At 43.6% G+C, this 144,179-nt stretch overlaps 1 protein-coding gene across 1 annotated transcript; it reads right to left on the reverse strand.

Moving 5' to 3' along the window:
- Nucleotides 1-17,637: 17,637 nt before the first annotated feature.
- On the reverse strand, nucleotides 17,638-106,623 carry BARX2 (BARX homeobox 2). Its single transcript, XM_033919377.1, has 4 exons — nucleotides 106,166-106,623; nucleotides 36,452-36,758; nucleotides 29,541-29,625; nucleotides 17,638-21,169 (listed from the first exon to the last, which is right to left on the reverse strand). The coding sequence occupies exons 1-4, from the start codon at nucleotides 106,350-106,352 to the stop codon at nucleotides 20,873-20,875; spliced, it is 876 nt and encodes a 291-aa protein (XP_033775268.1). The 5' UTR covers nucleotides 106,353-106,623; the 3' UTR covers nucleotides 17,638-20,872.
- Nucleotides 106,624-144,179: the final 37,556 nt, after the last annotated feature.

Here is a 144,179-nt window from a genome sequence, read left to right on the forward strand (position 1 = left end):
ACCAGACCAGAAGGAAGTGCCTGAGTCGGGAGTAACAGGACGTACAAGCACAGCCAGAACGACTGGAGGCCAAGGAGGCCTATTTACCAAAGGCGCAGACTCGTCAGTACCTCAGGTAAAGAGTACCTAGGGAGGGGACTGACGAGGATACGAGAGGTATCGGTTAAGATACTCCTCGGGGTTAAAACAAAGAGGGATAGTTTACTCTCTCTGGTGAGACCGCACTTGGGTTTCCTTTTTTGTGTTTGTCTTTTTACACAGGTCGGAGGATGGACCCACAGCAATTCCTAGCGGTGCTGGCGCAAGAAAGACGTCAACATTCAGAGGACATACAGAACCTGATAAAAGCGAATCAGGAGATGTGGCATTCTGGACAGCAAGCCGCGAGGCGGCAACATGATGAAATCCTATTGGCCATGGGCGAGCAGACCAAGGTCTGGGCTCAGACATTACACCCTATGGTGTCCAACCCAGGCGCAGCGCATCCGCCGGGTCCTCCGGCGCAGCCCATGGTAGGACAAATTCCATTACACACATTGAATTTGTGCAAAATTTCTCCTGGGGACGCGCCTGATGAATTTTTAAACGCCTTCGAGCGTATTGCAACAGCAGCCGGATGGCCCCCTGATCAGTGGGCCGTGCGTCTGTTGCCTTGCCTGGCCGGGGAAACTCTATCTGCCTTTCAGACTCTCAGTCCTGAGCAAGCTAGTAATTATGCCACAGTAAGAACACACATCTTAGATTACCTAGGATATACCTGTGAGCACTACCGACAGAAGTTTAGAGCCACGCAGTTACTAGCGAAAGAAAGACCCAAAGCGTTGGTACAGAGGCTGTCAAAACTGGCAGAAAGGTGGCTACAGCCTCACCTGTCGGATCCTAGGGCCCTCTTCGCGGAGGTTGTGAGAGAGCAGGTGCTCGAAGCAGTCCCCAAAGAGTTGAGGGGATGGATCCGCAGGCAAGGCTGTCAGACTTTACCAGAGGTAGTGGAGGCAGCCGAAGCCTTCATAGATGCTCAGAACTCTTTTGAAGAAAGAAAAGCTGATAGGGCCAGTAGAGGGGAAACATGGAGAGAACAGCCTCCATGGTCCAAGTCACTGGATTCCCAGAATTCCTCCCAGAGGAAACCGCTACCCAGTACTCCTAGGAAGACTAAAAACAGACAGTTACAAGTGGGCGAACGGGTGTTGGTCCTTATTCCCTCTGATCCGCATAAATTCTTAGCCCAGTGGAAGGGACCGGCCACCGTCATCGAACGCCTAAATGAGGTGGATTATAGGGTTAAGGATGATAAAGGGAGAAAACAAACCTACCATATTAACCTGTTAAAACCTTGGAGGGATCGGGAAGTATTGGCCTTACTCGCGCAAGAAAGCCAGGAGGATGAATTTGGACCCCAGGTGACGGAGTTAGACCAAAAAGAGGAGGTCAATTTAGGACCTGAATTAGACCCTGGACAGGAACAACAAATGAGGGAACTAGTAGATAGCTTTGGGGATGTATTCTCCGTGACCCCTGGACACACACAAGTGGTGACCCACGATATAGTAACGGACCCGGGTAAAGTGGTAAGGGTCAAGCCTTATCGGCTGTCGGAAGGAAAAAGGAGACTAGTCCAACAGCTAGTGGAGGAAATGATAAGCCTAGGGGTGATAGAGCCCTCCACTAGCCCGTGGTGTAGCCCCATAGTAATAGTGCCCAAAGCGGACGGCACCCCCTGCTTTTGTATTGATTTCCGCCAACTGAATGAAGTGTCCAAGTTTGACGCTTTCCCGATGCCTAGGGTGGACGAGCTCTTAGATCGTCTGGGCCAGGCTCAATTTCTCACAACACTGGACCTCACGAAAGGTTACTGGCAGATCCCGCTCACTGAGACCGCCAAGCCCAAGACCGCTTTTAGTACCCCCAAGGGTTTATACCAATTCACTAGAATGCCATTTGGACTTCATGGCGCGGCCAACGCGGAATTAACGAAGTCCTACGCGAATACCACGACTACGCCGAAGCGTATCTAGATGACATTGTAATATATTCTCCGTCGTGGCAGGAACACTTGGTGCAGGTAGCAGCGGTACTGAGGGCATTAAGAAAGGCCGGGTTTACCATTAACCCAAAGAAATGCTTCTTGGGACAGAAGGAGGTGAGGTACCTAGGTTATGTTGTGGGACAGGGACAGATAAGACCCTTGGTGGACAAAGTCCAATGCATCAGGACCTTCCCACAACCTGTCTCCAAGAAACAGTTGAGGGCTTTCTTAGGATTAATCGGGTACTATAGGAGGTTCATCCCATCCTTTGCTTCCCGAGCCAGCCCGCTTACTGACATGTTGAAGAAGGAGAGAGCCGATAGGTTACAATGGGAACCCAGAGGTAGGGAGGCCCTGGAGGATCTCAAAAAAAGGCTATGCGCCCACCCGGTATTGGCAGCCATAGATTTTAAGAAACCATTAATTCTCCAAACAGACGCCTCTGGTAGTGGTGTGGGTGCTGTTCTTAGCCAGGAGATTGAGGGGATTGAACACCCGTTGTTATATCTCAGTCGGAAGTTACATCCGAATGAGAAAAATTACGCAACTGTAGAACTAGAGTGCCTTGCGGCAAAGTGGGCTATGGAAACTCTGGGGCATTATCTAGAGGAACGCGAGTTCACGCTGGTCACTGACCGTGCTGCGCTGAAGTGGCTCCATACTATGCGCAATAACAATGCCAGGTTAACACGCTGGTATTTAGCCCTGCAAACGTTTATATTCAGGGTAGTGCATAGGCCTGGTAAGCTTAACACCAATGTGGACGTCCTGTCTAGAATGTACGAGACACCCCAGCAGAAGCAGAAGCCTCAGACTAGGCAGCCTTTAAGTGAGGGGGTATGTGACATTTCCGCTCCCCGAGACGGTCATGTCAGAGTAAAACCCCGGTCTCAGTCTCTTACTCGAGACCAGACTCTCCCTGAGAAGGATCAGGAAGAAGATCCTGAAAGCCCAGCTGCCTATCCTGAGCCTTCTAACCTAGAGCAGTACCCAGAGTATAGGTCAACTCCACGGCCCAGAAAAGCTTCCAGTCACACTAAGGGGTTTAATCAAGCTCCCAGTGATATTCTGCCCTGTAGCCTGAGGGGGAGCCCAAGAACACACAAGCTAGGCACACAATCACCCAGTGTAGGGCGTGGCCCTAAGCCTGTTAAGCAGCTCTCCAGAGCATTAAAGGAGGCTGCCCAAGAGAGGCTGGCAGAGAGAGTTCTCCGGGCCAGGAGAAGGCCAGACCTCACTCCAGAGCCAATGGAGTGTGAGGCTCCAATGCCTCAGGAGCCAGCAGTGCCGCTGGATACACCAGATAGCATGGACCTGGATGAAGGGTGTATGTCAGAGACCGTGATGGAAGAAGCCATGGATGTGGGCTTGGCAACTTTCCACTAAACACTACAGGTACAAGGCTGTACAGGAATAATAGTGGAGAGGAGTTTTGGCAGAACTGATTTTGACTGTTTGTGCTGTAACACAAGCTTAGAGCAGTGCTGCAGCAGCCTGATTATCTGGCTACACTGCAGCTGTGCAGGAGCTCAGGAGAAGCCCAAAGGACTGTGAGCTAATCAGGGCTGGAAGTTTAGGAGCCTGCAGTAAGGCTTCAGTTTTTGTCTTTTGTGTTTTTGCTTAAAGTTTACTTTATATTCAAGAATGTAAATACCTGGTGAAGAAACTGGACTGTGTTGGTTAGTAAGCCCAGGACTCCAGCTCAAGGCTAGATAATTGCCTAAGAGACTAATTGTGCTGTGTTTTCAGAGACTGTATGATCAGGTAGAGCAAGCCCTAAAACCTGGACTGGAAGCATACCTGATAGAAAGCTTGCTGTGCTTTCACTGGACTGGGGTGAAAGTTAAAAGTCTTTTTGTTTTCTGTTTTCTTTCTTTTTGCTTAAAGTTTACTTTATATTCAAGAATGTAAATACCTGGTGAAGAAACTGGACTGTGTTGGTTAGTAAGCCCAGGACTCCAGCTCAAGGCTAGATAATTGCCTAAGAGACTAATTGTGCTGTGTTTTCAGAGACTGTATGATCAGGTAGAGCAAGCCCTAAAACCTGGACTGGAAGCATACCTGATAGAAAGCTTGCTGTGCTTTCACTGGACTGGGGTGAAAGTTAAAAGTCTTTTTGTTTTCTGTTTTCTTTCTTTTTGCCCTTGTTTGGGAAGAAAGGAAACTTGGACTATAATAATATTTGATATGATTTATGTGGCAAGTGACTAATTAAACTTTTCACATTATTTTTGTTCAACTTGACTCACGGTGCTTTATTTTTAGCAAAGCCCAAGATAGTGAGACACCAGTGAGGTCTCCCTCTTTGGGAGCCACGTCAGGAGTGTGCTACCCTCTATCGGAGGTCTTCTTAACTTTACCAAGACCCCGGCAGGTGACACTGTCAACCTTCCACTCTTACCTTGGGTCAGACAAAAATTACCACTTTTATGTAGATGCAATTTTTGAACACACCAGCAGCCCCAGAGTAGAGGAGGAGTCTAGTTCACAGGGGTGAAACAGCACTCAGCCTTGCTGGTCCAGTGTTCCCCCATACCAAAGCAAGATGTTGGAGATCACAATTCACCCATCTATGGAGGAAGCATTTATGGAGAATGTGTGGCATCTTTTGCCACTGGTTTACTATCGCCAGTTTCTGCAGAGTCAATGCCAGCTCAAGGGGGGATTCCTCTTGTGAAGCCGTCTATGATTATAGTAGATGTAAATATGTATGGTCTGTGTTGGAGTCCCTATATATCATTTGTCCTGGGACTTTCCTTATGGTTCAACAAAATTCTGCAAAGCTGCAGAGGAAGAGCATTTTGTCTCCAGAATAAAAATTTAGGAGTTGGTGTCTCAAATTCAGTTATTGAAACAACCACAAGACTACTTTAGTTGTGATAAATTAATTTTTGCATTAGAAACTGGAAAATTGTAATAACTTTACCAGACACTTGAATTTGCAGATAATGAATTTTTCTCAAATGGTACTCGTAACTATCACTGCTAAAGACCTGTTTTTACAGGTTTTTAATATGGTGAGCGCCCTATTCCCTCTTTGCATAAACTTTATTATATTCCTACGATTGAGAAGAAGCAGCCGTCTATTAAGGATGAACCCTCTATTGCTGAAGTTTCTTTGGACAGTTTAAATTTGACAGATATAGTAGAGAATTCAGTAGAAAAGACTAGATCCACTTTGATTAGTTAGGTCTGTATTTCAGTAGGGTAAAGTAATTGTGCTAAAATGTTTTTTTTCATAAAACTGACGCCTGTCATCAGCGGACACATTATAACCAGCCACTGATTGCGTGTCAATCACATGCATGGCACCATTTATAGAATCACAGTTTCAGGAAAGGTAGGCACCAGAAATATACTATACCCAATGGTCTACCATCCCAATAGCTCTTATGGCTGCAGGTGTCACCTATATGGCAGTCCAGTAGGTTTTGGGTGGGTTCTGGAGGCCTCACACATTCCACCATAAATGTAGTGGACGTCTTGCAAAAAGGTTTTATTATCCCAGCAAGACGTCCAAATGCTAAGCCCACCCAAAACACACCTCTACCATGCTTCCTTAACATTTAGACATGCTGGAGGGTGAATGCCCTACAAGATGTCTAAAAATTTAGTTTCGAAATTGGCACTTGGACATTTTGGCAATTAAAGTATCCAAGTGCCAGTTTATGCCATTGTTTGGACAACTTTATTATTTGAAAATTAGCCCCTTAGCAGGCTCCCGTGGCAGGAGTGAAATTGTGGAATTACCTCCCTGGCATCCTGAGGACCTGTTCTGACCAGTTAACATTCAGGAAAATGTTAAAGACCAAACTATATGTTGAGGCCTTTTTCTGCATTTTTGGTGTGGATTTAGCTAAACTATAATTACTGTGATATAATTCAATGATGATTGATACTTCCTCTGGTTTTGAGGTTGTTCCACTATATGTTAGTGTGTGAAGTACTGTAACCAAAATGTTAACTTTGCTGTCGTGAACTATTGTGAATGTTTTTATTATTAACCGCTTAGTTAAAGGCGGTCTATAAATTTTAGAAATAAATAAATAATATTACTACTACAAGTCTAACAATAGATTCCTGCTTTTGCCTCTTGGTCTGGAAGGCTGCAATGACAGAAAATACAAGCTATGTCTCGCAGGTTGGAAGAATAGCAATAGCAAGAATCCCTAGTGAAAAATACAAGCAACCATGCAGTTGGTTCTATCTGGCAGACTGTAAGGATACAATAAACTAGTAACTGGGTCGGTCTGGCTGCTTAAACATTCCTTGTTTCAACTACGTCATTGTAGCAGGTTGTTGGGAGCAAGATAACAGTTGGAAAGACCAAGAGAGTTTTGGGTTTTGTTTTGCTTTCCTGCATAACCTGTTCTAGTATTAGTAGCCATTTAGGATCTGATATTTGGCCTGCAGTAGTCAGTGATTTTACGGGCACTGTCTGCCAGGAGCAGATTCAGACCTGGATCTTTAATGCTGGGCCTAATCCAGGCACCGTCATGGATAGCTGTCAGAATTTATCCAGGTAAAAACGGATATTCAGAACAGTGCCCAGATAAAGTTAGGATAGCTGTTTTGCCAATTAATGGACTGAAAATTACTAGTTACCAGGAAAATGGTAGCTCCACTCTGGTACTAACTAGATAGTATAGTCAGCCAAACCAAGAGAAAGCTCTCCACAGTCCAAACAGAAACAAACCACAGTGGAGAAATGCAGTAATGTTGGTATGCAATTTATTCAGCAATTATGGAAATCTGTGCGATGGCTCGACATGTACATGTTTTGGCCAATAAGGCCTGCCTCAGGAGCCTTATTAAAAGTGTTCAGATATTTGCGTGGTGTAGCCTACAATGAATGATACACCTCAGCTGAGTGTTATAAATGCTAACTCCTCCCCCGTGTTTTTTTTTTTTTTTTTAAATCTTCGGGCAGCATCAAAATCAGGTCAGGTCATATTGGCTGAAACACGTGCATGTAGAGCCATCGCACAGATTTCCATAATTGCTGAATAAATTGCACACCAACATTACTGCATATCTCCATTGTAGTTTGTTTGTTACTAACTAGATAATGCCACAGTGGTCTCCTTAGATTTTCAATTGCACTGTCTGGCTATATGCCACTGAGAATCCTGGGATCACCCCACTCCTTAAGTGTGATTTAACTGGGCAGGATCATCTCCTGCCCCATTGAAATTGCTTTAAATATTAAGCCCTTTGACTATTACAAAGCTTTGTGGTTAGTCCTGGAAGAATGATGAGTGTCGAGTAAATAAAGGATCTTACATGCTTATCCCTCCAAGAGGTCAGAGTGCAAAGGAAGAAGAGCACATATGCTGTCTTCAGAAGGAGTGATAGTCTACAGCTGATAACAATTGGCATTTGGGATATAAGAACATAAGTATTGCCTCCGCTGGGTCAGACCCGAGGTCCATCGTGCCCAACAGTCCGCTCACGCAGCGGCCCAACAGGTCCAGGACCTGTACAGTAATCTTCTATCTATACCCTTCTATCCCCTTTTCCAGCAGGAAATTGTCCAATCCTTTCTTGAACCCCTGTACCGTACTCTGCACTATTACGTCCTCTGGAAGCGCATTCCAGGTGTCTACCACACGTTAGGTAAAGAAGAACTTCCTAGCATTGGTTTTGAATCTGTCCCCTTTCAACTTCTCCGAATGCCCTCTTGTTCTTTTATTTTTCGAAAGTTTGAAGAATCTGCCCCTCTCTACTCTCTCTATGCCCTTCAAGATCTTGTAAGTCTCTATCATATCCCCTCTAAGTCTCCTCTTCTCCAGGGAAAAGAGTCCCAGTTTCTCCAATCTCTCAGCGTATGAAAGATTTTCCATCCCTATTATCAGGCGTGTCGCTCTCCTCTGAACCCTCTCTAGTAATGCCATGTCTTTCTTAAGGTACGGCGACCAATATTGGACGCAGTACTCCAGATGCGGGCGCACCATTGCCCGATACAACGTCAGGATAACTTCTTTAGTTCTGGTAGTAATACCCTTCTTGATTATACCTAGCATTCTATTCGCTCTCTTAGCGGCCGCTGCGCACTGTGCCGTCAGCTTCATTGTCATGTCCACCATTACCCCCAAGTCCCTTTCTTGGGTACTCTCTTTCACTAACATCCCTTCCATCGTATAATTGTACCTCGGGTTTCTGCTTCCCACATGTAATACTTTACATTTCTCAACATTGAACTTCATCTGCCATCTCATCGCCCATTCTCCTAGTCTTGGCATTGTGGACAACAATAAGCAGACTGGATGGGTCAATTTGTTTGTCTTTTTATGCTTTTATTATGATGATGTTAGGTTGCCAGATATATGTTTATTTGAATTTTATCCAAGCTTTCTGAACAGACAACACAAGTTCCATTTTATTTAATTCAATATTTTAATCAAAAAATAAAGATTGTTTTCATAAATCTTTTGCAGGCTTCCTAAACATTTACCCTCACCTGAGCTATAGTATAGCACATAAATTCCATCCCATTTTTTGGAAGAATCTGGGGTAATCTTATCCATTTCCCATCAAGACTAAGGCACATTGTGTTTTTTTAAAAACAAAGAAAGAAAATGAACTTTATTCTAACTTCATATCCCTATTTTGCTCCAATATTAATTCTCATCTTCCTCTACGCGAAATGTTCCTAAACAGATGCAGGATAAATGTTGGTTGTGTAAACATAGTTCCTGTTACTCCACATTATAGGACTGCTCAACCTGTGTGCAGTATGCAACCGCACTGATATGTTACAGAAAAATTAGAGACCCATCCTACAGAGAATGTAGAGATCAGAATTGAGATGTCCAGGTCGGGATGTGCTGAATTCCTATAGGAGTTAACGCAAAAGAGCCTTTTCAAAAAAAAAATTAATGCAAGCGCACACAGGCGTGTACTGGCAGATGCAGGAACAATTATTTTACAAAAATGAACAGCATAGACCAAGTAACTTCCACATAAAAATCATGATTTCATAATTTCCACTTATAAAGTAACATCACTTCCATGTCTAGTTGCCCCATTTAACAAACCGACATGTGTAAGTGCTGCCAATTAAGTGGTGAGGTCACATTTTAAACTTGATTTCAGTTTGGAGGTGGAAAAAAATACTTGGGATTAAGAAGACTGATTCCCTCTTTGGGTTTTGGCCAGCTACAAGGGACCTGGATTGGCCACTTTGCGAATGGGCTACTGGGCTTGATGGACCCTTGGTCTGACCCAGTAAAGATATTATCCCAGGACAAGCAGGCAGCATATTCTTGACTGATGGGTGATGGCACTGACGGAGCCCCGGTACGGATAATTTTAGAGTGATTAGAAACATAGAAACATAGAAAAAAGCGGCAGAAAAGGGCTATAGCCCACCAAGTCTGCCCATTCCAAGTATCCCTCCCCCCTGAGTTTACTCCCTTAAAGATCCCACGTGAGTATCCCATTTCCTCTTAAAATCCGTCACGCTGCTGGCCTCTATCACCTGGAGTGGGAGTCTGTCCCAATGATCCATCACTCTTTCCGCCCCTATTGAGGTGAGCCCCTCGACCTTGGGTTCCTCATCCTCGGGGCGTCGAGCGGCACCGCAGCTACCGCAGTAGAAAAAAGCGGTACCGGTGCCTTCGCTGGACGAGCGAATTGCTGCCGTCCTACAAATGCAACTTAAAGAGCAGTTGCAACAGCTCCTTCCTGCTCTATTGGCACTGAACCTTCCAGTTCCGTTCCGGTCTGAGCCACCGGTACCGACAGTGGAGCAGCCTCTATTGTCCGCGTCCACTTTGTCGGTACCGGTACATTCTGCTTCTTCGGTCTCCATGCCCGTTCTGGCACCGGAACCGAGAGCTTTACATCAGGCTGTCCAAACTTCGGCTCCGATACAGCCTTTAACATCTCCCGGTACCTCTTCTTTGAGGTCGGGTAAGTCGGCACGCAAAACCCGACACCTGGAACCATCCACGCCGGAGTCCTGGGATCGCAGCTTCCAAGTTAGGGATCCTGATCTGTGGGGTGACTCCGAAGAGCCTCTTCTCTCTGAGGGGGAGTGTTCATCGGGTGACGAAGATCTTTCTGTTCTAGATCCATCCTCCAAGCCGGATGCTACCTCTTTCACCTCTTTCTTGAAAGAGATGTGTGAATCTCTTTCTATTCCCTTGGAGGCTGAGTCCAAAAAATCCAAAGCGTTCCTTGATGCACTGGATTTTGACCAGCCTCCAAGGGAATTTCTGAAATTACCCCTCCACGATATCTTGAGAGAGACTTTTTACAAGAATCTGGAGCTCCTCGTAAATTGGACTCCTTATATAAAGTCATTCCCATTCCTGGCTTTGACAAGCCACAACTTCCACATGAGTCTCTTTTAGTGGAATCCACACTTAAGAAATCTGCAGGAGCTAGTGTGTATGCCTCAGTCCCTCCTGACAGAGAAGGAAAGGCCATGGATAAATTTGGCAAAAGATTGTACCAGAATGCAATGTTGGCTAACAGGTCAGGGAATTATGCCTTTCATTTTTCTTTTTATTTGAAGCATCTCATTCAAAATCTGACTGCTTTTGAAAAGTATCTCCCTGACCACAAGAAATCTGCCTTTCGCCACTGTTCTTCCTCTCTTCTCCAGCTTCGGAAGTTCATGGTCCAGTCGATCTACTACACATTTGAATTGACCTCTCGAGCCACGGCCATGTCTGTTGCCATGCGTCGTCTGGCATGGCTCAGAGTCTCAGAGCTTGATGTCAACCATCAAGATCGCCTAGCTAATGCTCCATGCCTAGGCGATGAGCTCTTTGGAGAATCCATGGACTCCACTACGCAAAAACTATCTGCCCATGAGACTAGATGGGATACTCTCCTGAAAACTAAAAAGAAGACACCACCTGCCCGGCCTTTTCGACAACAATCGGCCTACCAATGCCGCTATGTGGCTCGTCCCTTGCCACCGGCTCCTCAACAGCCTAGACGTCAGCGCCAACAACAACGGCAAACTCCTAGGCCAGCACAGCAGCAACAAGTAAAGCCTCCTCCACCACAAAAGTCTACCCAACCCTTTTGACTTGGTTCTCCAGGGCATAGCCAGTGTTCTACCATCTGCCCATCTTCCCCGACCCATAGGAGGACGTCTTACTTTCTACATCAGCCGTTGGGAAATCATCACCTCGGATCAGTGGGTCCTCAACATCATCCGCCACGGCTATTCTCTCAACTTTCAGACTCTTCCTACCCAAAGTCTGCCAAGAGAGTCTGCTTTGAACACTCCTCAGTCTTCCCTCCTTCTTCAGGAGGTTCAATCCCTCCTCCTTCTGAACGCCTCTAGATCAAAAGGGGCAGGGATTTTACTCCCGTTATTTTTTGGTTCCCAAAAAAACAGGAGATCTCAGACCCATTTTAGATCTTCGCGATCTCAACAAATGCTTGGTCAAAGAAAAATTCAGAATGCTCTCTTTGGCCACTCTTTACCCTCTTCTCACTCAAGGTGACTGGCTATGCTCCCTTGATCTCAAAGAGGCATACACTCACATACCGGTCAATCTGGCCTCCAGACAGTACTTCCGCTTCATGATCAATCACTGTCATTACCAATACAAGGTGCTACCCTTCGGTCTTGCCTCCTCTCCAAGAGTGTTCACCAAATGTCTGATTGTGGTGGCTGCTTTTCTACGCTCTCACCACCTTCAGGTCTTTCCTTACCTGGACGACTGGTTAATCAAGGCCACTCCCTCTCAGACAGTGCTCCTGGCCACCAACCAGACCATCCTTTTTCTTCAACTCCTGGGGTTCGAGATCAATCTACCAAAATCTCAACTCATCCCCACTCAGAGACTTCAATTCATTGGAGCGGTCTTGGACACAGTCCTCATGAGAGCGTTCCTGCCCTCCAACCGTCTTCTAACTCTTCAATCTCTATGTCAGCAGGTGCTTCCACAACGTTCCATCTCTGCCAAGCAACTGATGATACTCTTGGGTCACATGGCCTCGACAGTTCATGTCACCCCCTTCGCACGTCTTCACCTGCGCACTCCTCAATGGACCCTTGCTACCCAGTGGTCTCAAGCGACGGATCCTTGCTCACGACACATCTTTGTGACATCATCTCTTCGTCAGTCTCTACAATGGTGGTTGATATCCTCAAATCTCTTCAGAGGTCTTCTATTCCATCTCCCTCCTCATCAACTAGTCATCACCACCGACGCCTCCCCTTATGCCTGGGGAGCTCATTTGAACGAGTTCCAAACTCAAGGCCTTTGGACAGCCCAGGAAAAGAAGCATCACATCAATTTCCTGGAACTCAGAGCGATGTTTTATGCCCTCAAGGCCTTCCAACATCTGCTCTTTCCTCAAGTTCTTCTACTGTGCACAGACAATCAAGTTGCGATGTACTACATCAACAAACAGGGTGGGACAGGCTCTCGCCTCTTGTGCCAGGAAGCCCAGAAGATTTGGGCTTGGGCGACAGATCACCAATTATTCCTGAAGGCTGTCTACATTCAGGGAGAGCAGAATTCCTTGGCGGACAACCTCAGCAGAATTCTCCAACCCCACGAATGGACTCTCGATCCTTTAACTCTCCAGTCCATTTTCGCTCAATGGGGCACTCCTCGGATAGACCTCTTTGCAACTCCTCACAATCATCAGCTGCCCCACTTCTGCTCCAGACTCTACTCTCCTCACCGTCTGGCAGCGGATGCGTTTCTGCTGGATTGGTCCAATCTGTTCCTGTATGCTTTCCCCCCTCTGCCTCTCATGTTACGAACCTTGTTCAAGCTCAAGAGGGAACAAGCCACCATGATTCTCATTGCTCCACGGTGGCCCAGGCAACATTGGTTCTCCCTTCTACTTCAACTCAGCTCCAGGGAACCTATTCTACTTCCACTGTTTCCTTCTCTGCTTACACATCATCAGGAGACCCTTCTGCATCCCAACCTCCAGTCTCTGCACCTGACAGCTTGGTTTCTCTCGGGCTGACTTCACATGATCCTCTTCTATCTCAGCCCGTTCGTTCTATTCTGGATGCTTCCCGGAAACCGGCCACTCTGCAATGTTACCATCAGAAGTGGACACGGTTTTCTTCTTGGTGTCTTCTTCATCAGCATGATCCCACTTCCCTTGCAGTGGAGACCTTGTTAGATTATCTTCTTTCTTTGTCTGACTCTGGTCTCAAGTCTACTTCCATCAGAGTCCACCTCAGTGCTATTGCTGCTTTTCATGAACCAGTTCATGGGAAACTTCTCTCAGCTCATCCTTTGGTGTCCAGATTCATGCGGGGTCTTTTCAATGTCAAACCACCTCTTAAGCCCCCTCCTGTAATCTGGGATCTCAATTTGGTTCTTTCCGCATTAATGAAGCCTCCATTTGAACCTTTAGCTACAGCTCCTTTCAAGTTTCTCACTTGGAAAGTGCTCTTCCTTGTTGCTCTTACCTCTGCCAGGAGGGTCAGTGAGCTACACGCACTAGTTGCTGATCCACCTTTCACAGTCTTTCATCATGACAAGGTGGTTCTACGTACACATCCAAAGTTTCTCCCTAAGGTTGTCTCTGAATTCCATCTCAACCAATCTATTGTTCTGCCTGTCTTCTTTCCGAAACCTCATTCTCATTCTGGAGAACAGGCTCTGCATACTTTGGACTGTAAGCGGGCTATAGCTTACTATTTAGATCGTACTAAGCCCCACAGATCATCTCCCCAACTCTTTCTGTCCTTTGATCCGAACAAATTGGGACATCCTGTTTCTAAACGTACGCTATCCAATTGGCTTGCAGCGTGCATTTCATTCTGTTATGACACTGACACTGGAAGGTTCTGTCACGGCCCATAGAGTTCGAGCTATGGCAGCATCTGTAGCTTTCCTCCGTTCCACTCCTATTGAGGAAATCTGCAAGGCTGCTACTTGGTACTCAGTTCATACTTTCACATCTCATTATTGTCTGGATGCTTTCTCCAGACGGGATGGACACTTCGGCCAGTCTGTTTTACAAAATTTATTTTCCTAATGGCCAACCTTCCCTCCATCCCTCTTTTTGTTAGCTTGGAGGTCACCCATCAGTCAAGAATATGCTGCCTGCTTGACCTGGGATAAAGCAGATATTCTTGCGTCCCACCCACCTCCCCGGGTTGGCTTCTTAGCTGGCTTATCCTAACTGGTGACCGCGCGCCTCCGTCGGGTGGGAAGGCACTCGTGCGTGCGCGGTGCAGCCTGCTAGAACTTTCCAAGTTCTTAGAGTGCAATCACTCTAAAATTGTCCGTACCGGGGCTCCGTCGGTGCCGTCACCCATCAGTCAAGAATATCTGCCTGCTGTCCCTGGATAACACCTGTTACGGTAAGTAACTGTGCTTTCTTATCTTGTTATGTAAGAACAGCTTTAAAAATGTAAATCATTCTTAACCTGGAGACTGCCTGTATCTGGAAAATTTTCAACTTTGGCTTTCAGCTAACTTCCCTTTTGGACTTTGGAGAAGAGCTTGAGGGGAGAATTATTCTCACATCTCCAGGGTTGAAAACCACCTGAAATAAAAATATGAGTCTTGGAGCTCAGGTTCTTAATTGTCTCCTTTAGACATGCGGTCTTGCAGACTCCACCATTTACACATCTTGATGGTGGCACTTACATGTGTTCATAGCAAAATTGCTGCTTGTGGGGACAGTTCAATGAAGGGAGCCAGAAATTATGTGCCAAGATGTAGCATGCTAAGCACTAAAGGCTAGAGTCTACAAACAGCGCCAGTATCGGCGGCCGCTTAAAAGATGGCCGCCGATCATGTGTTAGTCATGCAACGGCGCCATTTGTGGAATTACAATCAGTCATGCATAGGCGCCGGAAATGTAGGCCAGAGTTTTCGAGGCCTACATTTCCAGCACCTATGTTTGACATGAATTGCATCTACAGCGATGTCTAAGGGCGCCTAAGATTGATTCTGGCATTAGCCATGCCTACTTTGACCTTAGGCGTCATTAGGCGCCACTGGAAATACAATCTGGGTTCTGGGTGCATCTATGATTTTTGTTTTAAACAATTTTAAGAGGGGGTTTTAAACAGCTTTGCCACTTAAGTTAGGTGCCGCTTAAGTTAGGTGTCTACTGGTGCCTAATTTATGGCACCATTTATAGAATATGGGCCTAATTCTATAACAGTATAAGGGTGTCCAAATTCAGCCATGATTCTATAAAAAAGCACCTACTGTTAGGCATCAGATTGGCATGTCTAGCCGATCTAGGCACCTAACTTACCCCCCTCCCCTTTTTACAAAACCGTAGCACAGTTTTTAGAGCTGGCCGCCGTAGTAACAACTCCAACGCTCATAGGAATTATATGAGTGCCGAAGTTGTTACTGCCGTGGCTGGCACTAAAAACCATGCTACAGTTTTGTAAAAAAAGGGGGGGGTGGTAATTTTTTAATTGATTCAATTGGTGCTGTTAATTGAACAGCTCCATTAAAAACCAATTTTAAAAAAACATTAAAAAATAATTTTTGGGTAGGCACCTAACTCGGTAGGTGCATTTAGGCATCTACACTGAAATGCCTACTGGCATCTACCCATACATACATGAAAAGTAGGCATGGCTGGTGGCGGAGATTGGGCATTGATTACTTTAGGTGCTGGTAGGCGTCTGTGTTAGGCGCCAGTAAATTAGGCCAAGAAAATCCTGGCCTAATATACTGGCACCTAACATTATGATGCCTACCAGTGCTTCAGTTAAGCGCCACTAGGCACGAGTATACAAACGGCGCCTAGCAGTTGAATGACAACTGCATTGAACGGCGCCTAATTGCTAGGTGCCATTTATAGAATCAGGGTCTCCAGTGTAGAATGCTAGCATAAGATGGTATTTATGCAACAAAGTTTAGGCGTGCCCAGTTATACCATGTCAAAAACAGGCATAAATATGCATGCTAACTTACAGCATTCTGTAAGTAATGTGTGTAAACGTGGGACAAAACCATGCCCTACATGGAATACAACCATGCCCCAATCTAGCCTATGCCATGCGTATACTCCTTGCATTTACACACTAACCTCCATATTCTATAAATTGTGCCCAAAGTCGGGTATGCAAACATTTCACCAAACAAATTGGAGGAAATATTTAATCACATAACGTGTTATTAAACTCTAGAATGCATTGTCGGAGAATGTGATGAAATCAGTTAGCTTAGCGGGTTTTTTAAAAAAAAGTTTGGATAATTTCCTAAAAGAGAAGCCCATAGGCCATTATTGAGATGGCATGGGGACATCCACTGCTTATTCCTAGGATGGGTAGCATGAAATCTGTTTTACTATTGGGATCTTGGCAGGTACTTGGAACCTGGGTTGGCCACTGTTGAAAACAGGATACTGGGCTCGATGGAGGTTTGGTCTGTCCTAGTATGGCAATTCTTATGTTCTTATAGAAAAAAGTGTCAGTTATGCATGTAGCATAATTAGCTAATTGGTTCTAAATTGGCACTTAAGAAGAAACAAAGAAAAATGAAGACAGATGAAGACCATATGGCCTATCTAGTTTGCCTATTCATGCCATCTACTCTCCCTCAGAGATCCAATGTGCTTATCCCACGCTTTCTTGAATTCATATACAGTTTTTGTCTCCACCACCTCTACTGGGATGTATTTCATGCATTCATCACTCTTTCTGTGAAAAAGAATTTTCTGAGGTTACTTTTTATTCTATCCTCTTTCACATTCATCCTATGCCTCCTTATTCCAGAGCTTCCTTTCAATTGAAAGAGACTCGCCTCATGCACATTTATACCACGTAGGTATTTAAACATCTATATTCCCCCATCCTGCCTGGCAGTAATAAGCAATATTGGCCTTAAAAAGCACTATTGGCAATAATTAGCAATTGCGTGCATAACTGACACCATGCGCCTAACTTTTCTCAAGAACAATTCTAAGGAGGTGTGGGCATTCTCAGGATTTAGGCACAGAGTTACAGAATACTTCCACGCCAAAATGACAGTAGTTAGGTGTGAGGATTTACACAAGCCTTTGGCAGGCATAAAGTTAAGTTAAAGTTAACTTAAAATTAAGCACTAAAATGACTTAAGCTTGTATTCTATAAAAACAGTTCACTGTGGAACTGTCTTTGTAGAATTCACACTTAGCATGTATCTTCCTGGCACCTAACTTTGGACATTGTTTACTGAATCTATCCCTAAGCATGTTGCATTATAGAATACCGCTGAACGCATGGAACAATCACTTGGATAAGTGCTAGTATTCTATAACTTACATGGGCAACTGGTACCTGCACTTGAGAGTGTAGTTATCAATATGGGATGTTATAGTATAAAGATATGTTATTTTGGCACAGTCTCACACTATTTTAGTGCAAGTCCCATTTTATACAATGAGACCTAGGGCTCCTTTTACTAAGGTGTGTTAGGGCCTTAACGCGCGGAATAGCGCATGCTAAATTGCCCCGCACGCTAGACCTTATAATAATAATAACTTTATTTTTCTATACTGCCATAGTCAAAGTGACTTCTAGGAGGTTCACATAGAAAGAAGACTGGACAATCAGCAAATTACAGAATGCAAGAAGAAAGATGTTACATAATAAATTGGAGAAACATGGGGAAAGAATACATGAGAGAAGAAAGATGTTACATAATACATTGGGGTTATAAGGGGAAAGAATACCTGAGAGAGGTCATCTGATTAGGCAAGGAATTTGTCAAATAGAGCGGTTTTAATTGATTTTCGGAATGTGTTGTAGGTCTTTCTGGCTTTATTGAGCTGGCGTTGTTCTAGAAGCGTACTGCGTGGTTTAGCATGTGGTAATTTTGTGCGTGCGCTAAAAACGCTAGCGCACCTTAGTAAAAGGAGCCCCTAGTCACTAATAATTGGAGATAATAGTAAAATAACAAATCTTAATGATAGCCCTTGTTGATAACTTCTCCCTGGAGTAAAGAAAAACTAAGGGCCTCTTCTATTAAACTGCACTGGGGAGAGGCTGAAGGCAGAATGGGCAGGGCCAGGGCAGAACAGGGCGGGGCTAGGCATCTTGGATTTTGCCGAGAAAAATATAGTAACTGTAGGATGAAGGTGACAGAGGATAGACTCAGGGGTAACCTATAGAAAAGGTGGTGAATACATGAAATGTTCTCCTGGATAGAGGTGGTGGAGAGGAAATCTGTATCCAAATATAAACAAGCTTGGGACAAGTGCATAGGGTATTTAAGGAAGAGGAATGTTACAATGTAACTTTACCCTCCCATTCCCTTTTATCCTCACTGTCAAGTTCGTCTTGTCAATGTCTTTAATGTTCACTATATGCACTTTTAAATATTTACTATTTCAATTTCTTTTTCTTTAATTTTTTTATATTTAATGTAAACCGGCCAGATATTTGTTTGATGGTCGGTATATTAAAATTTAATAAACTTGAAACTTGATAGTAGATGGAATCGATGAGCAGACTGAATAGGCCACATGAATAGTCTTTATTTGCCGTCATTATTCTATATTTCTAAATGTAATAATTTATCAGAAAAAGCTGAATTTCAATGTATGCTTTGGGGCCCCCTCCCAGTTTTCTGTCCTGGAATCTGGCCTCAGGTCTTGACCCAAACAACATGTGGTATTTTATGGGCTAAGCAGTCATGGATGCCTGTTTGTAGAAAAAAATCAAAAGAAATAGATCACTCTTAAACCAGTCTGAGAAAAGGAAGTGGAAGACATTTTTAGTACCATGTACGCAAACAACACCATAGCTGTTATAGTTTCAATCACATTTTAGTTTGAAAATTGACTCCTGAAGTTTCAAGTGTTATTGTGACAAAGTCCACACCTTTTATTAAGCTGCGATAGCGTTTTTAGCGCGTGTAGAATATTAGCGCACACTAAACCCAAGCTACGGGGCTAGAACTAACGCCAGCTCAATGGTGGCGTTAGCGTCTAGCGTGTGTGGCAATTTAGCGCGCGCTAAGCATGCGCTAAAGCCGCTAGCGCAGCTTAGTAAAAGGAGCCCCTAATCTTGTATCTGCAGACTTGGGATGTACATTCATTAGTGCACCTCCAGTTCATTGGCTTGCTTAAAAACATATTAACCCACAAATTGACAAACCTTAAGAAAATTAGTATGTACTTAAAGGTTTTAGCGCATGTTAAAAAAAATAATGATCATAAATGTGTAAAATAAGGCAAAAAAAATCTGAAAATTAGGGGGGAAAAAAAAAAAAGAAGCTAAGCACCGGCCTGCAAATCTTTTTTATGCACATCCTGCTGCAGGCTTTGAAACCATTTTCATTTGGAATCAGTGGTGAAGTGAGGGGGGTGGGCCTTAGCCCTCCCTCTGACATCACTTCCTAGTTGCAGGACCAGGAAGTGTGTCAGAGAGAGAGAGAGAGAGAGCTGAGGCTGGTGCACGCAACTGGTTAGAGATGCTGCTTGTTGCCAGCAATTATTTGAAGAGGTATACTGGGGGGAGAGGGTGCAGCAGGGAAGGATTATAGGAGAGAGGGGTGATGAGGGAGGGAGAGGCACATAGCATGATGATTCCAGGTGCCTCCTTACCACTAGTAATGATTTCTATAGCGCTACTAGACATATGCAGTTACTTTGTCTGTCCCTAGTGGCTCACAATCTGTTTTTGTACCTGGCACAATGGAGTGTTAAATGACTTGTCCAGGATCACAAAGAGCTACAGTAGGAATTGAACCCAGTTCCTTAGGATCAAAGTCCACTGCACTAACCATTAGGCTACTCCTCCACTCTGCTAGAGTGGAGGAGTAGCCCTTGCTGCACTGCTGCTTGGAACAACATATGCAAGCTTTCACTTTCAAATTTGAGGCTATTTACTTTTTTTCTGCCAGTTTTGTTTTCTGCAAAAGTAAGCAGGTAGCTTTGAAAAAGCCTACTCCATATGCACGTTTCCTCTTCATGCCCCTTGAGAAAGCCTCTTCCCCATGCAGCAAGCCACATTGAAGGAGGACTATTTATAGAAACAACTAATTAATCCCTGCATCACCTTGAAAATTTCCCTTCAAGGGTTCGCTTTTATGAAATATTTGGAGAGAAAACTGCAGCTTGATGCTGGTAAATTGATACTCTCAAATTAATATTAAAGTTTTGGATCTCAAACAAACCAAAAGGAGAATTTTTTTAAGGCCCTCACCTGTTCTAATTCAAGAACTGTTAGCAATAAGCTACACTGGTTCAACAAGCTGTAAAATTTCTTGTACAAGTTAAAAAGTCATAGATTTTACACTAGTTCATGAATTTATTGCACAGAGGGATTTTATACCCATTTCTCTTCATTAGATTTAAATTTTGAAAAAGGCCTTGTTTTTGTTTTCTCGAATAAGAAAACAACATGTGTTGTAATACAGAAATGTTTTTTATAAGTATAAATGTTCTTGATTGCAGTACGATTCAACATTCCGCACGGGGTTATTTTAGTGTTGAGTACCGCAGTGTTTCAAAATGTCTCCATGCATAGTTAACAAATCAGCTAGGAAACAGTGACCTTGTAGAAATCTAGAATAGTTTCCTTGGCAGTTTCAGCTTTACTGCTCACAAAAAAAAACTCACCAGAAAAATAATAAAGACAAAAGAAAGTCAAAACCTATGTATAATGTCTCTTTCCTTTGCCTACCACAGCAAAGCTTCAAATCTTATCAGCATCACTGTGACCAGTTCTCCACTGAAGTTTAGAACCCTTGACATCTGGCTGTCTGCAGGGTGTCCTACACAGTTTCAGCAAGCATTAAAACGCATTCACATCTTTGGTATGTGCATGCAGAGGGGATTTGGGAGGACACCTTGCTGTCTGTTGACTTGTCTGAAGCATGTCTGGCTCCCAGAGGCATTGTGCCCAACAGATCAATTTATTTAGTTTTCTTTTTCTACTCCTCTTTAGCTTGATGAAGCATTTTCTGGTGAGGAAGGCTGGAGCTCCTTGGTCGACTCTTCCAGTGAATTTAGTGCATTGGCATCAAGACTGGTCTTCTTTTCCACTGACTGTGGCTCCGTTTTCTTTTCCTTCTCCTCCAGTTCTTTCTCTCCTTCCTGACTCTCTGTCATTTCCATTTCCAATGTTTGGGACAGGCTTTTCAGTTTTTCCTCTGCCTCAATCTCTTCCAAGGTTGGGATGGAGTTTTTCTTTGGGCGGCCTTTTGGCTTTGTGGGAGCTTCCTTCCCACCTTTGAGTACCTGAAGGGAAACATGGAAACATTATGACAAATGCTAAGGGAGATACACTGGAACAGCAATGCAGCATGGATGGATTTTGAACAGTTCATGTGCTTAAGGCATTCATTTTAGTTCCCTTCATTCCGTTATGCTTCAGTTGCATGCACATATTGGAAATGTGCACAGTTTCTGGACAGTGGCAAAGGCTGTCCAATTAGATAAGAAGTTATCAACGTGAGCTGACACGGTGAGAATGACATGGTGACAAAATTCATCACTGTTTCCGTCCCCACAGGACCTTAGTCCTTCTATGCCAGCATTCTTCAATGCAAGGCTTGAGGGTCAGTGGCTGTACCCATTCATACTCTGATTCTTATGTGAGCCAAGTATAGGATAATGAAGTTGTGACATCACTGATGTGATTGCTCTTAGGCATTGATGGAATGAGGCCCTATGACAACACAGTATCTGCTCTGGATACCAGAGACTGTCATTCTTTCATGTCTATCTCAACCTCAGTCCTTCTACACCAGCATTCTTCAATGCAAGGCTTGAGGGTCAGTGTCTGTGCCCATTCATACTCTGATTCTTCCCTCTCTCCTTAAAGAATGACATGGAGAGGGTTTCCTGCAGTTATCTGCGGGGATGGGGATGGTGACCATGTCATTCTCTACTGCAGTGTCCCGCAAACTTTCTCGAGCTGCAGCACATTAAAGGTAGTGGCCGTGGCTCGAGGCACCTGGAAGTGCACAGATTTCGCTGTGATGACATCACGTGCATGTGTGACATCATCGTGTCGATATCCGCTTGTGTGTGAAGGCCCTCCAGGCGGGCCCTGAGATGCCAGTGGGGAGTGCCAGAAGAAAAGAGGGCCAGAGAGAAGGATAGCTGCTGGCGCCCACTGATTGCCTACAGTACTTGCCTCTCGCCATGAGAAGCATGTCCTATAGGCAGTCAGCTGGCGCCTCTCCTCTCCCCCAGTGTACCATGGCACCCTGAAATCTCAGGAGGCACACTAATGTGCCTTGGCACACAGTTTGAGATACATTGCTCTACTGTTACCACATCAGGTTATTTTAGCACAGGCTCTCACTACACAAAATTAGTTCACTGTACTAAAATAACCCACAAGTGGTTAAAGAACCCAATTAAAAGTAGCCCACATTAATAACTTCCCCTCTTAATATCATTCAAACATCTACCATGTAGCAAAAATGACTTTTGGCTTTCTTATGTGACTTCACATCAAAGACCAACTGTATTCAGATTACTGTTCTAACAACCAAATTCACTTCCTGCTTATTTAATTAAGGATTGCAAAAGAAAAGCCAGGATAAATTATTCTCAAATTTTTATGACATAATTAAATACACTTAAGCTTCTTTTTAACTAAATACACTCTGGACGCATGCTACGTGCATAAATCAGTTATTGCTGCACAGCAGTATCACACCCCTTGATCTGGTTAAGAAAATGAGTTCCAGACCTTTCAATAAGGAAGCAACGACAGCTGTGCTATCCTCCATTATAGGCAGAAGGGGGAAAAGCAAGTAGTGTGATTGCATGTGAAATCTTCAAACTGTGAAGCGGTGAAATGCAAACACAATACTCAGGACTAACTTTTCTAAATCATTTAGCTGTTCTGTTGGCAATCATAAAATAAAAGTTTTTTAAATTCTGTAAAAAAAAAAATAGAACAAGAACATGAAAAGCAAAGAGCCCTTTATATTTCTTTTAGGAGCCATTTTAGAAATGTAACTGGGAAGGGGTGGTCTAGTGGTTAGAGCTACAGTTTCACCACCCTGAGGTTGTGGGTTCAAATCCTGCGCTGCTCCTTGGGACCTTGGGCATATCACTCAATCCTCCATTGTCCCAGGTACTTATATAGATTGTGAGCCTACCAGGACCGGTAGGGAAAATACTTGAGTACCTGATTGCAAACCGCTTAGATCAGTTCTTCAACCATCAGTCAGTGGACCGGTGACGGTCCGCAGAAATTTCCTGCTGGTCCACAGGGCCAGCATGTGCATCGGGCCCGAAACAGTGTTCTTCAACCGCTGGTCCATGGTAACATAGTAGATGACGGCAGATAAAGACCTAAATGGTCCATCCAGTCTGCCCAACCTGATTCAATTTAAATTTTTTTTTCTTCTTCTTAGCTATTTCTGGGCAAGAATCCAATGCTCTACCTAGTACTGTGCGTGGGCTCCAACTGCTGAAGTCGCAATGTCAGAGGGAAGGCTTCCAGATGAGGTGCAGGACGCGCGAAGAGCCACTGCCCGCGGCTTTGTGAACTGTGTCAGTTAGGAAGAGGGAGCCGGCTCGAAGATAACACCAGGGCTGCATAAAACAGACAGGCGGGAACAGGCCAGAAATTAAGGTACAGCATGGAGGGAGGGAGACAACAAAGGTAGGGGGAATGATTTTATTTTTAAATTTAGTAATTGAATTGTGTCAATTTTGAGAATTTACATCTGCTGTCTGTATTTTGCACTGTTCAGGAAGAAATGCATTTGTTTCTATTTCTCTGGGGGTTGTACTGCATGCAGAGTCTTGAATCTTAGGATTTCATTTGTATATATTAATACTTTTAGTGTTTAGTCCCATATTTGCATAGGGGTTATCTGTGTTTTGGTAGGAATGAATGTTGAGAAGCATACAGTGTGCTTTGTGTAGTTTAATTTTGTGGTTAACCATTATGTGTTGTTAATCCTATATAATAAAAAGCTAGCCGCGCATGCGCACTCCTATTTGCATGTTCCGTGCGCTGTAGGTCTGTGGCCGAAGGAGTGCGCATGCGCGCTTATACGTCACCAGCCGATCGCCTCCACAAGCCGGACCGCAGCCAGCCGCCAATCTCCGTTCCTCCTGCACCATGGCACGCCAGGCATGTCCCTGCCTCCCCCGCCACCGGCCTCGGGCTCCTGGGGGCCGGCGGCGCAAGCCGCCCGGCCGGTGCTGAGGCCCCGCCTCCCCGCTTCCGCCCTACACGGCGCCGCCAGACCCGGACAGTTTCCCACGAGGAAATAACAAAACAGCCTTACACTCACAGACCCGCGAGCAGGGTTGCTATGGAAACCCAGCCGGAATAACATGCAGTCGCAAGGGTCAGTGAGAGGGGATCAGGAGCTAAAGAAAGATTGAAAAAAACAAACAAACAACAGTGGACAAGGAGAGACAGACACACAGACAGTCACAGAAGGACAGGGGGCTAAAGAGACAGATTGAAAAAATAACAAAACACAGAGGACAAGGATAGAGAGACACACAGACACTCACAGAAGGACAGGGGGCTAAAGAGACAGACTGAAAAAATAACAAAACACAGAGGACAAGGAGAGAGAGACACACAGGAAAAAAATGACAGACAGACATACAGCAGCCAAGGAGACAGACAACAAAAAAAAAATACAGACATACTTACATATAGCGTCCAAGTAGACAGACAGAGAGATAGTGGGCAAGGAGACAGCAAAAAAAAATACAAACAGCCAAGGAGACAAACAGAAAAAATAACAAATACAATGCCCAAGGATAAATTCAGGAAAAAAATACATACAGACATACAGTGGCCAAGGAGTTAGACTGCAAAAAAGACATACAGACATATAGCAGCCAATGAGACAGACAGACTGACAGCGACCAAATAGACAATCAGCAAAAAAACACAAACACAGAAAGCAAAAAAAGAGAAACATACAGCGGCCAAGGAGACAGGCATGCAACAAATAGGAAAAATATAAAAACTTTTAATAAATCAACCATACGTGAAGAAGGAATTAAAAAAAAAAAAAGGAAGAGACACTTACAGGGAAACACAGGATCAAGAGCATACAGAGAAAACAGAAGTTTGCAGGAATCAGGAAGAAGAGAAAAATAGCAAAGAGACTGGGGATGAGAAAGACAGCAGAGATGCTTGCAGGGAGAAAAAGCTAAGAAGTAATGTTACAGCTTGAGAGTGCAGACTGAGGAAGAAAGCAGAGACAGCGTTACACAGGGAAATGGAGGGAGGAAAGAGACAGAAAGAAAAATACAGACAGACATAAATTCTAGCACCCGTTAATGTAACGGGCTTAACGACTAGTAAGATTATATTATGTGTATATATGAAAAATGAATGAAAAAAATAGTGTTACAATTAGAACTATTATGGGGGCAGGGTCTGGGGTAGAGATTGGGCAGAGATGGGCAGAGTCTGGCCTACAACTTAGCCCAGTGTTCTTCAACCGCCGGTCTGCGGACCGGTGCTGGTCCACAAAATAATTCTTTTATTTCAGCCAGTCCATAGGTGTACAAAGGTTGAAGAACACTGGCTTAGGTAACTAAATACCTAAACTAAATAAATAAATGTTTAGCAAATGTTAGCATAACTTAGCTAACATACATCAGCATGTACTATCTGCTGCTAAGCTCCATGCTAATAAACATTAGCTCACACTAACATTTAGTAAACATGCTCCTAAATTAAAATGGCATCTATAATCCCTTCTATCAAATAGATTAAAGGTAGGTTACAAGATCAGTAATATTTTGGTTTATAATGATCAAGATACACCTAGTTAACATAGGATAAACTACCTATGGATTTATATTTTGCTAGTGGCACTCAGAATTTTTCTGAGTACAGTCGGCATTATACCCAGAAGTTCAACATCAGGCCATATCTGGGCTCCAACATTGAATTTACAGGTTTACGGAGCCAGTGAAATCATAGGCAGTTAAGTGCAATATTCATCACTTAACTGACTATTTTTGCAATTACCTTGACCGGTTAAGTGCTGAATTTAAGTCGTCCCTAAAACACCCCCAAATAGCTAGTTTTGAGTCATGAGTTTGGATGCAAAATTCCAAAAGGAAGTAACAGTATAGAGGAAAGAGTATTTTGGTGCATAAAAGAAAAATGGGACTATCAAGGGTTTATCTGATGTTCTAAGGTAGCCAAACAGAAAAGGTAACGTCAAGAGTCAGAATGATGACTAAGTGCATAGGGAGAGAAATGGCCAGGAGGAAAAAGAAGGCAATAGTGCCTCTGTATATGTCTCTGGTCATACAAATTAACAAAAAATGGCAGAACTGGAGTATCAAAATACACACATATAATACAAACTTCAGTTGACTTTGATGAGTATTATTATTTCTTGCCTAGAAACAACACTTCATCTAGTAGGAGGAAAAAGGCCTCAGAAGCCACAGGGAGAAATACTACCCTGGAGCTGTGATGGAAAGAGCTATCTGTATACATACTATAGGCTCCGCTGCACGCATCTATCATAGGCTGAATTGCATTGTGCCAATCTTCGATAATATTGCAAGCAGGAGTTTATTCCAGGAGGACTAATGGGTGAACATGGAGCCTAAACTGTTTTCGGAAGACATTGCTTTTGTTGAGAAGTGGCATTAAATACTCAACAAGTGCTCATTGGATATAATGATTTTGACAATTCAGCGATGTAATTCAGAAGTTGAGTGAGATCTTTTTGAAATGCTTTTGTGTTCCTTTAAAAAGTACTTTTAAGGAACTAATTTGTCTTTTCAATGTGTAGTGAAACAATAGCCACTGGCGGCCTATGATAGAAGCATGCAGGTATATACACTGTGTATACACCTAGCTCCTTCCTTCACAGCTCCAGGGTAGTATTTCTCCCCGTGGATTCTGAGATCTTTTTCTCCTATTAGATAAAGTGTTGTATCTAGGCAGGAAATAATACAGCCGTATACTCAGCAAAGACAGCTGGGGTTTGTATTATATGTATGTAAGTCTCTGGTCAGACATCATTTGGAGTACTGTATATAATTCTAGAGACTGTACCTTCAAACAGATTAAATAGGATGAAGACAGCCCCTGGGTCTTTGCTGTGTTCTACCTCCTCAGGTTCCATTTCCTGTGGGCAGGAAGATGCAAAAGGAAGACCTAGGGGCTGGTTGAAGGCAGTCTGTCTTCGTGCTACTGCTGTAGGCAACCCCAGTAAAGTTTATAGGGGGAAGAGAAAGAGAAGAGGGAGCAATGCTGGAGCCCTGGGGTGGAGGGTCATGAAGGGTGGAGAGAGGGAGACCCAGACCCGAGAGGGATAGGGAGAGATACTGGACAGAGGAATGGAGGGAGGAAGAGATACTGGATCCATTGAACTACTGTATTTGAGAGACTGGAGACATCAGAGACAGGGGATTATGGCACTCTTTATTGCCGGGCCCTGAGCCAACACCTCATCTGGTCCAATGGTTAACCAGCCCTGGGTTGTTCATAACTTACAATATTCTGTAAGTTACATACATAAGAGGGAGTCTAACCATGCTCCACCCCTGTGAATGCCCCAATGTAAATATTTGGTATGTAAATTAAGCAGGTACTTGCAGAATAGTGCTTAGGTGGCATGCTGGCATAGACGTACATATGTAAATATGCACATACTCGTGTATATGCTAGTATTCTAAACATTTATGCATGCGATGGATGTGTATATGTTAGCCCCCAGTATACAGAATTGTCCTTTCATGGGTAAAATCTATAACTGTTGGCACTATAATGCACTTGTTTAATCCTATTCTATGAAGAAAATAGGTGCCAACTATTGCAAATGACCAAAACCACACAGACATTAAGGCACAATCACTTGTACCAGCCCTTTAGCACGTAAATTTTGGCATACATATGAATAAATGATAGCATTCTATGTATGCACTTGTGCATTCTGCCTATGAGCTGCCCAAACTTGGCCTATGCACACATCCACCTGCAAAGTAAACACCACCAAACCATGACACGTACTTTTCCAGTAGTCGGTATTTTATGGTAGGTCAATATTCAGCCTGTGGCAGTTGGGGTTTTTCAAAATGTCGGCCACTCCAAGTTTTTATATCTGGATTGGGTCATACCCAGATACCAGCCCTGAAAATCTGGGTCTAATGGCGCTGCTGGCGTTTATTCAGGTACCAGCAACTTTCAGCCCAGTACCTGGATAACTACTCGTACTGTATAGAATTGAGATACTCTTTTTGCTCTCTTAATTTCATCTGGATATTTACCCTGTTAGAGGACTGAATGTCACTTCTAATTGAAGGGCTTATTTCCAAAACATACTAAGTCCATATTAGTTGCATTGGACTTTTAGACATAAGCCCTGACTGGCTGGTGGTCCTCCAGGACAGGGTTGGGAACCACTGGTCTAGGGGGTAGTTATGAACAGAAGGGACTTTTTCTTATAGTGTCTTTTTTTTGAGCCAGTTTCAAGGGCAAGGAGTGGGGACTTTGTTGTATGACATGCATAAGTCACTTTGGCTTGCTCCCTAGCTTATACCCTCATTGCCACCCTAAACTCTTCTGTCTAGAGAGCCACTAATTACTTGGAAAAGAGACGGCTGAGGGGAGATATGATCTACAAAATTCTGAGTGGAATAGAATGGGTACAAGTGGATCGACTTTTCACTCCGTCAAAAATTACAAAGACTAGGGGACACTCGATGAAGTTACAGGGAAATACTTTTAAAACCAATAGGAGGAAATATTTTTTCCACTCAGAGAATAGTTAAGCTCTGAAACGCATTGCCAGAGGTTGTGGTAGAAGCGGATAGCGTAGCTGGTTTTAAGAAGGGTTTGGACAATTTCCTGGAGGAAAAGTCCATAGTCTGTTATTGAGAAAGACATGGGGCAAGCCAGTGCTTGCTCTGGATCAGTAGCATGGAATGTTGCTACTCCTTGGGGTTCCAGATTTTTTTGTTACTCTTTGGGATTCCAGAATCTTGCAGTTCTTTAGGATTCTGAATGGAATGTTTCTACTCCTTGGGTTTTGGCCAGTTACTAGCGACCTGGATTTGCCACCGTGAGAACGGGCTACTGGGCTTGACCCAGTAAGGCTATTCTTATGTTCTTAGCTCTGTCCAGACTATGCCTCAGACTACCCTAAGGTTATCTGGCCAACTTTTCTGTAGGTCTATCCAGGTAAGTGAAGCTGAAGATCTAGGCATGAGCCACTCCTACCCAGATAATGCCCATTGAATAGCTGGGTTCTAAACGTTCATTTACACATATAAGTAACCACTTCCATTCATTCATTCATTAAATGAAACAAACTCTGAGGGTGATAAAAAAGACCCAGCATTGCACCATACCATAGAATGGTATTGGCCTTTGGTAGGTTCAATTCAAAGACCATCTAATGGAGGAAAACTGAGCTATGTGTTTTGACTTCTCCCCAAAGGGAAAGCAGCAATCATGGGCAATAAATATTTCACAGCCATGATCTAATAACACAGTAGGAATATTTTGCCTCAAGTTCCCTAGGACAGTTTCAGCATAAATCAGGAGCAGAATGGAATAATCTATCAACCAAGCACAGATGGCTGAAAAAAGCTAAAAAAATGAGAGGTGGGACTGTAGAGAGTTTATTCTACTTACCATTTTCTTCCACTTCATGCGGCGATTTTGGTACCAGGTCTTTACCTGAAGTTGTGTCAGCCCCAGAGCCTGAGCTAGGTCCAGCCTGAAGAGAAGAGGAATGAAGGGCCAGTATGAAAAGGGAATTGTCTAAAGCAGTGGTTCTCAACCTATTCCTTAGAAATCACCTTGCCAGTCTGGTTTTCAAAATATTCAGGTACCAGGGTTGGCTACACCTATTATAGCGAATAGTTGAAAGTTATCATATATGAGTAACTGAAGGTCCAATATTGAAACGATTTATGCTCCTAACTTTGAGACCTATGCTCTTAAATTGGTCTTTTTGAAAATTTTCTAGGCTGAGTGTGTAAACTTATGCAAGGGGGCCTGATATTGAACTGGGCAAGGTAGCCAGGCTGCCTTCCACTGTTGACAGCACTCCCAAATATTCAGTGCCTGGGTTGTCAGCATTGAATATCCAGGGCAAAAGTTGGCAGCTTACACTTAATTGGCCAATCCAGTTTCCAATCCAGTTTCCAATGGCCAAAGATAGAACTGCCTTTTAGGTGGGTCTACATGGCTGCGTGCCTTAGCTAGCCAGCTGATGAAAATTGGTGGTGACTGGCTATGTCGCATGACACTGGACTGGCCAGAAAGCCCAATAATCAATGGGAGAACTATCTTATGACTTTCCTGTGAGCGTCTTGGCTTGTAAGTACAGGTAGTCGTCGACTTACGACCTATGCGACATGCGACCATTCAACTTTACGATACGTTTCCCCAGCCCATACTAATTACAGTACTGTACAGTATTTTATACCCCTCCCCGCGTACCTTTTCCCTGGTGGTCCAGCGGTGTATCCTGCCTGAGCCCCTCCTGCCAGTGTCAGAAGACAGCAGCGCACCCGTGCCGGCATGTGCAGGAGCGAGCTTTAGAACTCCCACCCTGCCCTGCGCCGCTGACTGAAACACTGCTGTTAAGTTCTTACGGGACTTGTGGTTCTCACGGTGTTATAATTATGAATAAAACGTTGTTCCTCTCTCATAAGTAAAATATCTGAGTCTCCCCTTCTCCATTTGGTCCTCACAACCCTTAATACAAAAAACTTTAAATCTATATATATAAAATCGGAGGTATGTATGTGTGTATGTGCTGCCATCACGCAAAAACGGCTTGACCGATTTGAACGAAACTTGGTATGCAGATCCCTCACTACCTGGGATGATATGTTCTGGGGGTCTCGTGGCCCACCTGCACACATGGGCGGAGCTACAAACAGAAAATCAGATTTTACCCATTCATGTCAATGGAAAAAATGTAAAAAAGCTGCCATTCTCACAGTAATTCAAAAACGGCTTGACCGATTTGAACGAAACTTGGTATGCAGATCCCTCACTACCTGGGGTGATATGTTCTGGGGGTCTCGCGGCCCACCTGCACACATGGGCGGAGCTACAAACAGAAAATCAGATTTTACCCATTCATGTCAATGGAAAAAATGTAAAAAGCTGCCATTCTCACAGTAATTCAAAAACGGCTTGACCGATTTGAACGAAACTTGGTATGCAGATCCCTCACTACCTGGGGTGATATGTTCTGGGGGTCTCGCGGCCCAAAACTCTATGTTGCTTGCTCAAGGGTGGGTTCACCCAATAATTTATATGTTCTTGCTCCAGAAGGTGAAACTAAAATTGTTGTTTATAATCACGTTTTGCGTTAGTTGTATTGTATTCATTTTGTCAAATATTTCACATTATAATTTGAATATTGTACTTTTTATTAAGCTGTAAAAAAATAATTTCATTTACCACTATAAAGTATCTTTATTTGAATCCATTTACAGTGTTATTGCTATAATTAAATACCCGTGCAACGCCGGGGCATCAGGTAGTCATCAATACAATGACCTTTTTCGTACCAATGCTCAACCAAATTTTTTTGTTGTTAAGTTCCCTATGCTGTTTATGGGAATTTTCTTTTTTTACCTTTTTTGTTATTTATTTTAGGGTAATAACACAACTAGTGTGCACTCTTTGGAAACAATGCACATTATTTGCGTATAGGAGATACTCTAACACAAGCTCCCCAATAGTACGGTCTCTTTTAGGTTAGTATCCACTCTCTCCTGATAGCAACACATGGTGATGTTTAGCGTAAACCCTTGGTTAACTAGTCAGTCAGCCTAGCATTCCAGCAACCAATCAGGTAGGAAAAATCAGAAATAATTGGGTCTGTATAATGTACAAATTAGACATCATCATCGCCATGAAGAAAACAACTAAGAACAAGGTCTTGAATAAAGGTAGCAAGGGTTGCCGTAAAGAAATGAAATAGAATGGTACCAGGCCAGCACTGAGCTCTGTGCCCCACCCCACAGAAGATGAGTCATGGAGAAGAAACTGAGTCATGGAGAAGTTTCTCATCGGTATGCTTCATGTCCAAGTCAGATAGAGAGTAGTCAGGCAAATCAACAGCGGCAATTAAGTCATCCATATGATACTGTAAGTACTGAAAGAAGGGATTCTGTGCAATGACCAGATCGGAAGCTGGCATGCCATCCCAAAGTTGGGAGTGTGTGAGTTTTTTCTAGAATGTTGGAAATGAAGGAAAGTTTTGAAATAGGGTGACAACTACTGATTTAGTAGGGATTAGGAGAAGATTTCTTAAGGCGAGCTCAAACGATAACATGTTTCTATTGCTGTGGAAGAATCTCAGAAGATAGGCTATAATGAAGCATACCGATGAGAAAAAGAAACTGGCTAAATGTGGGTCTCTGAGAAGCAGAGGAATATTATCACCAGGGGGGACATAACTGAGGCAAGTGCAAGGTTCATTAGAGAGTTGAAAGGCAGAAATCAAATTAAAAGACCAGCTGTAAGTATTTGCATGAAATTCAGTCATTTTGTTATGATAATTTACAGTGCTGTGCAAAAGCCTGGAACCACTTGTGAATTTTGCATTATTTCAACTTTATGACCTTTAATTTTTTGTTGTTGACCCAATAGATTTGTCCGTGTACCACATTATAAGGGATAGATTTGGCTATTAAAATCAACTTTTTATTCTAGCTTGGCCTTAAATGTCTGAGTTTGTCTGTTAAAATTGACGTTAATCGTTTTTCCTGCACAAATCGAGTAATGTAGTTTGCTAGCCAAAAAAAGTACATATTCATGTAGGTGGCCTTGAAAAAGGTTGTTTTGTGTGTCAGTGATGTCTCAGTATTTGATGGGCCTCCCTCTGTTCTTGATCACTTGTCTGAACTGTGTTGGCATTAACTGAAACAGTTTGATGAGGTGATCATGGGTGGCAATGCAGTTCCAGGCTGCAATGAGTGACCCAATCAACTCGTGTTTTGATGTTGAATGTCTCTCGGATATCTTCCAGGGAGAATGATTAATTTATATGTGTTAATGTGAAGCATGTTCAATATTTCATGGGTTTTTTTTATTGTGTATATTTGCTATGGTACCGTTTTAGGTTTTAAGTGGGATATACATTTTTTTAAAAATAACCCCCCCTTTTACAAAACCATGAAAGTGTTGTTTATTAGCGCAGGATGGCGCACTGAATGTTCTGTGCTGCTCCTGGTGCTAAAAACTGCTTTTGTGGTTTTGTAAAAAGGAGGTATATAAATAAACATAACTAGTCCCATGCAACAAAGTCACTTGAAGAGAAGAAACTATTAACTATGAAGTTTTCAAGATTTTAGTTTGTCTTCTATTTTATGTACTTATTGATGTAAAACATTTCATTTTTTTTAAACGGTATAACAAAAAGTTTTAAATAAATAAATAAAGTCCTCCCATAGGTCACGGCATTCACTATAGTCTCTTGTCAACAATATTCACCAGCCTGGTCATTGTACAGAATACCTTCTTTCAGACTTACAGTATCAAATGGATGTAGAAAAAGTCTCATGACTTAATTGCCATTTTTGATTTGCCTGACTACTCTCTATCTGGCTTGGCCATGAAGGATTCTCTTCCTGTCTTGTGCCACAATTTGTTGATTGGATTCTGATCTGGAAATCGAGCAGACCAGTTGATTGACTCAATGTTCTGATGCTTCCAGTTGATCACCTGTTTGGAGTGATGGCCTGGAGACAGCTGCTGAGCTGATGGCACCATGCACTTTTGTAGTATTGTGATGAACTTAATCCCAGCCCATTCCATTCCAAGCGTCTGATGCCTCTTGAAAACTTGCACTGGCACCCATGCAGTCCCAGACCATGACCTTCAAAGGATGCTTCACAGTGAAGTTGAGGCACTCAGGCTTGAATTCCTCTCCAGGAAACCTCCTCTCTTAGGTGTGGGTCTAGTTACCAAACAGGCAAAAGGTGCTTTCATTGCTGAAAAAACACCCTTTCTCACATTTTACATGTCCAGCTTGAGTGCTTCCATGCCTACTTGATCCGGTTGTGCCTTTTGGATGTAAGTCATCAGTGGCATATAGAGTGCTTTGTTGGCCTCCAGACAAAACTGCAGGCATCAGTGATGAACTTTTGTTGAACTGACATTTACATAACTCTTGTCTGATCACTCACACAGTAATTGAGGTGAGGTCAACTTGTGATTGGTCAATGAAGTGCGTCAAAGTACACATGATGTTGATGCATGTGGATGACCGGACTGAGGTTTGCCTACCACTGAACCCATCACTTCATTGTTTTGTACAATCTTTACTAACATGCTGTGACTGCAGTCAACTTTGCTAGCAATCTGGTGGCATGAAAATCCTTCTTTGCTCCTCACTGACACATGAACACACTCCTTTAATATAAGTTCCAAGACTTGTTCATGGTTGATGTAGAAAGTGTACGAAACTCCAAAAGCTTGAACTTTTTATAGCTGCCCTGTTATCTAGAAGTAATTCACAGATGAAAGCAGGCGCCTGATTGGTCAGAAATAACACGTGCTGATTGGACAGTCTTGACCAGGGATCTCAAAGTCCCTCCTTGAGAGCCGCAATCCAGTCGGGTTTTCAGGATTTCCCCAATGAATATGCATTGAAAGCAATGCAAGCAAATAGATCTCATGCATATTCAGTGAGGAAATCCTGAAAACCCGACTGGATTGCAGCCCTCAAGGAGGGACTTTGAGACCCCTGGTCTTGACCCAGTTTTGAAGCATGATCTATAAAAGTTATAGTAGCTATATTCCAGTATCACCCAAATTGTAAAATTAGAAACAAGTGATCTTAAAATGTTGATTCTAATAGCCAAATGTATCCCTTATAATGTGGTACACAGACAAATCTATTGAGTCAACAAAGAAATTAAAAGTTAAAAGAATGCAAAGTTCACAACTGGTTCTAGACTTTTGCACACCACTGTACATGTGATTGGATCTCATTTTTCAGGAGGTCTATCAAGTATAAATTGCATAACCCACCTAGATGTGCTGTGTTTCTATTTCTCTTCTATATGTGTTGTTTTTCTTGCTTGTTGGCATAATTATTCTTTTTGTTGTTGTCTATTTACCTATGAAACTTATGGTTTTTAGATTTTGTACACTGCTTTGCTGTTTCATGAATGGAAAGCAGTTACGAGTAAATGCAATAAGCCTGTGAGGGAGTCTATAAGATATGGCCTCTTCCTTTGAAGGATACTCCCTCACAGAGTCAAAACCATCTTAAAACTCATAGTCCTGCCCGCAGGAAAAGTGATATATTGAGTTGTGGAATCAGGAGGGTATAGCCCAGGAAAAATAAGTTTACCCCCAAATTCTATAAAGTGCGCCTAAAGTTAGGCATCTACATTAGCACACTTAGCCAATATAGATACTTAACTTAATTGGTTAATAGATTTAATGTCAATTGGCACTTAATACCTCTTAATTGCAATTAATAAGACGTAATTGAAAATTAGGTGCCTAACTCAAAAAACACAATTCTATAAAATTGTGTCTAGTCCAAAGCACTTACCTAAAAGTGGGCATGGTTAGGGGTGGATGTGAGCGTGTTTTTAAATTAAACTCCTGTTTTTTAATTAGGTGCCATTGTGCGCCTAACTTAGGTGCCCGCAATTAGGCCAAGAAAAGCCTTACATAAATACAGTGCGCCTAAAGTTAGGATCCCTAGCAATGCCTAATACCGCTTAGGCGGCATTAAGCTTGATTCTATAGAGTACGCCTAACTTTTATAGAATTGCGCTTAGCACCACACTAGTTGATGCCAATTTTTTAGGCAACCTATATAGATTAAGGAGATCCAGAAAGAAGTGATGAAGACCTATTGTTGTGTATGCAAACATCCTGTGCCTGTGAGTTACAACCGCAACAGCCAGATATGCCAAGGTTAACTTGGGACCTTGAAGAATGGTATTCTTGACCCAGCTGGAGGTAGGCTGGTGAATATTGTTGACAGGAGACTATAGTGAATGCCATGGCCTACAGGAGGACTTTATTTACCTCCTCTTTTACAAAACTGCAAAAATGGTTTTTAGCAATAAGAACATACCGTACATATTCGAATATAAATCGAGACCCCCATTTTCACCCCAAAAGGAGGAAAATTAGTTGACTCGAATATGTCAGGCAGTTTAATATTCAAGTACCCTGCCCTGTCAGGCTTTGTACCCAGCCCCCTTCCCTCCATCCCTTGTCAGGCTCTGCACCCAGCCCCCTTCCTTCCTTCCCTCCCTCCCTCCCCTACTCCCCTGTCAGGCTCTAAGCCCAACCCCCCTCCCTCCCTTTCCTGTCAGATTCTGCACGAGGCTCCCCTCCCTCCCAGGCTTTGCACCCTGTCCCCCTTCCCTACCCTGTCCATTGTACCTCTTCTGCCGATCCCTGGTGGTCCAGAGGCTCAGCGGGCAGGAGTGAGCTTTGGTGTGGATTTCTGAGATCCTTTTTCCTTCATTTAATATTACTTGTCATACTTTCTTAAATTTTTCTCTGACCTCTAGGCCACAGAGACTTTATGTGGCTTCTCTTACCTGTCTGGGGTTGAGAGGTATTTCTGCTTCTGGAATTTCTTCTCCAGACCCATTAGCTGCAGCTCCGTAAAGATGGTCCGACTACGCCGTGGTTTTTTCAGCCGGGGTGCTAGCTGCTCAGACTCTGATTCACTGCTTGCTTGTGCCTCACTGGTAGGTGTCTCTGAACGTGTGGCTCCAGGGGACAACTGAGGTGATGACACTGGTATTAGGCATGAGGAAGAGGATCCTGGTACCAGTTGAGAGACCACAGTTGGCTGTCTTGTGACCACAGAGATGAAAGGGTATGTTCTGAGAGATGAAGATCCTGATGGGAAACAAGGGGAAGACAGATGCAAGAAAATCAGCCAGTGAAATGAAGAGTAATTCAGGGGGAAGAACTCTACCACTCTTCTGCACCCCCTTCTGTTTCTCTCACAGTTTTTCTTTTTCTTTATACACTTTCAAGTTAATATTCAAAGAATATTGTCTCTGAACTATAAAAAAGTGGGCAGATCAGGGGTAGTACAAGAGGTGGAATTGGAGAGTAGCTGGCAGTTATGTGGATGCTGGCAATATTCAGTGCTGGTACCCACCTATCTAAGCAGGCAAATTTAGAACAGCTCAAAAGTTGCCCTAAATTTGGCCAGTTAGCTATGGGGGCTCTGGTTAAATATTGGCCAGGACCAGCATTAAAAAAGTGTTTTGTGCTTCTGGCAATTCCCCCCCCCCATGCCTCCTACCAAGACTAGCCCCCTCCCTCCCTCCTTTTGACCCCAACCTGCCCTCATAAGGATAGCCCCCTGCTTGACTCCTGCTACTCAGGATAGCCCCCCCTCACCTCACTCCAGTTCTACATGAAGTCTCTGATTTCCAGTGGACAGGGGGGGCATGATTGAGGTCTACTTGCTCTTGCCCTTAGCGGCTGTGATTCCAAAATGGCTGCCACAACCTCTCATGACAGCCTCCCGGTTGTAACAAAGGTCATGGCAAGCATTTGGAGTTACATCCACTAGAAGCAGGAGTAGGCTTTGCTTCTGCCCCTTTCTTCTACTGGACCACCAGAGACTTCAGTTGGGGCAGGGGCATGCGTTGCAGGGGAATATCCTTGTGGGGGGTCAAAATGAGAGGGCCCAGTATTGTGAGGGGGAAGTATTGGGGAGTCAGCAGGTGTACAGAACACATTTTTATGTGGGTTCTGGACAATATTCAGCTGGGGCCAGCATAACTGTCTTATGCGCCATACAAGCTCTAGCAGCCACTACCAATGCAATTGTCCCCTGATATTTGGCACCAGTGCAAGCGCATGGCTCAGCACTTAATATATCCAGGGCTAAAATTAAGCTGGGGATGCTGCCAGCTGAATATTGGCACACATGTTCTCTTTCCTTTCTTCTTTTGTTTTTTTAAATTTATTTCTTAATAGTGAATAGTAATTAGAAATTAAAGGATTTTTCAAGTGTTGCAAACTTTATTCTTTTACAGTATTTAGAAAATTTATATACATACATCCCAAGATCTTGTGCAGCCTACAAATTCATACAAGAACAAATAAAAACACTCAACATTGACCACATTACAGCAAACTTCAATCAAAATTAGCAGTGCCAAATGTTTGAGAAAATAACAAGTCTGATATGGACTTTTAACCTCCATTGCATGCCTACCAATATATTTCTTTTACACACTCTCACCTACCCCACCCTAAAACAAATTCTGTAGCCTATGTGAGGTATGGCCTACTGGTAGAGCTGTTACCTCAGCACCACAAGGTTGCTGGATCAAATCCCAGAACTGCTTCATGTTACCCTGGGCAAGTCACATAATCCTCCATTACCTCAGGTACAAAGTAAGTACCTATATATATGAGTGTGGTTGTGTAACTACAAAAAGGCAGTATAAAAGTCCCAATCCTTTTCCCTTAAGTCAGGGGTAGGGAACTCCGGTCCTCGAGAGCCGTATTCCAGTCAGGTTTTCAAGATTTCCCCAATGAATATGCGTTGAAAGCAGTGCATGCAAATAGATATCATGCATATTCATTGAGGAAATCCTGAAAACCCGACTGGAATATGGCTCTCGAGGACCGGAGTTCCCTACCCCTGCCTTAAGTCCTCCAAGAAAGAATTTCAGATCCCAGGAGCCAAGACTGAGAAAGCTCTAGCACAGGTAGTGCCATAATGGTGTTCAGAATAGATAGATCAAGTAAAACAACCTATGCAATTATTTAAATACAGATAGAATTACTTTAAACCAAATCTGATACGCCAGGGCAGGGGTAGGCAATTCCGGTCCTCGAGAACCACCGGCAGGTCAGGTTTTCAGGATATCCACAATAAATATGCATGAGATAGATTTGCATCTCAAGGAGGCAGTGCATACAAATCCATCTCGTACATATTCATTGTAGATATCCTGAAAACCTGACCTGCCTGTAGCTCTCAAGGACCAGAATTGCCTACCCCTGCTCTAGGGGCAACAAATAAAGCTCAAAAGTACATGGATTTATTTATTAGAATATCCAATGCCTTTTTGAAGACATTCATCCAAGGCAGTGTAATATGAATAGAACAGTTCTTATTCAAAATTATCTATATAGTTATATTTTGAACCATTTGAAGATCTTTCAAACTCAATGTTAATAAACACATCAATACTATATTACAAAACTCCATCTTTGGGATGAAAAACAGTACAAAAACTGGATTGATCTAGAACTTGAGGAAATTATAGTAGAAGATGTAAACCAAAGAATGATAACTCATTTTTTCTCAAAGGTTGTTAGTTTGAAGATACATATTTTGAGATCAATGTCAGTTTTTCAGGCAAAAGCAGAGCATTTTGTTTACATAATTTCTGAATGGTCCATCTTTTGCCCACGCATTTATGGGACAATTTATGCTCATCTAGGTGCAAAGTCCATAGGCAGTTGTTGTCCACCTGTGATTCTGGTAGGTACTTTTAGTAAACACTTTTAATATGGAGAGAAATCTATAAAATATCCTGTGATAATGTGTTGGAACAGTGCCTTCTATAATCACAGTTACTCTTTGTAAATATACTTATAAGATATTATATATTGTGGAAATCTCAGACCCAAAAACCCGTGAATGGTGATATCACCATAATGAGGTTCAATTAGGGGACCATCATAGATTTTCACCGTCCCACAACCATCCAAATAAAGATTATGTGAAAAACAAATTAAACAAACAAATAAATAAAACAAAACTTATCTGTGGACTGGATGGTATGATATCAATGTTGAGCCTCATCGGTGATTGAATATTTCTAGTGCTTGTGATATGTTAAAAACAATCGTTGCAATTCCTTCATACTATATGCTTGTCCCTCCGACTCGAGTTTCGAATAACTTCCTTCTTCAGGGTAGGACAGTGTAAGAACAAGTATGGAATCTCATGTTAGTACCGGCTCCACAATACGGAAAGAACAGAAAGCTGGACTGTGAGAAGCTGAAAACATACTCATGAGATTCCATACTTGTTCTTACACTGTCCTACCCTGAAGAAGGAAGTTATTCGAAACTCGAGTCGGAGGGACAAGCATATAGTATGAAGGAATTGCAACGATTGTTTTTAACATATCACAAGCACTATTCAATCACCGATGAGGCTCAACATTGATATCATACCATCCAGTCCACAGATAAGTTTTGTTTTATTTATTTGTTTTTCACATAATCTTTATTTGGATGGTTGTGGGACGGTGAAAATCTATGATGGTCCCCTAATTGAACCTCATTATGGTGATATCACCATTCACGGGTTTTTGGGTCTGAGATTTCCACAATATATAATATCTTATAAGTATATTTACAAAGAGTAACTGTGATTATAGAAGGCACAGGTACTTTTAGTAAACCACATGCACAGTTTTTCTTTCAAAAACTGATATGTGCAATATCTTGGTGAGAAAAGTACCCTCAAACTCTGCATCTCTTTCTTCTGTAGGGAGAGGAAAGAGGGGAAACATAAGTATTCACTTTTGAAAATTCCATTCTCTTTATACATTTTCTCCTTTGACCTATTTATACAAATAGTCATCCCCCTTTTCAGTTAAAAGTATGTGTGTGGTGTGAACTAGAGAGTTGCGTGGGGACAGAAATCCCACCCGTCCCCACCCGTCCCCACCCGTCCCCGTGAGGAATCCCACCCGTCCCCACCCGTCCCCGTAAGGAATCCCTCCGTCCGCACCCGTCCCCGTGAGGAATCCCCCCGTCCCCACCTGTCCCCGTGAGGAATCCCCTCCGTCCCCGTGAGGAATCCCCTCTGTCCCTACCTGTCCCTATAAACTACAGAAATAGTTATTTCATTTAATTATGCTACTGAATTATGCTCTGGTAGAAACCCATTTACAAATAAGCAAAAAGACTTTATTAATTTGGAAATATTAATTGGGAAGAATACATACTTTGTAAACGGGTTTCTTCCAGAGCCTCTAATGTTTATAAATTTTTATCAACACAACTAATATACTACTTTTTATCCCAGGACAAGCAGGCAGCATATTCTTAACGCATGGGTGACGTCACCGACGGAGCCCCGGTATGGACACTTTTAACTAGAAAGTTCTAGTTGGCTGCACCGCGCATGCGCGAGTGCCTTCCCGCCCGACGGAGGAGTGCGTGGTCCCCAGTTTCTTCGTTTCCGCGGAGCGAAGAAGACGCATGTTTTTTTCAACGGCCGTTGAAAACGAGTTTCCTGCCTTCCCGCTCGCGTAAATGTTTTCGGTTTTTATTCTGTTTCATTTTAGATTCCTTATTTTTACTTTAAAAAAAAAAAACTCTCGTCGAGTTTTTTCTATCTTTCTGGCCGGCCCCGGCGGGGCCTGTTGCCACCATACAGGCCTCCGGATTCGATTTTGCGGAGGCCGTGTTTCCCTTCATGCCCCCTCAACCGGGCTTTAAGAAGTGCCAGCGGTGTGCACGCCCGATCTCTCTCACCGACCTGCACAATTGGTGCCTGCAGTGCTTGGGTCCAGAGCATTGGGCTGACACCTGCACCCGCTGTGCTACACTTAAAAAGCGCACTTTAAAAAATAGGCAGATCCAGCAAAATATTTTGTTCGGTACTGGATCTGCCATGGAACCTGCCGCGACGTCGACGGCACCTCAAAAGTCGGCACCGACTACGTCGACACCACCAGATCCTTCTTCGGGGTTGCTGGGCCCAGGTAAGCCGGCTAAGAAGCCTTCCACTTCTCTAGAATGCCCTCCTGCCACGGTCGCGACGCCGACCCTTACGGCACCGCACCGACCCCGTAAACGCTCCGCTCCGATCTCGGTGAGTGCCTCGTCATCGGCCTCCTCATCGCCGGAGCGTAGAGCAGCACCTATGGTACCGAAGAAGAAAAAAGCGGTACCGGTGCCCCCCCTGGATGACCGCATCGCGGCCATTCTCCAATCTCAATTACAGGAGCAGCTGCAGCAACAACTACAACAACTGTTGCCGGCGTTGCTGGCCCCGCACCTTCCGGTTCAGGACCGGTCCGAGCCTCGCACTGTCCCATCGGTGTCGACCCCCTCGGTGCCCTTGGCTGAACCACCTACAGTGCATACCCGTGCTGCTGCCGACCCTTCCCGGTCCCAGGAACAACACCGGTCTTCCTCTCCCGGTACCGCCTCGGTGCGCTCAGGCAAGTCTCTCTCAAAGACCCGCCATACCGAGCCTTCCACACCGATATCCCGACGTGCACACCCCGACATCAGGGACCCAGACTTATGGGAAGACTCCCCGCACGGTACCGAGGAGGACGCTTCATCGACCGACGAAGAACCCTCCATGACTGACACCGTTTCCAAACCGGAACAGTCCTCTTTCTCTAAATTCCTTAGGGAGATGTCAGCAGCTCTTTCTATCCCCTTAGAGTCCGACTCTAAAAAGTCTCAGGCTTTCCTCGATGCCCTAGACTTTGAGCAACCTCCCAAGGAATTTCTAAAGTTGCCCGTCCACGACATCTTACGGGAAACTTTTTATAAAAACTGGGAGACTCCCCTCACTGTTCCCGGGGATCCTCGCAAACTGGATAGCTTGTACCGGGTCATTCCAATCCCTGGGTTTGACAAGCCTCAATTGCCCCACAAATCTCTCCTGGTGGAATCCACCTTGAAAAAATCTCAGGGTTCCAGTGTATATACTTCCACCCCTCCTGGCAGAGAGGGAAAAACTATGGATAAATTTGGTAAGCGCCTTTTTACAAAATGCAATGTTAGCCAATAGAGCAAACAATTACACCTTCCACTTCTCCTTCTACTTGAAGCATCTGGTGCAACAACTCTCCTCCTTACAGAAATATCTTCCTGAACGTAAGGTCCCCCTCTTCCAGCAGCAAATTTCCAGCCTCCTCCAACTCAGGAAGTTCATGGTTCGCTCCATTTATGACTCGTTTGAGCTGACCTTTCGAGCATCTGCCATGGCTGTTGCTATGCGCCGTTTGGCCTGGCTGAGAGTCTCTGACCTTGACATTAACCACAAAGACCGCCTGGCTAACGCACCTTGTCTGGGTGACGAACTCTTCGGGGAGTCCCTGGACTCGACAACCCAGAAGCTCTCAGCTCACGAGAACAGGTGGGACACTCTGGTCAAACCTAAAAAGAAGACTCCACCTGCTCGCCCCTACAGACAGCAGTCTTCCTACCAGCGCAGGTTCTCGGCCAGACCTCTCAACCCGCCTCAACAACAGTCTCACCGACCTCGACAACAGCATCAAACTCAGGCTCGCTCTCAGTCTGAGTTGGATAACCTGAACTACCTGGTGGAGAACTACCTTGTGTATGTTGGACACTACAGCCATTTTAATACATATTTTCTCACAGTCTAAGCAGCCTTTCCTTACAAGCTAACCAGATGGAACAACATGTACTTCGCTAATCTATGAAAATGATACTCCTGCTGGCCTAGTTCTTGTCTTCCTAAGGAGGATACTTCTCCAAGGTTCGGTGGCCATTGTTCATTTGTACTGAGCTGTTATCAGTGCCGTATGATATATGCAAGGCACCCTGAGAAGCCATATAAAACACCCATAACAAGTAACAACCCCTGAAGGATGGCGGGGGAGTAGGGATGTGGGGGCCTGGTGCCTGTCTCTAAAGCAAGCCATGGGATCCAGGCATGGCCAGGATGCTGGAATGTCACCCTTGCATCTTTGTTTCCATTTGCTGCATAAGACTGCTTACAAGGACACCATCCTGAAGACATACAGTGTTGTATAACAAACAAATCAGCCTCAGCAAGGTGATAAGGATTCAAGACATGGACAAAAGAAGTTCACGACTGCTAGGGCCCTTCTCGGGGAGGGGAAGTGAGAGGCGTGGACTGGGGGGGGAATAATTAGGTATACATTTTTTGTATCATTAGGGAGTCATATGACCAGAGTTCGGGGATGAGCCTTTTGAAACAAAGCAAGAATTTATCTGTATAAAAGAACATGCATCACAAGTAGGGCCAGAGAGGTTTACCTGCTCATGCCGGAGGGTGTGCTAGCCCCCTGCTCGGCATATGAGTGTAAATGTTACTCTCCATTGCATATTCTGAAATGACAATATATATTTCTTTCTGTTATGACTCCGCTGCTATAAATTTGTAAGCCATTTTACTAACAATAAAAATATTGTCTGTTTTGGAAAATACAATGCCGTCTTGTAGTCATTCCAATGAGGTCAGCAAAGCAGCCTTTTTTATCTCATTGGTGACCCCGACGTGATTCCCGCAAGCATACGTAGGTTCCCTGCGCCTGCGTGATTAACAGACTTTTTATTTTTCAGGTGTTCCTGTGAACTTCAAAGAAAAACCCGTTCAGGGGGTGTATACAGCTGCACTGGACGGAAGGTGCTCCTGGGTGAGGGTAAGCAGGAGTTTTGGGGGCCACCTTGTGGACCATTTTTTGTGCCATAATTGGACGCCAAGACTCCATAAAAACATATTTCTAGTTACCCAGAGACCGTACGGAATTAACACTGTACAAATTGTAAGTACAACTTTTTACTTTAATTTTTGTATATATTAGACGTCAGGTTTATAAATAGGGAAAGATAGAACAGTGTAGGGACGCGCGTGTTTTTTGTTTTCAAGAGATTGTATATTTTGTATATAATAGGGAATTGAGCAGTTTAGTCTGCATCAGGATGTTACCTCTAGAGGTCATGCAAACGGCCAATTCTAAATTAGCTACAAACATCTCCCACTTCCATGAAAAATGGATTAAAGTGACAGCTCCAGACTCTGGATCAGACTCTGAGTTTTCTGATTCAGCATCTGACGACCATGCAGAACAAACACATGTGTATGCAGACCCTGTCCGAACCATGTTCCAGTCAGCACTCTCTCCTATGGAGATAGTGCTTCAGAATGAGAGATCTCCCAAGTATGTATAATGTTTGGGTATCTAATTTGGCAAATTGGACAGAAGGACAGGCCCCGCAAATGATTCCCTACCCCCGAGAGGGGTCATTTGAAACTATCCATATGAATACTGCCCGACTGTGCATCAAGCAAGGCACAGGAGACCCCGGCTGGGATCTCAAATACATGAAAAAAGGCTTAAAGGTGTGGGAAAAATACGAGCACATTTACAAGGGAGAAGCAGTTCAATTCCCAGGAACTGCTTTAAGACAAAGCGTGGCTACGCCCATGCCCATCATGCAAGCCCCCCTTCTCATGAGCACAAAAGAAGGAGGGGGAGTGCAGCGCTCCTACATTCCTTGGAGCTTCACTGACTTTGTGGCAATTAAACGGCAGCTTCCCCCCTTGATGCAGGGAGCTGGCCCATGGATTAAGAAGTTTGAAAAAATTACAGCTCAATGGACCTTAGGGATAGGTGACGTTCGACACCTATTAGTCCAATTGGTAGGCAATACAGCAACTGATATCTTTTTCGATGCTGGCATTCCAGATTATACACCCGATGTCATATACTTTGACGGGGCCCCATTTAATACCAGCCGCCCGAGGGTCTGGAAAGCCCTGCGGGAAAGATACCCTGACATTAAAGATTTTTCAAAGTTAACCACTAAAAGCTACCCTCTGACAAATGACATTTATGATCAGCCTTGTAGTCATGCGATCATGCGAGATCTGGCATACCAGATCTTAAAAAGCACGTTACCAAAAAAGGTTCAGAGCGAGTTAGACAATGTTGTAGAAATAGAAGGAAAACATTTGAGTGAGATTGTTTCCCATGTCAATCAGTTTGTGAAACAATCAAAAGAAGAGGAAGCCAAAATAGAGAAAGAAATGGCACAGATGCAAAAGAAGGTTTTTGCTTTACAGATTGAAAAGGAGGAATCAGCGAAGACATACAAACAAATACAACAGATTAGCCAGGCTATCCCAACAGTAGAAAAGGTATTACAACTTGCTCAAATTAAATGGACTAACAACACCCGGCAACCCCCCTTCCGAGGAGGCCGTAGGGGGAGGGGTGCCCCGTCTCAAATACCCAGATCTCAGATACAATGCTTTACGTGTCATAGATTTGGGCATTATGCAGATGAATGTAGAAATCAAACCCTGCGAGGGAAAGGCAAGTACAGGGGAGGCAGAGGCAATCCTCAGCCCCCTGGCAACCCTTACAATCAAGAAGGGCAAATGAATTGGGACCACGCGGGCCCTGAGGATGGTAAATAGTTACAAAGTTTTGTGCAAAACCCAGCCGGAGAAAGAAATATATATATTTATATATTAGGGGAACGAATAGGGTTGAGTCAAGATCTGGATTGGTTTTTTCCTTTTCCTTTTCTTTCTCTTTGCAATGTATTTTGCCTAAGATAAATAAAATAAGGTATACTCATTAGTTCTGACTTGGTTCAGGCTTTTACATAGCCATGCTTGGACTAGATTAACTCTCCTACTCTTCTGATTTAGCACCATTTAGATAAATACACTGTGAGAAAACAAACACCCGAACATTTTCCCATGCCCTATGCCTCTTCTTTCATCTATGTTCCCTTTCCTTTCCTCCTTGAAGTTTTTTTTTTCCTTGTTTCTTATTTGTTTAATTATGGGTTTGTAGAGGTTGTTTTTTGTAATTTTGTAATTCCTTGTTGTTTTCTTCACCTTATATTTATTGTTGTCCGAGGCTTAGTATTTGGAAGTTAATCAACTTTTTGTCATATTTGTCAAATTAATAAAACAAAAGCTCTGAGGACACCAGATAGGACTGAGAACGAGAACTTAGTGATGTTGAGAACTTACCCGGGAAGATGGAAAATGCATTTAAGTTGGAAACCTGGGTACGGTTGGTGAAGCAAGACAGCATGATTGTTGCCGTAAGTTGCAGACAGGATAGCGTAAGTTGTAGACAGGATAGCGTACGTTGATAAACAGGGTACAATGTATGTGGATCAAGACAGAATTAAGAATGTGAGTTTCGCAATGATGAAGGACTGTGATTTTAGCCATATAATTTTGTCAAGCTTGAAGGAACTAGTGTTTGATACTGAGTGCAGTGGATTTGTTACAGGAAGTGAGTAATTTAAAGAGAATTAAGCCAGATAGGTTCTCGCGTAAAAGTGTGTCTGCTGGTAATAACAAAGTAAACCCAAACAAACATAAAGTGACCATTTGTCAGACATGTGGGGTTTGTGTTGGGCACCTCCCTGCCTTTGACTCCCAGTGTTGGGGGATTTAAAGTACCAGACTAACAATGATAGCGGTTAAGTATCCATATTTTTCTGAAACTTGAAATTTTTGCTACACATGGGCTTGCTAACATTGCTACCAGATGGATTGTGATTCATTCTTGTTACAGTCTCCGTATTGTGTCTTTATCCTGCTGTTCTTTATGAATTCTTTCTTCCCATGCACGTTTGTATAAAGTGTTATTCTCACTCAGATTCTAAATACAATTGGAAATAGAAATTCCTTTAAAACAGTAGCTACATCTAGTCTGCAGCAGTGCCCTCTCCTCTGAGTGTAGCGGGACCCAGGTGGCATACAAGGGTTCCAGGTCTGCCTGCAGGGAACATGGCTAAGTGTCCTCAGGGGTGGTGTCACGTTACCTTGTCTCTTCTTTGTCTTCGCAGTCTTACATACAGAGCTGTTCTGGACCTGTTACAATGAGCTTTTTTCTAACCCAGAGAAGGAGGACACTGTTATGCTTTCAGTACCCTTGAAATGACCTTGCACTTAACATTTAATTTTTTTTTTCCCCCTTTGAATTGACATTGCCCTACTTCAGAATACCTCTATTTTAACATTGTACACGGTATCTTACTTTACCTAGTAAGTTTTGCTTCTTTTTCCAGATTGAAGCACACCCTAGCAGTTGTCTCCCTGTTTGCATTATGATTGCATTAGCCAGGGCACCAAGTCATTGTGCTCACATTCTTACGTTTTCTCTTTCAGAAGTTCCAGTAACCCTTTTGATGTTTTTTATGCTTATGTGATTACTATGCCATGTGTTATAGCCACTATGTGCACACAATTATGATTCGTGCTATGATGGTTGTTTGTTTGTGTCTAACTGTGCATTTCTCTGCAGATCTAAGTTCAGCTCTGAATCTTTGAATTGTTCCACGCCTGTACCTTTGTGTTTTCTATGTTTGTTTATGCCCTGTAATCTTTGTGTTGTCTATCTGTTTGGTTTGTGGGGTACCCCGGGGAAACCGACTATCCATTGGCCATTTTTGGATATTTTTCTTTGACCATTTTTGGAGATTTTTCTCTCCCTTTTTACATTTTTGTCAATACATTTTTATTTTATTTAATTTAATTTTTTTTTCTCTCTTTCATGGCCTGAGCGCTGCTCCATTAGGGGTTCTCTTATTTAGAGAACGGTTCTGTGGACTTATTGGTATTTTTCTGTGCACTCTGTTGAGTTTACACCATGTAACATGTCTTCTTCTGCATATTGTGTACTTGAATCTTGTATCTTTCTTGCTGTACTTATGACCAGTAAATGTATTATTTTTGTCTCTTGTTGACACCCTCAGTACGGGCAACCTGTTCTCTCTCTTTCTTTTCTTTGACTCTCTTCACTGGATTTCGGCTGCTGGATGATGATACCTGGACTTCTTTCAAGATGATGTATGTGCAGACCCCTTTCATTCCGAGTGTACACCGTACCGGTTTAAATTGACTGTGTGCCTTGAAATGCTGCATCCTGAACTTTTACTTTCTTGGACACTTTCTCTCCCATGTGTTGTTTATGCCCGTTTTGCCGGGTTGCTAGACTTTATCTTTTCTTCAGTTTTGGCTCAGGACTTATTTTTGTGGAGGACTGCTTGTTTTATTCTGTATATTCTTTTTAAGTGACATTATAATTTTTATGCTGTGATGCCTAGGCTAGGTTATGGACCTGTCAAGTGTGTCCATTTTTGTTTTTATTTTTACTACCATGTCATTCGTTTCTTGTAATGCTTTATTTATATTTTGTTAGCTTGCCTCTTATCTTTCTATGGTCTGGTTCTCATATTTTTAATGACTCTCAATGCTGTTCTTTACTTAGCAATGACTACTGTCTTGGCTGCTGTGGAATCCTGTTTTTTTCCCACTGTTGTTTTTATGGTACCTCTCTTAGCCTTTTGACCTTCATCCTCTGGTTCTGGCATATACTGTATCTGAGTTTAGCTAGCTGGGTGGGCTGCCCCTCCTCCACGCTTTTGTTACTTCCTCTCATGGCCACCCTTTGAGTGGCGGCCCTCGTTACTTCGGCCCGCCAAGAGGGGACTGAGTTGGATAACCTGAACTACCTGGTGGAGAACTACCTTGTGTATGTTGGACACTACAGCCATTTTAATACATATTTTCTCACAGTCTAAGCAGCCTTTCCTTACAAGCTAACCAGATGGAACAGCATGTACTTCGCTAATCTATGAAAATGATACTCCTGCTGGCCTAGTTCTTGTCTTCCTAAGGAGGATACTTCTCCAAGGTTCGGTGGCCATTGTTCATTTGTACTGAGCTGTTATCAGTGCCATATGATATATGCAAGGCACCCTGAGAAGCCATATAAAACACCCATAACAAGTAACAACCCCTGAAGGATGGCGGGGGAGTAGGGATGTGGGGGCCTGGTGCCTGTCTCTAAAGCAAGCCATGGGATCCAGGCATGGCCAGGATGCTGGAATGTCACCCTTGCATCTTTGTTTCCATTTGCTGCATAAGACTGCTTACAAGGACACCATCCTGAAGACATACAGTGTTGTATAACAAACAAATCAGCCTCAGCAAGGTGATAAGGATTCAAGACATGGACAAAAGAAGTTCACGACTGCTAGGGCCCTTCTCGGGGGGGGAAGTGAGAGGCGTGGACTGGGGGGGGAATAATTAGGTATACATTTTTTGTATCATTAGGGAGTCATATGACCAGAGTTCGGGGATGAGCCTTTTGAAACAAAGCAAGAATTTATCTGTATAAAAGAACATGCATCACAAGTAGGGCCAGAGAGGTTTACCTGCTCATGCCGGAGGGTGTGCTAGCCCCCTGCTCGGCATATGAGTGTAAATGTTACTCTCCATTGCATATTCTGAAATGACAATATATATTTCTTTCTGTTATGACTCCGCTGCTATAAATTTGTAAGCCATTTTACTAACAATAAAAATATTGTCTGTTTTTGAAAATACAATGCCGTCTTGTAGTCATTCCAATGAGGTCAGCAAAGCAGCCTTTTTTATCTCAAGTCTCACCAACCTGCCAAGCCTCTACCTCCGTCAAAACCATCTCAGCCCTTTTGACTCTTTTCTCCAGGGCATAGCCAGTCTCCCACCATCATTGCCTCTTCCTCAGCCTATCGGAGGTCGCCTCCAACTCTTCCTCAGCCGTTGGGAGGTCATCACATCAGACCAATGGGTCCTCAACATCATTCGCCACGGCTATTCTCTCAACTTCCAGACTCTTCCACCAGACAATCCTCCCATCGAGTCCGCTTCTCACTCCTCCCAATCTCTCCTCCTCCTGAGGGAGGTCCAATCCCTCCTTCTTCTCAATGCCATCGAAGAGGTGCCTTCGGACCAAAGGGGTCAGGGATTCTACTCCCGCTACTTTCTGGTTCCCAAGAAAACAGGAGACCTCCGTCCCATCCTCGATCTCAGGGACCTCAACAAGTGTCTGGTCAAGGAGAAGTTCAGAATGCTCTCCCTTGCCACGCTTTACCCTCTTCTCTCTCAACACGACTGGCTTTGTTCCCTAGACCTCAAAGAAGCCTACACTCACATCCCAATCAATCTGACTTCACGTCGCTACCTCCGATTTCAGATACAGCACCGTCGCTATCAGTACAAAGTGCATCATCGCCCAGGGTGTTCACCAAGTGCCTTATTGTGCTGGCAGCCTTCCTCAGGTCTCACAACCTCCAGGTGTTCCCCTACTTGGACGATTGGTTGGTGAAAGCACCTATGTCTCCACTTGTGCTGCAAGCCACTCATCACACCATCTCTTTCCTCCATCTCCTTGGGTTCGAGATCAACTACCCCAAGTCGCATCTGTTTCCCACGCAGCGACTTCAGTTCATTGGAGCAGTTCTCGACACCACTCTGATGAGGGCGTTTCTCCCCTCCGACCGACAACGGACCCTGCTCCACCTCTGTCGTCAGGTGCTCCTTCATCACTCCATCCCAGCCCGACAGATGATGGTCCTCCTGGGCCACATGGCCTCGACGGTCCATGTGCTTCCTCTGGCGCGACTCCACCTCAGGACACCTCAATGGACTCTTGCCAACCAATGGTCACAGACCACGGATCTTCTTTCTCATCCCATCTCTGTGACATCGTCTCTTTAGCAATCTCTTCACTGGTGGTTGAACTCCTCCAATCTTTCCAGGGGTCTACTCTTTCATCTACCCCCTCACTCTATGATCATAACCACAGATGCCTCCCCCTATGCGTGGGGAGCTCACCTGGGAGATCTTCGCACCCAGGGACTCTGGACCCCTCAGGAGCGTCAACATCACATCAATTTCCTGGAACTCAGAGCCATGTTCTATGCTCTCAAGGCCTTCCAGCACCTTCTCTACCCTCAGGTTCTGCTCCTGTCCACAGACAACCAAGTCGCCATGTACTACATAAACAAGCAAGGCGGCACCGGATCTCCCCTCCTCTGTCAGGAGGCCATCCGCATCTGGACCTGGGCCATGGCCCACAGTCTCTTCCTCAAGGCTGTCTATATCCAGGGCGAACAGAACTCCCTGGCCGACAATCTCAGCCGCATCCTTCAACCTCACGAGTGGACTCTGGATCCTCCCACACTCCGCTCCATCTTTGCTCGCTGGGGCACTCCTCAGGTGGATCTCTTTGCAGTTCCTCACAACCATCAGCTGCCCCAGTTCTGTTCCAGACTCTTCTCTCCTTATCGTCTGGCCCCGGATGCATTCCTGCTCGACTGGACGGATCAGTTCCTCTATGCCTTTCCTCCACTACCTCTGATGTTGCGGATGTTATCCAAACTCCGCAGGGACAGAGCCACCATGATTCTCATCGCTCCTCGGTGGCCTCGCCAACACTGGTTCTCACTCCTGCTCAAGCTCAGCTCCAGGGAGCCCATTCCTCTTCCTGTGTTTCCTACTCTACTTACACAGCAGCATCAGTCTCTACTACATCCCAATCTGTCCTCGCTCCACCTGACAGCTTGGTTTCTCTCGGGCTGACCTCTCCAGAGAATCTGTCTCAGCCTGTCCGTCATATTTTGGATGCCTCTAGGAAACCGGCCACCCTCCAATGTTACCATCAGAAGTGGACCCGGTTCTTCTCTTGGTGTCTATACATCATCATGATCCCACCTCATTAGCGGTGGAAACTGTACTGGACTATTTGCTCTCTCTCTCCGATGCTGGCCTCAAGTCTATCTCAATCAGAGTCCACCTCAGTGCCATCACTGCGTTTCATGAGCCTATCCTCGGAAAACCGCTCACGGCTCATCCCCTGGTTTCCTGGTTCATGAGAGGCCTCTTCAATGTCAAACCACCTCTGAAGCCTCCTCCAATCGTCTGGGACCTGAATGTGGTTTTATCAGCCCTCATGAAACCTCCGTTTGAGCCTCTTGCCACTACTTCACTCAAATTTCTGACGTGGAAGGTGCTTTTCCTCATTGCCATCACCTCTGCCAGGAGGGTTAGTGAACTGCATGTACTGGTTGCCGACCCACCTTTCACTGTTTTTCACCTTGACAAGGTGGTTCTGCGTACCCATCCTAAATTCCTTCCCAAGGTGGTCTCGGACTTCCACCTCAACCAATCCATCGTGTTGCCTGTCTTTTTCCCTAAGCCCCATTCTCATCCTGGGGAACAGGCTTTACACACGCTGGACTGTAAGCGTGCCCTTGCATACTACCTTGACCGTACCAGGGCTCACCGCTCATCTCCTCAGCTCTTTTTGTCCTTCGACCCTAACCGTCTAGGTTGCCCTGTCTCTAAACGGACGCTTTCTAACTGGCTTGCTGCCTGCATTACGTTCTGTTATACTCGGGCCGGTCTCTCACTGGAAGGTGCTGTCACGGCCCACAGGGTCAGAGCTATGGCTGCTTCTGTGGCTTTCCTCCGTTCCACGCCCATCGAGGAAATCTGCAAGGCTGCCACTTGGTCCTCAGTTCACATGTTCACTACTCACTACTGTCTGAATACCTTCTCCAGACGGGATGGACACTTCGGCCAATCTGTGTTACAAAATTTATTTTCCTAATGGCCAACCATCCCTCCTCCCTCTCTGTTAGCTTGGAGGTCACCCATGCGTTAAGAATATGCTGCCTGCTTGTCCTGGGATAAAGCACAGTTACTTACCGTAACAGGTGTTATCCAGGGACAGCAGGCAGATATTCTTACGTCCCACTCACCTCCCCGAGTTGGCTTCTTAGCTGGCTTATCTTAACTGGGGACCACGCACTCCTCCGTCGGGCGGGAAGGCACTCGCGCATGCGCGGTGCGGCCAACTAGAACTTTCTAGTTAAAAGTGTCCGTACCGGGGCTCCGTCGGTGACGTCACCCATGCGTTAAGAATATCTGCCTGCTGTCCCTGGATAACACCTGTTACGGTAAGTAACTGTGCTATCCTGAAGCAAAAAAAAAAAAAAGAATTTTTTTCCTACCTTTATTGCCTGGTTTCTGCTTTCCTCATGTTCTCATTCAATTCCTTCTATCCACTGTCTCTCTTCTCTCTGCGTCTTCCATTTGCTCTGTTACTGTGCCTCTCCCTTTCTCCCCCCTTCCAAATTGATCCGGCGCCCATCTTCTTCCCTCCGCTCCCCCCATAGTCTGGCATCTCTGTCTTCTTCCCTGTCAGCGTCTTCTCCCCACTCTCTCTTCCCCATTTCCTTTCAGCGTCCTTCTCCCCCCATCTTCCCCATGTTCTGTCAGCATCCTTCTCCCCCCTCTGTCTTCCACATGTGCTTTCAGTGTCCTTCTCCCCCTTGTCTTCTCCATGTCCTTTCAGCGTCCTTCTCCCCCCCCCGTCTTCCCCATGTCCTTTCAGCGTCTTTCCCCCCCCGTCTTTCCCATGTCCTTTCAGCGTCCTTCTCCACCCCTTTGTCTTCCCCATGTGCTTTCAGCGTCCTTCTCCACCCCTTTGTCTTCCCCAGTGCTTTCAGCTCCTTCTCCCACCTCAGTTTTACCTTAAGTGCCTTTTCCTCTCCACTCCACCTTTCCTCCCTTTCTCCTTCCCTGCCCCTTATCTTTGTGGCGCTTACCCGCCCGTCTGACAACAGAACAGGCCCGATCCAACAAACCTCCCTGCCTTGTAGCCGTGAATCTAAATTACCTTCTTACAGTAGCTGGAGTATTGAAGCTGCTGTAAGAAAGTAATTTAGATTCGCGGCTACAGGGCAGGGAGGTTTGACGGACCGGACCTATTGTCGGTCGGTCGGGAGACCTGGCTGGCTGTGCTGCACCCGCCCCGGGACCACCCCCCGCCTTGTACCAATGCCTTTTCCCTGCCTGCCCTGCCGCAGCACACGAACGGAAATCTTCACGATGTCAGCGCTGACGTCGGAGGGAGGGAGGGCTTTGCTTAAGCCCTCCCTCTGACGTCAGCGCTGACATCAGGAAGACTTCCATTCGGCTGTGTGCGGCAGGGCTGAGGGCAGGTAGGGAGACGAGCCTCGCGGCTGAATACATCCAGCCCCGCAGGAACCCCGCGACCCTCGGTGGCGTCCCCACGGGATCCCCGCGACCCTAGGGGGCATCCCCACAGGATCCCCGTGACCCTAGGGGGCATCCCCATGGGATCCCCGTGACCCGAAGGGGGAACCCGCGGGATCCCCGCGGGTCCCGCGGGATTCCTGTCGTCCCCGTTCCCGTGCAGCTCTCTAGTGCGAACCTACTGCTTTCTTTTTTCTAGCTGTTCTAAGATAGGCAGTTTTTACAGGCCAATTTACTCAAGCAAATGCTTTTAAATTCGCCCTCTTATTTTCTTGCAAAAGTTTACCTCTCTCCCCCATTGATCCTCCTCCCCCCCAAAAAAAAAAATATTGCAGGGATTAGGACGGGGATGGGTAGAACTGGGCGAGCCTGGGGGTAGGTCTAGGGGTCCTGATTTTCCGATTGGAAAACCTGACAACCCTAAACGTTGATCATAGGAGGGTTTGCTGAAAACAGAGCGAAAATTCAAAGCATACAAGGTGTGTACAAGCTGTATTTCTCTCCATCCTTTCCCACTGTTCTTTTCTTGGGTTTGTGATTTGTGGAGCCTTGTGCCTTCTGTTAACGCTGTACTATTTTATTGCATGTATACAGAGCAAGTTTAACCCCTGGCTGGGCCCAAGGTAAAGAGATGTATTGTGCTCCCCACTGTAATATAACTAGAAACGGAACCCCCCAAATGCTTCAGATTATAGAAAAAAAAAAAAACTGGCAAAAGAGGAAGCAGCAGCCATGAAGCACTGCTCACTAACTCCCCCTGGAGGGGAGTGCACAGGAGGTAGGGAGAATAGACAGATCTCTGAGGGCTATGGTGGTTCTCGTCTCCCCTTCCAACTCTTCTTTCTGCTAGTGTCTGACTTACCAGGAGAAAAATTCTGCCTTGGGAGCCAGTGAATTATTTTCATTTTATTTCTTATATACTACCTGCCAACCTGAACGCTATTGAAGCGGTGTACATGTGACAACTGTCTCCTAAACATTTGAGACCTAGACATATGCCTAGTTTGCCCATGTCTTTATCCTGCCCTAGATGTACATCTGCCTTTGAAGGTGAGGGGAAGAAGGATAGAAAGAAAGCAAACGGAGGTGGGATACAGGATAAGCAACATGCTTCCTAGTGTTCCCTTGGCGCTACCATATATTTGTGAGGAACTGTTCCTTATTTTATAGCTGATGTTCTTCATAACAGACAAATATTGATCTATAGCACTGGCAGCAAGCTCTTGCCCCAGGAAGAGACAAACTAACTGAGGCTTAAGTAAATCAGGCCAGGTGTGCACGAAATAGCTTTGCCTCTTTCCTAAATTTTTTTTTTTTAAATCCTGGGTTGCATGTTCTTTCTGCTTCTCACACACAGAAAAAAATGTAAGATGATAAGACCCTTGGTCCACCCTGCTGGCCATTAGTACCTACCTGTTCTGTTGCCATGGAAATTACTCAGCTTTGTCTGAGCTTACTGTCTCTTTTTTTTCAAGCAGCTGGGAAGTAAAGCCAGTTCCAGGCATACTTCTATGGTCTATGCCCCCCAAATAGCAAGATGTCAGGAACAAGTATGCGCATTTTATAGAAACATAAGAATTGCCATACCACCATCAAGCCCAGTATCATGTTTCCAACAGTGGCCAACCCAGGTCCCATGTATCTAGCTAGATCCCAAGTAATTAAACAGATTTCATATGCTATGAGGATATCTAAGGCAGAGAGGGGAAGAAACCTTAAGAGTGATAGCAAGTAAAATGTCAGTTGGCAACTTTGTTGGATTGTTGATTTAATGAAGCATTGACAATGAATGTGACTGTGCTGCAACCAAAATTATAAAACTACTCTTCCAAGATTATATCAGCTATAACTACTTATATATGTTTGGCATTGTGGTAAATTGCCAGCTGCCCTATTTGTAACCTAGGGGCTCTTCTATCAAGGGCTTAGTGTGAGACATGCTCATGCTCAGATAAATTCCTAATCTGCTCACATAAACAGTGTGCTAAAAATATTTTAAATTTTTCTATGGAGAAGGTGTGCCAGGGGACAGAGATTGAATGTTTCTTCTCTAATCAGTTAGTCCCTGTAGTGTGGTGAGGAGGAGCAGGGGCAGACTGCCTCAAGCGCCATCTTGGTGGGGGCACGGCACCTCTCCTTTTTTTCACCCACCTATATATCTCTTTAAATTATCGCTGGCAGTGAGCAGCATCGCTAACCTCTTGCTTGTACTGACCTCAGCTCTCCCTCTGACATCACTTCCTGGTTGCGAGACAAGGCTAAGGCTGGTATAAGCATCAGGTTAGAGATGCTGCTGGCGATCATCTGAAGAAGTACGCTGGGGGGATACATGATATGAAAGGAATATGGGGGAACAGCTGCAATGGGAAGAGTGTATGTGTGTGGGGGGAGGTACATAGCACAGTTATGCCAGGTGCCACCACCCCAGACACCTCCTCTCGCTATGCTGCTGGTTAGTGCAGCTACATTACTGGACACTAAGGACCTCTTTTATCAAGCTGAATAATGCAGTCCAGTGCAGTAAATGCACCGAAGCCCATAGAGATTGAATGGGCTTTGGTACATTTGCCATGCGGACCTCGCATGATAAAAGAAGCCCTAACTGATTAGTGGAGGATTAGCATGTGAGCCCTTATTACCTACAAAATAGGTTTTGATAAGGACTCAAGAGCTAATTTATCCTGGGTACACGATGACTCCAGTAGCTACTGTGTAAGCACCTTTCAATAGATAAGTATTCTTTTTCACAAATTCTAAGTTGAAGAGAGCAAGTCGGAAATAATTTGATCTAGTAAGAATTTTATGATTTAAATTTATAATTAGTCAGAGGACTAAGGATGTAATGTTTCAGTGGTGAGGTGGCCAATTAGTAAGCCTCCATTGGAGCCCCAATAGTTTGAACAACCATAAGACCTTTGGCTGTAAAACTGATGAAGTCCTGTAGTGCTGACAATTATCGAGTAGTTTGTGAACATTAGCACAAGGCCATTAATAGGGAAAATGAAAAATTGGCCATTTTCCAGCTGCAGTAAAAAAAAAAATAGCATACAGGAAAAACAAGTGTAAGAGAGCACTTGGGCCACTAAGGTGCGCTAACCGATTAGCGCACGCTAATCTAACTAGCATGCGCTCAATGCTAATGCGTGCATGTTAGTCTATGGATGCGTTAATGTTTAGCTCGTGCTAATTCAATTAGCACGCTAATCAGTTAACACACCTTAGTAAAAGCGGGGCTAAGTATTTGGGGATGTCTGTAGATTCTACTTTATCTTTTTAGTCCTATATTAAGATTTTGGCAAAGAAGATATTTTTACAGGATTTTACAGGATACTGCTTACAGGATTATTGTACCTCACCGTTTTGGGGCTTATACCTTATTTGCTGAAGCCATTGCAAATAGCCCAGGCTGCCACAGTTCAAATTATAGCTGGAAATTCTAGGTTCAAACATATTTCCCCTGTTTTGAAAAATCTCCATTGTTTACCAGTTAAATGGAGAGCACAATTGAAGATTTTGACATTGATTTATAAAGCTGTCTGTGGGGATGTTCCCCCTCCTTTAGCTTCAGCCCACCTTGCCCAGTAAAATCATCAGACAAATGAATATTAAATGTTCCATCTTTTAATTTGATTAGTTTGGATGATATTAGATCTAAGATTTTCTATATAGAAGGTGCAAGATTATGGAATTTACTTCCAAAAAAGTTACAAAATATTAGAAAGCTCTTATGGCTCATCTGTTCTGTAAGGCTTTTGAGTACTTTTGATTTGTTAGTTTTTTATTGTTTCAAGTTTCAAGTTTTATTGATTTTGATATACCAACTATCAAATTAATATCTAGCTGGTTTACAATAAGATTACAGGATAGAAAAAAAAAAAATATCAATTAAAGTATATATATAATTAATTTAATAGTATTGTGTGAACATAAATAACATTACAAGACAAACTGGAAAGTGAGGGTGGAAGGGAGGGAAGGTTAAAAGTTACATATTGGAGATAGAAAAGGGTGACAGTGGGGTTAGGATAAAACATGAAGGGGGAGTCATAATATCAGAGCTATTTATTGTTTGCAAAAGAGGGAATAAGTGAGACTCTATATGATATCAAATGCATCGCGGAAGAGGAAGGTTTTTAGTCCTGTCTTAAATTTGTCAATTCGTGGCTCGTTGCGGAGATACAGTGGTATGGAGTTCCAGAGGGTTGGGGCAGTTACTGCAAAATTTACTTTTCGTGTATTGTAAAATTCTTTTATGGATGGGATGAATAATAGGTTTTGATCAGTTGATCTTAATGTACGTGAGGAACTATGAGGAATGAGGAGTTTATCTAGAAATAAGGGAAGATGAGAGAGTTTAATTTTAAAGGTTAGGATGATGATTTTATAAGTGATACGGTGAGTGATGGGAAGCCAATGTTCATTTTTGAAAAGGGGAGTTACATGATCATATTTGCCTAGTTTATAGATAAGTTTTATTGCCGTGTTTTGTATTAGTTGAAGGCGTCGGATTTCTTTTTGAGGTAGACCGTTGAGGAGTGAATTGCAGTAATCTAAATGGGAGATTACTAAAGAATGAATCAGGATAGTGATTGAGCTGGTCTCTAAGATAGAAGTTAAAGATCGGATGATACGTAATTTAAAGAAACAGATTTTGATAACTGAGCTAATGTGATCATGGAAGGTAAGATCTCTGTCGATAATGACGCCTAAAAGTTTTATTCTGGTATCTATTTGAATTGGTGTAGATTTGATAGAAATGTTACCTAATAAGGATTCCGTGGTTTTGATAGATAATAGCATACTTCGAGATTTATCTAGGTTAAGAGAGAGTTTATTTGTAAATAACCAATCGTAGATAATGTCTAATTTGTTATTAATATCTTTTATATCAGAAATGTTTGATGTGTTAATAGGATGGAGAAGTTGAATATTGTCAGCATATGCGAAAATAGTAAATCCTATGGATTGGGCTAGTGTGAGGAGAGGAGCTAGAAAAATGTTAAATAGTAGTGGGGATAAGATCGAACCTTGAGGGACACCGTAGGATTGTGTTGTGGCTGCAGAGGTAGTATTGTTTACATAGACTATGTTGCGACGTTCATTGAAGAAAGATGTAAGCCATAATAAAGCTGTACCTGATATACCACAGTCTTTAAGTCTGTTGATGAGAAGAGAGTGATCAATGGTGTCGAAAGCTGCTGTTAAATCTAGGGAAATAAGAACAACGGATTTTTGGTGTTCGTGATAATATTGAATGGTTGAAATAAGACCCAATAATGATAGTTCTGTTGAATGAAATGAGCGAAATCCAGTTTGATAAGGATGTAAAGAATGGGTTTTTTCAATAAAATCTGTAAGTTGAAGATGAACAATTTTTTCAGCTAGTTTGGAGATCATAGGCAGGTTAGCGATAGGAGGGTAGTTTTTTGGTAGTGTGGGGTCCAGATTATATTGTTTAAGTTTAGGAAAAATAAAGGCTGTTTTCCAAGCCATGGGTACGGTACTATTGGAGAAAGATTTGGATATCATTTGTGTAAATATCTAGGACTTAGGATAGAGTGGGTACAGAATCTGTGTTATAAATAAATAAATAATGTGATACAAATGCCCCTGATACATCTATGACTAGCCCATTTCCGTACCCTCTTTTTTGACTCATGCCTAAATGTACTATGCACATAACCCTTAATTGATTTTAATTAATGACAATAAATTACTTGCTAAAATGTGTCAATTGATGGCAGTAATTAGCTGGTTAGCCAATTAAATTGTACAAGCAATTTGGGTATGTGACCAAACTTGCGTACAATTTTTGGCACTTTTTATAGAATTAGGGGGTTAATCCGTTAGGCCCTGATTCTCCAAAGTGCGTCCCGATTTTAGGCAGCTGTAGGCGTCCTACAGCTGTCTAATCAGCCAATAGGGATGCACATTTTTTAAAAAAATGCTCCCCAGGCAGGCCGCCTATATTGAAGGTGCTATATTGAAGGAAGGCCCGCAAGACGTCTAAGCTCGCCTAAAGGCCTTAGGTGAACCTAGGCGGCCCTATGCATCTCCCTAGTAGAGGAAGAGACGCTTACAATGTAGGCCAACAAAATGCTGGTCTACATTGTAAGTAGACGCGGCCACTATACTTGCGGCAAGGGATCTCTCTGCCGCTATAAGTATAGCGGGCGGCGGCCGACTGTCCGATCGCTGGCAGGAGGGTGCCCAAACCCTCCTGCCAGAAGATGCCCCCCCCCGACACTACCGACCATCCCCCCCGACACTACCGATCTCCCCCCCCACCCCGACACTACCGATCTGGCAGGAGGGTGCCCAATCCCTCCTGCCCGAAGACGAACCCCCCTACGCACCCTCCCCCCCCTGCGCTAACAGCCCCCAAACCTCCTCCTCACCAAACTAACCTTTTCTTTTGGCCAGACGGGTCTTGCCCGTCCAGCCGGCAGGCCCGCCTCGTCGAAATGAGGTGGGCCCGCCCCTTCCCGGCCATCCCGCCGAAGCCTAAGGCCTGATTGGCCCAGGCTCTAGAAGCCTGGACCAATCAGGCCTTAGGCATAGCGGGTCCGCCCATCCCCACTAAGTCTAAGGCCTGATTGGGGGGGGGTGGTCGATAGTGTCGGGGGGGAGCATCTTTTGGCATGAGGTTTTGGGCACCCTCCTGCCTGCAATCGGACAGGGGGCAGCGGCCCGCTATACTTATAGCGGCAGAGAGATCCCTTGCCGCGATAAGTGTAGTGGGCCGTGTCTAATCTAACCCGATTCTCTAACCAGCGTCTGTAACATGGACGCCGGTTACAGAATCGGGGTTTAGTGTAGGCCCAATTCTGAATAGGACACCTCTCCCGGGCGTCCTATACAGAATCAGGGCCTTATTGCCCCAGGTACAAATTTAAAAAAAAAGTAAACTTAGACTGTGAGCCCAGAAAAATAGTACATCAAATCCCTTACCATATAGGTCTTTATCTACCATCATTTACTATAGTTTATTTAACTTGATATATCACCTTTCCTTGGTAAACAAAGTGGTTTACAGTTGCATAACATTTCAGAGGAGAAAGGAATGCCATTTGAATAAGAAAAAGAGGAAGATAGAGATTAGGACACAGAATTTAGACTCTGTCTGGTTATGCATTATGCTCCCAGCTTCGTTGATCATTGTAGGCCCTTTTGAAAAGGAACATTTTGAATGCTTCTCTTAATTTTGGGGAAAAACAACTCAATATGTAGTGCCAATGGCATAGAGTTCCAGAGAAGAGGAGCTGCACAAAAAAACACCCTCTGTCACATGGAGTCAAAATGTGCAGAACACACAGAGGAAATAATTGCCTATCATATAGTAAAGGGTAAAGAGTCATGGGTTTAATATACCGCCTTTCTGAGGGTACAACTAAAACAATTTATTATTTATATACCACTTATATCCTAAGTGGTTTTACATTCAGGTATGTTATCATATTTCCCTATCTGTCCTGGTGAGCTCATACTCTATCTAATGTACCTGGGGCAATGGGAGGGGGATTAAGTGACTTGCCCAACATCACAAGGAGCTGCAAGGGATTTGAACTCACAACATCAGGGTGCTGTGGCTGTAGCTCTAACCACTGCGCCACGCACGCCCTTTACATATATGCAGGTAGTTTTTCTGTCCCTAGTGAGCTCACATACTAAGTCAGTAACTCTCAAACTGTGTGCCGTGTGTGTATGGGGGGGGAGGGGTTTGAGAAATTCCAGGGAGGTTCTGGCATGAGGGAGTGGGCATCCCTCCTGCTGACCGACTTCGCCGGAGCGTTCTCTACCGCAGCCGCTGAGCTGATCACATCAGAAGGATTCCCTTGCTGCGATCAGCTCAGCGGCCATGTCTATTTGAAATGTAGACCAGCATTTTGCTGGCCTACATTTCAGGTATTTGTCGTGGCCCTAGGGAGACACCTAAGGACACTTAAGCTCACCCAAGGCCACTTCTGGGGGAAGCCATATGGACACCCAGCCTTGGGCAAGCTTAAGTGTCCTGACGCAACTCCCTCAACCACGACAAATGCCTACAGTGTAGGTGGCCTGCTTCGGGATTTTTTTTTTTTTTTTTTATCAACGTATCCCAATTGGCTGCTAGACAGTGATCGGATGCCTACTGCTGCCTACAATCAGGACACCCATTTATAGAATCTGCCCTTTCACTTTCAATTAAGTCCAATTAAAGCTAATTGTGAGATGTTGAGTGCCAATATCAGCACTGATTAAGCCTATTAATCATATCAGCATCTAAATTTAGGTGCTCTTTATAGAATCATGGCCATAATTCCTATGCCTTGAACTTTACAGTCTCAACAAACCAGACAGATAAGACTTTAAAACAGGAAACAAATGAGAGGCTTTGAGCTAATGGACTAAGGCAGTGACTGAGAAGGATTAAAGTAGATTAAATTGAGGTTATTAATAGAGTATCAATAAATAAGTTGTTGAGAGTCTAACTATTTAAGAGAAGAACTAACTCAAGATTTTAAGTAGTTAGGTTCAGTGTAAAGTGGTTAAAGCTTGAGAAATCTGACTTCTGTCTCACTAACAGCCTTTATTTAAAAAAAAAACAAAAAAACAAACAAGCAAGGTGCAGGGGAGGGCAGCCCCATTCCAACATCCCAAAAAGACTTGCTTTATTTCTGTGGAATAGTGCCACTTCTATATAGATGGCATTATATAGGTCTGGTCAGCAACATAGCGATGGCATGTACATCTTCAAATCTTCACTAGCAGCAAGCAGCATCTCCTTTCTGTCCTCGCACCAGCCTCAGCTCCCCCTCTGATGTCACTTCCGTCCTGGTCCCACAACCAGAAAGTGACATCAGAAGGAAAGCCAAGGTCAGCACAAGCAGCAGGTAGGAGATGCTGCTTGCTGCTGGCAAATATTTGAAGAAGTGAGTGGGTGGAGAGGAGGAGAGATGCCAGCCCCCCTTGCTATGCCACTGGGTCTGGTGTTTTACTGGATTCATTAGACCTTTGGGGGATAATTCTGTAAAGTGGGCACTGACATATACAGAGCAACATTACGGTTGATCTAGATTTCTAACCAGGATTTTTGGAAGAGCCATGTTTTTGCAAAACCTAGCATATGTAGTGAAAGCATGAATTTGTATGCGTAGTGAGTTCCACACTTTTGTAGTTTGCTAGTTAAATGACTTGCAGTAAATTATCTTATATTTTATGCCTTTCGTGGAAAGAAAGATTAATATCAGATGATTTGTGTTACATTGTTCGGTAGATCTTCCTAGTAGCTAAGAAAATCTGGAGAAACTATCAGGAGACTCTCCATGAAGATCTTAAATGTTAAACACAGTGTCATACCTAGTCTTGTATATTTGATATCCGGGTCTAATCATTTTTTAACCTCTCCCCCCCCCTTCACTATATAAAAAATTATTTTTAGTAATAATCCACGAGTCACACAAGGGTGCACTTAGGAAACGGCAGCATCTAGTGCTTACTGCAGTGTTTAAGAACATCAGTACACCCATTGTAAAACTAAACAAGTCAGATTCCTTTCCTTCCCTTCCTCCCTTCCTTCTCTCCCGATGATCTGGTATCTCTGTCTCCTTCCCTTCCTTCTCCCATACCCTGTCATCTCTTTCCTCTCCTTCCCTTCCATCTCTTCTTCTCCCTCACCCACCATGCTCTAGCATCTCCTCTCCTTCCTTTCCCTCCCTCCCTTCCCAATGGTCTGGCATCTGTCCCATTTCCTTATCTCCCTCCATGCTCTGGCATCTCTCTCCTCTCCTTCCCCCCTCCATGTTCTGGCATCTCCTATCCTTCCTTTCATTCCCTCCCTTTCCCATGGTCCCTTCCCTTCCTTCTACATCCCCAATTGGACAGCTTTATTCCTTATCCTTCCCTCTAATCAGGTGCATGGTTCAGCATTTCTCTACTGCCCCCCCCCCCCCCATGGGTAGCTCTCTCTTATCATCAGCAGCCTTTACAAATAGCTGTTCTGCCAGCATTGGACAGTCCTCTCTGATGGCTCCTGCCTACTTCCTGCTTATGCAAAGGCAGGACTTGACAAAGAGGAAGACTCGACGTCAGTAGAACAGCGAGTTGTGAAGGCTGAGGCTGCCACTGCTAGAAGGAGAAGTTTCCAGACTTTGTTCTTTTATTATTCGAAAGTTTGGAAAGGGACAGATTCTTCAAACTTTTGAATAATAAAAGAACAAGAGGGCATTCAGAAAAGTTGAAAGGGGACAGATTCAAAACGAATGCTAGGAAGTTCTTCTTTACCCAACGTGTGGTGGACACCTGGAATGCGCTTCCAGAGAGCGTAATAGGGCAGAGTACGGTACTCGGGTTCAAGAAAGGATTGGACAATTTCCTGCTGGAAAAGGGGATAGAGGGGTATAGATAGAGGATTACTGCACAGGTCCTGGACCTGTTGGGTCACCGCGTGAGCGGACTGTTGGGCACGATGGACCTCAGGTCTGACCCAGCAGAGGCATTGCTTATGTTCTTATGTTCTTGATACTGACCCTGGGAGCACCCCCTTAAGATTTGCACCTTAAGGTTCCCCCCACCCCTCCCTTAGTCCACCACTGGTTAAACAATAGGTAACTTGAATTCAACCCTTATTAGAATTAAACACCCTCCCACTCATGTAAATGTTTGCTTAATTTTCAGAATAAAGATTATGTGTTTTGGGACCGATTACAATTAGAACAATTTCTAAAAGGCAATGAAGCTAAACAGGTTTAGGAATAATTAGTAATTGTACTACGCCTTTATATAATAGGATAATTATCCCTGAGGTTTCCTTATTGGCTTTTTCCTTTTACTATGATGTAACAACTTCTCTCTTGATGTGGGCTTGATGGATTTCTTGGAAAAATATCTTGTAAATTTATGGAGATATTTATTTTCTTATGGTTTTTCTTTTTGAAATCATGTATACAATTGAAAATAATATAAAAAAAATAATTAACCCTTCATTTACTTCCATATACTCCAGTTTCTGGCCACATTGAAGGCCAAAATTTGGTCTTGTGCAACCACACTTTGCTTCTTCAAGAAAAGCATGGCCTGATCTTGATTGTATGGAAGATGAGGCATTAAATTCTGCTGCAAATATTTTCAAAAAAAGGTAAAAGGTTTCTCATTATTGTTTATGAGACAATAAAATGCTCTTTTTTTCCTCACAGATCTTGATGGGTTGCTTTGAAAAAAAGTATCAAGTTGAAAATCTAAAGCACAGAAATTAATGCCAGATACGATTTCAGTATTATAATAGTTATTTCAACATTTATTTTGTACCGTTGACCAAGATACTTTGCAAGACAGCACAATATAGGTATCAATTAGAAGGGAAGGGTGAGACATGCTGCATGGAATAATAAGCATGGGAATGAAAAAAAAAGAAAGCTAAGTACAGAAAAATGTGTCTTTAGGCAAATTCTGAGGAATCCTAAACAGCATCGATGTGGAGATATTTGCACTTAAGGAAAGGGGAAAGGATAGGATATGATATACTGTCATTCTGTAGTTATAATCAAAGCTGTTTACATATCATCTACAGACACTTTATTTTGTACCTGGGGTAATGGAGGTTTAATTGACTAGCCATGAGTCGCAAGGAGCTGCAATACATGCTGTACTAGCCATTAGACTACCCCTCCAATCCTCCACTTACACATATAACTGCCCCATTTTACAGGCCTACAATGGTAATATCTGCCAATTCAGTTGCGAGAGCACAATTTTTATGGTTTCATTTTGGAGGTAGAAATAAACTACACGGGACTAAGAAGGATGACACCCTTAATCCCTTGTGTAAAGCTCTGGCTAAAATGAGAACTTGTTTAATGTATGTGCTTGTCTTTGACCTGGTGTAAATCCCAAAATTGAAATGCTTCTAGTACTACCATGTTTCCCCGAAAATAAGACCTACTCCGAAAATAAACCCTAGCATGATTTTCAGGGTAGGTCTTAATATAAGCCCTACCCCCAAAAATAAACCCCCCAAACCACACCCTCCTTGCCCCGCCACGCAGCCAAACCCCCAAACCCCCTCTGACCCTCCTTCCTTCCCTCCCAACTGAACTCCATCGACTGCGACCAAAAATACCTTTCGACAGAGGAGTATTATTTTAGGCACTTATAGGCAAATTCTATAAAAGGTGCCAAATTCTATAAGAGGTGCCTTTAAGAAGCTCATAATTGAAAAAAATAATAATTAATTGTGCGATAGGCGCCTATCTTTTTAGGGTCGATTCTACAAAAGGAAGGTGCCTATCGCATGGTGTCTAGTAATGCCTAAAACCAAAGTAGGCATGTTTAGGGGCGGAGAAGGACTTAGGCGCCACTAGGCACCTATAAAGTAGACTTTTAAAACCCTGGCCTACACTGCAGATACCTAAGGTTTAAGTTAGGTGCCGGTAGGTGCGATTCTGTAAAAGGTACCTAAGCGTGATTGACACACAATAGTTGCCTATTTTTTTTATGCCATTTACAGAATTTCCCCTTAACTTTTTTACTTTTACTTGAGTAAATTTTTAATTTGTTTTTCATTATACTTGTTTCTTTTACTTAAGTGCTTTGACCTAGTATTTTAAACAACACTGGTAATACCTTGTTCTTTCCCCTTGTAGTTGTAGACTAGCATCATTGTATTGTGGTGGATTACATATTTTCTATTTCTTTTTACTTTCTTCCTAAATATGATGAGATTTCAGGTCATTTGATTCGGTTGTATATATTTTTTGAAACTGCATAAATACAAAATGAGAAAAAAAGAGTATGCATGCAAGGCTAGAGACTGGTCTGTTGGCACCTCCAACCAAAAAGGTGTTCCACTACCCTTGGCACATTTTAATCCCACAGAAACTAAACTAAACTAAAGCTTAATATAGTATATCGAGTCATCATTCTGAGAAGGCTCGACTCGGTTTACAGCAATTAAATAAACAGGGAATGATTTACAAATGATAAATAGACGATAATAGCAAAATTTCATAAGAATTAATTTTCAAAATGTTTGGCAAATAGAGTAGTTTTTAAAGATTTACGGAAAAATTGAAATGAACTGGAACTCCTTAAAAAAAGGGAGATCATTCCAGAGTTGAGAGAATTTCAAGACCAAAGATTGACTGAAGATCTTGACTCCTTTAATCCCTTTTGTAGGAGGAAGGGAGAGTTTAAATTGTTGGATACTACTTGCAAAGGAGAATCGGTAAACGTTCCAAAATAAAGGAATAAGAGGATTAAAAATACCAAGCAGCAGCGAGACCTACCGCAACCACCAAGAGCCCACAGACCCGATCCTGCCAGGAGTGTGAACTCCTCCCCCTGCAGTCCATTGGAGAGATCAATCTGCCTGCTTTTAAATATCAGCAGCAGTGGAGATCAACTGCTTTTACACCTAAGCAGCAACGAGACCAGCCACAACCACCGAGAGCACACAGACCCGATACTACCAAGAGTGTTAACTCTTCCCCCCATGCAATCCGCTAAGAAGAGGCACGGGCAGTGTGTCTGGGAGGGAATGCATGGATGGGAGAACATCTCAGGGGAGGAGACATAGGCATCCTGGGACTGTCGGCCAAGTCTCTTCCCTGAAGAAGCCCTTTCTGGAAACGTCAATCGCTCCTCCTAAACTTACTTGCTCCACTTCATCACTTCATCATGCTTCTATTCCTTTCTCTCCTCTCTTCTACCTTCCAAAGTACTTAGATCAATGCTGTCTTATTAAAATGTTTATTTTATTTTTATTTTTCCTCTAACTCTACTTTTCACTTCTCCATTACCCTCCAGGTACTTTAGTTAGATTGTGAGCCTTCGGGACAGTAAGGGAATTTTTCAAGTACCTTTCTTTTTTCTAATCTTAATGTATATTTTCTGTAAACCGCTTAGAACCTAACGGATGTAGCGGTATATAAGAAATAAATTACATTACATTACATGTAGAATTTTAAAACAAATAAACCAGGAGCCAATGAAGACTCTGAAGCAAAGGGGTCACATGGTCAAATTTACATAAACCATACCCAAACCATACCCCCTCGAAATCTCTGTGCAGTGTATATATAATATGCATGTGTAACAGCATGGTGCTATCCCCCTCATTCTATAACAGTTGGTCTAAATTTAAATGCCATTAGCACACTTAAATTTACAGAATTCTGCCATACATTTATGTGCAAAAATTGCAATAGTGCATTTAACTGCTATTCTATAATGATGCACTAAAATGGCTTAGCATGTAATACAAGGTTGAGTTCACAGGGAAAGGGCACTATGATGGTGATTCTATAAGCAGGTGCCTTATTTAGGCACCCCAAAGTCATGTGGTGAGAGACTCTTCTATAATGAAATCTGGGTACCTGGATTTGATTATAGAATATTATCATAACCCAACATCAGTATACTTACATGTATGCAACCACAGTTGCACCAGTATACACCTGGAATAATTTTATTTGTGTGCATGGCCTTTCCATGCTCCAACCACTGTGAATGCCTCCCTTGTGTTTAAAGGCTATATCACTTATGTACACCCTTACAGAATAGCACTTAGGGCTCCTTTTACGAAGGTGTGCTAGCAGTTTTAGCGTTAAAGGGAAGCAACAAGCGAGGGAGGAAGTAGGACCGTTGGATGATGGAGACAGTAAGGGAGTGATAAAGGAGGAAAAAGAGATAGCTGATAGGTTAAACAAGTTCTTCTAGTCAGTCTTCAGAAGCGAGAACACATCCAGTGTAACAGAACCCGAAGAGATCTTCAATGGAGACCAAGAAGAAAAGCTGTCGACAATAGAGGTGAGCCATGAGGATGTCCTCCAACAGATAGATAGATTGAAAAGCAACAAATCACCAGGCCCGGACGGAATCCACCCAAGGATACTAAAAGAACTAAGAAACGAAATAGCGGAAATACTCCAACGAGTTTGCAACCTATCCTTGAAAACTGGTGAGATCCTGGAGGACTGGAAGATAGCAAATGTTACACCTATATTTAAAAAGGGATTGAGAGGTGACCCGGGAAACTACAGGCCGGTAAGTTTGGCATCGGTTCCGGGCAAGATGGTAGAGGCACTGATAAAGGACAGCATCTGTGAGCACATTGAAAAAAATGGACTAATGAAAGCGAGCCAACATGGCTTCTGCAAAGGAAGATCGTGCCAAACAAACTTACTGCACTTCTTTAAGGGGGTAAACAGCCAGATGGACAAAGGGGAACCCATAGACATCATTTATCTCGTTTTCCAAAAAGCCTTTGACAAGGTACCCCATGAGCGGCTACTTAGAAAGCTGTGGAACCACAGGGTGGAAGTTGAGTATTATTAAGAAGGGTATTACAACCAGAACGAAGGAAGTCATCATGCCGCTGTATAGTGCGATGGTGCGCCCGCATCTGGAATACTGTGTCCAGTATTGGTCGCCGTACCTAAAGAAGGACATGGAGGTACTTGAGAGGGTTCAGAGAAGAGCGACAAGATTGATAAAAGGTATGGAAAACCTTTCATACGCAGACAGGCTAGAAAGGCTGGGGCTCTTCACCCTGGAGAAGCGGAGACTCAGAGGAGACATGATAGAGACTTACAAGATCATGAAGATTCTTCAGCCTATTGGGAACTACAAGAACAAGGGGGCACTCGGAAAAACTGAAAGGGGACAGGTTTAGAACCAATGCTAGGAAATTTTTCTTCACTCAGAGGGTGGTAGACACCTGGAATGCGCTTCTGGAGGATGTGATAGGACAGAGTACATTAAGGGGATTCAAAGAGGGATTGGACAAGTTCCTGAAGGATGCGGAGATTGAGGGATATAGATAGAGGTAGAGATAGGATTATGGAAGGGTACAGTTAGAAGAATAATGGGGATTGTAAGGTTTTAGACAAAGGATCACTTACAGGTCATGGACCTGATGGGCCGCTGCGGGAGCGGACTGCTGGGCGCGATGGACCCCTGGTTTGACCCAGCAGAGGCAACTTCTTATGTTCTTATGCACGCTAGCCGAAAAACTACCGCTTGCTCAAGAGGAGGGGGTAGTGGCTAGCGTGTGGCATTTTAGCACGTGCTATTCCACACATTAAGGCCCTAACGCGCCTTCATAAAAGGAGCCCTTAGTTGCTCTGCCATCTCTTCATACTGAACAGGAAAATAGAATTTCAACCCTGATATCCCATCCATCGCTCTGACCACTAGGTTGCTCCTCTTTCTGACTCAAATACGAACTAGAATTCCCTATCATCAGTAGTTAGATATTCGTTTAAACCAGGGGTTCTCAACCCAGACCTCAGGACACACCTAAACAGTCAGGTTTTCAGGATACCCACAATGAAAATATGTGAGATAGATTAGCATACTATGGAGGTAATGCATGCAAATTTATCTCATCCATAGTCATTGTGGGTATCTCGAAAACCTGACTAGCTAAGTGTGTCCCAAGGACAGATTTAAATAAATATATTTGCAAAATTAATGACTGGATGTTCTTTCTCCTGAATTTAATCAATTCTGATATTTTTTCTGCCTTCTACTAATTAGGTGGAAAGTTTGCTGCAGTTAATATCTGATTACTGGGTAGAAGGTCTCCGAAAGTCACAATGCCTTTCAATCTGCTGCTATAGCAAATGAGCTTCTGGTTAATGTGAAAAGATTTTTCTCTTTCATAGCAACTTGATCACTGCGTTGAACAGTTTCAACTGTGCGTGCGGTAAAAGCGGACCTTAATTCCTTCCCCACCTCTGCTTATAATAAACACATGCAGATTTTATGATCCACCTTTGCTTCACAATAAATCAGGCACCTATACGCTAGTTTCTGAAAACTAGGCAGCTTGAAGAAGTGCCATTTCTTACTTCTTGTAGAATGGCATTATGAAACACCATGTTCAGAAAGGCCTGTCTGTTTTCACATCATGTACATAAGTGCTGGATCTGGCCTTCAATAAATTATGAGTCAGTGTCATGAAAATTTTTTCTAAGGCAGCACAGTAGAGAAAACCTTTGTTAAACCAATAATAAATAATTCCCTGTTTCGTTGTGCTCAAGTACTGTAAATACTTCTTTTCTTCATCTTTCACGTTTCTGTCATGCCAGAACTCTCTGTGTTCCTGGTGGGCGGGAGAACATCACTGCTGTTAAAGACCATGACATAGGTGGCTGCAATGAAAAAGATTTGCATACAATGGAGGCAGTGTATCCAAATCAATCTCATGGTGGTTTTAAGAAAGGTTTGGACAATTTCCTGGAGGTAAAGTCCATAGTCTGTTATTGAGAAAGACATGGGGGAAGCCACTGCTTGCCCTGGATCGGTAGCATGGAATGTTACTACTCCTTGGGTTTTGGCCAGGTACTGGGGACTTGGATTGGCCACCATGAGAATGGGCTACTGGGCTTGATGGATCATTGGTCTGACCCAGTAAGGCTATTCTTATGTTCTTATGTCCTGAAAACCTGACTGGCAAGGGGCCACTCCAGGAACGACTTGGGAAACACTGCTGAAGATTTTCAACATGGTATCCAGATTAACCACATGGTTAATTTAGGACTGCCTTTTTGCTATCCTAAGTTATCTAAATAGTTATCTGACTTTGAAGATCAGCAGTGCCTGGGTATCTCCTGTACAGCCCTGACTCTACCCTGGACCACTGCAGCACTAATTGGATAGTGCTGTAGCAGGCTCTCCAGATTTTCAGTGACATTATCTGGTTATAAGCTGGAAATCTGGAGATCACCCATTCAGTGGGAGATAAATGGGAGGAGTCTGTCCTACATGGTTACCTCCTGTTCAGTATTGGCCCCTGTGAATACAGTACTTTGTAAAAGCTTTCACACCCTTGTACATTTTTCCCCTTCTACTATCTACAATTTGAAATGCATTAAAACAGGAGTATGTTTTGCTGATTTATATGACACACTCCACACTATCAGCATGAAATAACAATTATGGGAAAGTTCAAAGAGCATAAAGTAAATTTGAAGCAAAGGTTTAAACATGCCCAGTTCAGAAAATTCACACACTCTGAACCAAGCTTTTTCTAAATATTCAGGGGCCTTATACATATAGTGCCTTATCTATAAAAGGGTATGTGTCCTATATAGAAGCATGGGTAGCGCTGATTTCTGCACTTAATTTTGGATGCCAGAGTTATGCCTGCTGAAATTTGGTGTAAATGCTGACACCCAAGTTGAACTTCCTGAATTCTATAATTACACATGTAACTTTTTGGAATGCCTGTGACATGCCCTTCTATGGCCACGCCCCCTTATGGGATCCATGCTGTGTGAGTTACCCTGTCCCTGAAAATAAGCCCTATCCTGAAAATAAGCCCTAATATGATTTTTAAAGATGCTCCTAATATAAGCCCGACCCCCAAAACAAGCCCTAGTTAAGATCAACCCACGAAACCCCCCCCCACCCTGAATGTCCCCAACAGTCCCCGACTCCATCCCTGACACTAGTGCTGCCCGATTCATTGAAAAATTTGGGCTCGTCAATTCAGTGACCTCCCACCCTGGTGAGACCTGACATACCTCCGCTCTGAGGCGTCCTAAAGCAGCAGCAGAGGCAGTGTTCTGAATGGGCTGCTTCACAGCCTTCCCCACCAGGGTCTTCCCTCTGCTGCATCACTGATGACATCATCAGTGATGCGGCAGAGGGAAGTCCCCGGCGGGGAAGGCCTCAAAGCAGCCTATTTAGAGTGCTGCCGCCGCTGCTGTTTTTGAAGGCCTTGGAGTGGAGGTGTGTCAGTCTCACGGTGGGAGGATGGGAGGGGTTCTGCTGCATACAGGGATGGGAGGGAGGGATAGAAAGTTGCTGCACAAGGGGGTAGTTGAGAGGGGAGGAAAGATGCTGCACATGGTGAGGGAAAGAGCAAGGAAAGAAGAATTGGGGTGGAGGAAGAGAGAGATGCCAATTTGTGCACACCACTTACTTGTCTAACCAGCCAATCAGCACTGACAATTGCCAATTAACAAATAATTATTGGCACTAATTAGCATTTGTGTGCACAACTTTCTAAGTGTATTCTTAAAGTGATGCGTGTTAATTCTAATGCATGTATCTCAAAGGGTGCATGGCTAGGGAGGAGCAGAGGTGGATCATGGGCATTCTTAAAAGTTAGGTGCACTGTTATAGAATATACCTGATCCACACACATGTTAGATACAGGCATTTAGACCTGGTTTTCATTGGCATAAATGCCTGTGCCAAAATGTTAGTCACACAGAAGGCACTACACGTGATTCTATAAATTGCGCCTAACTCTGGAGGCAGTTTATAGAATCAAGCTAAGTGCAAAACCTTTTTGGTGCTGATTTGTCACAAGCATGTATAGAATTCACCCCATTATGCACATAAATGTTGAACATCAGCATATGTAGGCATATGTGCACACATGTAGATATATGCAATATTCTGCCTAAGCACTGTTCTGTAATTAGGCACCTATCTTGCATAGTATGTATTTGTAAGGGGAGCATACTTCTGAGTGAAGCATAGCTAGAACACAGTCAGGGTTTCCACTTCCACTTTCACACATATATTGAAGAGATGCTCACACTTACACCAACTCTGTCTGGCATAAGTGCACGTACCTAAATGTTAGGCACATTGATACCAGGTTATATTAGTGTTCTGTAACAGAACTGAAGCACCGAGGTCCTGTTATAGAAGAGATTCCTAACACCCACCTTTAGGGTACCTCGGTAGAGGTTTTAGTTATAGAATTGTCCTCTATTATGTGTAGATTATGACACTTATGTTAGAAGCCCTTGATTTACATGTGTATATTGCTGTACATGTTGAAAGCTAAGGGGCATGTTTTGGGCGGAATCGGGGCAGGGCTTAAACAGGACCAAAATCTGCAGAAAAGAAATACATATGTATGTCCCAGTATGTCAATGGGCACACACTCATGCATGTATTTTAGAAAAGGTTCTTTCTTAAAATACTGCTGGAGCTTTACATGTCCTGACCTGGAGGTATCATCCAATTTGTCTAAATTGGGGCTGTATATGTTTGCCCGAGACATGAGAAAACTTGGTATAGCTTGAGCCATTCAAGCTAATTGTATAACTTATATCTACATATAGCACTTTGGTATATGTGAGAAGGGCAATTCTAAAAATTGGTGCTTCAGTCTAGAAACACCTCCTTAGGAGGTGGGAGGGGATAAGGAGTAATTTAACAATACAGGTCCCAGCTGATATTCAGCTAGGGCCTATACAACTGTCTTATGTGGACTCCAGCTGAATATTGACCAGGACTCACACAAGCTCTGGCAGCAAGAACAGGGGCAATTATTCACAGATATTCTGTGACAGTTCCTGGACACGGCCTGATACTGAATAACTGAAGATAATTTAGTCATCAACTGTCAGTATTTAAAAGAACATTGTCCGATGCCAGCTAAATATCGGCTGGAATGTGTTTAAATATCCCTTAAGAAATAGCCAAGTCCATCACTTCAAAGTAGAAAAATTTGGGACCACCAAGACACATCTCTGATCAGGCCATCCCTCTTAAGCGAGTAGCCATGGGTCAGGGAAGCTGCAGAGAAAGATTAATGAGCAACAGAGGTAAACCTGGCCTTTATGGAAGGATGGGAATAAGGAATACACTGCTGAAGAAAATCCATGTAATGTAAAAGGTTTATGCCTTCAAGACATTCATAACTCACAGGCAGAGGGAGTCACAGACATTACTTAAGAGTGACACCTAGTGACCAGATGTAGAATCCATGATTTACAGGTTCTGAAAAGGTCCCTGGCACATGGCCTCCAGCCCATGACAGCACCTTCAATGACCAGAGTTAGTGTCTTAGGGGCAGAGATGATATACCAATTGGGGAAAATCCTTGGGTACTTATAAGCAAAGGCTGATAGCACTAAATCCTAGCCCCAGTTTCAACTGAGGGTCTATTATGTCAGATCTTCAGTACAGCTAGTATAGGACACAGTCACCAAGGCGCAAAATCTATATATCCTGTCCTTGTACAATCAATCATTCTTTCCAAACTGGACTATTGTAATTCCATCTATCTAAGTCTAACCAAGAAAAATCTTCAAAGACTTCAGCGGATCCAGAACACTGCGGCTAGGTTGATCTTCGCAAAAAGCAAATTCAATCATGTTTCCCTGCTTCTGTCAAAACTTCACTGGCTTCTGGTGATTTCTAGGATTCACTTTAAATGTACCTGCCTAATTTTCAAGATTCTACATGGCATTCTTCCTCCCCTAATCCCACTATCCTGGAATTCTTCGAGACCTGACACTACCAGATCCGCCCACATACTCAAACTATCTTTCCCCTCGTTAAAAGGTGTCATGTATGCAGGTAAAATAGGGAAATCCCTTTTCTTCAAATTCACTGAGCTTTGGAATAACCTCCCTGCCCCGCTGCAGAACCTAGGCTTATTCCAATTATTCCGAAAGCATCTGAAAACCTGGCTTTTCTCCAAAACATAAAGCTATCTATTTAAAATGTAAAGCTAGCTATCCTCTTCATAACCCTTAATTTCTTATTATGTCCTTCCCTCATTTATTGAATTACCTGTAAACCGTGTCAAGCTCTATCTTTATGGAGATGATGCAGTATACAAACTTAAAGTTTAGTTTAGTTTATATACTGCGTATCAACAAGGGATCCAAGAGAAAAAAGAACAAGGAACCAGTGTGGCTCACTGTAGAGGTGAAGGAAATGATCAGAGACAAGAAGACATCGTTTAAGGAATGGAAAAGGTCAAAAACTGGAAAAAGCACAAACAGCATCAAAGAAGGTGCCATAAGGCAGTAAGAGGGGCAAAAGAGACTACAAGGAAAAAATAGCCAAGGAGGCAAAAAACTTCAAGCCGTTCTTTCAATATATTAAGGGGAAACGACCTGCCAAGGAAGCGGTGAGGCCATTGGATGACCATGGAATGAAGGGAGTACTAAAGGAGGACAAAGCCATCGCCGACACCCTGAACACATTTTTTGCGTCTGTATTTACCGAAGAGGATATATACAATATACCAGAAGCTGACAGGCTATACGCAGGAAATGAAGACGGGAAACTGACAGGGTTGACTGTCAATCTAGAAGAGGTATGTAGGCAGATTGATAGGCTTAAAAATGATAAATCCCCGGGACTGGACAGCATCTATCCGAGGGTAATCAAGGAACTGAAAGGGGTTATAGCTGAACTGCTTCAACTAATAGACAATCTGTCGATCAAATCAGGAAGGATTCCGGAAGACTGGAAAGTGGCGAATGTTACACCGATCTTCAAGAAAGGTTCGAGGGGAGATACGGGAAACTACAGACCTGTGAGTCTGACCTCGGTACCGGGAAAGATGGTAGAGGCGCTGATAAATGACTGCCTCATTGATCACCTTGACAGACACAATCTGATGAGGACCAGGCTAACACGGCTTTAGCAAAGGAAGATCTTGCTTGATGAACTTACTGCACTTCTTTGAGGGAGTAAACAGGCAGATAGACAAGGGTGACCCAGTCGACATTGTATATCTGGATTTCCAGGAGGCGTTCGACAAGGTTCTGCAGGAACGACTGCTTCAAAAAAATTGTAAGCCATGGAATCGAGGGTGAAATACTCACATGGATTAAAAACTGGGTTAGTGGATAGGAAACAGAGAGTGGACAATACTCGGACTGAAAAAGTATCACGAGTGAAGTGCACAGGGTTCGGTGCTCAGGCCCATGCTCTTCAACATATTTATAAATGACCTGGAAATTGGTACGACAAGCAAAGTGATTAAAATTTTCAGACGATACAAAGTTATTCAGAGTAGTGAAGACAAAGAAAGATTGCGAGGACCTGCAACGTGACATAAACACGCTCAAGGAATGGGCTGCAACATGGCAAATGAGGTTTAACATGGATAAGTGTAAGGTGATGCATGTCGGTAACAAAAATCTTATACACGAATACAGGATGTCTGGTACAGTACTTGGAAAGACCCCCAGGAAACAGACTTGGGAGTACTGGTAGACAAGTCAATGAAGACGTCCATGCAATGCGCGGCGGCGGCAAAAAGGGCGAACAGATTGCTAGGAAAGATTGAGAAGGGGATCACAAACAGATCGGAGAAGGTTATCATGCTGCTGTACCGGGCCATGGTACGCCCCCACCTGGAATACTGCATCCAGTACTGGTCGCCGTACATGAAGAAGGACATTGTACTACTCAAAAGGGTCCAGAGAAGAGCGACTAAAATGTTTACGGGGCTAGAGTTGTTGCCGTACAGTGAGAGATTAGAGAAACTGGGCCCTCTTCTCCCTTGAAAAGAGGAGATTGAGAGGGGACATGATCGAAATATTCAAGATAATGAAGGGAATAAACTTAGTAGATAAAGACAGGTTGTTCATCCTCTCCAAGGCAGAGAGAACGAGAGGACACTCTCTAAAGTTAAAAGGGGATAGATTCCATACAAACGTAAGGAAGTTCTTCACCCAGAGATTGATAGAAATCTTGAATGCTCTTCTGGAAGCTGTTATAGGGGAAAGCACCTTCCAGGGATTCAAGACAGAATTAGACAAGTTCCTGCTGAACCGGAATGTACGCAGGTAAGGCTAGACTCAATCAGGGCACTGGTCTTTGACCTAAGGGCCACCGCGTGAGCGGACTGCGGGGTACGATTGACCACTGGTCTGACCCAGCAGTGGCAATTCTTATGTTCTTAGTTGGAATTTACCACAAAAGAATATCTTGTGGTAAAAATTAAAAATTATTACCCTCCAATTTTTTATTTATTTATTTATTTATTTTTGTTGGGGGGGCGAGAGAATGTGGGATTGTTATTTGCCATAAACTCTCACAATAATATCAACTGTGTGAAAAAACTGTTCTTACAGTTGGTGTGATGGTTTTCTTATACAGTTATTCTAAACTCAGTGGAAGGATAATAAGATTGTAATATACAGCTTGGTATGTTTTCACAGGTGTTTGGATTGTCATAACACTTTATGGATTCTATCCAGAAGACCCATTTTGCAAAGCACACAGTGGAAGTAATTTCTGTTGTTGGAACATTCTGCTTCACGGAATGCTTTTATTAGTCTCAAAGGTGCTTCTTTAATAGAAAGACATCAGAACTTACTGTAGCACCTTGCACAAATGCTATTGTTATACTGAAAGCTTCACCCTTAGCGAACATTACAGGTACATCAGTAGAATTTTTAAAATTAATTTAATACATTCTCTGTCCCCTTCAGTAATTCAAGCTTGGACCATATCAAAATTTTCGAGCTCACAGGGAATATAAGCTTACTAGCTTAGGGACCCTTTTATTAAGCTGTGCAACAAAGTGGCCTGCTGTATCAGTAGCGCAGGGCTTTGCTGTGCACTGAGGCCACTTTTAGCACAGCTGGAAACAGACCACGTTTTCTATTTCCTCCATTAAGGGTCATGCATTAATTTCCCAATTAACACAAGGCCAATAGCTCAGGAGCCCTTACTGACATCTCTTTACTAGGTGGTGAGTGCTCCCATGCTAATTACATAATAACTTAGTAAATGATGGCAGATGAAAACCTGTAGAGTCCATCCAGCCTGCCCAACAGGATAAACTCATAAGATATGATGTAATATTACATATGTATACTTACAACTACTACTACTACTACTACTACTTGCTTTTAACTCATAACTCCCACTCTCTTGTAAAGCTCCTATGCCTGGTTTCATCATTCCCTCTCTGAAAACTCCCTAACCAGCTACTTGTCCTATCTGTCTGCTTGATTAAACTCTAAATTCTACTTAGCAGGGACTAAGAACATAAGAACATAAGAAGTTGCCTCCACTGGGTCAGACCAGAGGTCCATCTCGCCCAGCGGTCCGCACCCGCGGCGGCCCATCAGGTCCACGACCTGTGAAGTGGTTTCTGAACACCTCTACAACCTACCTCAAGTTCTATCTGTACCCCTCTATCCCCTTATCCTCCAGGAACCTATCCAAACCCTTCTTGAACCCTTGTACAGAGTTCTGGCCTATCACATCCTCTGGAAGTGCGTTCCATGTGTCCACCACCCTCTGGGTAAAAAAGAACTTCTTAGCATTTGTTCTAAACCTGTCCCCCTTCAATTTCTCCGAGTGACCCCTAGTGTTTGTGGCTCCCCTCAGTTTGAAGAATCTGTCCTTATTCACTTTCTCTATGCCCTTTAGGATTTTGAAGGTTTCTATCATGTCCCCTCTAAGTCTCCTCTTCTCCAGGGAGAACAGACCCAGCATTTTTAACCTGTCAGCGTATGAAAAATTTTCCATACCTTTTATCAGTTTAGTCGCCCTCCTCTGCACTCCCTCGAGTACTGCCATGTCCTTCTTGTGGTACGGCGCCCAGTACTGCACACAGTACTCCAGGTGCGGGCGCACCATTGCGCGATATAGCGGCATGATGACTTCTTTCGTCCTGGTTGTGATACCCTTTTTGATAATGCCCAGCATTCTGTTTGCTTTCTTTGAGGCTGTCGCACACTGCGCCGATGGTTTCAGTGATGTGTCTACCATCACCCCCAGGTCCCTTTCAAGGTTACTCACCCCTAGTAGTGTTCCCCCCATTTTGTAGCTGAACATCGGGTTCTTTTTCCCTACATGCATGACCTTGCATTTCTGTACGTTAAAACTCATTTGCCACTTGTTTGCCCAGTCTTCCAGTCTCGTTAGGTCCCTTTGCAGGTCTTCACAGTCTTCCGTGTTTCTAACCCTGCTGCAGAGTTTGGTGTCATCAGCAAATTTGATAACCTCACATTTTGTCCCCGTCTCCAGATCGTTTATAAATATATTGAACAGTAGAGGTCCCAGCACCGACCCCTGCGGAACTCCGCTCGTGACCCATTGCCAGTCTGAGTATTGGCCTTTTATTCCAACCCTCTGTTTCCTGCCTGCCAACCAGTGTTTGATCCATCGGTAGATATCCCCTTGCACCCCGTGATTCCACAGCTTTTTATGTAGCCGTTCGTGAGGTACCTTGTCGAAGGCTTTTTGGAAGTCAAGGTAAATGATGTCTATGGATTCCCCCTTATCCATCTGGCTGTTTATTCCCTCAAAGAAGTGCAGCAAGTTCGTGAGGCACGACCTTCCCTTGCTGAAGCCATGCTGGCTCGCCTTCAGTTGTCCATTGTTTTCTATGTGTTCGCAGATTGCATCCTTTACCATTGCTTCCATCATCTTTCCCGGAACCGAGGTCAAGCTCACAGGCCTGTAGTTTCCCGGGTCACCCCTTGATCCCTTCTTGAAGATGGGCGTGACATTTGCTATTTTCCAGTCTTCTGGGATCTCCCCAGTTTTTAGGGAGAGGTTACATATTTGTTGAAGTGTCTCCGCTATTTCGTTTCTCAGTTCTTTTAGTACCCTTGGGTGGATGCCGTCCGGGCCTGGTCATTTGTCGCTCTTTAGTCTGTCTATCTGTCTGAGGACATCCTCTTTACTTACCTCTAGTTGAATCAGTCTTTCGTCGTGTTCTCCGTTTATAAACACCTCGGGTTCTGGGATATTGGATGTGTCCTCTCTGGTGAAGACTGACGAGAAGAAATTGTTTAACCTGTCAGCTATCTCTTTTTCTTCCTTTATCGCTCCTTTCCTGTCTCCATCATCCAGTGGTCCCACTTCCTCTCTGGCTGATTGTTTCCCTTTCACATACCTGAAGAAGGGTTTGAAGTTTCTTGCTTCTCCTGCCAGTCTTTCCTCATATTCTCTCTTTGCTTTTTTGACCTCTTGATGGCATTTTTTCTGGTGTCTTTTGTGTTCTTCCTGGTTTTCCTTTGTTTGTTCCTTTTTCCATTTCTTGAAGGATGATTTCTTGTCGCTTATCACCTTTTTAACTGCAGTTGTTATCCATGCTGGGTTTCTAGTTCGATTTTTTTTGCACCCTTTCCTAAACCTTGGGATGTACAGGTCTTGTGCCTCGAGCAGTGTCCAGGCTTCCTTTACGGTCTTCACCTTCCCTGAGCTGTTTCTGAGCTTTTTCCCTACCATTTTCCTCATGTCCTTGTAGTTTCCTTTTCTGAAGTTAAGTGCTGTCGTTGTGGTTCTTTTCACCTTTGGTGTTCCCATGTTTAATTTGTACTGGATCATGTTGTGATCGCTGTTCCCTAATGGTGCTAGTACCACCACTTCCTTTGCGGGTCCCTCTAGCCCGTTGAGGATTAGGTCTAGAGTGGCCTCCCCTCGCGTTGGTTCCGTGACTAGCTGCTCCATGAAACAGTCCCTTATCACCTCTAGGAATTTAGTTTCTCTCGTGCCATTTGAGTGTCCAATGTCCCAGTCTATTCCCGGATAGTTGAAGTCTCCCATAACCACCACCCTTCCACTTTTGCACTCCTGCCTCAGTTCGGCCTCCAGGTCCAGGTCGTTAGCTTCTGGCTGTCCTGGTGGGCGATAGTACAGTCCCAATTTGACGTCAGCTCCTTCCCCTCCTGTCAGTTTAACCCATAGTGACTCCAAACTGTCTGCCCTTGTTGTTTCTGTTCTGGATGAAGGAATGGAGTCCTTTATATACAGGGCTATTCCTCCCCCCTTCTTGTGTGCTCTGTCCCTCCTGTAGAGTTTGTACCCTTGCAGGGCCACGTCCCATTTGTTGTCCTCTGACCACCATGTCTCTGTGATTCCTATTATGTCTAGGTCCTTGTTTCTGGCTATAACTTCTAGCTCCCCCATTTTAGTCCTTAGGCTCCTAGCATTTGTGTATAGGCAATTTAAGTCCCAGTTAGTTACCTTTTCTTTAGGATCTACTCTTGATTTGTTGCTCTTGCTGGTCTCCTCACGGGCTGCCTGTGGTGTGTCTAACCCGTCCTCTGCCCGTTTCTTAGTTCTTTGATAGCCCTCTGGTTTCGTCTGTTTCCTCCTTGTCGTGCTTATTTGCTCTAATTTCCTCTCAGGTCCCTGTACTGCATCTTTGGGTTTATGTCCAAAAAGTGTCCATTTTATCTCTGGTCCGCAAACGCCATTTCCTGTTTCAGTATCCTTGCTTGATACTGTGGCCCGGTGTGTCGAGGTCAGATCGACTATCGGCTTTCCCCTCATTGTCAGTTTAAAGTCATGTCTATGCAGGTCTGGATGTTACGTGCCAGCATCCTCGTCCCAGCCGTGCTCAAATGCAGTCCGTCTCTCCTGTAGAGCTTGTTTTTCCCCATGAAGGTTGACCAGTTTCGTACAAAGAGGAAACCCTCCTCCTCACACCATCGTCTCAGCCATCCATTTGTTGCTTGCAGCTCGGTCTGCCTCCTCGCATCTGCCCTTGGTACTGGCAGGATCTCAGAAAAGGCTATCTTCCCTGTCCTCAGCTTCAGCTTCCTCCCCAGGATCTTAAACTGCTCGGTCAGTGTAGTCATGTTGAAATTCCTTCTGCTGACGTCATTTGTTCCGATGTGGACAATCACTGCTGTTTCCTCCGTCTCAGCTCCCTCCATGATTCTCTCGATTCTGTCGGAGATGTCCTTTGTCCTCGCCCCTGGGAGACATGTCACTAGGCGATCCGCTCTGCCCCCTGCTATGTGACTGTCCACCTCTCTCAGGATTGAGTCTCCCACAACGATAGCAGATTTTCCTTTTCTCAGCTTCCTCCTGGGTCTCAGGTCTGTGTCGATGATTGGGTCCTCCAATCCTTCCTCCTCCTGAATGGTTCCTCCACAAGGTTCCTCTCCCTCAGCTCCCGGTGGGTCCTGGCGGCTCTTGGTGGCTCCTGGCGGGTCCTGTCCTCCATCCGTTTGTTCCCTTCTGAAGATCGGGTGATCCTGTGTCTCTACCATCCTGCAGGCCTCTTCGATGAATCTCTCGAGCTCTCTGACCTGTTCGTTGATGTGGATTTCTCTGGTGGTGTCCTCAGTTGGTTCAGAATCCCTTGGTTCCTCTATGGAGCGGAGTCCCTCTAGCTCCTGCACTTTGATCTGCAGTCTCCCGACCTCCTTCCTTAGGCTAGCCAGTTCCTGACATCGACCGCATATGTAGGCCTGCCTCCCGGAAGGGAGGTAGTCATACATGTGACAATCAATGCAGTATACTGGAAAGCTTCGCTGGCCTTCTGCTGCCTCCATTTTTCCTTCCTTGTGAGTTTAAGTTGGTGCGCTGGAGTACGCCCGACGTGTATCTAGGTGGAGAGGTAGAGAGAGAAGAAATAGTAAGTATAGAAGAAAGGGTAAGAAAATTTTTTTTTTTTTTTTTTAAAGTTATTTAAGAAGATTGAAGATGGATTTTGCTGCTGAGCAGCCTGGACGCCTGGTTCCTTCTCTCGGCTCCTTCGCGAAGGCGGCCCTCGCTAAGGCGAGCGCCTTTGCCGCTCGCCTTCGCCGCGCGCCGAACGGCTGCGCGCCGTTGGCTCTCCCTCTTTTAAGTGGGAGCCCGGGCTCCGAAGCGACCTCTGACGCGGTGGGGGTGGGCGGAGCTCTCTCTCGCCGCTGCCCCGGTTAGTTTCTGCCCCTCCTCGCTGGCTGTCTAACCCTGCTCTGCGTCCCGGCTTTCTCCCCTCAGCTCTCCGATCCTACCTGCTTCTCCTGCTTCTCCTACAAGCAAGCAAAGACAAGGAGAAAAGGTTTGAACGCCGCCGCGGTCTGCCTCGTGGTCCTGGCTCTCCCTCTTTTAAGGGGGAGCCCGGGCTCCGAAGCGACCTCTGACGCGGTGGGGGTGGGCGGAGCTCTCTCTCGCCGCTGCCCCGGTTAGTTTCTGCCCCTCCTCGCTGGCTGTCTAACCCTGCTCTGCGTCCCGGCTTTCTCTCCTCAGCTCTCCGATCCTACCTGCTTCTCCTGCTTCTCCTACAAGCAAGCAAAGACAAGGAGAAAAGGTTTGAACGCCGCCGCGGTCTGCCTCGTGGTCCTGGCTCTCCCTCTTTTAAGGGGGAGCCCGGGCTCCGAAGCGACCTCTGACGCGGTGGGGGTGGGCGGAGCTCTCTCTCGCCGCTGCCCCGGTTAGTTTCTGCCCCTCCTCGCTGGCTGTCTAACACTGCTCTGCGTCCCGGCTTTCTCCCCTCAGCTCTCCGATCCTACCTGCTTCTCCTGCTTCTCCTACAAGCAAGCAAAGACAAGGAGAAAAGGTTTGAACGCCGCCGCGGTCTCTTGAATGTTTAATGTACAGTGCTATGAACGTCTCGTAGCGCTATAGAAATGATAAGTAGTAGCATTCACAGGTGTGGTATGTAATTGTACCACTCAAAATAAAGAACATAGAGATGCAACGACGATACAAAAGAGAGTGAGATAGGGGGGTCATGGAGGTGAGAGGGTGCAGAAGGGTACTGGAGTCGCATCACCTACTTTTGGCCTACCAGCCATCACCTGCATTCCCTTGTATGTACCAGAAAAATGTAAGTTGCTTTGTTATTTTATTTCAGTATCTTAAAGACCTCTAAAAAAGCTAGAAAAAATTTACAGCAATTAATAAAGGATTAGCAATAAAAATCTGTAATATTTCTGCCAAATCTACTATGTCATCATTACCTCCACTATGGCCTCCCCAGCTTAGGGTTACCATACATCCAGGAAAACCCAAGCATGTCCTCTTTTTAGAGGACTGTCTGGGTATCCGGACATTTTTAAAAAATTAAGCGAATTTGTATTTGTCCATCTTTAGCCTCCCCACCCACTTTGGGCTCAGCATAAATTAGGCATCCATCTCCTCTCTCCCCCTTTCTGAAGTCTGGCTTGTCTTTGGTCTTCCTCTCCTCCCGGCTTAGGGTTACCAGACGTCTGGGAAAACCCAGACATGTCCTCTTTTTAGAGGACTGTCCAAGTTCCCGGATGGACTTTTCACAAACCCAGCAGTTTGACTGGGTTTTAGACAACCTTGAGCCCCGGCTGCATCTGGAGAGCCTTCAACAAGCATGCGCGGATGATGTCACACACATTCATGCATGCTGAAGGCCCTCCAGACGAGGCCTGGAGGTCAGAAAAAACAGATGCGGCTTTTGGGGTGGGGCTAGAGGTGGAATGGGGCAGGGCTGGGGTCAGAATGGGGCATAGCCATGCACCTTGGTTTCTTCCTGTTAAAATATTACCATATTTTACCCTACCCCAGCTGAATCTACTAACCAATCCTCATCTCTCCCAGCAGGTCTGCATCCACAACCATGTTTATTATCGCTTTGCTAACCACCTATAATCCTTTCCCCAACAGATTATTTCAAGATGGCCATTCCAGAGGACAAAAGCCCTCACAAATTCCAAATAAATGCCCTTAAATGAGGATACAACCAAAAAACCCTCCCTGAGTAGACTGCAGGGCGCATAAAGGTGCAAAAGAGAGCAAACAGGTCCTCTAAATCAAGGATTTTCAACCAGTTTGGGGGATCACTCAGGCAGGTGGATTATCAGGATTGCCCTGCTAAACATGCTTTAGATAGGTCTACCCACACTGAAGGCAATGTATCAAAATCTATCTCATGTGCATTCATTACAGATATCTTCAAAACCCAACTGACTGGATGTGCCCCAAAAATTAGGTTGAAAATCACTTTCCCAAGTATTGAAGTCCCAGGCTCTTTCCAGTCTTAATAGTAATGTCTATATATTAAATTTTCCTTAAAATTCAACCAGTGCCTAATGAAGGTTTTGTAATAGTGGTATAATATGATTCTTCATTCTCATTCCCTTCTCAAAGTAGGCAGCAGTATTCTGTAATTTACTGTATTTTTGGTCATCCTAAATAGGTTGGATTCCCATAATCTAGGTTGATCAAAGGTACAGTAGATCATTAGAATAATTCACAATTTCTCTGAGGCATGAGTACTATTCAAATTCTCTTGCATCTGTTTTAAGCTGGTTTGGGGATTTCCCCCAACTTACCTTTTATCTCATTTTGTATTATACAGCCCCAACGAGGATAACTAGGAATTCCAATCTATTTGCTTATCTAAAAATTACTGGCTGCAGATACAAAACTTTTTTGGATAGGACTCTTGCATTTCAAGCAAGTAAGCAGCAGTCCTGGTGGGGTAATTGTATTGGTGAAGTTATGCTGTCTTAAGGTGCATTTCAAAAAGTAATTAAGTCAGCGTTGTTTGATAAATTCATTTCCTAAATGTGGATATTGCTGTTAACAAAAATTTTACATTGAACATATTTAAGAAACTTGTTGTATTTTAATTTGTATTGTATTTCACTGATTGTCCAGCCTTCATTTGTATAAACCACCTAGAAATTGTTTGATTATGGCGGTATAGAAGAATAAAGTTATGTTATGAAGTCATGTATGGACTAATTTGCACATCAACCATAGAAGACGATGATAACATTTTTCTATATATTAAACCTACGTGATATATTAAAGCTGAGCAAAATGTATGGCACTGTCCAGTGGTCAGCTGGTCAATTTTAGTATAAAGTGACTATAATCAACATTTTAGAGCATTTTAAATTTGGTATATATTCCTAGTAGTTGAGTGGGATGGTGCATATTTTTTTGTATACAATGGGATCAATTTTCAAAATAAGTTATACATATTTATCCATAGATTTTCAATCATTATACACATAAAGGCTTACATTCATCTAGTCCAGAGCTTCCTAAACTGTTATTTGGTCCCCAAATGGGGTCACAAAACCCACATTTGGAGTCATGGCCTGGGTGCATTCTTCATAGGTACAGCATTATTCTGTATCTCTGGAGGGGTGGGAGGGGGGAGAGAAAGGAGTCATACAGTTTTATGTAGCCGTGATCACAGGGTCACAGCCACAACAATATTGATAAGCACTAATCTACCATTACCCATATAACAGAGGGACAGAGAGAGGGCAGAGTGAGGGCAAAATGCAAAACTATTCCTATAGCTACAATTCAGCCCCTATACAGATAGTTTAAAGACTTAGTTAAGGCTTGCTGAGTAACAAATCTAAACTAAATGGGTAGTGGCAGTGAGGTCAGTGATGAATACAAATACATATTAATTTAAACGCTGCTGTTGACATTTAGATTAACTCACTGACTGCCACCTGTGAAAATCCAGTCCAGCGAAATCATCTACTAATGTATCCCTATGTCAGGGAACCACTTAAGTACTGTTCCTAGGAGCCATGAGCCACATGGAAATGTTTCATTGATGCATCACATTTACAGGCAGAGATATCTCTTTATTACAAGTATGCTATCAGGTGTTTGTTTAGATTTCGAAAATACAATCTAGATTAGATTCAGCAAATGGTGCTCAAAATATGCCCCCCCCCCCAATCTACATTGAGCAGTATTCTATAAACAATGCTCCAAGTTTGGTGCCATTTGTAAAAAAAGAAATGTATTTTATTTATTTTACACTTGCAATGCAACCTCCTTAGGAGGCGTATAAATGTAGAGGGACATAATAAAAAGAAATGTCTAAGGCTGATTCAGACGTATGGCGCTAGACGCACAAAGTCGGCAGTGATAAAATGTCCATTCTCGAAAAATACATCTAGAATTTTTCCCTGAAAATTGTCTATCTGGAAGTCCAGGTCATTGATCGTCCAGACCGCCAAAATGTCTTATCTTTTCGACCAAAAATTCATCTAAGTCCGAATGCCCAGAGCAAGACCATTTGGACATGGGAGGGGCCAGCATTGTGATGGACTAGCCACCCAGACATGGCAACAGAGCAGTGGGGCACCTTACAGAGCACTGCTGTCAAATTCACAAAAAGGGTACCATATAAACATCTCACCAGAACTCCCTTATAGGATATGGTGAGCCCCCCAAACCCACTATACCCACCTGTCTACAACCACAATAGTCCTTATGGCTGCAGGTGGCACTTATATATCAATACCCAATTCCTTCTGCCGCAACAGTGAACCCTCCCAACACAGTCCGTGGCAGGAGGAGTGCCAAATTCCTTCTGCCACCACACCTCTAGGCATCCTCCAGCAGGAGGGATGCCCATTTCCTCCTGCTGGAACCCCCGAAGACCCCCCTGAATGTCCACAGAAAGAAGAGTGCCCAATTCCTCCTGCCGCAATGGCAAACCCTCCCGACAGTCTGCGGCAGGAGGAGTACCCAATTCTTCCTGCTGCCACCCCCTGAGGCATCCCCTGGCAGGAGGGATGCCCATTCTCTCCTGCTGGATACCCCCCCACTCCAAAAAATCATGGGCAGCAGAGATGCCCACTCCCTCATGCTGGAAGCCCCCTGAAAATATGCCCCCATCCTGACACCCCCCCAAGCCCACCTGGCCCCCCCCGGACCTATTTCGCCCCCCCGGACCTATTTCTCACAGACCGACTTGAGGGATGCTTACTCCCTCCAGCTGGCAGTCCCGCCTCAACAGAATAGTGGGCTTTCCCCTTCCCAGTGCATCCTGAGGGGGTCTAATGCACTGATTGGCTCAGGCTCCAAAGGCCCCTCCCATAGGAAGAGCCTTACATGCCTGGGCCAACCAGAATTGTATGCCTTCCTCCCAGTGCATTCTGGGATGCATTGGGAGTGGCCTAAGACTTCAATTGGCCAGATCCCTTGGGAGTGGGAATCCCTCCTGCCAGGGACATTCATTGGGGGGCGTGCCATCAGGAGGGACTGGACATCCCTCCTACCACCCGACTACGCAGTTTGGAGGTTTCCTGCTGCGGCCGCTCAGCTGATCATGACAGGGAGATTCCTTTGCCATGATCAGCTCAGCGGCAACACAATTCTCTAAACAGCGCCTGTGACATGGACACTGGTTAGAGATTCGGGATGGTTAGGAGTCTGTGTGATTCTCAAAAGGTGGCTGCTGAGACCAGGTGTCCTATACAGAATCAGGACCCATAACTGCAATAGGAGATCAAGGCAGTAGACAATCTATAACAAATTATAAAGGAACTCTAACAATAAATAGTACAGAATCATTCACAACAAAGAATCATGCATACACATTGTTTCTAGTAATTTCCAGCGCCATTCGCTGCCCTACCCCCACAGCAAAGTACCTAATCTATAAATGCTTGGTTAAATAACCAAGGCCCTCATTTGCTAAATCGCGGTAGAGGTTTCTACTGCGACCTGGGGTGCTAAATGCTCTGATACTGCTCCGACACTCATAGGAATTCTATGAGCATTGGAGCACCATGGTAGAAACCTCTACCACTGCTTAATAAAAGGGGCAGGGGCAAGATTTTACTGCAGCTTTAAACTTTTTTAGAGAAGGCTGCTTTTGAATATTCAATGGTAATGAGTTCTATAGAAAAAGGGATGTGAAAAAAAGACAGAATGTCAAGTAGATTCCAGTCTATGGTCATCTAGGCACCAGAGTGTGCAAAGCAGAGTATATGGAATAGTTAAACAAGAGGTTTTGTGGGAGTCTAAAACAAAGTACCTTAAAGGGCAGAAAAATAATCGTAATGCTTAAAGTCAATTTCCACGCCAAACTTTGAATACGATGATTTATACCAAATGTAACCTGGTGTATAATTTAGGCGCAGGTCCCTAGTATTCAGGTTTTCTACTTATATGGTAATTAGGCCCCTCCAAGTATATCCCAGGATGCACCAGGCAGGAGCAAGGCACCACCATTTTGAAGAGAGGCTCTGTGGCAGGAAAGGGTATTTTATGGGGAGGTTTGAGAGGGGGAATCAGGTTAGCCACTGGATCACCATTCCTTCAGGGCTCAGGGTGGGGGAAAAATTGGGTCTGTGTTTCTATGGTGGTATTTTTGATGTACTCATATAGAACATAATTGATGTATTTTATCATGCTTTAGACATCAGTCATAGTAGAAGCTTGTTTTCTCTGTCACAGAGAAACTCCGTAGCATGAGAAGATTTTACAAGAAAAAAAAAAAGTGTTGGCCATAATATCGGCTTCCTTGTTAAGCGTTTTGTCTTTGATGTAAATCAGCAGAATCCATTCTATTTCGCTTATACCTACAATCTTGTTATCTCTAATCTCAAAGACAAAGGAGGTTTTCATCAACCTATACAGAAAGCAATACTTTTTTTTTTCTTTCTTTTTGCCAGTGTAAAGAAAGGTTTTCTCTCTGTGTTCATAAATTGCTGGGAAGAACTTTTACCCTTATATCATACAAAAGTCCATCTCAGGCTCTCAGCTAGAAGTATCTTCCATCTCTGATCAACCAGTGACCCAAAATCTTTTATCATAGGACACATCCAAAATACTTGTCACTTTCTGCACTTCCTCAACACTTCCGTATTGGGGTTTTTGTTGTTTTTTTTTAAACACACGAAGATTGCTCTTTCTGATGGGAGAAGGTGAAGGGAGAAAGCATTGTGGGCTTTTTGAGAATATTTGCAAAATCCCCATTTCTGCTACCAATCATAAGACCCAACATTGTTTTATCTGCTGACCCAGAGATTCCGACTACCACTCTAACTCTGTCAGTAGCTGTTAAGTCTATTTGTGTTCCCAAGTGAGCACTTCACTCTCGGAGAATGAGAGAACGGATGGCTACAAACCAAAGAGCGTGTTACACAATGTTTCAGCATTTGGTTTTATTAATTATGTTGCATATAACTGAATGTTTACTTAGCTGGGACAGTGCATAAATCTGCAGATCTGACATTTTTTTTTATCACTGTGTGGAGCAGTGGAAGTAACTGTCAAGAAATAAAATTTAAGGTGATACTTTTTTACTGATCTAACTGAATACTTTTCTTGACTAGCTCTCATGAATTGCACTCCTTTCTTTGCCACCTTTATTTCCATAAAGTGGACTAACATGACAATCACAAAATGTAGCTACCTAATTGTAAAAATATTCTAATTTTGCAAATGCTTCATTTAGGGTACTAGAAACAAAATACAGTAAAATCTTGGTTTGCAAGCAAAATTTGTTCCGGAAGCATTTTTGTAATCCAAAGCATGTGGGATCTCTCGAAGAGAGAAAGAGATAATGGTTATTGCAAATGAGCAGGCTAGATGAGCCATTTGGCCTTTATCTGCCATCATGTTTCTATGTTTCTATATATCATAGCGAATTTCCCCATAGGATATACAGTGGTGCCTCACACAACGAACTTAATTCGTTCCAGGAGCAAGTTTGTTATGCGAAAAGTTCGTTATGTGAAACGCATTTTCCCATAACAATACATGTTAAAAAAAATAATTCGTTCTGCAGCATAAAATATGCTAAGATGACATAAAAAAAGATAAATTTGTCAAAATGGTGAAAATGGTGGTCTTGCTGAGGCCAAACTCTTTGACGAGGTCACACTGTTTTACCCCACATTCACTCCTTCTAATTATTTCCCGTTTCATTTCAACAGAAATCACCTTCCTGCTTTTTTTAGAAGCCATGATATATAAAAAATATTGAGTTTATCTTAAAAGGACGACTGTATACAGTGAGAGAGGGCAGTTAAGCGCAGTGACTAACGACTGCCTGCAGTGCCTGCGCGGAAGGATGCAATACATCGGCAGCTCGGGCGACTTCGTTGTGTGAAACGAAGTTCGTTGTGTGAAACGAAGTTCGTTGTGTGAAGTTCGTTGTGTGAAACGAAGTTCGTTGTGTGAATCAAGACATGAAGTTCGTTGTGTGCAGCGTTCGTTGTGCGAGGCGTTCGTTATGCGAGGCACCACTGTAATGGAAACTCAGACGATTCATTCCACAACCCAAAAACTTTAATACAAAATACTGTACTATAAAGAATAAAAATATATACAGTAAAACAAATAACCTGCACTTTATTTTTGAAAAGAATCGTGGCTGATGTGAGGGAGAGAGATAGGAGCGGATGAGGGTTATTGTTTAGGATGACTTTCACTATAACTAACAGAAGAATGCTCACTGGAATCTGTTTCTTTCGATATGCGCACTTGTAGAGCGTGCTTGAACTGCGGGTGAATTGGGCATGATGCTTTTATTACATTCAGTCGCGCTCAGCGTGAGATGTACCTATGTTGTGCTCACTTGAACTGCGGGTGCTTGGATTACGTTCAGCTGTGCTCAGCGATGCGACGGGCATATATTCGGTGTCCTTGATGTTGCACGTGTATACGTGCTCATACTGCAAGACAATGCTCGTTTATAGAGTTAAAATTTAATAAAACGTTTTGCTCATCTTGCAAAACAGTCACACACCAAGTTACTCGCTATCCAAGGTTTGACTGTACATCTTCTTGTTCATTTCAAGTGCACCTGACTCACTTAAAAGGAGAAACTATGTACCACTACCCTGACCGAGAATCCACTGCAGTGCTAGAGCTCCTTTGCCAAAGCTGCAGCTGCGATTCCCCCACGGCAAATGCACTAAGCCCATTCAATTCCTATAGGTTAAAGTGCATTTTGCCACATGAGAATCGCTACTGCGGCTTTGTGAATTTTAGTGAGGAGCAAGAAACAGAAAACTTGTTTGTGTTTAAAAGATCATTCCTCTTCTTAACATTTTTCAAAGTGAATTCTCATGACAGTTTCATGTCATATTTCTTAAACTGTGTCAGCCGTGCTAGGAAATATGCAGATAAATGTAGCCATGTTCTTCCTTCTTTAGATATTAAAAGTAACTATTCCCAAGTTTAGAAGTGTATGTGTTTGATAAGACAAGGAATTTATATATGCATATCAATGGATAGGGTATAATTCTATACTGGGCATCTATATTTTGACACATGGACAGATTCCATGTGGCATCTATTCTATGAAGGAAAATAGGTGCCTACATCATTTATAGAATACTAGTGTAATAGGTAAGATATACAATACACCTATGTGCTTAGACATGAGATGGCATAAGTGGGTACACCTACATGCCAGAGGTGCGAGCTACTATGGACATTAGTGTGAATCTTACCCACTGTCTGCCCATACTCTGCCTATGTGTATCTCCACCTATAAAATATACACTATGGGCTCCTTTTATCAAGGCACGCTACGAGGATTAGCGCATCAGACATTTTATCACGCGCTAACCCCCGCGGCAAGCCAAAAAACTAATGCCTCGTCAATGGAGGCATAAGTGACTAGCGCGGCAGGTGGTTTAATGCACGGTATTCTGCGCGTTAAACCCTTACCACGCCTTGATAAAAGGACCCCTTTATAAGATATGTCTATTTTTACAGAATAGAAGTTAAGTAGGGTTTTGGCATATACATATGGGCATATATGGCATTATTCTACACATTTACACATGTAATTGGCCTGTAAATTTTAGCATCAATTTTATAGAATTATCCTCATGATGTATATTTCAATATCCTATTATTACATGAATACTCATCTAAAGACAGCAGATTTGTGCTTTTTATTGTCTTCAGAATATAGTTTTCCTTGATTAAATTGTTTTATCAGTTTTATAATTTGGAAATAACTTTGAGCTTTGCAGACACTTAAACACAAAATAGAATAGGGGCACTTTTCAAATAATTTAATATTTCTGTTATCTTACACGTGAATGCTTTCACTAAGGGAGTAATGTATCTTTAAATCCCAGGTGTCTTGTTCAATATAAATAAAAAGTCCCAGAATAATACTGTATATACTTCCAATTATTTAAATTCCACTGATATGAATTCACACTCTCTCATACATATAAGCACAATAAATAGTGCAAATTGCTCAGAAATTGGCTATAACACAGCTTGTTGTGCAATTTCTTATTCAAAGACAAGACTGCACCATTCTCTATCATCACACTTATTTTAAATAATATTGCAAGAGAAGGGAATAAAGTGCACTTATCTCATCAAATTTTAACTCCTTCTTTGCTGAAAATGTGTGATGCTATGTTCAGTGCTGTCAAAACATTGTTATCCTTCAAGATCTGTGTGTATTCTACGATGATGCCATACAGTCTTACACGTGAAGCCAGCTTATTTCAGTAAGAATGCTTATAGGACAGAATATCCAAAGGTTTCAGGGTATTTTGGCATTTTAAATGTTTTACTATCCTCTAATCCAGAGGTGGGCAATCGCAGTCCTCAAGAGCCACAACCCAATTGGGGTTTTCAAAATTTCCACAATGAATATTCATGAGATCTATTTGCATGCAATGAAAACAGTACTTGCAAATCTCATGTATTCATTGTGGAAATCTTGAAAACCTGACTAAGTTTTATCCCTCAAGGATTGCAGTTGCCCACTCCTGCTCTAATCTATAATTATATTGGGCGTAGGGCCCATTTCTTAAAAGTTAGTCCCATATTTGCATGGTATGAAAACATATCACATAGAGCAAAAACATAAGCATCCTGATATATTCAATGGGGGAAGCACTGGTGTTGACCTAGTACAACATTTTAATAAAGGATCTCCCCTAATGTGGCACCACCAAATTATTCCTCTTATAGGAATTATGCCATAAAATTTTCTATAAATATGAAATATGTTGTATAACATTGCATCTTTTAATGCCAAAATCTGCATTTAAAAAGAACATACAAAGTTGCCTTCATGATAAAGAGCCTTATGCCAGCCGTTTATTGCACAAAATAGGACATTTCTAGGGAATTAATGCCCATTGAGTCAACAAAATGAGGCTCTGTAATTCAATAAATATGCTACTTAAGGAAGAAGTAGGGAATTACAGGCCAGTAAGTCTTCTTTTGTGGTAAACAAATTAATGGAAACACTTTTAAAACAGAGAATAGTGAAGTTTCTGGAATCCAGTACATTACAGGACCAGAAGCAACATGGATTCATTAGAGGTAAGTCTTGTCAAACCAAATCTGCGACTACAGAATCCCTTCATCCTGATCAATTTCTTTAATTGGGAGACCAGAGAATTGGGTAGAAGGAGTGCACTAGATGTGGTGTATTTAGATTTTAGGAAAGCCTTTGACAGTGTTCCACACAAACATCTAATAAATAAATAAACTGAGTGCCCTCGGGATGGGCCCCAGAGTGACAGGCTGAGTCAAGAACTGGTTGAGTGGAAGACGACAGAGGGTAGTGGTTAATGGAGATCGCTCTGAGGAAAGGGATGTTACAAGAGTTGTGTGCCTCAAGGTTCTGTTCATAGGCTTGTTCTTTTTAATATTTTTATAAGCGATATTGTTGAAGGGCTGTCAGGTAAGATTTGCTTCTTTGCGGATGATACCAAAACCTGCAATAGAGCAGACATCACGGATAGTGTGGCTAACTTTGAAGAAAGACCTAGCAAAACTTGAAGAAGAGTCTGAAAAAAGATATAAAAAGGATGGAGTCAGTTCAGAAGAAAACTACTAAAATGGTGCATGGTCTTTGTCATAAGGCGTATGGGGACAGACTTAAAGATCTCAATCTGTATACTTTGGAAGAAAGGCGTGAGAGGCGAGATATGATAGAGACATTTAAATATCTACATTGCATAAATGCGCATGAGTCAAGTCTCTTTCATCTGAAAGAAAGCTCTGGAATGAGAGGGCATAAGATGAAGTTAAGAGGTGATAGGCTCAGGAGTAATCTAAGGAAATACATTTTTACAGAAAGGGTGGTAGATGCATGGAACAGTCTCCCGGAAGAGGTGGTGGAGACAGACACTGTGTCTGAATTCAAGAAAGTGTAGAACAGACACATAGGATCTCTTAGAGAGATAAAGAGATAATGGTTACTGCAGATGGGCAGACTGGATGGGCTATTTAGCCTTTATCTGCCATCATGTTTCTATTTAGGGGGGTGGAGGGGCATAATCAAAAGGGACGTCTAAGTCCGTTTACGTCCATCTCACAAGTCATCCAAAGTAAAAAAAAAACAGCTTAAGACACATTTTCGAAAAATATGTCCAACTTTTTTTCATTTTGAAAATCGTCTAATTATACGTCCTGCCGATCTGATCATCCAAGCCGCTAAATCGTCCATCTTTATACCACATTTTCGTCCAACTTTTCGTCCAAGTCCAAAACGCCTAGAACAAGCCCTGTTGGACATGGGAGGGGTCTGCAAAGTGATGGACTGCACACCCAGACATGGCACCTAAATAGTGGGGTACCTTACATGGCACTGCTGTGAACTTCACAAAAAGGGTGCCATGTCTTCTCCTCCCTACAGCTCCCTTATAGATTATAGTGAGCCCCCCAAACCACCTCCAGAATCCCCTAGACCCACTTATCTACCACCCCAATAGCCACTTATATGACAGTAAAAAAGGGTTTTGGAGGGAGTGCACATTTAAGGGAGTGCACATTTAAGTATCAATGCAGTGATTACAGGGGCTTATGGGCATGGGTCCTCCTCTCTATGGGTCCCTAACCCACCCCCAAGATGACTTAAGCCGCCTCTGTGCTGGACGACTAGGCTTTCCTATGCCAGGCGGCTAGGTGATGATGGTCTGGAGGCTGAATTTTAAAGGTGTGATTAATATTTTTATGGGGGTGAGAGGGTCGGGATCACTGGGGTAATGTGTGGGGGTCTGTATTATGTCTTTTCAGTGCTTATCTGGTGAGTTTAGGTGGGTTTTTGTGATTTAGACCATGTTTTACATGGTCTAAGTCACAACGTCCAAGTTCCGTGATCCTGGGCTGTATAACTTTCGGTTATACATGCTGTACGCCTAAGTCTAAGCCGACCCATGTCCCGCCCTCGACACTTCTCCCAAAATGCCCGTTCAGCGGCACTATGAAGGCCTAGGTCATTTAGAAATACGTCCAAAACCCATTTTTAGTATCAGCACTTGGACGTTTTTGAGAAATGTTCATCCAAGTGCCGACTTAGGCTGGTTTTTGGACGTATTTCTTTTTCGATTATGAGCCCCATATTCTATAAGTGACACTGAAACTTAGGCACGGATAGGTGCCCTACCAGTGCCTAAGTTAATTGAGAAATGTTGTTTAAAATGATGATAAATGGTGCAAATAAAGTACCTACCAGCACCTAAATAAAAAGCACCAGAATCACACCTACACAGGCGCTTTACGGTGCTTAAGGCCATTATGGGTGTGGCTAATGCCAGAAATGGGGTTAGATGCCATAAAGAGACTACATAGATGTGATTCACAGCATAGATAGACACCAGAAATGTAGGCATGGAAAACTCTGGCCTACATTTCTGGCGCCTATCGTTCACGGAGGTATGATTCTCTATAGAGCTCCATTATTACATTACATTACATTAGAGATTTCTATTCCGCCATTACCTTGCGGTTCAAGGCGGATTACAAAAGAGTTATAAATGGAGGTTACAATGGAAGATCATTTATCATTTCTAGAGTAGGTCATGTAGTTTCTGTGTGGCGGGAAGAGGGTGGGAGGAAGGACGGTAAGTTTGATGTTAGGACTGTTTCAGGAATTTCTTGAAGAGTATAGTTTTTATTTCTTTTCTGAACATCTTGTAGTCTGGGATCGTTATCAGTAGATTGGAAATTTGGTTATCTAGTTTAGCTGCTTGAGTGTCTAGGAGGCCATCATATAGTTTTTTCCGTTTTACTTCTTTGATCGAGCGTGTTTTTCTATGTCTGACTGAGGTAGTTTGGATGAGGAGATTGTTCAGGTAGGTTGGGCTGTCTCTGTATAAGGTTTTAAATAACATACAGTAAAATTTAAATAGTATTCTTTCTTGGATTGGTAGCCAATGTGATTAACACATGAGCAGCGGCTGCTTTTTAGGCAGCCACTGATATTGGCTCCCTATAGAAAATCCGGTCCTTAGGACCTGATTTTATAAATGGTGCCTTAATCACAGATGCCTAGCAATGCCTAACTTACTCCTCCTTTAACAAAACCGCGCAAGAGGTTTTTAACACTGGTCGGCGAACTGAATGCTCTATGCTGCTCTGATGGTCATAGAGTTCCTATGAGCATCGGAGCAGTGCAGAGGATTCAGCGCGCTGGCTGGCACTAAAAACCTCTTGTGCGGTTTTGTAAAAAGGGGGGGGGGAGTTCTGTGTGTAATTTAATTGTTTTTAATTTGTTTAAACCAATTGAGAAAACATTATTCTAGTGATCGATTTAGGTTATACATGGATATCCATATGGCTCCTAGCAATGCCTAAGTCGAGGTGCCCTTCAACGCCTAACAGCACCTACCTAAAAATAGGGATGGTTAGGGATGGTTGACTTAGGCGTCACTAGGCATCTGAGATAGGAACCAGAAAATTAGGCCAGGTAGAACCTGGCCTAATATACCAGTGCCTCTAGGACGCCTCGCGACAGCTAAGTCTGCTTAGGCCCCATTCTCTAAAAGATACCTAGCAGTTGACTGAGAAATGCACAGTGGTGCCTAAACGTAGGCACAATTTATAAAATCAGGCCCTTAGAGTCAGACAAACTATGGAAAGTCAATTGAAAATATAATTCCTTGTCATCCAGTATTGGGAGCCAAAAATAAATATTGAATTATTATAAGAAGACTTAAAACACTTGCAGAAATATGAAGATAAACAAAAAAGTTCCTAACAGGCTCCTAACAGGCCTTTATCTAAGGATTGATGGAATCCTTTAGGTTATTTCTGAATTTATCACAAAACACAGGAGCAAGGCAAAGAAGAGGTGTTTTGGCTAGATTAGTCTAATCTAAAGCTCAGTCAGAGTATCCAGCTGATACTTAACTTTCCAACAATTTGACTCGCATGCAGCCTCAGTCATCTTAGAAGCTGATATTCAATTATCCACATTTCTCCCCCACTTTCCAAGTTTCATGGCAGCTCGCTTAATTGTATAAAGGCCACAGAGGTACCAGAGCACCCAAGTCACACCTATCTTTTGACTTTCTCATTCCAACAATTTACATAGTTTCCCTCCAACTTCCAGTCCCTTGAAAATATATTTGGTGTCTGTCTATACAGTGTCACATACATCTGGTAGTACTATATAAAAAAATTGCAATAAAAGTTAAAGCTTCAATTAACTACTTTCTCCAACTATTTAAAAGCACTTCACCTTGCTTCAGAAGCCAAAACAATGGCTGCCCCCCTCTAAAGTAATATGATTGCTGTGCTAGTTCATTTAAACAGACAGAAATACAGATTAACAATGAAACCCCTCTCCCCCCCCAAAAAAAAAAAAACCCCAACAACCAATATTTGTTATGGGACTAGCTTAATAGATGAGGAGGTCCTGAAAGGTTCTCAGCCCAACCAACCAACTTCTTGGTTGGGCTGAGAACTTTTCAGCATTCCCTCATATTTTCCCCTCTAGCTCTTGCTGAGTTCACTATTTTTTATTTTTTTTTTTGAAAATTCACAAATTATACAAAACTGGCCCTTCTTTCTTTTTTAAAAAATTTGTCCCTGATCGCATTTTTTGCTAGAAATTTCTCAAACATTTCATAACATTAGTAGGGGAGACACCAACATAATCCCTTCATTTATAATACCGTTTAAGCACTTGCATGGTGCTATACTTGGCTCCCAATATATCATCGAAAGAGGGTTTGAGTAAACGGATGCTGAATATTTACCCATTTGGTTTTTAATATGTTTTCCTCTCTGTATATCTCAGCTTCATTTTTGGTCTTAAGTCTTACCTATAAAATTCAACATGAGTAATTTGCTATGGGGCAAAGAGAAAGTGGGAAAGGAACCGTGCTCATCAACCTGAGATAAAGTAGAGTTTATTGAGTACAATCAGCTATTAAAGTACAAAAATATATAAAATGGCCAATTTATCTTGCGTTTCCTTCCAGAAAGTGGGGTTACTTGCTTTGTCTTTTGGGTTTAATTTGCTATGGAAACAGGCAATGGAGTTTATAGATTTGAAAGTGATTATGGCCCATTCTATTTTCAGGAACTTTGTTTAGTGGACTCCTTTTCCGTCACTACTGCTCACCTGAAAATGTGTGAGTTGAACAAAAAAAGAAAAGAAAAAAACACCTCTATCTCATGAGTAGTTGGTTCCTGCTGGTTTTTTTGTTTGTTTTTTTTTACTTTAGAGAAAATGCAGTTCTTTGCATTGTAATGTGTTATGATGCCCCGGATGCTAGACTATGACATCACTAAGTAGGATCAAAGAAGAAGAATTTATAAATTATGTTGGTCCAAGATAACATGGTTTGATTAGTTTCTACATATAATTATTATTGTTGCTCCCTTCCTAAAAGTCATTAATACTCAAAGAAACGAAATATTCATAATTTATGCTCCGCAGCTTTGGAACACTCTACCTTCTTATCTTAGAGAAGAACAAAAGCTCAATCGCTTTAAAAGCAGCTTAAAGGGCTCCTTTTACTAAGGTGCATTAGCGGTTTTAGCGCACGCTACAATGCCACGTGCGTTAAATGCTAACGCCTCCATAGAGCTTGCGTTAGTATTTTTTGTTTAGCATGTGGTTTGCGCGTGCTAATCTTATGCGCACACTAAAAACGCTAGTGCACCTTAGTAAAAGGAACCCAAAGTCTTTTTTATGTAAAGATGCTTTTCACACTTAAGTATCAAATGAATGTTACTTCTTTTTAAAGAAGTATACAACTCAGGAGACATCAGAGATTCCCCCTGTCAGTCCTTTATGTGCTTCTCTAGACTCCTTTCTTTACTGCAACTACTGTAGTTCAACCCCTTTCCCTGTTGTATCATGTTGGTCCTTGTATGATTTGTGATGTATTTTAATTTTATAATAATGTATCCCATTTTAAAGTGTATATCGCTTAGAAGTATTATTAGAAGTTGCATTGGCTGCCGATGGAGGCACGCGTAAAGTTTAAATTCGCCTGCTTCTGCTTTAAAGCACTACAAGGACTTGCCCCTAAATACTTAACTGACCTTTTCTCCTTCTCAGCCAACAGACACAAGAGAAGCTCACATTTCAACTTTGTTTCCCCCCCCAGTGAGAGGTTGTAAACTGAAAAACACCATGAACACCTTCTCTCACACCAGGCAGCATCGTGGGGTAAAGACCTAGAACAATTGCTTTCGCCCACCACATACGAGGAATTTAGGAAACATCTAAAAACACACCTGTTCCTAAAGCATCTAGACAACTGATCCACTCATCTCTCTCCCCTCAATAGCAATTAACTTGTCCTATTGATCACTTTCTCCTCAACAATGGATTTCCTGTCCTATTCATTCTCTTTCTTCCACTCCTCTTAAAGTCAATCAAGTTGTACCTTTGCTTAATCTTTTGTAAACCGCATAGAACTTCACGGTATTGCGGTATATAAACTGTTATTATTATTATTATAAGCGATATAATCAAATTTTAAATAAACCTGAAAATGTGAAACCTGTTAAGACTGAAAGAATAGCCAGAGATGAATCAGGCTCTATCCGGGCAATTCCATAAATCGATACCCCAGTTTAAGCGCGCCTACACTTATCACCAATCTCTAACGTCTTAGAGCCAAGATCCTATTATAGAATACTAGCGTATGTTGGTGCTGATGTACCCATGCTTAAGTGTGTCATTTTATGCCATGTCAATGCAGGCATACATTGGCGTGCCTAAGTGCACAAAGTCCCCAAATATAGGCTAGCAAGTGGTTTCCAAGTTCCAAAAGGAGGAAGATATAGGGGCAGACACAATACAGTAGTTAGAAAAAAAAAAAACCTAGACGTTATTAACAAATAAATTAGTTAAAAAAGAATGCCTGGCACAGCTGTGTTTCACAGAGGGAGGGCTGCTTCAGGGACTAAAATACGAGGAGGTGCTGAAATGTTCTCAACCCAACCAACCAACTTCCTAAATTCAAAGCGTTATTTTGCCACTGTAGCTGAAAAGAGTGTTATCTTATTTCTTTAAGTGCTAATTTGCAAAAACAAAATCCTGTATTTTTTGACATTGTTTCAGATCATTGATTGAACCATGTTCACATCATTCTCTTCTTGGTTGGACTGAGAACTTTTCTGCGCTCCCCTCCTATATCTTATGGTGTAAGTGATTTACATTCCCACAGGCAATGCAGGACCTCCAACTATGCTGTAAATTGCTTACACTATAAGGTATGTTTTAGTTCCTGAAGCAGCCCTTGCCAGATATTCCATTTAACTAATTTATTTGTTAATAAAGTCTCCTGTTTTCTAACCATGGTGTCTTCCCCTTCATTCCTAAGTGCACCTAGTGACACACCTAAATTATACTATTCTATAAACTATATGCTATGCTATAACATTTAGATGATACCAGGTGTATAGAATAGCACACAGGCACCTAACTCTGAATTAACGATGCCTTTGACACAAAGTGGTACATGCTTCTAGGGTAAAGGGCCATGGATTTGATATACAATACCGCCTTTCATTGTAAACATAGTAACATAGTAGATGACGGCAGATAAAGACCCGAATGGTCCATCCAGTCTGCCCAACCTGATTCAATTTAAATTTTTTTATTTTTTCTTCTTAGTTATTTCTGGGCAAGAATCCAAAGTGGTTTATATTTTGATTATATTCAGGTACTTTCTCTGTCCCTAGTGGCTCACAATCAAAGTTTTTGGAGGAAATGGAAGATTAAGCAATTTATCCAGAGTCAGAGGGAGCAGTGGTGGGAATTGAACCCTGTTTGCCACTGTCTCAGTCCTTTCCACTAACCATTAGGCTATATATCATTGCCCAGAAATTTACTTGGACAAATCTGTTGTGATATTATTTGTCTCTATGTTTAGGTTGTGTGAGTATGTATTTATGTATCTAACATATGCTTTGAAATATAACAGTGGTGAATCATACTTTGAAATGATAAAGAAATCTGGGAGCTATGTTCAAAATGAGCTGTGGTTTGCATGAGGCTAAAGAGACATGCACAAACTCTGCTGTTTCCTCTTCAATTTCATACATGTTCCATTAAAGGACAGATTGTTATGTGGACTTCGACAGAGGAATATTTGGGGGATTGGCAGAAAATGGTTTATAAGTCCTGGCTCAGAATGGAATGTGTCGCACACAGCACCCATCCAAAGCCTTAATCCCCAAACGGTAAGAATGCAAATGTCCCCAAACAGCATTTGAAAGTTTATTATTGAAGTACCGTCATGTTGCTCTATCTATACCACCCTCATTAACTGTAACTGCGCCTCAACGTTCAGCTTGACCAGAATTGACTTTTCTAATGTTCTTTTATCATCACTAACTCCAAACATTCTAGGAAATCTCATGCGCTATTCTCTTTTCCATCTGCAAAGGGTTGCAAATTAAAAAAAATTCCAGGAGCGTCTGTTATCTTTTCAAGCGGCTTTACGGACTAAGAATCTGAATTATGTTTTTTACATCTTCCAACTCCTGCCAACAGTTTTGATGTGCTTCAAAAAACGCGTCTTTTTATAGAATCTTTTGAAAGCTAGGTCTTTGTTGCTGTATTCACCTATATTCTCTATCTTTTGTGAACTCCATAGAACTTAGCAGAATTTGCGGTATAGAAGTGAGTTTTATGTTATGTTCTTGTGAGAAGGGATAGCTAAATGAATGAAGGCCTTTAGCACAAGTTTTTCTTTTCAATTTTTCTGATGGGTGCAGCTAAGCACTGCTCTCCAGGAATCTAGGTATCAGGATATACCTTTTGTCCTTTGGAATAATTGGGGATACTATTGAGGGTATGAAGCAGAGAGAGAGTTTCACCTGACAGGCAGGCAGCCAGGGGAAGAAAGGATCAGGAAAGTTGCAGAGCAGGGACATCTACAGATTTACAGGCTTGCTTAAGAGCAATTGTGTTTGATGTTCTGGAAGGAAGAGCAGTTTCTCTCTCTCTAGATACCTAACACTGTCACTGTCACTGCCATGGCTGTGCTGGGTGGGAGAGAAAATAAAAATAAGAACATAAGAATTGCCTCTGCCGGTCATCGTGCCTGGCAGTCCGCTCCCGCGGCGGCCCCCCAGGTCCATGACCTGTAAGTGTTCTTTACCTAACCTAAAACATCCATACCCTGTTCACTTAATGTCCTGTAAGATAAACCTCTATCTGTACCCTGTTATCCCCTTCGCTTCCAGGGAGTAAGAGGCATAATCCTGAATGTCTCCATGGCATTATAGCCCCAGGAGAAGTTATATTATGATCCAGAAGCCCATAAATGTAAATAGCAAAAAACAAGATGCATGTGACTGCCATGGCTAAATCTATAGCCTCAACACCCTGAGGTTGTGGCTTCAAATGCTCCTTATGACCCAGGGCAAGTCACTTAACCCCCCCCCCCCCCCCATTGCCTCAGGTATATTAGATATGAGCCTGCTTTAGTACCTCAATTTAAAAAAAAATGCATGGAAACGGTTCTGAGCTCCCCTGGGAGAACAGTATAGAAAATTGAATGAATAAAACACTTTTTTTTTTTTTAAGTTCAATCATCTTTATTGAAAGTGAAGTTACCGAGCTCCGACTCTCCAATTCTTTTTCACTTCTCAACTGATTGTTCATTTTTGCCTTTCATAAAATATTATTCCTCTTAAGAACTCTGCTATTTTTGCAAAAACCTATGTACCGACCCCAGCCTTGTAAGTTCTTTGGAGTGTTAGTAAAGATTAATGAGTTAAAAAAAAAAAAGTTTCATCTGCCATACCAAAGGATGAAATATTTTAAATATTGTTGCTATATAAAAAGTGCTTAATGTAGTTTGTTAATTGTTTGAGCTGGTTTATTGGTTCGCGTTTTTCCTTTTTCTTTCCAAGAACCGAAAATAAATCGGCTTCCAGTGATCACCATTTTAAATATCTTTCAGACACAGGGCTCCTTTTACTAAGGTGCGCTAGCGGATTTAGCGTGCGTTAGAATGCCGCGCGCGCTAAACGCTAACGCCTCCATAGGGCTCGCGTTCATAGTTTTCATTTAGCATGCACTAAAAACGCGAGCGCACCTCAGTAAAAGGAGCTTTCGGTTTCAATGCAATTCAGATTTGAAAATTACACGCTTAAAAACAGATTCCTTCTTTGAAAAGTGAGCTTAAGAATTCTATTTGCATACCCGAGCATTACCGGCTGCAGATACAAAACCTTCCTGGATAGAACTTTTATGTACCAAGCTAACAAACAACACTGGTTAGACAGCTACATAAATGGAGCAAGACTGACATATAATGCCTTTAGAAAAGCCATAAAAACTGCCTTATTCAACCAAATCATCACCTAAAAAAGTATCTACGCCTAACACTACATATGTCCACTCCTGTTTTTAAGTCTGAAATGCCTAACATTAATTTTTGCTGCCTTTTTAAGATTCTGCTTGCTGTATCTCTCTACCTTTCTGTAAGACTCTATATGCTCTTTGTAAGATTCTATGTGCTTTTTTGTAAGTTTTCTACATACAGTATCCCGGATTTCTACATATTGTAACTCGCTGACTGTCCAGCTCTCTTCGGTGTGAACCGCCTAGAAGTCTCACGACTATGGTGGTATAGAAGAATAAAGTTATTATTATTATTATTTTGCTTATACTGTTTCTGTAAGCACACAAACCTAATGCTGTATGTGCTTCTAACATGCACATCTTCTTTTGGAGATGCATATATTTTACAAATAAGGCATAATCCTACAGCATAATCCTACATGTCTCTCACTGTAGGATTCTGTGTAGTAAAGGAAGAATTTTTGGACCTTATATAAAAGTAAAAGTAATATCATGTACATCATCGTCCTTGCAATTCATATTCTAAATGCCGAATGCAATATCCATTTAAATTATATTCCTAATATCATCAAAATTTCACTTGCTTTTCTCACCCTACTCACAAGTAAGCCATGCAATTCTAGGTGGTGAAACAGCAAAAAAAATATTACGCAAGAGTTAGGAAACCATTCGATTTCTAAATTACTACCAATCTGCTGTGTGAGCGCCTGGTTTTACCATTGCAAAATTGAACTCAGTCATGGGAGCCTTTTGCATCTGTGGAACTGAGCTTTTTGCCAGTCTGTCGTGCCCCATCTTTAGCGCCGTGCCCAGGTCGGTCTTGCACGTACGTTTCCTGCAGACTAAAGAACACGGGGTGGACAGGAGGGGCGGGAAGGAGTCCGATTTGGGGCTAAAAAAGCTTACCGGAGCATGAGTGCAGAGGCTTGGGTCTGATGACGAGAGAGGGGCACACAGAGCACAGGGAAAGCTTCTCGAAATAATCGCACGTTTCCTTGGACAGGATTTCGTCGATCATGAAGGTCTTGTAGCGCCGCCTGGCTGCCTTTAGCTGCCCGGGAGAGGCGAGCCTCAGCTCGGCTTGGCAGTGCATGGTAGAGCCGTGACTGGTACAAGAAAAATGAGAAATAAATAAAAGAAGCTGGGGAGGGGGGAGGTTCCACCGAAGACACCAAATCAAATGCTAGGGGACAAAAACACGCACATATATTTAAAAAAATATAGCACAAATTAGGGGACCAAATGAAAAAAAACAACTTCCAAAGGGACAGGAAAAAAGACCACCTCCGAGAAAGAGGAGGATGAGGACCACAGGTGGGAAAAAAGCTCGCCAGGTTTCCTGCTCCCTCTCTCCTATATAAACCTGCAGATCCACATCATGTCAGGCCCTTTTTAGGACACTTCAGCTGTCAATCAGAGAGTTTCTTTTCTTTTGGGCAGAACAAGCCTCTCCTCCCTGGTCTTCCTGCTCTGTGCAGGGAGGCTACAGAGAACAAATGGGACCGCATTCCCTCCCTCCCTCCTCTCTCCTTTCCCCTCCCTCTCTTCATCGCTCTGAGGTTGTTTGTTGTTGGGGTTTTTTTTTTTCCATCTCCAGTTTAAGGTACACTGATTAGGGCTGGATACAGTCCAGATTGCAATTAGGCAATCGTTTAATAAATGAAGGCTGCTCACTTTTAACATTGTGGGTTTTTGCCAGAGCAGCGCAGTCCAAAAAGAGATCGGCAACTTTAAAATTTTGATAATAGACGCATTTATTTATTTTATTAAAAAATTAGTATATCGCATATAACTATGCTGTTTACATAATTGTATATATTGAAAATGCATATATACTGTGTATGTAGATAAAGGGAGAGACAAATTTATTGCCAGTATATCTGTGCCATGAGCAATATGTACAATGTTCAACCTAAATCGTAGGTGTAAATAGGCAATCCAGGCAGTTTAGTACTTCAAATTTTCTAACTCAGGGGTGTCAAACCTGTGGTCCGAGGGCCGCATAAGGCCCCGTGAAGAATTTTGTGTGGCCCCGGTCGAGGGCGATGCAGTGTTTTCCTCTGCTTCCCCCGGGGGTTTACCGTCTTGCCGGCTGTCTTGCTGCAGCGTTTGTGCGGCCCCAGAAACTTTTTTTTTTTCGGCCAGTGAGGCCCAGGGAAGCCAAAGGGTTGGACACCCCTGGTCTAACTTATTTCCTGATACATTTAGGGCTCCTTTTATTAAGCTGCGCTAGCGTTTTTAGCGCACGCTGGACGCTAATGCCAGCATTGAGCTGGCATTAGTTCATGGCGCATAGCGCGGGGTTAGCGCGGTGGCAATGCAACGCATGCTAAAAACGCTAGCGCGCCTTAGTATCTCGCATTAACATCTATTATGTTCAATGACAACCTGCTTCGCACACTGACTTTCAACGTTTTCAAAAGTTCTCGTTATCTTGATCTTTGACTCAACAAGTGTCACAGGAACCAGCAGACTGGAAAAAAAAAACCAAAACAAAAAAACCCAGTGCCCAATAAATTTTTTGAGATTGATTACACCTCTGTCTTTGTAGAAAGTGGCATGTTTTATTGTATTGAAACAGTTTAAATTCCTTTCTTGTTCGACACCAAAATGCCCCCGGGCTTTCCTACAGTTTCGTTGTGCAAGAGCTTGTGCTGTCTCGTTCAATTTCTAGCTTATCTTTAGACTTTCCTAGCACAATTTTATGGGTATTAAAAGAATCACTGTTTTATATTAAGCTTGCCAACGTGCTTAGATTTCTCTCTTTGGCTCTCTACCAGGGGTGTCAAAGTCCCTCCTCGAGGGCTGCAATCCAGTCGGGTTTTCAGGATTTCCCCAATGAATATGCATGAGCTCTATTTGCATGCACTGCTTTCATTGTATGCTAATAGATCTCGGGCGTTTTCATTGGGGAAATCCTGAAAACCCGACTGGATTGCGGCCCTCGAGGAGGGACTTTGACACCCCTGCTCTTTAAGACTCTTTTCTTTATTTAAATGACTGAGAATCCGTTTACCTAGATGGTTTGGTTTTAATAGTTTGCTTTTGTGTCATCTGTCCTTTTATCTTGTTTATGCTTTTTTATTCTATCGTTCATCTGCTATCATGGGTTATTATAACTAATATGGACTGAAATCTCTTTTTGCTAGAAGCTTTTGTGTTTTTTTTTATTTTAAACGGCTTGGATTCTATCTAGATCAAGGGCCTTTGGAAAAATCTTTAACAATTCAATTCCAGTATAGAAAGATGTTTATGATCCGGGTTGATTATACTCTGATTGTTTTGAAAACGAAATGTTAGCTATAACTGAATACGCACTTAACATGTTTTTGACGATATTGACCTTTAAAATTTCTACATAAACATTATTAGGTTTAACATTCAAGACAACACCTTTTCAGGTATTTTCCATCTAGATTTTTTTTTATTGTTTTCCAATATTTTTATTGAGTAGTATCAGAAATAAAGGCTAAAAAAGCAAAAACAAAGCAAACATATCAAAACAAATAAGGAAAACAAAAGCCTCATTGCAGTCTGGGTACTGCAGGCTTAAGCCACATTTTAAAACATGTTGGTTACTTACAATGTCCTACATTATACAATTCTTTGTGCTTACTTTTAATGACAAAATAATCCTTTATGAATGTCGTCGTAGAATTAACCAGATTTTTAAACCCAGATTTTCATTATCGGAATTGTATTGGAACTTGGATCAATTAAGTACCTTCTAAATTTAATATCACATTATCGGGACTTGTTTTATCACTAACAAACTATACAAAAAGATTCATAAATAAGAAATGTTTTGCAGTAGTATTGTTGGAGCAGGAAAAATTGAATGTGCTACTTCAAATTAATGCTATCACCTTTATTATTAAGATTTTTTTTTTAAATACAGTATAGTAATGGTATGATAATTGAATGTGTTTTACAAGGGGCTTATATGGGGTTTTTAATTTTTTAATTTTTCTTTAAAATAGCACAACTAATTTAAAAACAAAAGAGCTTTAGAAGCAATGGATAACACGTTTTCTGATCATTAAGATCTTGGTATGCTTCCATTTTCAATTACAAAAGACTACAAAAATATTTTACTTAAAAACCTAGTATATTGACAAACATTACAAATAAGGAGATGTTACTGATACCTATTCATTCAGCTTAGAATAAAGCCTCAGTATCCCCCATGTCAGATCATGCCACATAAATGTGTGTCTTTGGAAAGTCAGAAATTTGTCTCTGTTCTTTGATTTGTTCCTTGCCCTTTATAACAAATTAAAACATCTTATGATAATATTTTTCTTGGCTTTGATTTTGAGCTGGATAAGTCGACTGTGCTTTTAGTAAGTTTGCTAACTACTAGACATGGCTGATTTAGCAGAAGTGACTAGTGGGGGCCGCTGAAGTTCTCATCCCAACCAAGAAGAGAATGATGTGGAACCATGAAACTTACAAGTTATTCCACACTTTCTTGACACTTTCCCATTCAGTGATATGAAATGAAACAAAAAGTGTCAAGAAAAGTGTGGAATGACTTGTAAGTTTCATGGCTCCACATCATTCTCTTCTTGGTTGGGCTAAGAACTTTTCAGCGGCCCTGGTAATGAATCCTTTCTAGTCTGCTTTAATTGCAGATGTTATATTTCGGAGCTCAGCCTACTGTACTTTTAGCAAGGAAAAGGGTGGCAATTTTCAGACACACCTTTTATCTTACTTTAAATTTATTTGGGTACATTGCTTACATAACATGCTCTCCCATACCTAATACACCATAACGTTGCAGGAGGGGATGCTGAAAAGTTCTCAGCCTAACCAAGAAGAGAATGAAATGGATATGGTTCAAACAATGATCTGAAACAATGTAAAAAAAAACATAGAATTTTGTTTCTGCAAATTGGTACTTAACGAAATAAAAACACTCTTCAGCTAGAATGGGAAAATAATGCACAGAATTTAGGAAGTTAGTTGGTTGGGCTGATAACTTTTCTGCCTCCTCTCTATATTTAATTTTGTGCTTTGTTTCTTTACAGAATTTTTAAACTTTCATTTTTGTTTGGTTTTTAATTCTTTTTGTAAAGACATTTTGGTAGATAACTGCCAAACATAAAGACAGAATATATTAACATGGAATAGTCAGGGGGATGGGGGGGAACAATCCCCTGAAATATGTGATGAAATCCATCCGTATTATGGAATTTTAAGCCTATGAACAATGATATTTTTAGAGAAGGCCCTTTCAGTACAGTGTAGCGTGGTAAAAAGAGTTGTTTTATCATTCTAATAGATACACTGATGTGTCATGTAAATTCTTATTCTGTAAAATAATATTGTATTAGAAATGGAAACATGAATACACAGTAAAGCGCAGTAGCCCTATAATTATTTATATTTTCATTCCTGTCCTTCTAGAATGTTAAGAATACTGATGTAAATACTAAGATAACATGCTGCAGTTCAATATTCTTTCCTCTAATTCATATGATTCCTGCTAAATCACATCTTTTCAATGTCTTCCTCAAAAAGGTGAGAACTAAGGGCTCCTTTTACTAAGCTGCGATAGCATTTTTAGCACGCGCAGAATTTTTACGCACGCTAAACCCACGTTATGCGTCTAGAACTAATGCTAGCTCAATGCTGACATTAGCATCTAGCATGCACGGCAATTCTGCGTGTGTTAAAACCGCTAATGCAGCTTAGTAAAAGGAGAGCCCTAAGGGGTCAATGAATGTACTGACATGAAAATCTTTTGCAAACAGGGCTAGGCGTGGAAAAATGTGAAAACACTGTGTAAGGTGCAAAAATGTCCACAAGTTCAAAGTTGTTGCACGTTTTTCCATGCAAATCCCCTTGTGCCAAAATATTTGCAATTTTTCTGCTTCACAGATGGTGGTAAAACCCTTTCACCAACTCCAGTCTAGTGAAAGTTTATTTAAATTCAATATTGATGAGCTCGTGAGATCAAAAAGTGTGCAAAATAGCTCATTCATTTTTGAATTTCATCGGCAATAGTTCTGTACTGGACTAAACTACCTGCTTTCATAGATAAATAGATATCTTTTCAAAATAATCATATCCACAGTTACATTTGACGTTAACGTGTAGTATTTTTTTAAACAGTTTAATTCAACAATTATACATATAAATTACTTGTTTATCAAGGTTTATTACGGTAACTATCTTTTTTTAACAAATTCATTCAAAATTATATACGTCTATGTAAACAGTTATAGCAAGATTATCTTAAAATGTTTAAATCTCAACTTAGTACACAATTTAGAAATGGACAGGTTTTTTTTTAAATATCTTTATTCATTTTGAAGCCATAATTAAGTGCAACATATAATACAATCATATTACACTATAAAAGCACTTAAATACAATTAAAATTGTAATCTATGACAAATAGATATATCATCTCACCCCCCCCATAATTATATTCAAAAAGTACATTCAAATTAAGAAATTAAAAATATGCTCCAACCCACCCTGTTGATTTTGACCAAAGAGCAAAATCAACAATCACTCTTTGCAAAACTTTGTCAATGGCTCCCAAATCTTCAGAAACTTTTTGTAATGTCCCTGTTGTTTAGCCATAATACGTTCCATTTTAAAAACATGACAGAGAGACTCCCACCAAAAGGTATAGTTCAATCTATCCCAGTTTTCCAATTCCTTAAAATAAGCTGTAATTTAAATCCCTCCTGAAATACTCCTAAGCCATCCCCCATTGCAGTGCGAATGTGAGGGCGGCAGAATGAGCCACGTCCTCTGCCATATATTGAAAGGCATTAAATCAATTGCAAGCGATTAATATATAATCCGTGTGTATATCTCCTGATGAAGCTCAGGTTTGAGCGAAACGGAGATGGTCCATAGAGCATGTGACCATTTCACTCGTGATAATAGATTAAGAACATAAGAACATAAGAAGTTGCCTCCGCTGAGTCAGACCATAGGTCCATCCTGCCCAGCGATCCGCTCCCGCGGCGGCCCATCGCCTGAGAAGTGGTCTATACCTATCTATACCCTTCAATCCCTTTTTCTTCAAGGAATCTATCCAAACCTTCTTTGAATCCATTTAATGTTTTGCTGCCTACAACAGCCTCTGGGAGCGCGTTCCATGTATCCACCACCCTCTGAGTGAAAAAGAACTTCCTAGCGTTTGTTCTAAACCTGTCCCCTTTCAATTTCTCCGAGTGCCCCCTTGTACTTGTGGTGCCCCTTAATTTGAAAAATCTGTCCCTGTCTACTTTTTCTATGCCCTTCAGGATCTTGAAGGTTTCTATCATGTCTCCTCTAAGTCTCTGCTTTTCCAGGGAGAAAAGTCCTAGCTGCTTTAATCTGTCGGTATATGGGAGATTTTCCATTCCTTTTATCAGTTTAGTTGCTCTTCTCTGTACTCCCTCAAGTACTGCCATGTCCTTCTTGAGGTACGGCGACCAGTACTGGACACAGATTTCTAGCCATCTCAACAGGAACAAGGAATGACTAATGCTAAGTACCTTCAACATCTATATATAAGAGAGTAAAATATAGGGCTCCTTTTACAAAGATGCGCTAGCGTTTTTAGTACACGCAACGGATTAGCGCATGCTACCCAAAAAACTACTGCCTGCTCAATAGGAGTTGGTAGCGGCTAGCGCGCGTGACATTTTAGCGCACGCTAAGCATGCACTAAAACCACTAGCGTGCCTTTGTAAAAGGAGCCTCTAGGTACTGTTAGTTCACAGGGAGATCGTTGAAACCGGTGATAGCTTGCGCTTGGCAGTTATGTTTTAGACCAGTTCTAATAATTAACTGCCGCGAGCGCTCGAGGTTTCTTTATCCCATCCCCTGTTTAATTTCTACTTGAGTTTCCATTTCAACTATTAAATAGTCTCAGTTGAATTATGAATGTCAAAATGAGGGGTTTGAAAAAAGATAATTTTTTTTGAGTAATGAGAAGATTGAAGAAGAAAGAGATGAGCAAAAATAATATGATAAAGTCAGCACAGTACACAGTTAATATGAACAAATTATCCAAAGGCTCTCTACATGCATTAGAAGATTAATACAGACCTTTTACTATGCACTAAAAATAAGATTTTTTAAAAAAATACATTAATATTTCTATGGTCTTGGAGCTTTCGGATCGGGAAGTAGCAACGCCAGCAACACTTCTTATTACAGTTGCCTTAGCACCCGATAAGAATTGGTTATTGTGACTCTTCTTTAAAAATAAACAGAAAGAATTTCTTGTCTATAAGATACAAATGTTCCCTGATCTGTCACGAGATACACAAAAACGTCGATATGAATTTTTGCTATTAAAACCAGGAGTTATTGCTCTTGGGGCGACCTTCTTTCTTCGTCACCCATGTAAATGTGTGATGTTGCATCAAATGCAAAAATATGTATTCTTTGATCCTAATCAACTTACAACCTTCTTGTCAATGGCTTCCCTGAAGAAAGGAGGGGAAATATGAGCACTTTTTGATTGTTTGATCTCCTTTCTCAGCCTATACAATCTATACTCTTTAGTTTTTTCTTTGTTTTATATTATAAATTCTCGCTGATTCTACATCTTGGTTTCTTATCTTTTGAGGACTTGAGTTAAAGTTAAGCTATTAACAGCGGGATCTGGATAGCCCCTTCTGCCTTCCCCAAACCCCTAACCCCTCAACAATAAATGAAACCACACCAAATTGGAATTTAGCCGCAGCTCAATTTATTATAAATTATATAATATAAACAAATTTATGTGCATAAATTAACATCTTTAACACAATAACTTCATATAACAAATCTGCCAGCTCCTCCCGAGCTACACGGTGTGACCATCCATAACTGGCCCCCAACCCCGCCATAAACAGCAAGAGTCTGAGGGGTGGCATGACCTCATGCCCCTTTAACCATGTCAATATCCCCCAGACACGGCTCCCAGCCGGTCCTCCGCTCATCGCCGGATGAGCCCCAGCACCCAGTAGCTCGGGAGATCCGCCTCCCCTAGCTACAAAAACCACTAAAAGAGGGCGGGTGGGCGGGAAAAGCCGCCCTGGAGGACCAGAAAAATTCCAGTCCTCCAGAGTCCCAGCTTTAAAACCTCCTCCCTCTCCACCCCCTCTTTCCTAAGCCAATCGCGCACCGTTTTACCTTGTGCCTAGCAACCCTATCTTCTCTTACCCTCCCCCCCTCTAACCCCTCACCTAACTCGACGGCGACACGGGCTTCCAGCCCCGTGTTACATTGCGCCCTTCTAGACGGGCTCTCGGGCTACTTTTAACAGCGGGATCTGGATAGCCCCTTCTGCCTTCCCCAAACCCCTAACCCCTCAACAATAAATGAAACCACACCAAATTGGAATTTAGCCGCAGCTCAATTTATTATAAATTATATAATATAAACAAATTTATGTGCATAAATTAACATCTTTAACACAATAACTTCATATAACAAATCTGCCAGCTCCTCCCGAGCTACACGGTGTGACCATCCATAACTGGCCCCCAACCCCGCCATAAACAGCAAGAGTCTGAGGGGTGGCATGACCTCATGCCCCTTTAACCATGTCAATATCCCCCAGACACGGCTCCCAGCCGGTCCTCCGCTCATCGCCGGATGAGCCCCAGCACCCAGTAGCTCGGGAGATCCGCCACAGGACTGTATAAATACAGGCCCCCCCCCCCCCCTAGGGAGCTGCGGCTCTCACCGCGAAGACAATACTCTTTCACACCCAGATGTAAAATCATTAAGGAGGAGATCCCAACCCACAGCAGACAAATGAACCCCGTCGCTATGAAATAATCCGGTACACGAAACATCGACCCAGTCGTGCATCAACTGCAAACCTCCCTGACCCATAACCCATTTTCCCACCTGACGATTAAGCTTCGCCAACCCACGAGTCCAGCGACGTGACGCCAAACAACGAGGGCGCGGTATTATGTCCGACCAAATTAACAAAACCCCAGGGAACCAATCTAAAACCACCCGTAAATCGTCTTTGATGGTGTTAACCAAATCCTTCCCGGAGCAGGAATCTACATCATTGCCCCCCAAGTGAATAAGCAAAATGTCCGGATGACGTGGGCGAGATCTTAGTCGCTCCATCAACAACAGTAGCTGATTCCATCGCATCCCACGTTGGCCCCACCAGGAAACGCGGAGACCCTGCTGACACAGACCAAGATGACGACCACCCGGGCGAATCAACGCCCGCTCCGCTGCCCAGTGGATGAAAGAGTGACCAACAATCCACAAGGAGTAACTGCGCCCACTGGAATCTGCAATACAAAAAACAACAAATGACTACAAACTACCAGGATAAAAATCAGGCCTCCCCTCAAATTATCGCGCAACTCTCCCCCTGCCCGACTTTGAACCAAGACCCCCCCGACGTATATAACCGCGAAAAGCGTCTGAAACCCAACGTCCTAAACGCTGTATACCTTCTCCAGACATGCCTGCGATGCTAGCACTCGTGGCCGCACCAATTCGAAAGGAATGAGTCCCATAAGAACTCGGGTCCTCACCACAAAATCTTAAAGCCAAGCGCAACACCGCCTGGAATTGATATCGTGTAAGAGGAGAACCATTCCCATGTACAAACAAAATGTCACCTTGTTCAGGGCGGACCGCCAGATAAGCCCGCAAGCAAGAAACAGGACAAGAAATACTATCCAAAACCGCATGCAAAACCACGCAATGACCAACCGCCAATTGATCCGTCTTAGAACTGACTATGTGAAGCCGCACGGTGTATTCATGAAAAGTGACATTAGAAACCCGAAGTCCACGAAGACCGAATCGCGACGCAGGACATACTAGCAATTCGCTAACTCGCAGTGCTCCAAAAAATGATGTGACAAAAGCGGCCTGAAACAAAACCGCCTCGTATGTCGAACTGGTAACCACCGACAAAGCCGCAAGCAACCGCAGCAAAAGCTCGTGAGTGATAGGTAAACGAGAATCAGGGGGAGAAGGGTGAACGCGCTGCATGGCTCTCAGCATACGCTGCACCAGAAAACTTGACAACGGACAAGCCCACCCCAAAGCCCTGCAAAAGAAGGCAAATCCTGCTAAGCGGCCACGAACAACTCCCCGAGACAACTGAGCTCTAAACGATGACAACACAAAGTCTGATAATAACGATTCAGACACATCGCCCGGGCACCAGCCCCGAGCGGCCAGAAAAGCCGCCACTGTCCGAAATCCTGCGTTATAATGGGACCATGTGGAAGCAGCTACTGACAGTCGGAGCATCTCCCAGATTCCTTCCTGACCAGGGTCCATAAATGTGCTGGCATCGGCAAACCCTCGACTCGAGCTTCTGGCGCCAACCGACGAAACTGCAAAAAATTAAAGCGAGACAAGGAGTCAGCAATACCATTTTGGAAACCTGGAACATGACGCGCACGCACATATAAATTTAAACGCAAGCAGCGCAGCACTAACTCGCGCATCAACGAATTCAACGCTAAACAACGCGCGGCCTGTCTGTTGACAACCTCCACTACTCCTAAATTGTCACACCAAAAAACTAAGCGTCGATTACGAAACGCATCTGCCCACAATTCACATGCTACAACTAGTGGGAACAATTCCAATAATGTGATGTTTTTTGTAATACCAGAAAGGACCCACTCTTGCGGCCAGCGTTCAGCGCACCATTCGCCACCACAGTATAACCCAAAACCTACACCACCTGCCGCATCAGAATACAGCTCCAGATCCATACTGCTCACCTCCGGCATCAGCATGGGAAGCGTTCCATTAAATTCCCGTAGAAAGAGGGCCCACATATGAAGATCCGCACGCACTCCTCCCGATAGCCGAACAAAATGCCTCCGATCGCGCATGCCAGAAGTGGCCGCAGCCAAACGACGAGAAAAAGGCCGGCCCATAGGCAAAACCCGACACGCAAAGTTAAGGGAACCCAACAATGATTGAATCGCCTGCAATGTGGATTTAGGGGCCGAAAGCACTTGCTCTATACGCGTAAGCAATTGCTGAACCTTCCCTTCTGGAAGCCGAGTCACCATAGCATCAGAATCCAATTCAATCCCTAAAAACACCAGGGAAGAAACCGGACCTTCCGATTTTTCTAATGCCAACGGAACGCCGAACGATTCTGCTATATTCTCAAAAGTCCTTTTTAAGCGCTCACAATCAGTACTGTGACCTGCTCCCACAAACAAAAAATCGTCCAAGTAATGAACAACCGAAGGTAAACCAACTTGCTGCACTAACACCCAATGCAGGAAAGTGCTAAACTTCTCAAAGTACGCACAAGAAATGGAGCAACCCATGGGCAAACAACGATCATAAAAATAAGAACCCTCAAAACGAAAACCTAATAAAGGAAAAGACTGTGGATGAATCGGCAACAACCGGAAAGCCGATTCGATATCCACCTTCGCCAAAAGAGCTCCATTCCCCGCTGCCACTATGTGTCTCAATGCAGTGTCCAAAGACGCATAACGCACCGAACAAAGATCGCGCGGAATGCCGTCATTAACAGAACAACCTAAAGGTCGAGACAAATTGTGTATGAGACGAAACTGACCCGGAACCTTCTTAGGAATGACTGCCAATGGAGATATAATCATCCTGGGAAAAGGTGGTTCGCGAAACGGGCCAGCAATACGACCCAAACGCAGTTCGTCCAATAATTTGACCCGCACTACCTCACGTAACTGTGAAACTGAAACAGCATTTTGAACTCTCTTCCAAACCATAGACCCTTGAAAAGGGATAACGAAACCGGACGTGAAACACGATTCTAAAAAGACAGCAGCCTCCCTAGGACGATACCTCCCAAGCCAAAGGCGCATGCCATCAATCCGTATAGGCGTCGGCAACAACTGACCGCCATTACTTCCCAATCGGTCCTGCTGGGATACTACTCCGTTTAGGACACTTAAGGGCAGAGTGTGACTGACTACAGACGGAACATGCATGTCTAAATTTACAGTCTGTAAATGGGCAGGAGGACTTGTTAAATTTCCAACACACGTCGGAACCTGGCGTTGATCCACCCCCACCACTCCCGCGAAAGGGCCGCCCACTGCTAACCGAACTCGCCCCCATCCGCCCCATCATCCCCGCCGGAGGTTTGGAAGCCATGTGAGTAAGCCACAAGTTCACGTCCTGAGTGCCCCAGGACATGAACTTGTTTTCTTCCATTTTATCCCGAAACGCCTCGTCATAGTTTAACCAAGCCCATCCACCGAACCGTTGATAAGCATCGAGCACTGTATCCGCATACGACAATAATAGGCCATACTCCTGTGGGTAGGCACGCCCCCACACGCTTGCCAGTCTCAAGAAAGCCCTCGTCCAATTAATAATAGACCTCGCAACTGGAAAAGATTTAATCTCTTTACGATCCCGTTTAGATTTTTTATGACCCCGCCTCTGCGCCCTGCCTTCCATAAGGCGAAATATATCCAAACAAGACCGTTTTCGGATGTTCCGACGCAAAGTCCTAGGCACTTTCTCCCAAAGCTCTGTAAGAGCCACCAACGCAGGCGCCCCCCGTACACCACCCGCCGCTACACCCCCCTCCCCGCCTGTGGAAGCCTCAGACCTGCCAACACGACCCGCAGACGAAGACGATGAAGCAGACGAGTCGGACGAATAGGACCCCGACGACGAAGAGGACGACTCGCGGCGCTGGCGCTTACGTTTTACTTTCTTACCCCGCGCCCCCCCTGAATGAGCAACCTGCATAGGCGCCACATTACCCTGAGAAGAAGACGCTCCAGGATCACTACTTCGGGCTGCTGAGACGCCACTGTCAGCAGCCCCCGCCTCGACAGCAGAACCAGAAGTGGAAGCCGAGACGCCTTGAACAGCAACCCCAGGTAAAGTGGATGAAAGAAGAGTAGTCCCAGCAGCGCCACCGCCAGCAGCCACCACACCACCGAGCGCCGAACTGCGCTCCGAACCGGCACCACCAGGACGCTCCGTCACTCCTCCGACTTCCAAGGCTCCAACTTCACGACCTCCCGGGAAAAAGGGGGGCACCTGTGGAAAACAAGGAAAAAAAGAGGCAGGACCAGGCAAAACCCCACTAGCCATACCCAACGGCACTCCCCATCCCGGGCCATAGGCGCCTGCGGGCATAAAGCCCATGGCCATCGGACCAGGACTCCCTCCCCAGTGAGACGCAGAAGGCCCTACGCCACTAACTGAGGATCCCTGTCCCCAACCCGGAGAACCCCAACCCGGACCCCAGCCTGCAGGAAAAACCCCGGACCAAGATCCCGAGGGCCCTGCTACCGGAACAGACCCAAAGCCCATGCAATCTGTCCCTCTCCCCAAACCCACCAAACCAGGAGCCGACCCAAAACCCAAGCAATCTGACCCTCTCCCCACTCCGGCCATACCCGGGGACCCACTGACCGACAGCCCGCCGAGAACCTGTGGCATCTCAGCAGCAGCCTCGACGTGGAAATGCCCCGATCCAACCTCGAGACTCGGAAGAGCAGAGGACTGTGCCTCCGCTGTCGCTGACCCCCCCCTGCCTGAAAGTCGCGGCTGTATAGTATCAGGGCTGTTTGCAACAGGCAAAGCAACCGTTGATGACGCCCCGCCCACGCACGCGGTACCCGAGCTGCGGCTTGCCGAAACAGCTCTGAAAGAGCTGTTCGACGCTCCCGACTTGCGCCCAGCCTTGACCGTCGGGACCGAAACATTGGATCCACCCCCCCGTGTCCCCAAAACGCCAGACCCAGCAAGCGCCGACAGTGCTACAACTTTTGACCGGCGCGACGGACGGACCCGCTCTAGTCCTTGCTCCTGACCAACCTGTTCCTCCGTCTCAGCCAAAAACGAGTCACCGGCCAGCAGCGAAATCTCTGCCATCTCCTCTGCCTCACCCCCACCGATACCGCCTTCCGACTCCATCCCGACAGCAAAACTCAAATTGAGGCCCGAAACAGCAGGAAACCGGTGAGAAAAAGCCGCCCTGGAGGACCAGAAAAATTCCAGTCCTCCAGAGTCCCAGCTTTAAAACCTCCTCCCTCTCCACCCCCTCTTTCCTAAGCCAATCGCGCACCGTTTTACCTTGTGCCTAGCAACCCTATCTTCTCTTACCCTCCCCCCCTCTAACCCCTCACCTAACTCGACGGCGACACGGGCTTCCAGCCCCGTGTTACATTGCGCCCTTCTAGACGGGCTCTCGGGCTACTTTATATATATATAATCTTTGTTAAGATAGCAGATAATAATCTGTCTTGTAATTTTGCATTGTATTTTATTTTTCTGCCTAACTTTACCTTTCTGTACAAGTGAATACGTGATATGTTATTGAAAAATGATAAATAAATAATTAAAATAAAAAATACATTGCTACTCATGGTTTAACATGTAGCAGCAATTCTTATCAATTCTGTTTTTAAAACATTATAAACTTACCTCTATTGCATTAAAACAAAATCCACTCCCACTTTGTACCTAGCCTTTCTTAGCCCAACAGCAACAGGGCAACAGCAATCAAGCATCATTTGGTTCTCAAAAAGAAGGGCTAGGAAAGTGGTGGGGGAAACTGGGGAATGGCTTAGGAGTATTTGGGGAGGAATTCAACTTTTTACATTTTGGGCTCCTTTTACGAAGGTGCGCTAGCGTTTTTAGCGCACGCACTGGATCAGCGCACGCTAGCCGAAAATCTACCGCCTGCTCAAAAGGAGGCGGTAGCGGCTAGCATGCTCTATTCTGTGCATTAAGGCCCTAGTGCACCTTCGTAAAAGGAGCCCTTTGTTTTGTTTCTATGTGTTCATTTCAATTCCATTTTAAATTAGCAAACATAAACAAAGCAAACACTACATGAAATATAAAGTAAAATGGAATACAAAATAATTGCAAAAACAAAAACTGTGGATACAAATGTTCTGGAGATAATTTATTAAACACTGACATATAAAACCATGAAAATTCAATTAAAAAAGTACAATGATAAAAAAATACTGTGATAAAAATCCAATCGGACCCTACACGGTCCGTGTTTCAGCAAACACGCCTTCCTCAGGAGTCCATGTGAGCAAAGAAACACCGCAGACAAGCTGAAGTAGCAAAAAAATCCAGTTGGATTTTTATCACAGTATTTTTTATCATTGTACTTTTTTAATTGAATTTTCATGGTTTTATATGTCAGTGTTTAATAAATTATCTCCAGAACATCTGTATCCACAGTTTTTGTTTTCATCGGTGGATTGTTTCACTGTGGATCATTGGGTCTCCCCATTTTTCTTTGTTGTGATACAAAATGATTGTGCATATCCCATGATATTTTAGAGAGACACATAAAAGACAATCTCTAATTTTGGGAGCTTACAGTCTAGTTAAGATTATCAAAGATTTATGTGTTAAAACGGTGAATTTATAAGTGGAATTATATGCGGAAGGACTAACAAAATCCTGAGTGGATCGATTTTTCGCTCCGTCAAAAATTACAAAGACTAGGGGATATTCGATGAAGTTACAGGGAAATACTTTTAAAATCAATAGGAGGAAAAATTTCACTCAGAGAATAGTTAAGCTCTGGAACGCATTGCCAGAGGATGTGGTTTTAAGAAATGGGAGCCCGAGACCTCGTGTCGAAGGGCAAAATATAACACGGGGCTGGTGGGCCTCCGTGTTGCCCGCCGGCCGGGGCGGTCGGGGGGGGGGCGGAGGAATTCGTGCGGTGGCTGATTGGCCTGTTAAAAGGCAAAAGCCAACTTTAAATCTGATTGGGTGTGAGGCGGAGTACGTGCGGAGGCGAGGGGATTAAAGGGGGGAGGCAGTGGAGGACTCAACCGTTTGGGTCCTCCAGGGCGTTTTTTCACCTTACCGGCGTGTCTGTTGTTGGCGGCGGCATGGCGGCGAGGTCGGCGGTTGCTGGAGATCAGCTCTCCGATGAGGCGGAGATTTCGTTCCGGGCGGGCGATTCCCTGAGGACCCGGATGAGCAGGTGGGTTCGGTAGGCGGGGCTGAACAGGGCAGACTGAATCGCAGGTCGAAGCGGGAGGCGCTTTCGTCCATTGCGATTGCTGGCTCCGCGGGCCGTGTGGGTGGGCGGTCTCCTGCAACGGGTGTAAACACAACTGGGGTTGCGATGCACCAGGGAACTGAAAAAACTAAAACTGGTGGGAGGGGTGAGTCGGCCAAGTCGGGCGGGCGGCAGTCTGTTCGGCCAGAGGACCGCAGCTCTGAGGCTCCTGGTTCAGGGGTTCAGGTTTCCCTACTGGCTTCTGTTGCTTCTGGTGCTGTGTCTGAGCCTGTAGTTTCTCCTCAGCCACCCTCCGGGGCCAGTGCTGTTGAGGTTTGTGCAGCGCCAGTTTCGGGGGTGGATGGGTCGGTTCCATTGGAAGGGAGGCCTTTTCAACCGTCGCCTCTGCCTTCCACGAGTTGGGGGGCTGGAGCATGGGGTTCAAGTTCTGCGGGACATTTGGGGGTACCTTATAGTTCCTTCCCGTGGGGTCCTGGGCAGCTAGGTTGGAATCCTGGCTTGTTTCCCCCTTACTGGGCCGGGGGTGTTGCTTCCGGGTCGTCCGGTGGTCTGTTACCGGGTGGGGCTGGGGGTGCTGGTTGGGGGGGCGCCTGGGGGCGGTTTTCCGGGCTCTGTTCCTGGTTTTGGTTTCTTTTCACAGAGTCCGCTGGTTATGCTGGAGCCCCATTGGAGCGCAGTTGGAGGTGCTCCAGGACCCTCGACTTGCAGCCTTAGTGCAGTTTCGGAGCGGCAACACAGCGAGAGAGCGTCGGTGACTTCTGCGTTGGAGTCGGAGGCGCTGCTGGTCCCTCATCTGATGTGGTGGTTGCTGGCCGTGGCGTCACTGTCGTGGAGCGACCATCGGTGGCATCGACGGAGGTTGTTTCCGGTGGCATCTCCGTTGCAGTGGAGGGACCTTCCACTTCAGGTAAGGTGGCGCCTGCTGCGGTTGCTGGGGGAATACATGTAGAAAGAGGGGAAAAGGGAAGCGACGGTGCAGGCGGGATTCCTCTTCGTAAAGTCAGTCTTCGTCTTCGTCCTCCTCGTCATCGTCGGCCTCCTCTTCTCCGGCTTCTGGGCCGGTGGGGGAGGCGGGTCTTGCAGGGAGTAGTAGCGTGGCTCTGCAGAGTGAGGGTCGGGGTGTGCCAGCGTTGGTGGCCCTGACGGAACTTTGGGAGCGGGTGCCACGTGCTTTACGGCGTAAGATTAGACGGCGTTCTTGCATAGATATTTTTCGTCTTATGGAGGGCAGGGTGCATCGGCGGAGTCGTAAGAAGTCGAAGCGGGAGACAGGCGCTTCCAAGATTTTTCCAGTTGCGCGGTCCATTCTCAATTGGATCCATTCTTTTATGCGGCTGGCTAGTGTTTGGGGGCGCGCACATCCTAGCGATTATGGTCTGTTGTTAGCATATGCTGACTCTGTGCTCGACGAGTACCAGCACTTTGGGGGCTGGACGTGGTTGAACTATGATGAGGCATTTAGGGATAAGATGGAGGAGAACTCCATGTCGTGGGGTACGCAGGATGTTAATCTGTGGCTTACGCATATGTCCTTCAAGGGTAGGGCGGCCTCTGTGAGTGGGGGTCGTGTGCCAGTGGGTGTTTCGGGCGGCGGGCGGCCCTTTCGGTCCGGGACGGGGGTGAGGTCGGGTGGGGGAGCGGTCAATGATGTCTGTTGGAGATTCAACAAGTCTTGCTGCCCTTTCACGGACTGCAGGTTTTGTCACGCATGCTCACAATGTGGGCTGCCGCATTCCCTGCTTAAGTGCCCCAAGAAGCCAGTTGGGGGTCCTTCAGGGGTTGGCAAATAGGGGTAGGTCGTGTTCGGTTCCCACGCCGGTTCTGGTGGGTGTTTTGGGTCCGTGGCTGCGTCGTTACCGGCCTGTGCGTGTAGCTACTCTTTTGGAGCGTGGGTTTTCCGTTGGTTTCGAGATACCATTTCGGGGTGAGTTGTCGGGGGCACGGTCGCGCAATGCGTCGTCCGTTATTCATTTACGTGCAGTAGTCCGTAGCAAATTGGAGGAGGAATTGCGTTTGGGGCGGATTGCCGGTCCTTTCCGTGAGCGGCCGTTTCCGGTCATGATGGTGTCTCCGCTGACGGTCGTTCCTAAGAAGGAACTGGGTAAGTTCCGCCTTATTCACAATTTATCCCGGCCTGTTGGGTTTTCTGTAAATGATGGTATACTGGAGCGATGGTCTAGGACATGTCAACTCAACTTCAATGCCAAAAAATGCAAAGTTATGCACCTGGGCAGCCAGAATCCATGCAAGTCTTATACCCTTAATGGCGAGATCCTAGCAAAAACGGTAGCAGAACGAGACTTGGGGGTAATCGTCAGTGAGGACATTAAGTCTGCCAATCAAGTGGAGCAGGCTTCGTCCAAGGCAAGACAAATCATGGGCTGCATACGAAGGGGTTTCGTCAGTTGTAAGGCGGAAATCATTATGCCATTGTATAGATCCATGGTGAGGCCCCACCTGGAATACTGTGTGCAATTCTGGAGGCCGCATTATCGCAAGGATGTGCTGAGACTGGAGTCGGTGCAAAGAATGGCCACCCGGATGGTCTCGGGACTCAAGGATCTACCATACGAAAAACGGCTTGACAAATTACAGCTATACTCGCTCGAGGAGCGCAGAGAGAGGGGGGACATGATCGAGACGTTCAAGTATCTTATGGGCCGCATCGAGGCGGAGGAAGATATCTTCTTTTTCAAGGGTCCCACGACAACAAGAGGGCATCCGTTGAAAATCAGGGGCGGGAAACTACGAGGTGACACCAGGAAATTCATTTTCACTGAAAGAGTGGTTGATCGCTGGAATAGTCTTCCACTACAGGTGATTGAGGCCAGCAGCGTGCCTGATTTTAAGGCCAAATGGGATCGGCACATGGGATCTATTCACAGGGCAAAGGTAGGGGAGGGACATTAAGGTGGGCAGACTAGATGGGCCGTGGGCCCTTATCTGCCGTCTATTTCTATGTTTCTATGTTTCTATGTATTCCGCGGGATCTGTGTACTGTGCGTTATTCCTCGGTGGACTGTGCATTGCGGCTTATTCTCAGGGCTGGCCGCGGGGCGCTGTTAGCTAAGGTTGATATTCAATCTGCCTTCAGGTTATTGCCCGTGCATCCTCAGTCTTACCCTTTGTTGGGATTTCGTTTTGAGGGTGCTTACTTTTATGATCGCTGTCTACCGATGGGTTGTTCTATCTCGTGTGCTTTTTTCGAGATGTTCAGCACGTTCCTGCATTGGGTGGTTGTTCAGCGTTCTGGGTTGGATGCCGTGGTACACTATCTTGATGATTTTTTGTTCATAGGCCCTGGGGATTCGGATGAATGTGGGCGCCTTAGGGGAGTTTTTAAAGCAATGGCCGCTGAATTTGGGATTCCTTTGGCGCAGGACAAGTCTGAGGGTCCGGTTACGTCCCTGGTCTTTCTGGGGATTGAGTTGGATTCGGAGGCGTTGGTGACTCGCCTGCCGGTGGTTAAGGTTCAGCAGTTGCTCGATCTTATTGAGCGTGTGTTATCTGCTCCAAAAACTACTTTGCACGTAGTTCAGTCTTTGATTGGCTCCCTTAATTTTGCTTGTCGGGTTTTGCCCATGGGTCGTGCTTTTTCGCGTCGGTTGGCTGCTTCCACGGCCGGGGTCAGGGATAAGCGTCATTTTTTGTGACTGTCGGCCGGGGTTCGGGCAGATCTCCGCATGTGGGCTTGTTTCTTGCGAGACTTTAATGGCTGCTTGCCTATGCAGACTCCGGAGGTGTCTAACGGGGATTTAGAGTTATTTTCTGACGTGGCGGGAGGGGTAGGTTTTGGCCTTTACTGTCAGGGCGCCTGGTGTGCTGAGCGGTGGCCCCAGGCTTGGGTGGCACGGGGTATCACGCGTAATATCACGCTCTTGGAATTGTTTCCCTTCATTGTGGCCTGTGAACTGTGGCCCGACAAATTGTAGTGGCCCGACAAAGTGTAGTGTTCTGGTGCGATAATCTGGGGGTGGTGGAGGTGGTTAACAGACAGAAGGCACACTGCCTGTCGGTGAATGTGCTGGTGAGAGCGTTGGTTTTGCGTTGTCTGCGTCTTAATGTGTTTCTCAGGGCTCGGCATGTGCCCGGTTTGCAGAATGGCATTGCTGATGCTCTCTCTCGTTTCCATTTTTCGCAGTTTCGTCGACTGGCGCCGGAGGCTCACGAGGAAGGTTCGGCGATGCCGGAGCATTTGTGGAGCCTGGTCGAGAAGGAGTGTGGGAAATGCTCCGTCTGTCGGTAGCACCTGCTACCTGGTCGCATTACTCAGCCGGGTTCCGTGTGGTTTCTACCTTTTTGTTCAGCAGGGGTTGGGTTCCAGGGGACGTGGCCGAGTCCTTTCTTGAGGATTTTGTGCTGGATTCAAGCAGGTCTGGGGTCTCTAGACGGGTGGTGCAGGGGCGGTTGACAGGGTTTGCCTTTTTCTGTCGGGCTTTGGGTTGGAATTGCCCTTCCTCGGGTTTCATTGTCCAACGACTGCTTCGTGCACTAGGGAGGGTGGTGCCTCCCAGGCCTGATTCTCGTTTGCCTATTCAGCATGACTTGCTTATTCAGCTTTTGTCAGTACTGCCTGATTTGGCCCACTCTCCTTACGAGGCGGCTCTGTTTCGGGCGGCCTTTTCTCTAGCCTTTTTTGGGGCATTGCACGTGGGGGAGTTGTTAGCGCAGCAGACAGGGCGAGAGGGCGCGGGTTGTTAGTTCAACACGTGCGGCTGGGTGACAGCGAGGTAAGGATCTGTGTGGCTAGCTCTAAGACGGATCAGGTCGGTCGTGGCCAGTGGTTGGTTCTCCGCCGGGTGGATGGTTGTGTTTCTTGCCCAGTGTCTTGTTTGAAGGACTTTTTGTTGGTCCGGGTTGCGGTTTCCCCTGTCTTATTTGTTCACGTGGATGGGTCCCCTCTTTCTAGGTTTCAGTTGGCTGTGCTGCGTTTGGCTTTGGTGCGCTGCGGCGAGGAGCCTAGGAGCTATGGCACGCACTCATTTCGGATTGGTGCAGCCACCAGTGCTCGTGCTGCTGGTATGCCAGAGGCGGGCATCCGGCGGTTGGGTCCATGGGTGTCTGGGGCTTTCCGCTGTTACATTAGACCATCGGGTTCGGCTAGGGGGCGTGGGGGTGGTTCAGCGGGTCAGTGATTGTATTGTGGGAAAAGGGGGTGAGTCTCTGTTCTGTCTGTGGCAAATTTGTTTTGTTTTTCAGGTGCTGGACGGAGCTGTTCTGTGTGGATAATCGGTCATTCCTTTGTGCATTGGGCTGGAGAGAGGGCATTGTTGCGCCCTGGAGGTCGACATCTTGGGCTTGGCCATCTGGGTGTTCGGGTTTCTTGGTGGGGGCAGCGTGGCATGAGATGGCATCAGCTTTTGCCGTTTTTGTCGCATTTGCGGGCTGGCCCTCGTCGTCCGGATGTGCTCATTATTCATTTGGGGGGTAATGATGTTGATACACTGTCGGCCAGGCAGTTAGTTAACATCATTAAGGATGATTTGCGGATTCTTTTTGCCTGGTTTCCGGGTACGCGTGTCTTGCGTCCCGGCGGTGGACCCGTGGATTGTCTAAGTTTAACCGTCAGGTAGGGAAGTGGGTTGAGTCGCAAGGCGGTAAACAGCTGTTACATGGGTGTGTCGATGTAGGTTGTGGTGGGCTTTTTCATAGGGTGAATTTGTCTGACATTGGGTGGGATTTGCTTTTGGATGATTTTGCGGTGGGTTGTGAGAGCGTTCTGGGCAGGGTTAGCCGCTGCTCTGTTGCTTGGGGGGGAGCCTGCCTGTGGCGGATCTCCCGAGCTATTCGGTCATTGGGGCTCATCGGGTGATGAGCGGTGGGCCGGCGGGGTGCCGTGCCTGGGGACATGCCACTCCTCTGACCCTTGTTGAGGTGGTAGGGTCGAGGGCACTGAATGTTTGTTTTTGGTAGCTCGGGAGGAGCTCTTGGATTTATGTTAATTAAAGTTGTGATGGAAATTATAATATGTTAATTTTATTGTTAATAAACTGAGCTGCGGCTAATTACCAAAAAGTAGTCGGCGTGTTTTGTTGAATAGACAGGATGAGTATCAGGGTATCAAGGATGGGGGGTCACAGGGAACAAAGGGGCACATCCAGATCCCATTGTTAAGGTTTGGACAAGTTCCTGGAGGACAAGGGGGAAGCCACTGCTTGCCCTGTATTGGTAGCATGGAATATTGCTACACCTTGGGTTTTGGCCAGGTACTAGTGACCTGGATTGGCCACCGTGAGAATGGGCTACTGGGCATGATGGTCTGACTCAGTAAGGCTGTTCTTATGAGTAAGACTGTATGAAGTGAGTGCTTTTAAGAATCTCAGTAGCCAATGGAGCAGCAGGGATTCAAATGAGACCCATCATTTGAAAAACAGAGACAAACTTTCTGCTCTTAACACAAAACTAAGCCACCAATAAGCATACCAATAAGCTAAAAGAAGTAAATTCTAACAGTGTAGATAGAGTTCAAGATTTTATATATGCACATTTATTTCTAGCAAGTTTTACTATTCAGATGAGATCAGTTTTTCCTTGCCTTAGTTCAGACTTTAATTCCCTCCCTCCCACCCCAACTCCCGCCCATCCATGTCCTGATCTCTGATTTATAGGTTCTTGAACCAATAAAAAAGGCTACAAATGTAATTAGGGGCAACTCTATTAGCAAGTAATTAGTTCTTAGAAATAAAGTCTACAACATCCTTAGAGGAGAACATACCAATAATATTACATCATCATCATCATAATAACAACAATAACGATTATTACCAAAGCCTAATATATAACTAGCAATCTTAGGGAACCTTAGTATATATTTTCCCACTCCCTTAGCAACTTCACAAAGAAATCACCAATATATTTTTTTAAAATCTTTATTCATTTTCCATATATCAACAGTGCAATACAGAAAAGTATAAACATATAATAAATCAAAAAAGCACAATCATCTTACAGACATACATGAGCATTTAAACCTATCCACCCATCCAATAACTAGTCAATAAAAACACAAATACATAGATTCATTCAATAACTTTCCCTATATAAAGTAGTAATGTAATCCCACCCTCCTCCCACCCACCCTAGATGTATGTACTCAAAGGGCTAAAATTAAGATAAAAGTATCCCTCCCCCCCCCCTACCCTTCCCTGGATGTGTATGGAAATAAATGAAAATTAAAGACAAAAGACAACTATAATGAAGAAATAAAAGATGTCAATGGTCCCCAAACCAATTTAAATAAATTGCTATGCCCCAGCATGTCAGCATTCATTTTCTCATATCTATAACTTGAACATAAATTCGCCCACCAAAAAAAGGAAACTATTAAGATGCAGGCAGCAGTCCTGCAGCAAGATGGGAGCTATCCAGTCTTTTACACTGAGGGCTTCTTTTACGAAACCGCGGTAGCAGCTTCAGCGCACGCAATTTTAATCACGCGCTAACCCCCGTGCTAGCGCAGCCGGCATTTTAGCGCACGATATTATGTGCATTAAACCGCTACCGTGCCTTCGTAAAAGGAGCCCTGAGTGTCACATGTTTGTTTATTCTTCCAGTTGGTGAGAGGTTATATGTGTGTACTCGGTGCAAAGAGCTCCTAGCATTCAGGAAACAGGTCCAATCTCTTGAGACTAGAGTAGCAGCCTTAGAGGAGTTGAGGAAGACAGAGAGCTACATGGAGGAGACCTACAGAGATGTTGTAGAGGGCCCCTGTGCCACCTTGGAGAATGGAGGTCTTCTTAAGGAGAGCATCATCCTGGTAAAGTAGGAAGTAATCCTGTAGCTAGGACCTGCCCACCAAGGGATGCAATGTTCTCTTACACTGGGGATGTGTTTCCAGGGGCTTCTGCCCAGAAGAGAAGGGTTAGGACAACTGTTCTAGTGGGAGATTGGATCATCAGGCATTTAGATAGCTGGGTGGCTGATGGATGTGAGGATCACACGGTCACTTGCCTGCCTGGTGTGAAGGTGGTGAACCTCGCATGTCATCTAGATATGATTTTGCTGGAGAGGAGCCTGTTGTCTTGGTACCTAACTTTTCTTGCACCCAACTCCAAAGGAGGTGTGGCTATGGGAGAGGCATGAGTGGATCAGAGGCATTCCCAGGACTTATCTGCAATATTATAGAATGGTGTCATTTACACACCCAACTGTCATTAGGTAGGTGCCAGTTTTTGACAGGCAAATTTTTCATGGCCAAAGTTAGGCGTGAGATTCATGCTAAGTTGTCAGTATTCTGTAAAGGTCATTCTATGCAAAGTGGCCTTTGCAGAATGCTTGCTTCCCAGCCCTTAGGCCTGGATTCAGTATAGGGTGCCCATTCTCAGAAGCTGCCTAAGCGGCTTTTGAGAATCGCTCATGGGTGCCCTATACAGAATCGCCCTAAGCCGTCTAACCACCACTCTAACCAGTGCCATGCTACAGGCACCGGTTAGAAAATCGCATTGCCGCTGAACTGATGGCAGCAAGGGATCTCTCTACTGCGATCAGTTTAGCAGGGTCCCGTCCTGTCCCCCTCAAAGACTACTGGCAGGAGAGATGCCCAGTCCCTCCTGCCTGAACACCGCAAACCCCCCTCCCGTAATGATCCCTCCTGCTGGACACCCCTGAACACCCCCGGAATGATTGCAGCAGGAGGGATGCCCAGTCTCTCCTGCTGAACACCCACATAATGACCACAGCAGGAGGGATGCCCAGTTCCTCCTGCTGGACCCTCCAGCCTAGCCAGACCCCTCATCCTAGCCCAGCTAGAATCCACCCACCTAGCCCAGCCAGAATGCAGTTAGTCCGTTTGACAAGGATGGTAAAGACTGATAGCTATTTGATAATTTGTTATTTCAATTGTTATAATGAAAGAGCTGCAGCCAATTTCTGCCTTTTATTTTGCAGGATGGTAATATATTTAAGAGTGTTTGTAGTATTGTGGTTTTGCTGGATGTGGTGCAAGTTCCAAGGTTAATGCATAAACATATGTACAAGCTGCAGTTCCTTATAGAATTACTTCCCATGTCCCTGGGAATATCGTTGCACAATGCACATATAAGTATGCACACACTTACACATGTACACTCAGCCATTCAAATTTACAACAATAAAATATGCTTTTCACATGAAAAATGCCCTAAAAATTAAATCCAAAATGCACGTAAATTGAAACTCAGGCTTCCCTACATAGAAATATATTTTCCTGAAATCTTACATCTTTGGACGCATTTCAGTAGAGCAAAAGGATTTCATAGGTGTTACTTACCTGGGGGGAGGGGCACATGGGATATGGGAATCATATTCAGCACCAGCACCCAAAGAGTTTTGGAGGGCACCCCTCCAAACTACAGCTATGAGGAGTTTCCGAATAAAATCCATGAGATGTAAAATACAGGCAAACATGATCAAATTTACTTCAATGTTTTTCACAATCTAACCGTAAGGCAAAAAAGGAAATACATTCTAAGCATGACATAAGCAATCAAGGTGAAAGCAACATAAATGTTCGTTGAAGGAACTAAACTCTTTCATGCTCAAAATGATAGTAATTCTACAAGTGTTTTTCATGTGAAATAGGTTCGTATAAAATGTCTCTGTATCGCTCTGTGATGCCACAGTTCTTGTTGCCACATCTCAAAAAAGATACAATGAAATTAGAAAAGGTACAGAAAACTTCATTTAAGGAATGGAAAAGGTCAAAAATGGATGTAAACTGGAACAAGCACAAACAACATCAATGCAGGTGCCATAAGGCGGTAAAAGGGGCCAAAAAAGACTACGAGGAAAAAATAGCCAATGAGGCGAAGAACTTCAAGCCGTTCTTTCAATATATTAAGGGGAAATATTAAGGGCAAAGGAAGTGGTGGGACCGTTGGATGACCATGGAATAAAGGGAGCACTAAAGGAGGACAAAGCAATCGCTGACAAACTGAACACATTTTTTGCATCTGTATTTACCGAAGAAGATGTACACAGCATATCGGAACCCATCAGGCTATATGCTGGAAACGAAGACGGAAAGCTGACAGGATTGACGGTCAGTCTAGAGGAGGTATGTAGGCAGATTGATAGGCTTAAGAGCGATAAATCACCGGGACTGGATGACATCCATCCGAGGGTCATCAAGGAACTGAAAGGGACCATAGCTGAATTGCTTCAACTAATAGCCAATCTGTCGATCAAATCGGGAAAGATTCCGGAAGACTGGAAGGTAGCGAATGTTACACCTATCTTCAAGAAAGGTTTGAGGGGAGATCCGGGGAACTACAGACCGATGAGTCTGACCTCTGTACCGGGAAAGATGGTAGAGTCACTGATAAAGGACAGCATCATTGATCACCTTGACGGAAACGGACTAATGAGGACCAGTCAGCACGGTTTTAGCAAAGGCAGATCGTGTTTGATGAACTTGCTGCACTTCTTTGAGGGAGTAAACAGACAGATAGATAAGGGCGATCCAGTCGACATTGTATATCTGGATTTTCAGAAGGCTTTCGACAAGGTTCCGCATGAACGACTACTTCAGAAAATTGCAAGCCATGGAATTGAGGGTGAAATACTCACGTGGATTAAAAACTGGCTGGAGCATAGGAAACAGAGAGTGGGGGTAAATGGACAATACTCGGACTGGAAGAGCGTCATCAGTGGGGTGCCGCAGGGCTCGGTACTTGGACCCGTGCTCTTTAACATCTTTATAAATGATCTGGACATAGGTACGACGAGCAAGGTGATTAAATTTGCGGATGATAAGAAGTTATTTAGAGTCGTAAAGATGCAGGGGGATTGCGAAGATCTGCATCGTGACATAATCAAGCTCGAGGAATGGGCATCAACATGGCAGATGAGGTTCAACGTGGATAAGTGTAAAGTGATGCATGTCGGTAACAAAAATCTCATGCACGAATACAGGATGTCCGGGGCGGTACTTGGAGAGACCTCCCAGGAAAGAGACTTGGGAGTTCTGATCGACAAGTCGATGAAGCCGTCCACACAATGTGCGGCGGCAGCAAAAAGGGCAAACAGAATGCTAGGAATGATAAAGAAGGGGATCATGAACAGATCAGAGAAGGTTATCATGCCGCTGTACCGGGCCATGGTACGCCCTCACCTGGAGTACTGTGTCCAGCACTGGTCACCGTACCTGAAGAAGGACACGGTACTACTTGAAAGGGTCCAGAGAAGAGTGACTAAGATGGTTAAGGGGCTGGAGGAGCTGCCGTACAGTGAAAAATTAGAGAAACTGGGCCTCTTCTCTCTCGAACAGAGAAGATTGAGAGGGGACATGATCGAAACATTCAAGGTACTGAAGGGGATAGACTTAGTAGATAAGTTCACCCTCTCCAAGGTAGGGAGAACAAGAGGGCACTCTCTAAAGTTGAAAAGGGATAGATTCTGTACAAACGTAAGGAAGTTCTTCTTCACCCAGAGAGTGGTAGAAAGCTGGAACGCCCTTCCAGAGGCTGTTATAGGGGAAAACACCCTCCAAGGATTCAAGACAAAGTTAAACAAGTTTCTGTTGAACAAGAACGTGCGCTGGTAGGGCTAGTCTCAGTTAGGGTGCTGGTCTTAGACCAGAGTGCCGCCACGTGAGCAGACTGCTGGGCATGATGGACCATTGGTCTGACTCAGCAGTGGCAATTCTTATGTTCTTATGTTAAGAATGACAAAAATGATAGAAGTTTGGGACAACTTCCCTATGAGGAAAGGCTAAAGCGGCTGTGGCTCTTCAGGCTGGAGAACTGTCAGCTCAAGGGAGATAAGAGTATGATAGAGATCTATAAAATAGTGAGTAAAATGGAATGAGTAGATGTGAATCACTTGTTTACTGTTTCCGAACTAGGACTAGAGGGCATGCGATGAAGTTACTAAGTAGTAGATTTAAAACAAACGGGGGAAAATATTGCTTCACTCAACGGGTAATTAAATTCTGGAATTCATTGCCAGAGAATGTAGTGAATATGGTTAGCAGGGTTTAAAAAAGATTTGGATAATTTCCTAAAAGAGAAGACCATAAGCCATTATTTAGATGGATTTTTTTTGGGGGGGGGAATCCACTGCTTATTCCTAGGATAAGCAGCATAAAATCTGTTTTTTTCTCCTTGGGATCTTGCCAGGTACTTGTGACCTGATCAGGATGGCCACTGTTGGAAACGATACTGGGCTTGATGGACCTTTGGTCCATCCCAATATGGCAACTCTTGTGTTCTTAAAATTGTTAAGGGTTATTCGCACATCAAATTAATGCTACTGAGGCTTGATGGGCATACTGATGGGCCTGAGCTTTTATGTGGTATCCCTCAAATCCTATAAATGGGGCTCAAACTTGCATGTATAAATTTGGGTGCCTGCTCATTTGCATATGCAATTTAATTGAGAAATGAGGGAATTAGCAAAAATAATTGGGCACAAACCATTATTAGGGCTAATTGGCAACAATGTGAATTTACATGCACATTTTGCTAACTGCTATGCTATAAACATGCAAATTTTATGTTCTCCAAAAATTATGATTAATGATGATAATAATAATCTCTGCTCAGGGTATAGAATCTGTATTATTGTTTTGAGTACTCTGAGCACCTGAAAAACTTTTTGAATTTTTTATTTAGAAAGATTTTTGAGCATCAGTCCCACCACTCCACCGTCTCAAAATGCTTTCATCGCGGCGAGCTTTACGTGGTTATTTCCTCATTGGCTCTTTCTATTTTCTACTTTCTATCATATTTTCTTGTTCTCAGCTATTTTAAAAGTGCATTGTGCCTTATACTATTGCTACACTTCCTTATACTTTTTATAAAAGTGCTTAGTGCTTACTTATTTCATCAAACTCATCTATATTTTATAAATAAATACTATATAAATAAATCAGATAACTTAGCTTATATTATTTAGTTCATGACTTCATAACATTCAGTTCGTTCGGTTTGGGAGGGTTGGACCCGACATGTTTCGCCCACTGCTGTTTCAAGGGTCCTCCCTCCCCCCCCCCCCCCCCCGTTACAACAAAAAATTTTGTCAAAGTTCATTCTAAACTCATAAATATGTAAGCCTTAACCACCAAATCTACTTTCATTTCTTAATATATATAAATAAAGAACTCTTTACCACAACCGCCAGAATCGATCCACCTCTATCAAATTTCAAGTCTAAAGATGGCCGCAGCATCTTCTAAATGATGAATTTAAACGTATCTTATTACCAAATTTCCCTGCCCGCCCGCTGAGAACAAGAAAATATGATAGAAAGTAGAAAATAGAAAGAGCCAATGAGGAAATAACCGTGATGAAAGCATTTTGAGGCAATGGAGTGGTGGGACTGAGGCTCAAAAATCTTTCTAAATAAAAAATTCAAAAAGTTTTTAAGGTGCTCAGAGTACTCAAAACAATAATCATGCAAATTTTATAGCATGCAACTAAAAAGGGGCAGGGCCATTGGAAGGGCATGAGGGGTCAGGGGCATTCACTTAAGATGTGTGCAGTATTATAGAATACAAGAGATCCGTGCCTAATTTAGGCCTGAGAATTTACACCAGCTTTCAGTTGATATAAATCCACACACTGAAAATTAGGTACAGATCCCAGCTGCCATCCTCAAGACCAGCCTCAACCCATGACTGATAGATGCCATCACACTAGATTCACTAGAGTGCCTCATTTTCTCGTGGGTCACAACAGAGACCTAACCTTCGCCTTGGCCACGGAGGCTTCTAGCCAATGGCACGGAGGCCTCTAGTCAATGGTCATTTTAGATGACTTGCTATCTGTCCTTAGCAAACTGGTCATCACATACAACCAAGTCATCTTACTAGGAGACTTTAGAACGTTAACTTCACAAACTACCCAAACGAGACCAAACTCCCGGCAGACTTCATCACTGCATTATCAGACCTAGGCTTCCCGAAAATGATCCCCTCACCGATTCACTCTGCGGGCCACATCCTAGACCTAATCATTATTCAAAAAGACACCACACAAACCCCTGGCTGTACCACCAAACCAATATCCTGGTCTGATCACCATTTGATCACATTCAACCACACCTACACAACAAATCAACCGTCAATCAGGAAGCAACCCCAGCATAAGAAGATATATGACAACAATGCTATCAAAATAGAGAATCTCTCCACAGGCCTTTCCAGCCTAGAGGGAACATCAAAAACCAATTCTGAATCTGTCAATGAGGCAGCCATGGACTGGCACTTTGAGGTAAAACCCTATACAAAGAGCTGGCACCAGTCAGATCAAATACTATCCCTGCAAATACTCCTCTCCCTGGTTTACCAATGACTTAAGAACTAAGAAAAGCAAAAAGGAAATGGTAGAAATCCAGACTTAGCAATGGCAAGTCCAAATAGAAGGAACTGCATGAAGAATATTTTTTTAAAAAGCCTTCCTAGAGACTAAAAAGAAGTACTACTCTGAACAACTATTAAAGACCCCGAATAGATTTTAAAAAATCTTTTCAAACTAACAAAAAGCATACTCACAACATCACAAGGAGATAACCAGTACCTCAATACCAAACTCAACAGTGAAACACTCTCAGACAACTTGACTGACAAAGTAGACAAAATACGGTCTCATTTCGACACTGCCACCCTACAGATATCATCTCCTGCAACCCAAAAAAGTTAATTAAAAATACAACTGTGAACCTAACCCACTTTGAAACTGTCTCCCATGACAACATAGCCAAGATACTAGACAGTATTTGGCCTGCAGGCTCCAACCTAGACCCCTGTCCACCACACCTCCTAGTGGCAGTAAAGGACGCCTTTGTAGAGTCTATCCTTCCTCTCATCAGCAGCTCTCTACAAACAGGTGTAGTGCCCGCATATTGGAAGTCAGTGGTTATCAGGCTGATACTGAACAAAAACACATGCTCGACTTTAGACCTGTCTCCAATCTACCCTTTGTCTCCAAGATCCTGGAACAAAGTGTTAAACCAATTGCACTTCTTCATTGATGAATAAGGAGCCCTATCTGACTTCCAATCAGGATTCAGGAAATTGCGCAGTACTGAAACCATCTTTCTCATATTTCAGTGCCCAAATTTGTGTAACTGAAATAACTGAATCCCGCCCTATATATGCAGTTGTTCATGGGGGAACAGGGCTTGGAGCAGGTGTAACTTCTGTGGAAACATCTCCTCAGAGGCCATTTTGTAGAAGTGCATAAGTGCACATGTCAGTGCTCTCTTATAAAATTAGTCTCAATAAGCGGTGAGAAATCAGAACCAAGGAATTTAAAGGAAAGGTGCACAAAAGAGTAATATCTGGTCTCCTAAGGACATATTTTCTTTTTCTCTTCCTTTCCTGATATTTTCGTTCTGAATACTATTTCATTGGGGTGTTTCTATTTTTGTTCTGCTCTCCAAAAGCTTTCTTACTCAAGAATGCTGAAAGGGAGGAGGAAGTTGGGAGTTTTTTTTGTGTGTGTGCTGTAAAATTACTGAATTCTTGGGGGATTCTGAGGTGGCTGTGTTTAGTTTTCCTCATTTTTGAGTTGGTGAGTTTAGGCCCTACACTAGCCTGTGCATTATATGCACTTTTGACATTTCCTTTTGGTAAAAACCTTGTCAGATATATTCTTTATTCCTATTCCTTTTCAGTTGCTGGTTCACCTTTGTGGAATATCCTCGTTACCTGCTTTCTACTGAGTGGCTGATTTGATTTACAGTACTTGTGAAAGAAAATCAAATCCTTTCTTTCTATGTAGTTTTCCTGATATCTTTTAAGAATTTTGGATTCCTGCTACATGCAATTCTGTCATAGTTTCTGTGTAATGACATTTAAGGTTTGTGTTCTGCTGTAGAAGACTTGTGAATTGTTGTATTTCATGTTTTATTGTCTGCTGCTTTGAATTTTAGATAGGTGGGTTTATAAAGAAAGAAGGAATAAATTAACTAATTAGGTCTAGAGCTAGTGCAGTGTCCCGCAAACATTTCAGTACCAGGGCGCACTAAACCAGGTGCTGCGACCGGATGGCACCCAGACGTGTGCAGACGTCAATGCGATGATGTCACGTGCATGCGTAACATCATCACGTCAACATTCTCACCTGTACTGAGGCCCTCTGGCCTGACCCTGAACTTGTCTCTGTGCCAGTGGGGGGAGAGGGGGAGAGTCGTCAGCGTGCTGCGAGAGGCACGTCCTGTAAGCAGTCAGCTGGCGTCTCTCCTTCTTGCCAGTGTCTCGCAGCACTCTTGGAATCTGCCACAGCACACAGTTTGCGACAGTGCATGTTAATGGTATTAGTGTGTGCACATTAATAATCTAATAATATTCTAGAAAAAATTCCACTATCACTTATTCAGAGAAGTGCACTCACTTTTTAGCTATAACAGGAAAAGGCCTCAGAAATGGAGCCTACGCACGGTCATAGACTGAATTGATCAAATTGATCAGCGTAGTTGTCATCGGCCCACAAAAACCCGTTTATTTAACTTTATTTCTAGAATGCTTAAATCTTATTCTATCATAATAAATTATTAACTTTATATTGTTTAAAACTTAGCTTATGTTCTAAAGCATTTTTATGAGTTTTCTTTTTTATAAAGCATTTTTATGGGTTTTCTTTTTTATAAATTTTATAAATTTTCATGCACAACTCTATATTCACTGAAAACAGTGCTGTAATTGTAACTTAGTTTCACAGTGGTACGGATGCCTCCCACATATGCCAACGCGGCCAGCGTTTCGCGGATCTATCAAAAAAACCGCTGCGTCAGGGCCGGATTCAGGGCATTCCAACAAATATTTACTACACTGTGCTATTCAATCAGCACATTTCTGAGGCCTTTTCCCTTTATAGCTAAAAAATGAGTGCACTTCTCTGAATAAGTGATAGTGGAATTTTATTGGATCATATATTCCACTAGGGTTGGTTTATTTAGGTCACATTAATAATCTACCTAATATTCTGAGGAGAGACCTCATGAAGATCAGCCATTTATGATAAAGAGTAAGCCCTTGGTTTATGAGTTCTTTTATAGGCTGTGACTTGACGGCACTTAAGAACAAAAGGGTATGACCAGTGCAAGAATCACCTTGAGCATGAGATGTACAAAGGTCCTTTCTTCATATGCATTGTTACAGAAATTCAAAGAAATTGATCAGGTAGCCGAATACTATTTGGACGTGCAGCCATCAATGTAGGCACAAATAATGAAAAGAGACTTGGAAGCCCCATGAGTCTAGGATCTATAAACTAGCACATGAAGCCTACACAGCAAACCACACGTTGGTAACAGATGGCAGTTTGACACTATCTTCCACCTCACTCTTTTTTCCAGCCAACAGTTGCTCCACTTCGTTTGATTAAGCCTGACACCAGCATGGCTAAGTGATGAAATAAGTGACATTTGAAGCATGCAGAATACGTTCCTGAAAATACAAATGAAGCTCTCTTTGAGTAACGACAGAAATGTGGGTAATCACATATTCTGCGGTGCCTCTTATGCTGACTGTTATATGAACTTATGACCTTATTGAAAATATTCTGTACATGACCCCCCACTTCCAGAGACTCAGTCCCTCAAGTGCATGACATTCTATCAGAGCCTCCCAACCTCTTCTTTCGGAATTCAAAAATTGCATTTTTATATAATTACAGGTTAGAAAAAAAAGACCATATGGCCACGAGGAATGGCCAGCTTCTCACATCGAGAAGAATGTATAAAATCAATATTTGTCATTTTTAACTGTAAATTTCAGGGGGGGGTTAATTTATTTAGAATAAGAAAAATACAAGGTGTTTCTAATTTTCTAGAGAAATATTTAAAATGTCACTCCTAACAGAGAAACGCATTTCTAAAATTTTTTGATCCAGTTTTTAGAATTAATAACCTACAGGAACAAGGGATCCAGGTAGACCCTGTGAAAACTGAGCTGATGCGATGTAAAAAGAAGCCAAAACAGCTGCTGGCATCTAACCCATGATAATGACAATGATGATATTTTTATTAAAATCTAAGGAACACAGTTTGTATAACCATTAAATTTGAAAGCGCCATTGCAAAAAAACCCACAATGCTACTAATTCATTTCTCAAAATATGGAGGCCTATACAAACTTACTGTACTTTAGACCGTTGACATATATTAGATGGCTTAGGGCTCCTTTTACTAAGGTGCGCTAGCGTTTTTAGCGCGCATTGCATTGCCATGCATGCTAACCCCGTGCTACGTGCCAAAAACTAACGCCAGCTCAATGCTGGTGTTGGCGTCTAGCTAACCTAAGCTAAGCGCATGCTGAAACCACTAGCACAGCTTAGTAAAAGGAGCCCTTAATGTATGCTAGACATAGACATATAAGTAACTGATACAAATCTTGTAACTCCCCAAAAGGAACCATTTCATCCACATCTAAAAAATGAAGAAATCCCAGTGAGGTTCGTTGAGAACTTCTTCCATGCATCATCTTGTGCATCATCAAAAATAAATAAAATATGTGTACTGAACTGTTAAATTTGTTTGACATGAGGTACCTTGTTGTATTGTACTGTCTTGTTCATGTTATTCTCTTCATATATTCCTTTTGGCTGTACAACTGGATTCCTTTTGGCTGTATCATGTCATAGTTAATACTTGTATACCGTATTTTCACGCATATAACACGCGCACTATACACGATTTTACAAACCGAGCATAACCATGTGCGTTATATGCGTGAGCGCGTTATACAATTTGTTTTTTACATTGCTGGTTCCCCCCCCCCCGACATCCGCGCAGGGCTCAGAGAAGGGGCGGGACCGCGGCAGAGGAAGCAGCGCAGGGCTCACTGGCATCGTGAACCCACGGTAAGCTGCTTCTCCACCGCAAATGGTGCGGGGGGGGCTGGGGGATGAATTGGACATCGGGGGGGGGTGTGAGCAGTCCTTCAGGGTGGGGGGGCCAGCGGTCCTTCGGGGTGGGGCATCAGGCTTTCAGGGTGGTGCGGGCCTTCAAGGGGGGACAGGACTTCAGGGGGGGGGACAGGACTTCAAGGGCAGGGCGGCGAGAGGAGAGTCGGGACGGCAATGCGCGGTATACGCGTGTGCGCGTTATATGTCAATTTATTTATATAAATGTTGTTTTCCCACGCGCTATACCTGTGTGCGCATTTTACATGGGTGCGCGTTATATGCGTGAAAATACGGTAATTGGTTTGGTTTTGGGTTTTTTCTTTTCCTCTTCATATGTTATTATTGTAAATCTAATTTAAAAGTCTAATAATAAAAAAAATCTAAGTAATGTTTTAAAACTCAGCAGGTAACATAGGGATTTTCACAATGCAGTCACTGCCTGTAGTCCAAATCCTTCTGAATATTTGTTTTCCTCCTTCAGATTTATCACCTATTCTTTAAAAATTAAAGTAGAGGATTTGTGGATGAGCTGGAGACTGTGAGCTTGGCAAAAAGGAGAGGAAAAAGAGTGCAAGTATGGGCAGGAGGCCTTTACCGCTCTCTTTTACTAAACTGCAATATAGCGTTAAATGCTCCAATGCTGCTCCGACACTTATAGAATTCCTAGGAGCATCAGAGCAGTGTCAGAGCAATTAGTACCCCAGGCCACGGTAGAAACCTCTACTGCTGCTTAGTAAAAAAAAGTCTTAATTAGGTGGGATTTTTTGGGGGGGTTTGCTTTTTAGACTGCATTAGTTCTTTTTTATTTTCAGAGTATGAAATATTAATATTTATTTTATTGTTTATAGACTGTATTGTATTTGAAACTTTATGAATGCTATTTTGTAACCACCTTCATCAATATATTTTATAAATACACAAATGAATACAAGAAAAGCACAAAGGGAGAAATTCTATAAGAGGTGCCTAAAGTTAGGTGCCTAATTTAATTAATAAATTGATTTCAATAATGAGCTTAAACAAGCACATAATTGAAAAAAAAAATAATTTAATTGAGAGATAGGTGCCTATCGCATGGTGCCTAGAAGTGCCTAACACCAAAGTAGGTGTGTTTAGGAGTAGAGAAAGACATAGGCGCCACTAGGTATGATTCTCTAAAGGACGTTGGTGTCTATAATGTAGGCTTTTAAAACCCTGGCCTATATTACACTAAGCACGATTCTGTAATGGGCGCCTAAGTGTGATTGACATGCAATAGGTGCCTATCTTTTGCCTTTGAGTTCTGGGTAATCCTACTTTAATGATGGACCCGACACAGGCCATGTTTCAGCATCTCGGCCTGCGTCAGGGGTCAGAAAGTCTTATAAGTCAGTATAAAAGACCATAAAACTGAAGTCACAATGAAAAACCTTTGCCCAAACTGGTGGAAAAGAAACACACACAAACTAACAGTTGATTTGGTGCCACAGAGAGCTAAGCTACACATAGGTTTTCGATGGCTCACCATATAAGGGGGCTATGTCCTTTTCGAGGACATGTCAGGGGGTCCGGACAGCTTTTCAAAACCCGGCATTTTGTCTGGGTTTTGAAAAGCCTCCGGTCAAAATCATGGTGGGAAGGGGTATCTGCGCATGCAAAAATGCAACGCGGTGACATCATGTGCACACGTGCGTCTGCGTGATGTCATTGTATCACATCCATGCATGGGCGGATGCCATCTGGGAGCGGTGCTGGGGGATGAATGGGGCGGGACACAGGTAGAAATGGGGGCGTGGCCATTCCTTTGGGAAAATCTGGTAGCCATAGCTATGGTGAGATGTGTACCTGGGAGCTTTACTGCAGTGTGCTATAAGTTGTCCTACTGGGATGTCTGTGTGGCTAGTCTACTAAAAATGCTGGCACTTCCTATATCCCAATGGTTTGTTTGGTGCATTTTTAATCTTCTCTATCTGATTTTTGGACGTTCTTCACAAAACATCCAAACTCGGACTTATATGGCATATTGAAAATGTCCCTCCATGTCAATTAATAATCATATTGCTGTACATACTGCTTAGCAGGATAACAAACTATTTTGCCTGGAGTTGTCTTTTACCAGCCCCCAATGGCTAATTGGTAACGAATTAACCCAACTTATCAACATGATATAATTCAACAAAATTAGTAACAGAATGACCTGTGGTGCCGCCAAGTCAAGCCAAAATTTGTTGTGGTGTCACCCGCGAGCATTCCTATTCAATTTTCAAATTCTTTTGACATACAATTGTTTCCAGAGCTACCTCTTTACTCCCTACTGAATCCCATCTCTGCCTATCCAAGCTGAGACCCCCATTTCCCTCCCCAAAATTTCCCATGTTTACTGCCATAAAAACAGACAAAAGCCACCCATATCCCATGTGAAGCAGAAATGCACAGAACCATACCACACCATAAGGAAAGTGGGTGAGACAATTTTTTAGACCTCCTTAACTACCCTAATCTTTCACTCTATCCCACACCATCCCACTATCCTCTACCCATAAAATTCCTCATACAAAATTTTCCCACCTCACTGAGCTTCTCCAGCACTGCCCCCACTTCCCCAAACCCACCAATAGAAAGAATCTTGGTCCTATCCAATTTCTAATAATCCTTTCTTACGCCTTCCCTCTTTCTTTCACTCATTCCTTTCCTTATTCCCCTCCCCCTCCTGCTGATTCAATTACTTTCCAGTAGGCTGTGACTCAGCCCTTTCAACTCGAAAGATGAGGGATCCCTTAGCATTTAAAGACTGACGTACCTCAAATACAGGCGTATATGCCTCTATTCAGGTCATGCAGGTGCGTTCTTGGAGCCTAAATGTTGGCGCCTTCCTCATACAATTATCTGTGTCCATGGGAAAAGGTCTCGGTGATTTAGGCCTAAAGTCTGCTGATGCATGTTTGTACTACCAACTTTATGTATCACTCTAAAATAATAAAGAGACTCATTCGAAGCTTTATTTAAGCTGCCATCCAGTCATTAACATTGCACAAACTATAACATAGAATCAAATATATAAGTACCAACATTTGTAATTACTTACAACGGAGGATAAACCTCCACATAGGAAGAAAGTCATAGGCAGAAAACAACGTAGTAC

The sequence above is a fragment of the Geotrypetes seraphini genome, chromosome 13 (genome assembly GCF_902459505.1).
Source record: "Geotrypetes seraphini chromosome 13, aGeoSer1.1, whole genome shotgun sequence".
NCBI classification, from domain to species: domain Eukaryota; kingdom Metazoa; phylum Chordata; class Amphibia; order Gymnophiona; family Dermophiidae; genus Geotrypetes; species Geotrypetes seraphini.

Excerpts from the sequence above, each read along its gene's own strand:
- BARX2 (XM_033919377.1), bottom strand. The coding sequence starts at position 106,352 with ATGCACTGCCAAGCCGAGCTGAGGCTCGCCTCTCCCGGGCAGCTAAAG. Across the intron at positions 29,626-36,451 it reads TACCTCTCAACCCCAGACAG|GCTGGACCTAGCTCAGGCTC; the intron begins GTAAGAGAAGCC and ends TCTTCTCTTCAG. Across the intron at positions 21,170-29,540 it reads GCATGAAGTGGAAGAAAATG|GTACTCAAAGGTGGGAAGGA; the intron begins GTAAGTAGAATA and ends GTTTCCCTTCAG.